The sequence below is a fragment of the Euprymna scolopes genome, chromosome 12 (assembly GCF_053919585.1).
Source record: "Euprymna scolopes isolate OS-2025 chromosome 12, ASM5391958v1, whole genome shotgun sequence".
In the NCBI taxonomy this organism is placed as follows: Eukaryota; Metazoa; Mollusca; class Cephalopoda; order Sepiida; family Sepiolidae; genus Euprymna; species Euprymna scolopes.
In genome coordinates this window covers 24,804,481-24,948,659 of record NC_136493.1, presented here as the reverse complement: position 1 = coordinate 24,948,659, position 144,179 = coordinate 24,804,481, and the positions used below count along the sequence as shown (strand labels likewise).

The window sequence follows — 144,179 nt, the reverse complement described above, 5'->3', positions numbered from 1 at the left end:
TGTTCGCCAAAGGCTTTTTTTGCCAGGCTTCTCGGTCGGCTCACTTCTTCATAAAACTTTTTATATAATGTCTAAATCATAACATCTACGAGTTATGACCGGGGGTTGCATCTATTTTTAATTTGCCCGACTTTTACACGCTATTTTCGAGATTTTTTCCGATCGCCGATTTTTCGATTATAAAAAAAGTAAAAACTGGTTTGCAGCCGCGTCATGTTTCAAGGTCAAACATCACACAACTTAACTTTCTTGCACCTGTCAATTTCACTTTATAATTGTTAACTTAAGACACTTATCACTTCCTCTCCCCTCGGCCAACGTTTATTTTCTTTAAACAGGGTTGTTTTGATCTACCCCACCCCCAACACACCCACCTCCAAACACCCGGGCAATGCCGGATACCCCTCGCTAGCCTATAATATAAATCTTACCTGTTTGTTTAAATGCATGTATGTAAGTATGTATGTATGTTTGTATGTCTGCTTAAAACTTTCGACAGAGGCGACGGATTTTCACAAGATTAGTATCATTTTGGAGCTCGATCATTCGGATGACAAATATCCAAAAATTGGCTAAAAACGTTAATTCCTTCACCCTCAACCGGGCACTTTTCTACAAGAAGAGGTCACTTTTTTCGTCAATATTTTCGAAAGTCATACCCTCTTTTCAACTGACTAGTCTTAATTTAAACCTTCACAACTTTCGGTTTAGCGATGGACGCAACGGCAAAGACATCACGTTTTTTTCCACATTTTTTTCCTCCTTCGCGGTACGGGTTCGAGCCTGCCTGCCCACAACTTTTTCTTTTGTCAACACACACCTCCAAACACCTGGGCAACGCCGAGCACCCAGGCTAGTTCCTGATATAAGCTAGTTTGGGTTAGTAATACCGAGGGATTTTATTTGAGCTTCAAATACTATGTGATTTTGAATATTTAGTCAGGGTTTACTTATAAGGGGAATCCTCATGCAAGATTGTCCTGACAAACTCCCGTAGCTAAGACACTCGAGGATGATGTCGAGTATATCTTTTTTTAGTGGTCTTTTGGTTTAAAAAAAAAAAAAGCACAGAAATAGTACTAACATTGTTCAGTCCCGTTTTTCTTTTGTTGTAACCTTTATCTATAAACTAGCCTGGGTGCCCGGCGTTGTCCAGGTGTTTGGAGGTGTGTGTTGAGCAAAAAAAAAAAATGTTGCACTCATTGCCAATCCAGAAATACAGGTCTCTCTCTCTCACCATTTCTATACAGGTCTCTCTCTCCCTCTCTCACCATTTCTATACAGGTCTCTCTCTCTCTCCCTCTCTCACCATTTCTATACAGGTCTCTCTCTCTCTCTCTCTCCCTCTCTCACCATTTCTATATAGGTCTCTCTCTCTCTCTTCCTCTCTCACCATTTCTTTACAGGTCTCTCTCTCTCTCTCCCTCTCTCACCATTTCTATACAGGTCTCTCCCTCTCTTTCTCATCATTTCTATACAGGTTTCTCTCTCTTTCTCTCTCCCTCTCTCACCATTTCTTTACAGGTCTCTCTCTCTCTCTCCCTCTCTCACCATTTCTTTACAGGTCTCTCTCTCTCTTTCTCATCATTTCTATACAGGTTTCTCTCTCTTTCTCTCTCCCTCTCTCACCATTTCTTTACAGGTCTCTCTCTCTCTCCCTCTCTCACCATTTCTTTACAGGTCTATCTCTCCCTCTCTCACTATTTCTATACAGGTCTCTCTCTTTCCCTCTCTCACCATTTCTATACAGGTCTCTCTCTCTCCCTCTCTCACCATTTCTTTACAGGTCTCTCTCTCTCCCTCTCTCACCATTTCTATACAGGTCTCTCTCTCTCTCTCTCTCTCTCCCTCTCTCACCATTTCTTTACAGGTCTCTCTCTCTCTCCCTCTCTCACCATTTCTATACAGGTCTCTCTCTCTCTCCCTCTCTAACCATTTCTATACAGGTCTCTCTCTTTCTCCCTCTCTCACCATTTCTATACAGGTCTCTCTCTCCCTCTCTCACCATTTCTATACAGGTCTCTCTCTCTCCCTCTCTCACCATTTCTATACAGGTCTCTCTCTCTCTCCCTCTCTCACCATTTCTATACAGGTCTCTCTCTCCCTCTCTCACCATTTCTATACAGGTCTCTCTCTCTCCCTCTCTCCCTCTATCACCATTTCTATATAGGTCTCTCTCTCCCCTTTTCACCATTTCTATAGAGGTCTCTCTCTCCCTCTCTCACCATTTCTATATAGGTCACTCTCTCTCTCTCTCTCTCTCTCTCTCTCTCTCTCTCTCTCACACACCATTTCTATACAGGTCTCTATCTCTCCCTCTCTCACCATTTCTATACAAGTCTCTCTCTCTCTATCTCTCTCTCACCATTTCTATACATATCTGTTTCTCACTAACTTTCTACAGGTCTTTCTTACTCACTAATTCTCTGTTGGTCTCTTTTCCTCACTAACTTATATGGATGTCTGTCTGTCTCTGTCTCTCTCTCAGTAATTGTCTACAGTCGTTAGTAAAAAAGAGAGAAAGAGAACTATTTATTAGGGAGAGATCAGTTGTGAGTGAGAAAGGTCAGTCGAGAATGAGATAGAGAGGTTGAGAAGGGGTGGCGCAGTAGTGACAGTGCGAGGTAGAAAGTGGGTAAATAAGAATTAAAAAATAAATAAATAACCAGAAACGAGTCATGAGTCTATTGCAAACATGTTCTATTAATATTGGTCTGTCAAGATGGCAAGTGATGAAGGTTTGGCCAATTAGAAAAAAGGTAAATAAGACTTACTTCTAATTGCCATTAGAGAAGTGACACGTCCAACACATCGTAATCCAAATGCGTTCTTCAAGAATTACAGGTGTAGGAAATAGGTTAGATCCATGCGATTCTATTATAAGAGAGAGAAAAAAAAATTGCTAAAGCAAACAATAAATAAAATATAGGAAAGATGCTAACTTTGCAATTCATGCAATCTAATTAGTAATAGTGGGCATTACCAGAATATGTTTTAATTTGTAATAAAAACAAAGTCTTCTACTTCCTATCAGGTGTGCTGTTACCTGTAGTCATGATAATTAGGACAGGGGAATGTTAATTAAGAGAACTGAAATAATTAATTTGGTAAAAATGTGGGAAATCAGGAATTTGTATTGCTAAACAAATGCCACATATGTAAATAACTAATCATTGTCATCATCATTGTCATCATATGAATCCAACGATTCTATTGTTGGTATTAGTTACCTCTCGATATTTTTCTAGTCAGAATTCTCTCTAGAAAGACATCAGGTATTTACAGGAGGACCATGAGAAGATTGCCAACATCCTTACTAAACAAATGCCATATAGGTAAATAACTGATGATCATCATCATCAACATCATCATCGTTATGTACTTAAGGGAAGGACTACAAGAAGGTTGCTAACATCCTAAATGAAAGTGATTAAAAAGCTTGCCCTATGTCTGAATATCCTTTATGTAAAATTTCAAATGTTTAGACCAGAAATTGGCTGAGTAATCTGGTAGAGATCGCAGAAGTCACATTTTTTTTTAACTTTGACCCCAATTTTGACCCCTTAACATTTATTGTTTTGGGCTCAAATCAAATTAAAAAGTTTGATCCATGTCCAAGTAACCTACATCTAAAATTTCAAGTGTTTATACCCAAAATTGTCGGAGGAGTTTTGTAGAGTTTTCAAAGGTCAAATCATTGAACTTTGACCCCATGACAGCCAAATTTCTGACTGAAAACCGATTAAAAATTTTTTTCCAAAATCTCAATACCCCTTATGTTAAATCTCGAGTCTGCAGACTGAAAATTGACAGAGTAGTTTGGTAGGGAAATGTACACACAGACACACACATACAATTTCATTTTAATAAATGTGCTAGCACTTCAGCCCGGCTTTCTTGGACCCTATATACTGTTCATAACTTTGCCTATGTGTGAATACCCTTTATGTAAAATTTCAACTACATCTAAAATTTACCTATATCTAAAATTTCAAGTGTTTAGACACAAAATTGGTGGAGGAATTTGGTAGAATCTAAAAGGTCAACTCTTTTAACTTTGACCTTTTGGCAACCAAATTTTCACCCCAAAAATGATTAAAATGCTTGCCGCATGTCTGAATACCTATTATGTAAAATTTCAAATGTTTAGACCAAAAATTAGCCGAGTAGTTTACTAGAGACCGCAAAGATCAAATCTTTTTAACTTTGACCCCGTGACAGCTCAACTTTTCGACCCAAACCGTTTAAAAAGCTTGCCCTATCTCTGAATACCCTTTATGTAAATTTTTTTAAAACTTTGAGCCCAATTTTGACCCCTCATTGTTTTGGGCTCAAATCAAATTATAAAATTTGACCCATGTCCAAGTAACCTACACCTAAAATTTCAAGTGTTTAGACCAAAAATTGATGGAGGAGTTTTCAAAGGTCAAACTTTGACCTCTTGACAACCAAATTTCTGGCCGAAAACTAATTAAAAAGATTTTCCCAAATCTCAATACCCCTTATGTCAAATCTCGAGTCTGCAGACTGAAAATTGACAGAGTAGTTTGGTAGGGAAATATACACACAAACACACACATACAATTTCATTTTAATAAATATACTAGCAGTTCAGTCCAGCATTGCCCGGTGTTTGGAGGTTTATGTTGAGTAAAAAAAAAAAAAAGCGGTCAATTTTTTAAAACTTTGACCCCTATTATGACCCTGTAATATTTATTGTTTTGGGCTCAAATCAAGTTATTAAGTTAGATCCAAGGAACCTATATCTAAAATTTCAAGTGTTTAGACCCAAAATTGTCGGAGGAGTTTGGTAGAGTTCTCAAAGGTCAAATCGTTAAACTTTGACCCCATAACAGCCAAATTTCTGGCCTAAATCGAATTACAAAGATTTTCCCAAATCTCAGTACCCTGTACATCAAATTTCGAGTCTGTAGACTAAAAATTAACAGAGTTATTGTGTAGGAAAATGTACACAGACAGACAGACACACGTTCACTTATATATATATATATATATATATATATATATATATATATATATATATATATATATAATTTATTAAGGTTTTATTATTATTAAAGCATGTGTCTGAATTCATTCCATATAGACTATGAAATGGCTGGACCAATTTTTATGAAATTTCAAACAAATATACTTTATGTGTCTGAGAGTGTTATTAGATATATTTTGTATCGAAATGCCTCTGATAAGTATTGAAAATCGTTAATCAATAATTGAAAAATCCGATTAAAGAAGGAACAGTTCGATTTTCTCCAAAGTTAAAACTTTATAAAGCCAACATCACAGTGCATTTATAAAGTTTTTATCAACGCACAAGCAGAAGGGCCTGGTGTATAAATCAACAGTAAGTTCTTTGATAAGATAGGGACATGCTCAAAATAAATACAGGACTTTTGAATTATAAACTTTTACTCAAGCTATTATATAAAAATAATTTTATAAAATCAACAGTATGTTCTCTACAGTGCAATGTAGACTACACTGTATTGTGGGTTGAATCAATGTGGGAAAGCATGTGAAGTTTCCTTCCAATGCAGGCAATCAATTGATTTGATTGAAAAATGGGAAACTTCATCAATTTCGATGACAATAAAAATATTTTGTGGAACGTTCATTGATTCTCATTCAATCCTGAGCAATGCCGGGTCTTCCTGCTAATACATACATACATTATATATATATATAGGATGTCCCAATAAAATGTATACACTCTTTAAATGAACCTAAAACCAACATTTATTATAAGAAAGAAAAGTTTCCTACATCAAAATACTGTGAACAAATATAGAAACCAGCTAATAATCGAAAGTATTTAAATTATTGGCCATTGTGGTCCATGAACAGCTGACGACACTCACTGATTGAATTGAAAACGTTCCTAATCATTTCAATTGGTATGTTGAAACATCTTCTTTCAATGGTTGCTTTTTTTCTTTTTTTTTTTTTTTTACAAGGAAGTCACCACTTATCAAGGCCCGGAGGCCACTCGGCGATAAGGGTTATTGCGTGTACAGTAATGAATGGGACGATATCATAGTAATCGCTAGTAATGGAGATCTCATAAAGTGTCTTACTTAAGGAGGGGGGGGCGGTTCATCAGGAACTTGTTTGTGTTGGACTTGAAGACATCCAAGTTGTAGTCAGGTGGGAAAGAGGCAAACGGAAGAGAGTTCCACAGGCGTGCACTTCTAAGAAAGAAGCTTTGTTCATGGAATCTACGTTTTGATTTAGGCACAGATAAAGAGTGGGGAAAATTACTGACAGTGGTTTCAGCTAGACGGTTGCTTTCATTCATTGTAGCTCGTTTTGTGGTGTGGACCTTGTGTTTAACATGCCCCCATCCCCAAAAAAGAAAAAAAATCCATGAAGGAAGGGGGTCAAATCTGGTGACCGTAGACAGTACTCGATACTTCCTCTTCGTCCTAACTAACTGTTTCGCAGGTGACTATCAAGATATGGTTTTACATCATGATGATAATGGAGAAGTGCTTCATCCTGCTGGAAGCGCCATTCTTTATTCCTTAACATGTCTTGGGAAAGTGGCATAGCATATTCATGTATCAAGTTGAGATAATTTAAAGAGTGTATGCATTTTATTAATATACAAATTATTGTTGGGACAATTAATTGGAATCGGAAAAATCAGAACTTTTAAGGATATTGGAATCAGAAAAAATTGTGCCGATTTTCCGATGACAAAAACGATTCTTTTAATTCCCTTTCTTTTTTTGATATTGTTTAAAGCAAACTCTTCCACTGCTGGTAATAATGATAAAATAATAAATATTTATTGATTTTTAAACTACCAATAAAACTAAAATCATCCAACACAAGTGTATTTTGCATTTGAGAAAATACAGGCACATCTAACGTGTGTTTTTACAATAATCAGAAAAAAATAGCAACTCTATAGTTAAATATTTTGAGATATATAAAGAATCGGAATCGGTAAATGTAATTGCATCAGAATCAGGAAAAATATTGGAATCTCCCACAACTAACATATATATATATATATATATATATATATATATACAATTATATAAATGCAACTTTGTCTTTGTGTGTGTGAGTTCATTCCTTATAAACTCTGAAATAGCTGAACAGATTCTCTTTAAAATTTACAGAACTTTAGTCTATAAGTCTGAGAGTGATCTTAGTTTTGCCTCAGAATACCCCCGATAATTACCGATAATCGAAACCATTATTTTAATTTATCGATCATCAGTAAAGCCATTTTTTCCACGTCGTCGCTTAGCAACAATGATAAAACAACGAGCCGTGAAAATTTTACTGTGGTTAAGTTTTTTTGTTTTTTTTTGCATGATGTGGTCTGTACGTTCACACCCCGAATGTAAATTTCTTAATGTTTTTTTTTCCTTAGTTGGAAAGAAGTTTATATAAAATAATTTTATAAAAGAAATGATAGGTTCTTTAGAGTGCAATGTAGAATAACATATATTTTGGACTAAGTTACTGCATGGAGGCATGTGAAGATTCCTCCCAGGTGGATTTCAATGACAATAAAAATATAGGAGTGTGAAATATTCCTTGATCATCATTCAATCCCGGGCAACGTCGAGTCTCCCTGCTAGTATATTTAAATAAGTGAGAATGTGTGTGAGGACAATTATCAAATTATATACTCAACAAATGTTTTATCTATATGCTTAAAAGTTTGTATATAGAGTATTCAGACTTGCGGAAAACTTTCTAATCAGTTTTCATCCGGAAAAAAGGGTTTGCTAAGAGATCAAAATTGAAAAATTGGTACGTGGGTGGGTGCATCAGATTTTTATCAGTTTGTCAACTTTTTCATGAATGTACATGTGTGAATCGTTCACATGACAGATTCCTTATATTAGCAATAAGTAGGTTTGAAAACACTTTTTTAAGAACATGTCTAGCTGGCCTAATGGTTATCATACTTGACTCACTCGCTTTAGGTTTTGGTTTTGATCTCAGCTCGAGTATTTTTTTTTTATTTTTTTTATTTTCAAGAAGTGAACTGTTTAAGCAAAAAACCCATAATACTTGCATGCGCATGCCTCAGCTTTTGCATTAAATTTATGCATATTTTATGACCGGCCAATGCCAGGTAGCCTACTAGTATATATATATATATATATATATATATATATATATATATATATATATAATCGTTTGAACAACTCTGCTGCAGAGTAATGTAAACACAAGAACATGTATTCATACCTGTATTCAGATTCAGCTGCTGCTGATTGTTAGCATTACGCTAACGTTAGAGTGCTGAAAGGTGAGACGACATCGAAAGCCGCCTTGAGAGATCAGGAGGGCAAAGTAGCACTTTATTGGATAGATTATCCCAGCTGAACACACTAAGCATGTAGATGTTATATGCTGCTAACCCGTAATAACAACCCGATGAAAAGTTGGTTTCACTTTCCTGTAGCCTGATATTCCCGCTGCTTCGACCAATCGTTTTCACGTGTGTCCTTCACAAAGAGGAAATAAGTAACAAAAGTCAAATTGGTATATTATTGTGCAACTAGCAAGTGTACCCGGCGTTACCTGGAGCAAAAGTGAAATAATTTCTATTAAAACTTTCATTTTCTCTCTATCTTTCTTTATTCCCTTGTATATTGGATCTACGTTGGTACATCTTCTATAAATATAAAAGCGAAAATGTATGTATGTTTGTACGTGTGTTCGGTTTTTCTGTATGTCTATAAAAGGCTTTTTTCAGAGAAGCGGTCGGTCGGTTCACAACTTTTTAAAACTTTTTATATCACATATAAATCGTAATATCTCACAGTTAACAACGAAGCTCGCCTGTCTATTTAATTTGCTCGACTTCGGGAAGATAAATATTCAACATTTGTCGCTCGCCGCATGTGGGTTAGTCTTTTTCCTATAACATCTTGGGAAAATAAAAATAAAAAAAAGCGTTCCCGCAGTAAATGAAATACTATCCCGCAGTCAAACTTGACCTCATTAAGTCATTAAAATGTGCACCTGCCAAATTCAAGTAATTAAATAAATTCAAACGTGTTTCCGTTAGCATCTCGTGGAGGCCCAATGGTAAAAACCGTCGCACTCTTTTTTTTTCACACTTTGATTTACAACTTTGCCTCAACGGTTCGGGTCCAATCCTCATACTTAGCTACCAAAACATTTTTTTTACCCCCTCCCCCCCGGAGTTTTCACACACACCTCCAAACACCCGGGCAATGCCGGGTACCCCTCGCTAGTCTATATATATAAAAGCGAAAATGTGTGTATGTATGTATGTGTGTTTGTATGTCTCGCAAAAACTTTCCACACGGGTCACAGATTTTTGCCAGATCGGTATCATTTTAAACTTCCAACCTTCGCCCGACAAATATCGAAAAATTGGCCAAAAACATTAATTTTTTCACCCTGAAATTAGCAGTTTTCTACAAGGGGGGGGGGGGTCAGCAAAAACCCTCCTCTCATGACGAGTTCGGTTCTACGTATGCGCAAATGACGTCGGAACCTGATTTAGTTTAAAGATTTTAAAAAGTGACCTAACTTCGTGGACGTTGTCTTAGCTCAGTTGCTTAGAGTGTGGCCTCATTATCTAAACGTTTTGGGTTCGAATTGTGGTGTAAGATGTCTTTTTTTTTTCGATTTTTTAAATTTTAATATTGAAACAGGGTTATTTAAGCCATTTTTCACGTGTTTTTTTTTTTTTGGTTTTTATTTTTCAGATTTTTTAAAGAAGTTTTAACGTTCGTTTTTCTGTTTTCTTTCTTTGCTTTTTTTTGTTTAGTACTTTTTACTTCGCTTATTCTTATGTTTTGATTAACACCCCCCACCACGGCCCGAGCACACACACCTCCAAACACCCGGGCAATGCCGGATACCCCCCTCCCCCGCTAGTCTATACTATAAATCTCACTTGTTTGTTTAAATGTATGTATGTATGTATGTATATTAGTATGTCAGCCTAAAACTTTTGACAGAGGTGACAAACTTTCACGATATTGGTATCATTATGAAGCTCGACGTCTCGAGCAACTAATATTGAAAAATTGGCCAAAAACATTAATTCCTTCACCCTCAACTGGGCACTTTTCTACAAGGAGGGTTCGATTTTTTTAGAGCAATTTTTGCAAGTCATCGTATCACTTGGATTGACTTTGCCTAATTTTAACGTTCTGAACTACCGTCGCATCATGGAGTAGTGGTAAGACGTCAGATTTTCTTTCACTTTCTTTTCCACCTTCGCAGTACGGGCTCGAGCCTGCCTGCCTAGTACCACTTTTTTTTCTTTTTTGCACAACACACACCTCCAAACACCCGGGCAACACTGGGCACACAGGCTAGTCTATAATATAGAGGGAAGTTATCCAATTTTTAAAAAAATTATTTTACTTTGGTTAGTTTTATGAGATCAAAGGGCTCCCTCCTGGAGCTAACAATTGATTTCATTATGATTTAAATTTATATCCAAAGACTCTTTTAAGAAAAGATGCTATTCCCTTTATGGCTGCTATCTATATTTCATGCCAGCTTGATCTTCCAGGAATTGTTTTTGAAAAGTATTTATTAAGACTATTTTTTTTTCGTTAGGCCAGTTGTTTCTATATAATATTGATTTCTTTCAGATTTTTTTTGCCTATTTTACTTCAGTAAGTTTTAAGAAATTAAGCAGCTCCCTTCTGAAAAAAAATTAAAAATTAGATTTGGGCATTTATTACTAACTAGCCTGGTTGCCCGTCATTGCCAGGGTGTTTGGAGGTGTGTGTTGAGCAAACAAAAAAAAAATAAAAGAAAAAAAGTGGTAGTAGGCAAGTAGGCTTGAACCGTACCATGAAGAAGGAAAAGAATGTGAATAAAAAAAAAAACGTGACGTCTTTGCCATTGCGTCCATCGCCAAACTGGAAGTGGCGAAGGTTTAAATTAAGGCTAGTCAATCAAAAAGAGGGAATGACTTTCGAGAATATCGGCAAAAAAAGCGACCCCCTCCTTGTAGAAAAGTGCCCAGTTGAGGGTTTTTTTTAGCCAATTTTGCAATATTTGTCGTCCAAAGAACTGAGCTTCACAACAATACTGATCTCGTGAAAATCCGTCGCTTCTGTCAAAATTTTTAGGCAGACATACAAACATACATACATACATCTAAACAGACAGGTGAGATTTATATTATAGAAAACAATAAACTGAAAAAATGGTCAAGAAACAAAAATATGACAGTTGTTCCAAAAGTTTCCTATTTTTTTTTTTTTTTACTCCAAATGTTGAAGAGCTACAAAGACAGGAGTGGTACCATTAAATTGAGCAACCTTTTGTACTCCAAAATATATTTTTCTAGAAAGTAAGCATCATTCCCAATGTACTTTTGCCAGATGCATCTTTACTTCTGACATACATCCATGATAGGGGTTGCTGAGTCCCACACTGTCAATATCTGCAACAGAGAGATGAAACTTTCAGGTAATGTTCAGTCATCATAACAATGCAATTTGCAATCCTCACTGATACATTTGGGCGAAATAAAAATATACAAGGTATCACTTTTTCAAACTTCTCTCATACTTACTACCAGTGAAAAATTACGTAAATATTAGTCTATTCACTTTCATTTTTCTTTTTTCGGATTTCAATAATAAAATATTTAAGAAAAAGAAAACATATTTGGCATGGAAAAATGTTTATTAAAACGATTGATAAAATAAACACTATATAACAAAACAAATAATGACATCAAAGTTTCAGTTTTGAAAACAAATAAAAAATAAACAGTTCTTTTTGTTTGTTATGTAATGTTAGATTTCAATATTACTTTGCTATTATGTTTTAGAACTTTTGAGATGAGTATTAATAATTTGGATTCTTTGGACAATGGTTTTCATCTTGGATGTCAAGGTTTAAAGAGCATATATAACCTTTCCTCCCATTGATGTTTTTCCTATACATATATTTATTTTATTTTGTGCATTATATATATATTGATCCTCAAAAAAAGAAAACATGCTACAAGGACATAGTCAAGACCAATCTACAGTGGTGCAAACTTGGACCAAAGCAATTAGAGGAGCATGCCAGTGATCAATCAAATTGGTGAGCCACCGTCCAGAAGGTTACTATTACCTTTATATCTGATATTTTCTCAAAACCTCTGGCTTTGATGGAGGGGAGACTAAAACTTGCTGCTATAATTTCAAATGATCTTAAATAACAGTAAGAGGAGACTTGATTCCAAATATTTCATATATGTTATATCTTTATCCTTGGTTTTCATACATAAAGTAAATTTCACAGTGTATAAGGCTTATTTGATACTGGAGATATTCATAATTGTACCCTATTTCCAAAAGAGGAGAGATATAACATATGAGAAATATTTGGAATCGAGTTTTCCCTTGCTGTTATTTTTGGATCATTTGAAACCATAGCAGCAAATTCTAGTTTCACCTCCATCAAGGTCAGAGATTTGGGGGAAATATATATATATATATATATATATATATATATATATATATATATAAGAATGACAATATAGTTACAAACCAAGATCCAAATATTTATTTTTTTCATGCAAAACAACTCTTCCGACATGTTAAAATTTCAGTAAATTTTTTACAAATCCATTTCGTTATGTAGAAACAAATGGTTATTATTATGTCAATATCGGCTCTTTCATGCATATACTCTTCAGAAAAATTAGAAATTTTTTGTTTGGATAGAAGAAAATGCAATATAATGTTACAAGAAGAAAAAAACATTATATTGCCATGAACAATTTTCTATCCAAGTAAAGAATTTCTAATTTTTCAGAAGAGTATTTGCATGAAAAGAGCCGGTATTGACATAATAATAACCATTTGTTTCTCCATAATGAAACAGATCTGTAAAAATGTAGCCTAATTTTAACATGCTGGAGGAACTATTTTGCATGAAAAATAAATATTTGAGTCTTGGAATGTAATTATGCTGTTATTCTTTTATACATGCTCTGTTATTATATTTAACAGACATCGATCTTCTAAGCAAAAAGGATATCTATACACAAAGAGTGAAATATAATTGAAAAACATTTTATCAAAACAACACACACCCACACATATAAGTAGTATGGTTTGTTTTTTTTTACAGTATATACCTTCAATAAGTTTCTAGAGTCTTTTTTTTTGTACAGGAATTTAAAATTGTCCTAGACTCTTGAAAATTCAGTATGCTACTTCTATACATCTTATGAGATGACTGATCAATTTTTATGATTTCAGGTTCAAATGACCAGCTACAACAAAAAATTTTTAATACACCCTATTAAAGCCTGATTGTCACACCTGTGAATTTAAAAAATGCAGTCTTTTCGTGAGGACACTTTAGAAGAAAGATATGCAATAAAATTCTGTTTGAAACTTGGAAAAAATGCCACAGAAACGTATGGAATGCTTCACACTACTTTTGGGTGATCTTGCATGAATCGAGCATCATTTTTCGAGTAGCATAAGAGATTCAAGAAAGGCAGGAGGTCTGTGAGAAATGATGAGAGGTGTGGGAGGAACAGGGAAGTCGTAACACTGAAGTTGACTAGCCAAATAAAGAATTCCATAGATAAGGATCATCGTGTCTTTATAGAAACAATGTGCACAGTTTGATGTCAGTGTGGGAACTGTACATACAATTATTTGTGGGGAACTGAAAATGCGTGAGATTTGAGCAAAGTTTGTTCCAAGTTGCTCGATCCTTGTCACAGACTATTTGACCAAGATGGGCATCAAGACAGTTCCTCACCCTCCCTATAGTCCAGACCTTTCTCCCTGTGACATTAGGTTATTCCCCAAGCTCAAGAAAAACTTTAGTGGCTGTCGTTATGAGACAATCGAGGAGATGAAAGAGGCTGTTACGGGGGTCATTGACACGCTCACACAAGAGGACTTCTATGGGTCCTTCCAGAAATTGTTGGAACGGTACAACAAGTGCATTGCAGCCAGAGGAGATTACTTCGAAGGGGACCAGAGTTTCATGCATGTACTATCAATAAAAGTGTGTATACAAAAAATGTCTGGAAACTTATTGAAGACATCTTGTATCTCTAGAATATTTAAGGCTGAATAAAGATGTCGAATATAATTTTACAGATAAGATAATTATTTATACTCTCAGAATACAAATTTCACAATGAAAGTAAGGAATATTACTTCTAAAAGAGTATTCTACTGAGAGAGCGAAACATTACTTTTAAAAAACATTATTTCAAGTAAAATATTACTATTTGGAATTGGTAATCTTCTTTGTTCTCAATGAGTAATCCTCAGCCACCGCCTTCTAGTATCAATTTGGGAAGAAAAGCTTAAAGAAAAAATTAAATTTAATTTTTGAAGAATTAGATTGAATAATATGGCATGACAAAAATCAAAATTGTTCTCAGTCTAGAAGGATTTCTCCTTCAATGAACGAGGACAGAAAAAAATGAAGTGTAGCATCAAAACAGACACTACACTTTGCTCCTAGTCAAAAGTCATTGTTAATTAATACTACTTTTCATCATAGCAATTACATTAAGAATTTAAAAAAAAAAAAACTAATTTACTTGTTCAACAGTGCAGCAAGATGTAGCACAAGGCCAGAAAGTGGGAAAACCGCCTTCCCTGAGGGGAGCACTCTGGTCGTGTGCAAAAAATAGCTGAGAATGGACCCATCAGCATTCTCCATTCGAGATGCCTCCGACAATCAGCAACAAACCAAACCTTCTTCTGAAGGAGGAAGAGTGCACCTGCTAGAACTGAACCAAGCTGAACCATACCTCATTCTGACAAAAAAAAAAAAAAAAAAAAAAAAAATCTGATCATTAGCAAAACAGTTTTGCTTTATAAGAATGATGCCAAGGACGTACCCTCCTCGGCTGGAATGGACACAGCTGGCAAACCCACCCACACTATACGGTAAACATTGGAATTTATTTCTGACAATATATTGAATTTCATACTGCTTTTTTGTTAACACTGTTTGCCTGGGTAATATCCTTAAATAAATATATGATGTTGCTATTGCAAGGAAATATACAAATTTCAAAAGTTGTATATATCACTAAAATAAGCATCCTCTTATTTGTATATATATATATATATATATATATATATATATATATATATATATATATATATATATTCTTTAAAAGATACCATGTAAATGTGATATCTTCAAAGAAAATATTTATAGCTCTAGTATTGTACTATTGAGCTATCTAAATAAGAACCTTGTTCTTCATTCATATGTAATCACTGCCCCAAGTAGTTAAATTACATATAAACATATTAGTTATGTATATCATACTAGCTGAACGCCCGGCATTGCCCGGTCGTATAATACGCTTAAACATGTTATTTTAATTTATGCAGATTGCGTATTATTATAGAATCAATCCTCTATTGATTATTATATATTACGAGAAATAATTTCAAATTCCGTCTGTGTTTGTTTACAATATCACGTCAGCTGATGTTTGGGCTTCACAATGAATGCTCTGGAAAAGTCACTTCTGATTAATGTTTAGTTATAAAATATGCAAATGAAGAAATGAATTGTGACGATTTTAAATAGTATCTCTTCTTTTTATTGTAACTTGAACTCAGTAACAAGAAAAAATTAAAATAAAATGGTGAGGTACACCTGGGTTTGAACAGGGGATCATTCGATCTGTAGTCAAATGCTCTACCGCTGAGCTATATCTCCGGATGTCTGTTTTTTTAAGAAGAAATGATTTACTAAGATTTTATTTTCTCTCTTGCTGGTGTAACGTAAAATATTTCCCTGTAAAAATGATTCTTTTTTATCTATAAGAAAGAAAGACTATATTTAAGATGGGATTATTTTCAATTTTTAATACTTATCGGATGAATTTCTGCACAAAACATATCTAAGAAAACTGCCAGACATATGAATTAGCTTTGTGTGAAATCTGCAAAAGATAAGGTCAGCCTTTTATAGCACAATCATGTTGGCACATCAGTTCTCGCCAGATCACTGAAGTTAAGCAACGTTGAGCCTGGCCAGTACCAGATGGGGGACCATTTGGGAAGGCGAGGTGCTGTATGAACCGCGAGGTAAAAATACCAGATTGGGAAACTGGCGCGGTCTATCCTTCTGTTGAGGGTAAATCGGCCTCTCTTAAGCCATGTTAGGACACCTATCTAGTGATGGCATCACTATAAAAAAATACCCTTGGCGAAGCATCAAGTATTTCCAGCCATTAGAAAAAAACATGAAAGATTCCGCGGAATTTGTTCACGTTGCACCTGCACCTACTGGCATTGGATAAAACACTTCTTTCTTTTTCTTTTCTAGGGTCAGCCATTTCGAAACCTCTAAGGAAGGAACTCACACACACACACATATATATATATATATATATATATCATGTTATGTAAAAGTCAGCAAGTTAAAAATAAATATAATCACGGTTATTATCGAGATCATCTGTTCTTTTTGATTTAATTTTATGCTTTGCAGAAGAGTCAACAGTAACAAGCAAGATATTATTTAACCCTTATCCTCGAGTGGCCTCTTGGCCTTGATAAGTGGTGATACTTTGTAAAAAAAAAAAAAAAAAAGATATGATCCCCACTGATTATTGATTATCTTCCTCTCGGTCCCCCCCCCTCTTTCTCCATGTTAAAAATGGCTTTCTTATCCACTTGACCAAGTCTAATTATCGATCTAAATGAACAGCAGAAAACGTAAGCAGAAAAGAGCAGACAATCTTGACTATCGCTATCGGACTTCTGTTTTCATCTTAGGTGTTATTGTTATAATATTTTAGTCGATGTAACCTCTGACCTTCTTCAAGTGTATTTTGTCAAGTTCAGAAATCTTCCGGTTGAACTCGGGGAATTTGCATGGAATTTCAAATGTAACCCTTTTTTTTTTTCAATCCACAGAGGTATTATGCTCTTGTTCCATCAGCCATGACTGTATAGAAGTACTAAGTAACTTGCAATTGTATTTTGAGTATCGCCCGCACTGAGGATTGAACTTTTAACCTCTACAAGAGTGTAATTTTACAACTGAATTTTATCAAGTACTTCAACCAATTCTAGTATGAACTTTTAGGATCCCTAAACCTATTTTGTTTTCTAAATGTACAATCTTAATACTTATTATATATCACTATTTACTATTACATATTATTACTACATAATGTATATATATATATATATATATATATATATATATATATATATATATATGGAGAGAGAGAGAGAGAAAGAGAGACAGACAGACAAAGAGAAAGAAAGATTTTTTTATATACCTGAAGGTCGAAGGTTACATTGACTGAAATATTGTGAGAATAACACTGAAGATGAGAACAGAAGCCCAAAAAATCCAAATAATATGAATAATCAATCCTCATCTTAAAAATTCAGCATTGAGATGTTTTTTTTTAAAACTACAACTGAGGTATTATTTTATATGAATGTTGATACAAATACTGGTAAGGGATCATTCTCCCATCACCCTCTCCCCACCTCATTTTTGAGGGAAGGTGCACACTTGTAACATGAATAATTATGCAGTCCTGATGATGCTAAAAACTGTATTACCAGGATGGCAAAAAGAATCAAGTCAAGCTTATTTTAATAACATATGCAAACGGCATCAATTATTCTTCAATCTCATCAAATCTATGACAATGTTGTATAAAGAAAAAATAGAACTTTTCCATAACTTCATCGTTATATTTCAAGAATGATTCAAGATTTGTGAGAACGATATTGCTATAAAGCGAGCTGTTGAAAACGGACACTCCAAATCTGGCGAGTAGTGTATCTTCATATAACCGAATCGCCATTAATACTTCACACACAGTCACATGATGTTTAAGGCTTAATTTTGTAAAACCAACTGCAAGTTTAGTGATGACGTCAATGGCAGATGCAGGAATACTGGAATCATCAATATCGTATGTCCTGAGTCTTCGTGACGCCAGATAATAATCTTCTATCATTACTTTGCTTTTGTCACTCATGAGAACCTGCCAGCTTTTTAAACAGTTCAGAAAGTCAAACATATCCGCTTCAAAAATGTTGAAACCATAATCTTTTGGATTCATAGCCATTGATAAAAGATGATAGCTAATCAGGTCATCAGATTCAGGAGAGGTTTCCGGATCTGTGTAAACCAAAATACCGAAGGCATCTAAAAAACATTTGGGTAGATCTCCAGGGTTGTATTTCATCAAAACCTGGTCGGAAGCCTGTGTCCGAGCTGTTGGCTTCGGGTCACAATAAGCCCATAACTGGCAGTTCAAAGGATATTCAAGAATCTGGGGAAGGCTGTCAGTAAGCTTAGACTCAACTTCGATGGGAATTTTGTTTGACATTATCGCAGACTGAAGTTTGTCTCGCACAGTTTTCTTATAACAACTGATATCTCCAAGATGACAGATTCCATTAGAAGCCATAATTAACGAGCCAGCTTTTACATAATAGGCAGATGTGCCATACATGTCTTTACAAGCTTTACCCAAAAGATAGTTATTCATTGTGTGATTAATGACTTTATCGCAATAGGTAAGCCCATGAAAAAAGAGCTTGGATATAATGGACGTCTCCTTTCCAATCACCAAAAGATGAAGAGGTAACTGATCGCCAACATTAAAAGATGATACCAAGTTTAACAAAATACACAATTTAAGCTTCCAGAATGTTCCAGGAGGTGTGACATGACCAGCAAAATAAAAGGCCAAACTTAAGGCAAACCGCCATGGAGAAGGGCCGATTCTTTCAAATAATTTCTTGAAATTCTGAGGAATTTGATTAAAATAACTATGTTGGTATCTATCGGGTGAAAAAATAACATTACCGGCTTCAATCGCCAAGGATATTTTATTTTCTACAAAACCCCGGCGTACAATTCCCAAAAACTCGTGTTCTAAACCGAGAGTGACATGTTTTGCCATGGCACCTCTTACATAAATCAGGATTTTTTGATGATGTTGCATATTTGAAAATGAAAAGCAATCTGATGGTACTACGTCAAGTATGACTTTCTCCGCTAAAGTGCGGCACGATTTGGCCTCAGTTAACGGAGAGCAACAGTAGATACAAGTGAAATTGTTTTGGATTGTCTGGGCTTCTAACGCACCCGGAACGTGCGTTCTTATATATTCTTTACTGTTGGATCCTTTGCAACTTTGTTCCGAGCACAGGTACATGGTGTGGTGCGAATACATCGACACTGCAGTCATACCGATGACTATGCCTCTGAAACTTACCACTCGGGACACTTCAGGAATTTTCACAAGATCCGAAAAGGACCGGATTGTGTATACACCGGGGATATTTGGAACAGACAGGAGATGAAGTACAATTGATATCTGATTGGGAAATACTTTCACTTTGATTAAATTTCTTACGACAATATAATGATAAACAAGTTCATGAAATAATAATGTTACATCTTTTTGGGAGTTCAATAAAAGATTTCCAAGGTCGACATTTTGATTTAAAAGTTCCTGTGGATCGATTTCAATATCAAATGAATAAAACACAGTATTTTGAGTGTTGTACTGCTGGCAAAGCTCTCCAATTTTCTTCAGAATACCAAACTGGTCCATATATGATAATGCAGCAATCAAAAGGTTGTATCTGGATAATGATTTTGTGCCTGACATTATTTCGTAATATTTACAAAAAATCCGTCATGGAATTTCCAATCAGATCATAAAGTTAAGAAATGTTATAGGTTTTTTTTATTTGTTTTTTTTTTTATCGGGAATAAAATCCTACTTTCAGAAAATCAGAACCTGAATATCGTCCTAATTTTTTTTTTTTTTTTTTTTTTTTTTGTGAGTTTCTTGGATATAATTATAATTTTTAAAAGAAGTTTAAACGCGAACGTTTTAATGGCGTAGTTTTATTATTATTTTTTTTAAATAGTAGCAGAAAAATTAAAAAAGAAAAAACACACAAGAAATTTCTTCAAAAATAAATGAAAGAATTTCTTTTATCTTATATTGATGTTTTTTCTTGAATCAGATTTAATTTTAATGAGCGTAAACACACGAATTTGTCCTCGACAATGGCGAACTATTTTAGAACGCGTGAAGTTATCTCGATAAAGGTTGTGAAAACCCAATTATTACTTTGCACTAATTTCAGGATTTAACTTTTTTTATTTTTTCGTTTATTATTATTTTTTAATATCTAAATGATTTCGGTACACCTAAAAAGTAATAAAACGTTTATGCAAACACTCAATTTCTACGTAATGAATGAATTATGAAAATTTTGTCACCTCTTCTCGTGTGTCTATTTCTCGCGTTAATATAATTTTCATAAGTACGTATTTTTTTTTTTTTTTTATTGAGTAATAATCGAATATTTATTAAAATAAAAATACAATAATGTAAAATTGAACGAAAACTAAAATCTACTGAAAAATAAATCAGTAAAATAAATCAATACAGGATTAAAAAAAAAAAAAAAAAAATGTGCATCTGCATCCGTTGGATTTTTTTTTTTAAACTACTTTTTATTAACCACTTTTCTCCACGTTAAAAAACGACCCTGGTGTCTAACTCTGTCCCGTGGGGAGGCATAGTAAATAGGTACTTTTTATTAACCACATATTAAACTTAATCATAAATGGCAATACAAAAAAAAAAAATCAATCTAATCTTGCTCGGGGTGGGGGGATGAAAACGGATGATCAAAGTGTAGTATATGTTCTGTCCTTTTTATTGGATTTAATACTTGGGTATTCAGTACTTATCCGATTTACGACCCAATCTTCGACAACTTCGTGTCCGTTCGCATCTCCCGGCAGATTACGGAATCAGCTGTCGGGAAACAGGTTTCAATGAACGCGTGAAATTAATTAAAATAAAAATTAAAACGACTCAACACACTATGTCAACATGAAATATCTCCCTTTCCCCATGTTAAGAATAACTTTCTGAATAGAAAGCGATTCTTAACACGAAGCTGCGTTTTGAATAATCATCTGGCAGTCTTTGTTTCGACATCTTTCGCGTGCTTACGTAAGCAGCCGGAAAATGCGGTCAGTCTTGTGTATTGACGAGGATTTCGCCTGGAAATTACTGAAGCGTCGAATCGGAGCAGTTTAAGATTTGAAAGACACAAAAAAATATAAAAAGCCGAGCACTATTACTAAGCATGTGACGGAAAGAAGATAGTATGTTCCAAAAATCACAAAAATTGATAGAGTACTTTTTTTTTTTTTTTTTGATATTTCTGCATCAACTCACGATTTCCATGAAGTTGTGCCCTGCCCGGCAGATGACGGGAAGAACCGGAAATGGTCTCGATAAGTAGTTTCTAGACCCTAATTGGGTTGTATTACTGTACACATAGATTCGAAAAAGTTGTCAAAACAACAAATATATAGCAAATAAATGTTATCAAAGGCAAAATAAGTTACTTTTCTACCTAACTGGATATATTTTTTGTGTTTTTATTTAGTGTAACATGTTTATTCAGCTCGAAAAACATGCAGTGTTTACCGATGTATTGGAAAATTAAAAATGGCGGCCGACTCTCTCTCGGAGAGGGTAAGTTTGGGAAAAGATATTATAAATAATAAACTAGACAAAATACTGTTAGAAATTCGCTCAATATATGTTACTGTGACATAAGTTGACATGTATTCGGTGTTTTTTTTTTAATAGTATTTTGTCTAGTTTATTTTTTATAACATCTTTTCCCAAACTTACCGTATTAAAGAGACAGTTGGACGCCATTTTGAATTTTCCATTTATCTTCATTTTTGTTTGTCTGTTCTGAATAAGCATCAAGCTATTAACTAATTTGACGGTTATTCGGTACTTGTACAGTTTAATCAAGACATTAAAAAAAATGAAAATATCGAAAAAAAAGTTTAAATTGTACGTATCCGTTATGAAATGAAGTTCTCCGAAAAAAAAATTCACTTAATTTCATCAAGTAGTTTTTGTTTATCTTGCCTTTGATAACATGTTTGTTATATATTTGTTTTTTGACAACTTTTTCGAATCTGTGTACAGTAATACAAACCCAAAACAATTTATGATGCCGAGCAAAAGGTTCTATTTTTAGGAAGAAAAGCTAGTATTAAAGATGGGGAGGAAGTGTCGGCGCTTTACATGGAGTTATCTCCTCGTGGCGTTTATAAACTAAAAAAAAAAGAAAAAAAAAGATGTCTGCCTTCAAATAAAAAAACTACTCGATCAAATTAAGTGAAATTTTTTTTTCGGAGATTCAGTTCAAAACAGATACGTACAAACAATATAACCTTTTATCGATATTTTCATTTTTTTAATGTCTTCATTAAACTGTACAAGTACCGGTTATTCTATAAAATGAAAGTTCAAAAAGTTCCAAAACTTACATTACAAGGAGGCCAATCGATATTAGTTTTTTTTTTTTTTTTTTTCTTCAAAGGCTTTATAAAAAGTGAGTATATTTCCTTTTTTTTTTCATAATTAGTCCAGTAAATTTACTATGATCAAAAGTAAGATTTCGTGGTACTAGTGCAGAGAGTGATCCGGACGTAAATAATAACGTTATTATTTAAAACCATTATTAACATGGGGAGGGGGTGTTTTGTACCTGTTACAATTGAATAAAAAAACAAAACTTTAATTAAACTTGGAAATACGATTTTAAAAAAATAGCGCGGATTCACTCTCTGCACTAGCACCGATTTCATTCAAGTTGCAAAACGATACATTTTTCAGAATTGTCAGAGCATAGGAATTTCGAAAAACCAATGCTGTGATTTCCACGGATGCGTCGACGCCATTTCTGATATTCCAAACAAAATGGCCGCCACAAAATAGGACTTTTTCGTTTCGTCAATTTAAAACCTTAATTAAACATGTTAATTTCTAAGCTTACTTTGGATGACATAATTAGACTTCTAGGAGATTGGGCAGTATAATTATCAAGGTAAAAGGCTTTAAAAGACACCAATAAAATTCAGCAAATAATCGTTACCAAACGCAAGAAAATTATTGGCACTTCTGCAGTATTCGGGTAGGTGTATCAGAATTTAGGGGGAAATTTTGACACCCCTAACACGAAACTGCGAATAAAATATTTAAAAAAAAAAAAAATCATAATTTCTCTGTTAAAAAGTGGCTTGTTTATTTTCTTTTGGAATATACTTCCAAAATAAACTATTAAAGTTGTTTAAAAAATAATTGAAATATTATTTTTCATTAAAAAAAAAACAGTGTTTACAAAGTGCTGGCGCGCGCGCCTCATTGCGTCCATTTTTTTTTTTTTTACATAATGAAATCCATTGAATTTTACGAGTTAATTTTTTTTTAAATTTTAAAAATCTATCAAAATTTTTCTATTGGTTAAATTTTTACGATATTTTCAGGGTCAATGTGAAATTTTATGCCCTTTCCAATAAACCGAGTATAATATTTTGACCAAACGTTATTTTTTTTTTTAAATTCACCCTCCCCCATTTTGTAAATGTCTATTAAAATTTTAATAATTAATTTAATCCAAGTTTTATATATTACAAATTGAAGATAAAAGATCAATAAATAATATATTGTAAATTAAAACAAAAACAAAAAAAAATGTGTTTTTTGGAAATTAAACTGCAAAGTCCAAAGTGTAAAACTTTTTTTTTTTAAACCACGTTGTTGTTTTTTTTTTTTTTTTTTTTTTTTTTTTAAATTGGAAGCCTATGTTCTGCTTTTATTGTCCAGTAAGTATTGGACGTTGACAATTTTTTCTATTGCATTCAATGTTTTCTTTTTTTAGACATTAAAAAAAAATAATAATAACCGCTCAGAAAAGAAAATTAAATACTGGTAACCTTAAACTGATCTATGCACAAAGTGCCTACCCCCAGAAAAAAAAAAAAAACATTTACTGGTACAATTATTTATTTTATGATTTTAGAGTGGCTTTCCAACCCCTTACATTGCTATTTGGGTGGGGGGGCGTTTCTTATATTTTTCTTATTTTTTTTACATTTACTATTACTGTGGACGATTTTAATTATGTTTTCCAACAATTACCTAGACTTCAAGGTAAATTTATACAAACACCGTGACAGCGAATTAACCCTAACCCTAACGCTGTCACGGTGTTTGTATAATAATACCGACTTTTCAATCATGATACTTATCATGTCAACCGCTTACAAATAAATTAATTCCCCAATATTTTATGCAGATAGGTTTTAAACTAAATTGCATTGTGTACAGAAACACTTATTTGTTATATATTTGTTTTCTTACCAATTATAGTTTCTGTGGAGTATTTTGTTTATGTATGTATAGTACGTAGTATATATGTAGGTAATTATAATGTTATTATTTACATCCTTATATGGTGTATCTGCTTTTAATTACTTTTTACCATCTATATATATAAAAGTGAAAATGTGTGTGTGTGCACTTTTTGTGTATGTCCACAAAAGGCTTTTTTTGAGGAGGGCTTGGTCGGCTCATTCCTTAAAACTTTTTATATGCTGTCTAAATCATAATATCTGTGACTTAAGAATGGGGGTCGCATCTATCTTTAATTTGCCTGACTTTTAAGCGCTATTTTTGAGATTTTTTTCGATCGCCACATGTTTGTTTCGCTTTTCAGTGTAAAAAAGCGAAACTGGATTGTATCGGCAGTTTCCCAGGACATCGGCGTTTGGTCAGTGTCAGTTTTCACCGTCATATCAGACAATTGCTTTAATTTGGACACACTTCCCTAATAAAAGGAAGCTGGTTTTCTCAACGAGACAAAGTTGGGTAAACAAATAAAAAAGAACTATCCCGCAGTAAAAGGATTTGACCTCAATTTTGAACTCATTCCCTTTTTAATCGCTATATTTCACGCCTTACATGCTTCTGTCACTATAGCGCATGTGTTTCGCATCAGCCTATTTGCCTCAAGGCTCTGGCTTCGAGCCTACCTGCCACCAACGCCCCCCTTTTTTTTTTCTTTTACACCTACAAAAGATTTTGTTTTTTTGTATTATTTTTTTAAAAAGTTTAACATCATTCTTTTTATATTCAAACAGGGTCAAGTTTCCTTTTCGTTCTGCTTTACTCCCCCCCAACACACGCACCTACAAACACCCGCGTAACGCCGGGTACCCCTGCTAGTCTATATATATAAAAGCGAAAATGTATGTGTGTTTGTGTGTATGTTTGTGTGTCTGCTAAAAACGTTCGACAGACACAACAAAAATTCACAAACTTGGTCTCATATGAAAGCCCCACCTTCCGGACGACAAATATCAAAAAATTGGCCCAAAGTGACCATCAGAAGTGCGTCAACTGATCGATTTTCTGCAGGGGTGCTCCCCAATAAAAGTGACATTTTAATGTTAAACATTATATATTTTTAAATCGATTTATAACTGCCCCAAAAAATACGGCCGACAACTTTTCTACATAAAGTATACATGCGGCCGTTTATTTTGGGTCAACTTGTATTTAAAACCCGCTGAGTCATGTCACGTGATCTTGACGTCAGCAACCTCTAATGGCGGTCGGAATTTACAATTTAAAAATGTTGTTATCGGTAAAAAAAAATTAATTAAAGCTAAACTATGAACTTCTAGGCTATGGCAACGTTACCAAAGTTATTACCACATTCAAAATAGTTAGATACGATAGTTAAACGAAAAATAAAGTAAAAAAAAAAGTGAAGTAAAAAAAAAAAATATGCTTACAAAAAATATTAACGATCAAAGTTTTTTTTTAAAAATAAAAACAGCCAGACGCCATTTTCCAGTCTTTAGAGTAAGGCAGATGGAGAGAGAGTGAGAGAAAGATGTCTAGACAGATTCGACAGGGGGGAGGGTCAACAACGTATTTAAGGCCTTGGTTCATTATCTAAACGTTTTGAGTTCGAATCGTGGTGTGAGATGTTTTGGGTTTTTTTTCGATTTTTTAAATTTAAATATTGAACCCTGTATTATTTAAGCAATTTTTCGCGTTATTTTTTTTGTGTCCCCCCCCCACTTAATTAAAACGTTTTCTTTTCTTACTTCGCTTATAACAATGCTTATGACTTTCAAACATCTTTCACTTCTGGCTGGCCGATTTTATTTTCAAACTTCACTTCAGGGGTTCGGTTTCGATCCTACCCCCCCCCCCCCCGGCTTCTTTTTTATTTAACACCACAAACCCCTACAAACACCCGGGCAACACCGGGTACCCCTCGCTAGTCTATATATAAAAGCGAAAATGTGTGTGTTTGCATTTTTTCTGTATGTCCGACAAAGGCTTTTCTCCGGCTGCTTCTCGACTTGCTCGCTTATTCTTATAACTTCTTATATGCTACCGAGATCATAATATCTAACACTTATGAAATTACGTAAATTTCTTTTATTTCAACCACCTTTATCTTACAACAAAATTAGCACTGTGAATTCTTTTTCTTTGCTCCTGCTATGGTGTGATATTTGACCTAGCTAACCACCTTTGTTTTTAAATTCTTATTTTCGACTCTTTTTAAAGTCCCTGGCTTCGTGGTGTAATGCTTTGTCGTCAGACTATTAACTTCAAAGCTTCGGGTTCGAGCCTACCTCCCTCCCAAAACTTTTTTCACTATTTTTTTTTTTTGTTTTTGTCCGTTTTTTTAATATCTAAACAGGGTTATTACTTTTAGTTTCCATCTACCCCCACCCCCGCCAACTAAAACAGGGTTATTTATGCCATTTTTCATGTTTGCTGTTTTTTTATTTTTATTTTTCAGATTTTTTTAAGAAGTTTTGCATCACAGTTGTTTTTTGGGGTTTTTTTTCCATCATGTTCGTATTTTCTTTTTTAGTTTTTGTTTTTCCGATTTTAAGAAATTTTAACATCGTTCGTTTGCATCACGTTTGTTTATTGTTTTTTTTTATAATATTTAAACAGGGTTATTACTTTGCTTATTCTTTTGTTTTGATTTTTACCTCCCCCCCCCTCACACACACACACACACATCTAAACACCCGGGCAATGCCGGGTACTCTCGCTAGTTTATGATATAAATCTCAACTGTATATTTAAATGTGTGTATGTATGTTTGTATGTCTGCCTAAAACTTTCGACAGAGGCGAAGGATTTTTGCAAGATTAGTATCATTTTGAAGCTGGACATTTCGGACGACAAATATTGAAAAATTGGCCAAAAACATTAATTCCTTCACCCTCAACTGGGCAGTTTTCTACAAGGAGGGCGTTGATTTTTGCAAGCCATTTTTGCAAGTCACCGTATCGGTTGGATTAACTTTGGCCAATTTTAACCTTTCAAACTTCCGGTCATGTCATGGAGTAGCGGTAAGACAGCAGATTTTCTTTCACTTTCTTTTCTGCCATCGCGTCATGGGTTTGAGCTTACCTACTTAGTAACACTTTTTTTTTTTTTTTTTGCACAACACACACTTCCAAGCCTTGGCCAACGCTGGGCGCATATTATCTATATTATAGATATTATAGATATCTATATTATAGATTATCATTTTACATTAAATTTATGTGTGAAACTACTTTCCTATTCCAAATTCTAAAATGTTTCTTTTATTTCTTTTTTCCACCACATAATCATCTAAAAAAAGTAGAATCTCATTTTGGGGAGCGATTTAGCTAAAGATGTTAATCTATTTGCTATTGCTATTATTATTATTATTATTACTATTATTCTATTGCTGTTGTTGCCATCATTATTATCAATATCATTATTATTATTTTCATTTATTTTTTTTTTTACAGTAATGCAGATCAATCTAACTGACCAAATCTTTATGATTGTTATAAAAACATCAACATTTTTATATAAAGAGAAGGTAGAGAATAGTTAACAGATACCCGTTACAGTGTTAAGAATGGTTTTCTAAATAGTAACATTATTATGTAGATACACATTCTTGACATGGGATGGATTTTGTTAACTATTCTGTTCCTAAACTGTTTTCTTATTTTGCGTACCAATCATTGAGTTTATTTAATCATTTATGAAAATTTCAAATGGCATTAACGATGGTCATGCAAATAAGATTCGTTTTGAAAGGAAAATCTTGTCTCCCAATTTTCAATCAATTATAAACAAAACATTAGAGAAAATATTTAGAAAAACCTACTCTTGTAATATACGCCCCCCCCCAAGTTATTTTTACGTTTTGCAAAATAAAGTGGACATTACACGAGGAGGAGGGTAAAGTCATTTGAACATTTTTAAAAAGCATCGAATCTTAATTAAATGTTAAGAAATTTTAAAAGAATCGGAATTGGTACTGGTATCAGAATCAGGAATTTTGAACAAAATTAGTAATTGTATTGGAATGGGGGGGGGGAATTTTGGAATTGTTCCATATATATATATATATATATATATATATACACACACTCTTTATTTGTTTTTACATAAGCAGTAATATGTTGCTACACGGTCATGAGAATGTTTTGGTCAGCTAGTTACCAGTAACTAGAAACCTCTTCAGATGATACAACTTATATGAAAGCAAAGGTTGCAATGAAAATATCAGTCACAAGGAGTTAATATCAAGAGGTTTTGTCAAATGTTTTGAAAAATAAGATTCGGTTGTATGTAAATAAGACCCAATAGGGGTGCAGATTTGAGTCTGTGTTTAGATATAGGAATGAATGAGAAAGGGCATGGGTTAAAGGTCAAGATAGAAGTAATGGAAGACTAGAAAGAAAGGTATTTGTATGTGTGATGGCCCCCTTAATCTTAAACATACTAGTGTGTATAGGTTCAAACAGGAATGTGGATTTGACATAGCTATGCTAAAAGGGATTTTAGATTTAATCTGGGTTATTCAGTCATAAAAATGCTTTTAATTTGACTAGAATTTTTATGTGATCAGAAAATCTGACTTACATTGCCCTTTTGTATATCCCCACCCCACCCCACCACATCAGTGAAGAGGTTGGAAGAAAAGGAAAGGGAGAAAAGAAAGAAGGGAAAGAGGAAAAATGAAAAGGAGAAACCATAAATGATTTGTTGATGGTGATTCTAAGGCATGTCTTTCTCCTTTCCATTCTTCTTCCATCACCATCCACTCCACCCACTATTACTTCCATCTCTCATCATAACCTTTTTTCTTAATTTACTAGCAAAGCTTTATAAGTTGTATAGAAATGTCTACTCTAATTGTGATAATGATAAAAAATAGAAGGTAATGGAGAATAAACATGTTGGTGACTGTGATATTTATGATAATTGATAATAATGATATTTATGATAATTGTTAATGATAATTTATGATAATGATATTTATGATAATTGATAACGATAATTTTTTATTAATAATGTTAACAATAGTGAGAAGAATATGTTTAAAGTAAAATTAAAAAATCAAAATATAAAGAATACAGAAGATAAGATGCAAACAGCAAAAGAAAAAATAAGTCAAGCTATAAAATAATTCTAGATAAATTGATCTGAAGGTATCCATGTATACATATATATATATATATATATATATATATATATATATATATATATATATGGTGCTTGTCTACAATTGGGCCTATAAAAAAAAATTTTTTCAAGAAAAATCTTTAAAAATGTTTATGATGTATGTGCCCGTCATCACATGAAATTGTCATATTCCAAAGATCATGTAAATCGATCAAGTAGTTTTTTTTTTTTTTTATTAAAGAAAATCAAATATTATGACACATTTTATTGGAGAAAAACTTCACGCCATCTTTATTTTGAATAATACGCTGCTCGCGACACCTCTTGGGAATCACGGGAATACAGGATCAACAAGGGCAGACAATTTACTTTCCACCCTCTAGAAAAAATCCTTTAAAATTAACACGTGAAAAAAAAAAATGGCAAAATCTTTTTTTTTCTTAAACGAACAGGCGACTAGACAGTGGCTACATTGAATAGATGTCAGCTTAACTATATATACAAGTTAGCTGAATTGATTTTTTTCAATAAAAGTTTTAAAATAAAGCTGTAGTGTTGTTTTCTTTAGGGCAACAACTTTATCACTCAACCCTGTACATTTTATTGTTCTTAACAGAATACTCTAGTGATCCATACTAAGAATTGACCAACCAGACACAAGTATCGATTTTGTAGGAAGAAAGCTACTGAAGACAAAGGAACAATAAAGAACCTGACTTTACTTTATGTATTAGAAGAAGACGTTTTCTTTATTGAATTTTTAAATTCCTTTTTTTATTTTTTTGCACTCTTTTCCCTGTTATTAACTTGCAGCGGAAATAGCACAAGTTCTTTCCCAGACGATGATCTGAGAAATTCTATAAAGCAACTACTCATTCTAGTAATACCCCACCTTTCGGCCAGAATTAAAATGCTGTAAATTAACCACTTGAATACTGTCACCTCCCAAAATCTTAAATGAACAAGACAACATAAAATGCATCTGTTGCACAGTGCAACATATTTTAGAATGTATGCATCTTATGGCAGTTTCCAACAGCAGACATTACAATACTGTCACAAGAGAAAGTTTCCGAACTCTGGGCCTGAGATGAAAGATTTACATTGAATCTTTTGCCAAGGTTGCTGAAAAAAATGGTTGGATCATTCTACTTCTTTCTCACAGAACAGACACTACGAGTCTTTCTCTATTCTATCCTTATTTTTATGGCAGCTACTCTACTTAGCTTCAATCTATGGTCCATATCCCATCCATAGCCCGTGAGCCCCTGGAAGGGAATAGGCCATCTACAACTTTTGTGGATGTTTTTGTAGTGAGCAGTTCTTTTTACAGGGTGAGGGTGCTGGCCTCATGCCCAACCTTCCCAGAAGGTACATACAGCGCCTCGCCTTCCCAAATGGTCACCCATCTGGTATTGGCCAGGCTCAACATTGCTTAACTTTGGTGATCTGCCAAGAACCGGTGTGTCAACATGATTATACCGTATTTCAATCTATGGTGCTCCTCTGTAAAACATTCACAACAAAAACTTGTCTAGCTAAAACCACTGTCAATCGTTTTCCTTCCTCTCTTTCTACCTAAAACTAAATAAAACTTCCATGAGCAAAGTTTCTTTCCTAGCTAGAACTGTGGAACACAATATTAAGGAGGCTGCTTTCTAGCTGATTACATCATGGTCATTTTCAAGTCCAATGTAAACAAATTCTTGTTGAGCTACCGTGTTAAATATTCAAATTCTGCTTAACCACCACTATCATTACCAATCACCATCATTATTACCAATGATCACGTTGCTGTCTCACTGTCCACTTGGCATTTAGTTAACTCTTATTCTCAAGTGAATTTTGGTCCTTAATAAGTAGTAACACCTTAGTACAAAAATAAAAAAAAGCAGCTGTCATTCCAGTCTATCATGACAATTTCCGACAGCAGACTCTAAAAATGCTGTCATTCCTGGCTATCGTCTTATCGTTTCACCAAGAGAAATATATCAATAGTTAATATTTATTTTAAAGAAAGTTTTTTCACCCTCAAACAATGCATATTGTCACCTGAGACTACTATTTGGGATCATGTCTAACAGATAGAGAGGTGAGCATCGAGATGTTTGTTTACATTACAGGTTAAACTTCTGCAGATCAGTACAATCAGGGAAACAGGGAGGAAATTCCAAAGTTTAGTAGCCTGAGGAAAAAAACTATGAGCATCTATGGAACTCAACGGTGAAGGGGTGGGATTTTGCTATTTGTCAGGTTAGTTGAGAGTATGTATGTCAATGAGGCACAAATGCTATGAGTTCATCAGAGCACATTCTGTTGCAATATTTTTGATATAATGAGAGGGTATGATTAAAGAAAATTGGAAGTTTCTACTTATAGACACTGGCGATAGGAACTGACTAATAGAGCCACAGTCTGCTAGCAACCAATCAGAAGCCTGTATGTATATCTATATCTATAAAGGGCAAAATATGTGTGTGTATGTTTGTATGTCTCGCAAAAACTTTCGACAGGCAATGGATCCTCACGAGGTCGGTATCATTTTAAAGCTCAACCCTTCGGACGACAAATATCGAAAAATTGATCAAAAACATTAATTCCTTCACCCTCAACTGGGCAGTTTTCTACAAGAAGGGATCGTTTTTTTTTGTTTTTTTTGCATTGCCATTTTTGCAAGTCATCGTATCGGTTGGATTGACTTTGCTTAATTTGAACGCTTTCGACTTCCGGTCACGTCATGGAGCATCGGTAAAATGTCAGATTTTCTTTTACTTTCTTTTCTGCCTTCACGTCACGGGTTCGAACCTGTCTGCCTACCACTTAAGGCAAACGTCTGCAAGCATTTGTGTATGTCCAAGAAAGGCTTTTTTCACCTGGCTTCTTGACGCGGTTACTATTTTGGAGAACTTTTCTTATACTTCCTAGATTATAATATCTCCAGTTTGCAAACGGACGTCGTCTCTATCTTTATTTTGATCGACTTTTAAAAAATTCCTGCTGTCCAGTCCTTTCGCGTGTTTGTTTGTCTTTTTCTTTTAAAAAGCGAAACTAATCGAAGCAAAGACAGTCACCTGGCTTTCCTGTCAGGGATGTCTTGAAAGCAATCAGTTTTGACCAATGTAGGGGAAACCCTTAATATCAGACAATTGTTATTCATTTGAACACTATCAGAGTTCCCCTTTTTAGCAGGAGCTGGTTTTCTCCAACATCTTGGAGAAACAGAAAGCTGAAAGCTTAACTGGCCTACAGCCAGAGTCAAGTGCGTAATTCTTATTCGTTATGGCGTTATGGTTAATATCGCTAAATTTGAACGCTTTACACTTCCTGTCGTGTCGTGGTGCAGCGGTAAACTCTCAGGTTTTCTTTTACTTTCTTTTCACGCATTCGCATCACGGGTTCGAGCCTGCCTGCCTACTAACACTTTTTTCTTCCCCAAACAAACACCTGGGCAATGCCGGGTACCCCTGCTAGTCTATTATATAAAAGCGAAAATGTGTGTGTGTGTGTATTTTTTTTTTTAGGGGGCACTCGATGGGGATTACCGTTTCTTACAACTTATTATATACTCTCTAGATTGTAATATCTCCGATTTACAAAAGGAGGTCATGTCTATCTTTTATTTGAGCGACTTTTTATGTTACAAATTTCGCGCTATTTCTTCCTCTCACGTGTTTGTTCGTGTTTTTCGTATATAAAAGCGAAACTATCAAAGCAAAGTCGTGTTCTCGGCCTTTCATGTTGCGATGTCCAGAAAGCAATGAGCTTTGATCAATGCAGGGAACGCCCCCCCCACTTCTGTTATATCAGACAATTGCTATTAATCCTTTTTATGGGGAGCTGGTTTTCCCAAACATCTTGGGGAAACAAACCAATAGGGCAGTTGGCTTGAAGCCAGAATTAACTGCGTGATTTTATTTCTCTATGGCGTGATGTTTGACCTAGAAAAGCAGCCGTTTGTTTATGCACTTGCGTTTTTTAAGCGTTTAATTTGAACAATTCTCACTTCCTCTGCCCTCTTAGTGTAGCGGTAACATGTCACGTTTTCTTTTCCGACTTCGCCTCAAGGCTTTGGCTTTGAGCCTACCTGCCTACCAAAACTTTTTTTCCTACACACACACCAACAAACACCCGGGCAATGCCTGGAACCCCCGCTAGTCTATAATATAAAAGCGAAAATGTGTGTGTGTGTGCGCATTTTTTCTGTATGTCCACCAAAGGCTTTTTTCGGTGTAGTTCTCAGCTTGCTCGCTCATTCTTATAACTTTTTATATGCTATACAGATCATAATATCCCACACTTACGAAACGTGGTTGTACATATATTTTATTTCAGCCACTTTTATCTTACAATTACAACAGAATTCATGCTGTGAATTCGTTTGCTGCTGCTTCTACTGTTTTGACCGAGAAAAACCACCTTCAATTTTTAAACGCTTATTTTCAACTAATCAAAAGTCCCTGGCTTCCTGGCATGTCATCAGACTATTAACCACAAGGTTCCAGGTTTTTGTTCATTTTTTTAATTCGAGCCTTCTTTTTAATCTACCCCCCCCACACACACATGGGTACCCTCCACCCCCATTAGGTTCGAGCCTACCTCCCTCCCAAAACTCTTTCGTTGTTTTTCTTTCTTTTTTTTTTTTAATATTTGTTTTCGAACCTATCTTCCTACCAAAACTTTTTTTTCTTTTTTATCTAGCCCCCCCCCCATAGCACACGCACCTACAAACACCTGGGCAATGCCTGGTACCTATATATATATAAAAGGCAAAATGTGTGTATGTGTGTTTGTATGTGTCCCAAAAACTTTTCTCAGTGGCATTGGACCCAATCCAGACTGGTATCATCTGAAAGAGCAATATCTTGGTTGAATAAGATGTGAAAATTAGAAAAAAGGGTCAATTATTTCCTGTAGAAATAGACGTTTGCAATGAGAAAGGGTAGCAAAAAAATCGTTCCTTCATAATGATTAAGACATGCACGAATGATGTTCTTTCTTGAATTGGTTTAAATAGAAAAAAAGACAATGTTACTTCACTGACTTCATCGTGGAGCAGTGGTTATCCAGGCTACATTGTAAGGCTCAGGTTTCACGTTCACGTAACAGACCTTTTTTTTGTTTTATTTTGTTTTTCCGATTTTTTTTTCTTTAATTTTAACATTTAAACAGGATTTGCCATTTTTTTTCGTTTGCTTCTTTATTTTCGCTTTTATTTTTCCATCACATTCACACCAACGTAACAGACTTTTTTTTTTTTTTTCGAATTTTTAAAAATAGTTTTAACATTTAAACAGGGTTATTTTATGTGAATTTTTCTGTTTGTTTTATCCCTTTTATTTTTCCATCGGGCAGCCATGCTCTTTTTTTACGCCTGGTCCTTGCTCAATATCCTTAGTACACCACATCTCCACACTCAGGCAATGCTGGATACCCTTGCAAGTCATTTAATAAAACATACCGCATATTTTAGAATTCTCACACATAATTTCCAGTTTTCACACAAAAAAAAATCTTGCACTTCGTCTGCATACTTTTACAGTTCAAGACTTATACAGATCAGCTACCCACTGAAAACTTTATTTTTAATTTCAGGACTTATACAGATTAGCTACCCATTGGAAATCTAAGTTAAACATGACTTTCAATTCAAAACAACACGCTAATCGATTGACCTAACGCGACATACATGAAATTTAGTCAGTTTTTCAACTATTTAAAGTAAATCAGGTCATGACGTCATCTGACGCATGCATAGAACTGATCGTGAGGACCATTTTTGTTGACCCCCCCCTGTCGAAAATTGTCGATTTCGGGGTGAAAAAATGAACGTTTTTGGCCAATTTTTCGATATTTTTTGAGCGAAGGATGGAGCTTCAGTATGATACCGAGTTTGTGAATTTTTGTTGTCTGTCGAAAGTTTTTAGCAGACACACAAACATACACACATACATACATACATTTTCGCTTTTATATATATAGAAGATAGATTATCCTCTTCAAAACATCAACATGCTTCCAATATCAATATGGACAAGGTGGTGCAAGAAGTGGATTGTGTTAAGTTGTTGAAAGATTGCCTCAAAGCCAAAAGCATCCAGAACATATCTTGATCTGTGCTGAGCAACTTTGCATGTTGTTGTGTTCGAAATAAACTGTTTACACAGATGTTCTTTTACAATGTAACATGTTTGTGTATGGTATCGCTCTAAGGTTTTAACATGTGTTTCCTGTTGGTCTATGTCAACACTATCGAGAATCAAATGAACACAATATTTCAGTTGTATTGTTTGCATTATCCAAAATAACTGTCGTCATCTTGAATGTTATTCTCACAACGTTTCAGCCGATGTAAACTCCAACATTCGTCAGGTGTAACTTGTCAAACTTGGAGATCTGCATATAGAACTCTAGAATCTGTAAATGGAACCATTTATTTTTTTACTAGCATGGGGAAGGGGGGGGGCTAGGGGGCCTAGCTTTGCCCGGTCATAAAATATGCTTAAATATATTTTCATTCATGCAGATTTTGTATTTATTTTTACATACCCAATTCTCTATGGAATATGATGGATATGAATATATATATATATATATATATATATATATATATATATATCATATTCAATAGAGAATTGGCTCTGTAAAAATAAATATAAAATCTGCATATATCTAAATGTAATTCTTGGTTCGTTCAAAGTGAATAAAACCATATTTCTATGTTACCAATTTAATTGAAATTTTCAGAAAATTTATCTGTAAAGTCAAGGAATGTTTGCATGTTATTAAAATAAATTAACATCGCAAATTATAAAAAATATATTAAATAAAATAAAAATATTTTTTGTAACTGTGAGACTGTCCACCGTTTCATTTCCGGTAGATGATGAGCCTTTCACGTGCACCACACATTGACGACTTTCGAATTACTACATTTAACTATCTATTTAATAGATGGGTAAAAAAAAATTCCCTATTTTTTTAAATTATATATATATTTTTGTTTTGTACTTTGACCTGACAATTGAATAAAAAAAACGTATCATAAAACTTTAATTAAACTTGGAAATACGATTTAAAAAATAGCGCGGATCGGTAAGTGTACTAGCACCATTTGCTTATCTTAATTCTTTATTTTTAAAAGCTTTCCTGGCGAAGACTACTTAAAATAAATTTGTCTAATTCTTAATTTCTTATGTTATTGAAAAAAAAAAAAGCATCCCGAAATTTTGATAAAATTTTCCATTAAGGCCCGTCTCACATTCGTATATAACAAAACACTTTTTTGGGTGGCCGTTGTTGAGTTCCATAGCGACCAGCAGACTTAAAATAGCACGGATCAGTAAGTGCACTAGCACCATTTGTTTATCTTAATTTTTTATTTTTATAAGCTTTCCTGGCGAAGCCTATCTAAAATAAATTTGTCTAATTCTTAATTTCTTATGTTATTGAAAAAAAAAAAAGAAGGTAAATATGAAGAATTACTCCACCCTCGAAAATTCCTTTAAAATTGCCACTTTTATAGGTTTTCGGGGTCGCTGAAAACGAAAATAATGTTTATAATTAAGGCAAACGAGTAGTTTCCAAGATATGAAGAAATGTTAGTTTAAAAAAGTGGAGGATCACTTTTCCATAATTTAACGTAAAATGATCACCCACTTTGTGGTCACGATTTTTTTTTTTTGAGGGGGGGACTTTCTTTCTACCCTTGGAAAATCCTTTAAAATTACCTGTTTAAATTGGTTGGAGGGGCGGGGGGGGGGTTTGGCGGCCGCGTTTACTGGAATTTTAAAGGATTTTCCGAGGGTGGAAAGAAAGTACCCCCCCCCTAAAAAATCGTGGTCACAAAGGGGGTGATCATTTTATGTTAAATTATGATAGAAAAGTGATCCCCACTTTTTTAGAAATAACATTTCTTCATACCTTGGAAACTACTCGTTTGCCGTAATTTTAAACGTTATTTTCGTTTTCAGCAACCCCGAAAACATTTAAGAGTGGTAATTTTAAAGGAATTTTCGAAGGTGGAGTAATTCTTCATATTTACCAAAAAAAAAATAATAGCATCCCGGAATTTTTATAAAATTTTCCATTTTCTCACGTTCGTATATAACAAAATACTTTTTTGGGTGGCAGTTGAGTTCCATGTGACCAGCAGACTTATCTGCTCATGTAAATTAAAAATGTTTGTAAGTGAGAAATTATCAATAAACGGTTTAGTTACTTTTTTTTTTTTTTTTATACTTCATGAAAAGAGTTAAGCCAAAGTAAGTACGTGAGAAATTATTAATAAATGTTTAGTAACTTTTTCCTTTTATTATTCTTAAGGAGTAAAACTTTTTTTAATCATGAAAAGAGTTAAGCCAACGTAAATAAATAAATGAATAAATGTTTGTACACGTGACAAATTATCAATAAATGGTTTAGTTACTTTTTTTTTTATTATTTATGAAAAGAGTTAAGCCAACGTAAGTAATGTTTGTAAAAGTGCCAAAGGCAACATAAGTAAATAAATAACGAAAATAGTATGTGCGCATGTGTTAGCCTTGACTGAGGGGGGGGGATTAAGCAACGACCATTAAATAAGTCGCCATGGAACTCAACGCCCAAGGAGTACCAAAAATAGTTTTCATGATATGAAGAAATTTATTTTCTGAAAAGTGGGTGATCACTTTTCCATGTGAATTTAGCTTAAAATGGGCCCCACTTTCTAGCCACCTGATTTTCGTGTTTATTGGCTTAAAGTTTTTTTGACAAGGCAGTTTGGTATATAAGAGCCTTCGTTTATGCTCGCATGTAGCGTAAAAAAAGGCTACGTTTATGAAATGGAAAATAGTCCCAAAGTTCAGGTGTTATTACCATGCAAAAGAAATCAAACAAAAAAATTTTTAGCCAAGAAACACACAGAAAAATTTTTAAAAATAGCATCTACTTTTTTCTATCGAATTCATTTGCTATTTTTATTAAAAACTGTTTTCTCTCGGATTTTTTATAAAATTTTCCATAAAGGGTCGTGCGTCTCACGTTCGTATATAACAAAAATTTTTTTTGTAGATTTCGGTGTGCTAAAAACGAATCTGCGAACCGTTTCCGTCGCAAAAAAGTAGTTTTTATGATATGAGGAAATTACTTTTTCAAAAAGTAGGCGATTACTTTTCCATGTAAATTTAACTTAAAATAAGCACCCACTTTCTAGCCACCTGAGAAAGGGGAGGGGTTCCCAATGTTTTGGCTAAACAGCCTTCGTTCATGCTCGCGCGTAGCATAAACGAAGGCTACGGCTGTGAAATGGAAAATAGTCACAGAGTTCAGGGGTTATTACCATGCAAAAGAAATCAAACAAAAAACTTTTTAGCCAAGAAACACACAGAAAATGCTCCTCTCTCAGGTGGCCAGAAAGTGGGTGCTCATTCTAAGTTAAATTTACATTGAAAAGTGATCATCCACTTTTCGAAAAAGTAATTTCTTCATATCATGAAAACTTTCTTTTTGCGATGGAAACGGTTTGCAGATTCGTTTTTAGTACACTGAAATCTACAATAAAATATTTTGTTATATACGAACATGAGACGGGCCTTAAAGTAAAATAATACCGGATTTTTGGGGCAGATTTGCTGTTTAGTTGTATAATATCCTCAAACCAGATAATCACTAAAAGGAACTCTTAAAAGGCGTCACCTGTATCGAGCAAAAGTTTAAAACCACTGATTATATGTCAGCCTACGTCACAGTAACATATATTGAGTGAGTTCCTAACAGTATTTTGTATAGTTTTTTAGTTTAAACTCATTTTCCTAAAATTTCCCCAAATTTAACGTGTTCGATACAGTCTGCCGGCATTTGTATTTTTCAAATATACCGATAAACACTGCATGTTTTTGAACCGATTAAACATTATACATTACATAAAAACACTACAATCTTATCCAGTTAGGTAGAACATTTACTTTTCTTGCCTTTGATAACATTTATTTTTTGACAACTTCTTTGTATCTGTGTTTAGTAATACAAACCCTTTTCATTTAATGTAACGTTTAGTCGGCTCGAAAAACAGTGTTTATTGGTGTATTTGAAAGATACAAATGGTGGCGGACACTGGTGATTATGTTAAGTTTGAGAAAGTGAGTTAAAACTAAAAAACTATACAAAATACTGTCACGAACCCACCGATTATGTCAGCCTATGTCATGGTAACATATATTCAGTGGGTTTTTGACACTGTATTGTATAGTTTTTAGTTTTCAACTTACTTTCCCAAACTTAACGTATTCAACAGAGTCTGCAACCATTTCTGTTTTTCCAGTCAATTAAACATTTTACATTACATAAAAACACTAAACAATTTTCCAGTTAGGTAGAAACGTAATTTACCTTACTTTTGCTTTCATTTATTTGTTTTTGGACAACTTTTTCGAATCTGTGTATAGTACCCCCCCCCCCCATCACTCAAATATTAATTACTAACTCATATTCTTGTATACAGAAAACAAAAAAAAAATATTTAGCGTTTCAACATTTTTGCTACGTTCAGCTTTATCCACTGATTGTTGGTCGAGCCCAAGCCATGATTGACGGTAATCCCGAGGATCAGGATCCAATTCTGCAAGAGTACCATTTTTTTTCATTTTTGCCTTTTTTTTTTTTTTTTTTTTTTTTTTTTAACTTTTTGGAGTGGATTGCTTTACTAAGAATATAAGAAACATGCATTTTCTCTTTTTATTAGAATTTTCCATTACACCAAATTGAGCCACAGCAACGAGTGGCAGGGTACAGCTAGTATATATATATATATATATATATATATATATATATATAAACTGTGTCAATCGCTTTATTGCAGATTAGTAAAATATCAATATTTCACTAAATATACATCACAATAAAATGAAAATAGTACCATCAAAGGGCTGCTTTAAGGTTATTTCCCAAAATTTTATTCAAATTCATGCAATATTCACAAAGTTATGGCATTTTATTTATTATCAAGTAAATTATATTGTCCATCACTTTATTGCAGATCTCTTAAAATGCCAATAGATCAGGCGATTAAACGTTATCAAAAAGCAAAGGATAGTTGCTGGACTCACAGAAGAATTGTCCATCAAAGATTTAGCCACGGAGCTGGAAAGAGATCCAAGAACCTTGGCGTCATTCTTGAACAACTGAACACCAAATCCAGAAAAATAAGGGCACCAGGAGAAACCTTTCAGATTGTGATATTCGGAAAATTCGTAGGAAAGTCAACCGAAGCACAAACAGCACCAGTGCTTTCATTTTTTAAAAAGCTGGAATCGCTCCAAGATCCAGATAGACTGGATAAAATGTGTTGAATAAGACTGCAAGGAACATCAAACATCCTAGGCCTCCATTAAATAAACAACATAGGGAAAAACGAATGGCTTTGACGTAGAATTACAATAGGTCCTATTTAGGGATGAGGCCCATTACTCTTGATGGTACGGATAGATGGGCCAAAGTTTGAAACCTGAACGGACTCCGACTCCTTACAGAGTTCATCACCAACAAGGAGGTGGAGGCATCATGTTTTGGGCAGGAATCATTGGAGATAAGTTTGTTAGACCATGCCGAGTGCCATGGTGTAAAGCTTACTAGCAATGCGTACAGGCTTTTTTGGATAATCATTTGTCGACATGACTAGATGACCTACCATTGTCACATCGCTTTCAAATAATTTTCATACATGACAATGTACCATTCCATTCTGCTTGGGGCAACTGCAGCTTTCCTTGAATCTATGGGATTCGTTGGGGAAACTCTCATGATCTGACCACTGTGTTCTGCAGACCTTAAAAAGAGGAGTTTATGAGGGATGAGAGCAATTTACTTCAAAGGATGCCTTATGGAGGAACATAGTTGATGTTGCTAGAGCCATCACTCCTTTTAAGATCAAACAATTGACTTCCACGGGTGATGAAAGATTGTTTTAAATTATTTTAAAAAATGGTGGATATATTGATAAATAATTAATTTATATGAGGCTTATACCTAAGATATGCTTTTGTTTATTATTCTTTGACAGAAAAATATAATAAAAAATAAAGTTCACAAGATAAGACATTGTATTTTTGCCCTAAAACAACATTTAAAGAGACCTGCAATAAAGCGATGAACAGTGAAAATTCTTCGATAAAGAATAAAATGTCATACCTTTGTGAATATCGCATGAATTTGAATAAAAATTTTGGAAATAACTGCCCTTAAAGCAGTCGTCTGGTGATATAATTTTCATTTTGTTGTGACATATATTTAGTAAAATTAGGATATTTTGCTAATCTGCAATAAAGCATGCATATATATATATATATATATATATATATATATATATATATATATATATATTAGATGTTGTTCTGTTCTGGTTTTCAATTATTTACGAAAGTGCATTTTTACCTAAATGCGAGTTGGGAATAATTTTCCTTTTTAACCAATTTGGTACCCCCACATGGGGGAACGGTATATATATTATTTTTAAAATGTAATTATCCACTGACATGTGTTTCGTCGTCTACGACTCATCAGAGTGAGATTAGATACAGCCACTCTGATGAGTCGTAGACGACAAAACACGTGTCAGTGGATAATTGCATTTTAAAAATATATATAATTTGAGGTTGCTATTTTCCAAAGGTAGGTTAACCAGTGAAATATAACGAGGTTCATACAAGAGTGCTCAATACAGAAGTAGAGCAAGTTACATTTGTCTTTACATAAGCAGTAGTTTGTTGCTACACAGTCATGAGCATGTTTCGGTCTACCGTTTCGGTTGCTACACAGTCATTCTCATGACTGTGTAGCAACAAACTACTGCTTATGTAAAGATAAATGTGTGTATATATATATATATATATATATATATATATATATAGTATTGATTTCAAAAGTTTTAAAAAAAAATGACTTGGATGCCATCAGCTAGAATCGAAACCAAAATATTTAGCACTTCAGCTGTGTTCCCTATCATTTGAACTATTGACAGAAAGCTTTAAAATTAAAACACTAAGCTATGAATGAATTTGCGCAAAAGTAACATGTACGGAGTATTGCTGTCACATTTGGGCTGGTGCATCGGCTACTAGTCTCTCGCTCCTTGACAAGGTTCAAAAGAGAGTCGCAAACCTGATAGGCCCTGAACTGGCATCTAAGCTTCAGCCTCTGTCCCATCAACGAAACGTTGCATCCCTCTGCCTTTTCTACAAGTATTTTAGTGGTGAATGCTCTGACGAACTGCAATCACTTGTGCCCCCACGATGTGAGCACCCTCGACAAACCCGACAGGCTGCTAAATCCCACCCCCACACTGTAGAGATCCCTAGATGTAAAAGATCTTTTTACTCCAATAGTTTCTTCCCCAGAACCGCTAGACTCTGGAATTCCATTCCGGGTCCCTGCTTCTCCAACAGTACTGACGTGCAGAAGTTCAAGTGTAACGTGAACCGACATCTTGCTGCTCAAATCCCTACATAGTACCCCAGTAGTTGTTGCCCCTGATAGTAGCCCCCTACACCAAAGTGGCAATTTGCCTTGTTTGGGGTGAAAATGTAATAAAAAAAAAAAAAAATAGAAATATATCAACAAGTTCAAATTTGTACGTGTTATTTATCCATCCAAACAAAGATTTTACTTGTTATAAACCATCGTTGGTGTATGATTACTATTTCCTGTTAATTTCAGTGTTATGTGACCAGTGGTTTAAGAGTTTATCGGTTAAATATTTACACACAGACATACATACATATACTGTCAGTCTTAAGAGGTTTACCGTTCCAGGCTTTACCTTCTCTCTGAGAAGTGTTTACATTATTACTAACTGGCAGACCGCCCGGCATTGCCCAGTTGTAAAATATGCTTAAATATGATATTTTGATTAATGCAGATTTCTTATTTATTATTATATTATACTAGACTACCTGTGACCCGTTGGGTCAGTATGTTATAATAGCTATGGAATTCATATATGAGCATGACACTTGTGACATAAAGAAAATAGTTTTTTTTTGACATAACAGAAACATTTCTATGAAAGTAAATTAAAATGAAAAATTACGGACGGATCACTCAAACATGAAAAAAAAAAACTCCCTATTCGTGTAAAGTTACTTATTTTTCCGAATAATCGCTCAAAAATCGAAAATTAAACATGATTTTCCTACGAATCAAACGCTGACAAGTCATTTAGCAGCAAAAACGCACATGAACCTACCAATGAGAAATATAAAAATAAAAAACCCATATTGGAATCCTTCAACCAAGTTATAGAAACTTAAAATCTAAAAAAAAAAAAAAAATAAGTAATAAAACCTGAAGCAAAAAATAAAACCTAAATAAATAAAATAAAATAAAATTAATTTTGAAACAGATTAGTAAATGTGTCAACAAATTCACCGTTCTCACACAATTATTTTGTATCTAGAAATGTAAACAAAAAATAAAAAAAGAAGGAAGGAAGGAAAAGGGACAGAAAGAGAGTAGTAGTAGTAGTAGTAGTCTTGGCTTTACTACAATTGTTCTTATGTTTGTCAATGGGTAAAAGTTGTTTAGTTGTAAGAAAATAGTAACAGTATAATTGTTTTTTTTTTTTTTTTTTTTTTTTACAAAGGCATCACCACATTATCAAGGCCCAGAGGCCACTCAAGGATAAGGGTTAAAGAGTGTACAGTAGAAGTTGGTCAATATAGTAATCATTAGTAATGAAAATTTGGTAAATTTAATAACTTATATGGAACGGCTCATCAAGAACTTATTTACTTTAGACTTGAACAAAACCATATTGTAGTCAGCCGGAAAGCAGGAAAACGGAAGACAATTCCACAGGCGTGCAGTTCTAAGAAAGAAGCTTTGTTCATGGAATCTACGTTTAGGTTTAGGCACAGATAAAGAGTGGGGGAAATTATTGATAGTGTTTACAGCTAGACGAGTGTTTCTTGTGAAAGTTTGGCGAGGGGGGACCATAGATTGAAGCTCAGTTGAACACTTTCCATGAAAATAACGATACATCAGAGACAAACTCGCAACATCTCTTCTGTGAGATAGAGGTTGCAAGGAGGAGAAAAGGACCTCTCCTACGAGGCTACGAAGTCTATTTTGAACTCTATCAAGGCAGGACAAGTTCTTTCTAGCAGCTCCTGCCCAGATGTGGCAACAGTATTCCATCCTTGGACGTACCTGGCTCTTATATAGATAGAGAATAGCATCAGCAGTGAGATATCTACTGGATCGATAGAAAGATCCCACCATTTTTCCAGCGGCCTTGGCAACAGATTTGATATACGTGTTCCATTTAAGATCAGGAGTAATGGTCAAGCCCAGAAGCTTGTCAAAACTTGAGGCCTCCTGAAGACGAGAGCCATTCATTTCAATTGATGACAAATGTGGATTAGAATGTTGATGATGTAAAGAGAGAAGCTTGGTTTTAGATGCATTAAAAGTAACCAGCCACTCCTTTCCCCATTGTACTACGTGCTCAAGATCAGAGGAGAGAGAATTGGAGAGAACTTGCTCGTTTACTGTCTTAGATGTGGTACCATAAATGGTAGTGTCGTCAGCATAAATGTCTACAAATGATGTAAGGATATGATTTGGAAGATCATTAATGTAAATCAGGAAAAGAGTTGGGCCCAGGATGGATCCCTGAGGGACACCGGCATTAATATTGTGAGCTTCTGATTTTTGCCCCTCAACTACTACTCTTATGAATCTATCAGAAAGAAATGATTTAATAATTGAGAAGACTTTTCCAGCTATACCATAGCTAGCGATCTTATGAAGTAAACCTTTATGCCATACCCTATCAAAGGCTTTAGATATGTCAAGAGCAATTGCCCTAGAAAGATTGCCACCGTCGAGAGATTTGCTAATCCTATGCGATATAACTGTAAGGACATCTGCTGTAGATCTAGCAGAACGGAAACCATATTGAGTGTCACTAAGAAGGTTATTTTTGTTGAGATGTTTGATTACTTCTGTATTTAATACAGATTCTAGCAACTTACTCATGACGCACAGGAGACTTATTGGCCTGTACTGAGAGGGGGATGAGCGATCACCTGAATTCTTAAATACAGGGCATACTGATGAGATTTTCCAGGGAGATGGGAAACTATTCTCCTTAAGACAACGTTTAAACAGTTTTGTAAGTATGGGCGCTAGTTCAGGTTGAAGTTTTTTGAGTACTATAATTGGAATACCATCAGGGCCAGTTGCTTTACTGGAATCAAGGTTTTTGATTAGCTTGGCAACATCACGTACAGATATACGTATATCACATAGCGTGTTTTCTGATACAAGAGGAAATATTGGGGGTTGGCGGTCTTGGTCGCAAAGGGTAGAATTAGCTGCAAAGTTCTTGACAAAGAGTTTGGCTTTGTCTGATGCTGACGAGATTACCTCAGATCCATTGATAATAGTTGGGATGGAGCACACGCTTCTGTTCAGGATTCTGTTTGCTATTTGCCAAAACTGGTGGGAACCAAGCCGCTGCTCAGCTACTTTGGACTTAACAGATTGAGCATACAACTCTCTTGCGTTCCTTATTACTTTCTTACAATGGTTGCTGGCAGTCCTGAAAACGGCTTTAGTTTCCATACATCTATTACGTTTGAAGCAGTGGAAAAAGTGATTTCTGTGCGCAATGGCAGCAGCACATTCTGGAGAGAACCATGGCTGGCTGTTAGGTTTTTGCTGAAATTTTTTAGAGGGTATGAAATGGTCAATACCTACAATTAACCATTCAGTTAGGTCTAATACTATAGAGGACACATCCTTTTTAAACATGGAATGCAGAGGTAGATCAGATATAAATGTACGGAAGCTATCCCAGTCAGCCTTAGTGTATCGATATACTGTACGATGAAGAGGTACGTCTGGGGACTTATTACATTTCATTTTTATCTTAATTGATACAACAGAGTGGTCGGAAGATCCAAGAGGCGACAGAACAGAAACTGAACATAGTTCAGGGCAAGTTGTGAGAAAAAGGTCTAGTAGGCTCGCATACTGGCCGTCATTATCGGGCACACGGGTAGGTTCCTGAACAATCTGAGTGAGGTCATAGGCAATGGAGAAATCATGACAGAACCTCCCCTCATCATCGGTCTTGTTTGAGTGGGTCAACCATTCGACGTTGTGAACATTGAAGTCTCCACATACGTGAATGTTAGCTGAAGGATAAGTAGAAAGGACTTGGTCAATTTTCTCAGATATGCTTTGAAAGATAGTAACTCCGCTGTTGTGGGGGCGATAGAGAGTAAATATAAATGCAGTAGTGTGAGCTAAAGCAACCCGGAAGCACATATAAGGTAAGTTAGGATCTTCCCTGGAGATGTCCCTCCCACATGGAAAGCTATCTTTAATATAGGCACATATTCCATGCCCATGGCGATCTTGGGGGTCAGATTTAGAAGTTAAGTTAGAGTATCCTGTAATTGCAAACTCATCAAGGGAAATAGCCTGTCCAATGCCAGTTTCACTTAAAAATAAAAGGTCTGGTTTAGTCTCCTGTAATTGGGTTTCAACCTCTGGAAGGTTAGAACGTAGACCCCTGATGTTGGAGAAGGAGACATGGTAGTAGGGGTCTACGTTGGAAGTTGGAGAACCGGGTTTAATCGTGTATTTTTTCTTGAAACTTGTCATGATGAAATTTTGGAATTTGTGGACTAGGTCGACAGATTTACTTAGAGCAGGACAGAGAGGGGAAACTAAGAGAGAAAAAGAAACGAAGAATTTTTTTTTTTTTGTACCACATGATAAGGTAAAGCCGTAACAATTACCCACTAGTATGGCATCGAGAGGCCCCACCAGAAGCTACTGCATGGTCCAGATTCCATTCACCAAATGGCAATACAGCAGCCCCAGTACTTTGCACCTGCTGATAGGACAGCCTCCTTAGTGGTTAATCCAAGGTTCGGGTCCCTGACTATCAGGCGGATAACGTCAGCCCAGACAAAACGTTTACCTCCAGCACCCTTACTAGTGACATGGCTACAAGGATAGACATAGAAACAGAAAATTTCCACCAACTCTGCCAACTGTTCGCGCAAAAATACTGCCAACCTAGAAAACAGAATTGTAATAAAGAATAGTTGCAAAACACCCTCACTCTTCCTATGTTAAATAATAATTTCGAAATAATAACGTTAATATTTCAATGCGCAGGTGAAAATTTGCAAAAGAAGCGATTTGTGTTTATTTGTTTACGTTGTTATGGGTTAATGTTTATGCACGCATGCGCAAACAGATGTCGTAAACCGGAAAGTGGGTTACATCACTCGTTACAAGGTCATTTGAGTTTTATAATTATATAGATTGGGCTTAATATATAGTAATGATTTAGAAAGTTAAAAAAAAAAATGACTCCTGCTCCACCACCAAGAATCGAAACCAAAACGTGTAGCTTACACTTTACTTTTTCCTTTGACGTTAATGCCTGAGCTATGAAGATATGTTTGTTGCAAGGCTAAAAATTTAAACATGAACCAATAGCTATTACGTTATGCATGCTTATTCGTAATACTGTTGTTCGGCTTTCACCTGGCAAATTCCATTTTTTTTAATTTTCACACCTTTGCACCAATTTTCCCCAGCTAAAACCCAAATATAAAATTTCTCATGGGTTTGAATATCCTATATATTAAATTTTATGTCTGTAGACCAAAAATTGACAGAATAAAGAAAAAAAATAAGAAAGCAAATATATATATGCTTACATAAATATATATAGAAAGAGGTTTGTGTTCACTATAAGCTTTTTGCTCAAATATTACGCAAGTGTAAATCATGTAGAATATCTGCCTTTTTTTTTTTTCTTCCTTTGAAGATTGTAACGCTGGGTATGGGGCAGCCAAACCAGCTGCCAACATTGCCCTCCTTTTTATTGAAACCAACCGAGAGCTCTTTTTAGTATCCTCGCTGTTCCCTTAAGTGCAATTGTCTGAATCTCTTTTGCACTTGGTTCACCAGGAATATTAGTTAGGTAGGACTTCAGGTTCTTCTTCATAAGCCCTGTGGCACCTATATGAATGTAATTACATGTAATAGTTAACTAAAGATGATCATCCCATAAGAAAAACGAAAAAACTAATAGGGAATTAATTAAAATGAATGTTTAAAAGAATATGCAAATTAGTTAGATCTTTTGCAGATGAATGCAATTCCATGACCCATATATAACAAAGCTGTATTTTCTTTTTAAATAAATAGAAAAAAAGGGTTTTTAATATGAATATCAATACATAAAAAAAAAAAAATTATAGGCGTATAGATTACCCCTATGACACCATCACTGGAGAATGTCAACTAGGCTGCTCAGGCATTTTTGTGAGCCAGAGTGATCTTCATCTGAGGCGCTGGCTTTTCAAATCCCACTTTCTTGATCTTGCCTCACATCTTCCTGCTATGGGAGGGAGATGAACGTACCGCTTATGATAGCCAAGTGTGAAGAAGAATTGCTTTGAAATTGGATTTATCAAAATCGACAGCCCATAGAATTGTATCAAGATAATAAACCGATGGAAATACAGATTTCGTTAATGCGTGAAGCCACTAAAAGTTCAAGGTTATTTCTAGTCTTTTATGTGAGGCAAATAGCACCAAGGTTTGGGGATTATTGTTGCATCTAACATTTTTTAAAAAAAAAAAACTCATATTCACCTAAAAAAAATGCAAATTGCAGTGAAATATGAAGGGCTACTGTGAATTATTAACCATACCTATAGGAACTCCCTAAGTAGGGAGTAGAGCAGCGAGATGACTATTCATATTACATTTAAACTTCTGCATGTTAGTACGGTCAGGGAAGCAGGAAACAGGGAAGGAATTCCAAAGTCTAATAGTCCGAGGAAAGAAACTTTCAGAGTAGTAGGCTCTCTGACGTTGGGAGACCTCTGCATTGAAGGTGTGGGATTTTGTTGCTTGTTAGGTTAGTTGAGGGTATTTACATCGGGAGGGGTGGGGAGACACCAGTGCAATGAGTTCATCAGAGCACATTCCATTAAAGTAGTTCTAAAATAAACACTGGGATGCAGCATTGTGGTGGTGGGATAGGGGTTGGTTGACAGTGTGAGACCTTTTAGATTTGAGATCCTGTCTAACAGGAAGAGACTAGTCTCTTCCTGTTAGACAGGATCTCAAATGGTTGATGTATTGGCCCATATATGGTATTTTTTGGAAGCTTTAATATTTTGATGCATTATTATTAGTGTGTTACTTGTATGGTTTGGTTTGGTTGTTTTTTTTTACAAGTTATTTAATGCTGAATGCAATACTTTGGTTTGGTTGTTTTATTTGATGCCGAATCTAATACTTTGGTTTAGTTTGGTTTCGTTTTATAAGTTATTTAATGCAGAATCTAATACTTTGGTTTGGTTTAGTTTAATTTGGTTTGGTTTGGTTTGTTTTACAAGCTATTTAATGCTGAATGCAATACTTTGGTTTGGTTTGATTTGTTTTGGTTGTTTTATTTGATGCCGAATCTGATACTTTGGTTTAGTTTGATTTGGTTTGGTTGCTTTGTTTTACAAGTTATTTAATGCCAAATCTAATATTTTGGTTTGGTTTGTTTTACAAGTTAATGCTGAATGCAATACTTTGGTTTGATTTTGGTTTGGTTTGGTTTGGTTGTTTTATTTGATGCCGAATCTAATACTTTTGTTTAGTTTGGTTTGGTTATTTTGTTTTACAAGTTATTTGATGCCAAATCTAATACTTTGGTTTGGTTTAGTTTACAAGTTATTTGATGCCAAATCTAATACTTTGGTTTGGTTTAGTTTACAAGTTATTTGATGCCAAATCTAATACTTTGGTTTGGTTTAGTTTACAAGTTATTTAATGCCAAATCTAATACTTTGGTTTGGTTTAGTTTACAAGTTATTTAATGCCAAATCTAATACTTTGGTTTGGTTTAGTTGTTTTGTTTTACAGTATATCAGCCCTTTTTGAGTTATTTAATGCCGAATCCAATAATTTTGGAAAAAGATTTATGCCTCAAGTTTTTTATTTAGTCAAATACTTATGGCGTTTGATTTGGTTGTTTCGTCGAGGAAAATTATTGTGTTAATATTTTACTTTGCAAAAAATAATTTAGTTTTGCAAAGGCAAAGGAAAAACGATAACATCAGTGTTTGGTGCATTTTAGGTCAGGAAGCCAGTATCCTTAGACTGTCTGATCTGGTAGCACCAGCAGCGTATTACTTGCAAGTGTAAATACATCCTGTTATATATTTCTAAATAAGGTCTTGTATTCTTTCGCTTCTTTTGCTTGTTTATATGTAAAACAATTAAGAAAGCAATCATTATAAAAAGAGTTGTAATCCAAATCGATTTGGTAGCCAATAGATTTGATTGATTGATCTCTTCACTGTTTAAAGATTCCATCGACCTGAGGAATTTTCCTTGTACTATTTCCTCTAAGAATACATTCAGTTGAAAGAAATGGTACTCTTGTTCTTCATTTTCTCCCTGTTAAGCATTCAATTGGATTTTGTCCATGTTGCAATGGTGTTCCTATTTACAATGCCTCCCCACAGGACAGAGTTAGACACCAGGGTCATTTTTTAACGTGGAGAAAAGGAACAAAAATAAAAATTGTCTCAGTCGTGAAGGATTTCTCCTCCACTGACAGAGAACAAGAAATTGAAGTGCAGCATCTGAAGAACAGATACTACACTTTGAGTATTTATTTGCTTCCCCACTGAGCAAGTTAGGCACAAGGCCGATTTTTAATGTGAGGAGTGAAGGGGAAATGGGGACCAACTCCCCGGGGAGTAGGGGAGCTGGATAGTGACAATTGGTATGAAGGGTTGCCCCTACATTGACCAAGGTCTTATATGTGGGGTTTCCCCCACATATGGTCTTTGCTTGCAGTATCTGCCGGAACAGATGGTATTTATTTGCTCCCCCACCGAGCAAATTAGGCACAAGGCCAATTTTTAATGTGAGGAGTGAAGGGAGGGGGAAGGGAAAAAGGGGACCAGCTCCCGAGAGGTGGGAAATGGGAGCTGGTTAAAGGTCAGGCATGTGGGGTTGCCCACACATCTGGTCTTTGCTAGTCATAGCTAGTCATAGCTTGTAGTATCTGCCGGAACAGATGGTATTTATTTGCTCCCCCACCGAGCAAATTAGGCACAAGGCCGATTTTTAATGTGAGGAGTCAAGGGAGGGGGAAGGGAAAAAGGGGACCAGCTCCCGAGAGGTGGGAAATGGGAGCTGGTTAAAGGTCAAGCATGTGGGGTTACCCCCACATCTGGTCTTTGCTAGTCATAGTTAGTCCTAGCTAGTCATAGCTTGCAGCATCTGCCGGAACAGATACTACACTTTGATCTTGTCCCGAAGGCTGGTGTTGAATGATAATTTAAAAAGAGCGACGTATGCATCATGTATCTCTCTCTATCGCCCTTTTTTCAGCCACTTCACTTGCGGGTACAAAGAGCTGTGTATCTCAAATGACGGAAGGAGTATGATTTTTTTTTTTTTTTTTTTAAATTTTATGAAATCATAGGATCTGAACTACGGTCAGTTATCTGATACTACAATCGCAAGAATCCCATAGCAGACAAAGATTGATTTTTTTTTTTGTGATCTATAACAGTCTGTTTCCAATATGCTACTTCAATCTGCCGATAACTGTATTCGTCTATTGGCACATAGATGACCTTTGCACCAAAAAAAGATCAATTCTGACACATTTGCCGCGGATAAGCAAGAGCCATTGTCGATTGTAGTGATTTTGCCTGGAGTTTTCTTTATTTTTCACAAAATAGTATATCTAAAAAATTTTTTTCAATTTGTTGAGATATTTTTGTCCAAAGATATTTTTGTCCAAAGATATTTTTGTCCAAAGATATTTTTGTCTAAAAAATGCAGCTCCAAGAGCTCATGCTTTCAACATCACCTGTTTGTTTTTTTTTTCTTCAACTTTTGTTTATCCCAAACAAGTGTAAAGAGATATTGTGATAGGGGCCAGATTTATAGGAAAGTAACCTGGTGGAGGAGTTGGACAACCAAATCTTTGTTCGAATTACATTAAGCAAAGAAGCTATTAGAGTAAAAAAAAATCTTCCAGCATCTATGGTGAAGTGGTGGGATTTTTCTGCTAGTCGAGTTGATTGATCGATGCCATTTTGCATCTTTCATTCACAAAATGTGTTCCCTACTGTTTGAGCTATCAACAGATAGATAAGAAAAGATTTAAAATTAAACCACTTCAAGCTATGAATGAATTTGTGCATACACAGGAGTAATAGAAATATGTCCGCAAGTTGAAATGAGCATTTTACATTTCAACTTGTTGACATATTTCTGTATGCGTTATTCATCCATCCAAACAAATTTTACTCATTATAAACAATCTTTGTTGTATGATTACTACTTCCTGTTAATTTCAGTGTTATGTGACCAGTAGTTTAAGAGTTTAGCTGTTGAATAGTTTTTCACACACACGCACACACACACACACACACACATATCTACTGTTTTATTTATATAGATAATGTTATGTATATTTTGTTTTGTCAATTGTAATAAATGTGTATCCTGTATTTGGCATCCATTTGCTTGTACAATTAGGGTTTGTGACCTTGACTAAGTACAAAGCTAAAAAGTAAAATAACCTGCTTTCTCAACATCATTTATGACAAGTTTCAATTGCTAGACTGGCTCATCCAATAAGAAAGAATGTTTTTCACAAAACCATGTAATCACCAGTCTGACTTTTTCTACATATTTTCGCTTGTTGTTATTAAATGACCTTGACACATAGAAAGCATTCTCCTTTCTCTTGAAATATTTCAAATCCAGTGGCTTATCTAAGTGGGAATAACTGAGAACTATCCAGTAGAATTCTATTAATAAACGAAATTAATTTCTTTCTCATATTTCTTATTATATTAAAACGTACATTGAGATTATACATTGGATCAGTGCCATTTTAAACCATTTTACATCTTTTTTTACATGAGTTACATAAAATGGTAGAGTTATGTTCCCTTTTGCATAAGACTTGTAAAAAAAACAAAAAACATGCAAATATAATAGATTAAATAAATTTGGTAATAACCAATGTGTTATTTGCTCTATACAATCATTTCGCTTTCACCTAAAAAAAAAAAATGAGTTTCTATGGAATATCAAATCAATATGCAGTCTCCAGATGATGCAAAAAGATGCAAAATGGCTTAAAATGGTGCCGATTCAAAGTATAATAAGAAATATAGTTAAAGAAATGAATTTTATTTATTACTAAAATTCTAATCAATAATTCTGCGTAATTTTTGATGTACACTAATAGTTTCACCTGATAAATAATGTATTTGTAAGTTTGCGTTTTTTTAATTTTTGTTTTTGTCAAGTATAACATTTCAACTTGTTGACATATTTCTGTATGCGTTATTCATCCATCCAAGCAAAGATGTTACTCATTATAAACCATCTTTGTTTTATGATTACTATTTCCTGTTAATTTCAGTGTTATGTGATCAGTAGTTTAAGAGTTTATTGGTTAAATATTTACACATACACATACATAAATCTATTGTTTTATTTATAAAGATACTGTTATGTTTGCGTTTTTTATTTTTGTCAATTGTAATAAATGCGTATCCTGTATTTGGCATCCATTTCCTCGTACAATACCTGGAAAAAGAAGATAGTGATAAAGGTGCCCTGTCTCCCAATCAAATGACCAGAAACAAAAGAAATAAATAAATAAAAGACTGCAAAAAACGAAACCCGTCAGTTAGCAAGGGCTGATAAGGAACATCCGACCAGATTTCGTTCTTATTTCTCCTAGCTCACCATTATAACAATCATGGAACTTTAAAAGAAAGGAATTGTGAAAAATCATCAAATACCAAAGAAGAAAAGAAACCTGTATTTCTTTCAACAACATCAACGTTCCACAACGCATAAACAATATAAGATTTGTCATTTTTACACATATACGCATACCACTTAAAGACTGAAAAGAAATAAGTATTATTTATCATAAAAACATTATAAACATTTATTTTGTACAAAACCCCAATATTTTGGAGCCAGAGATAAAATATATATTTTAATTATAAAAAGTGGTAAATTTTCAATTGCTAAAATCAACCAATATCATACTCTCACTGAATACATGCAAACATGCTATTAGTGATGGCACAATTTCAATATTTTCCCGATTCCAATACAATTACCGATTCCAATACAACATTTATAATTCCACTCCTTTATAAATCTCTAAATATTTAACTACAAACTTAATTTTTACCGATTACCGTAGAAACATATGGCAAGTGTGCAGATATTTGGGCCATACATAAAAATACATTGTTGAACGTGATTTATAGATTTTAGTTTTACTGGTAACTTAAAATCAATAAATATTGATCATTTTATCATTTGTAGGGCAATGACAACAGCATATTCTTTTTCTTGTTTTGATTCTCAGGTATATATCCATGGATATCTCATGTTTTTATGTAGAATGATGTGGTTCTCGGTTGATTAATTGTGTCTGTGTCGGATATATACTCGAGTCAGAACAATGAAAAGAATATGCTGTTGTCATAGCTCTAATCATTACTATCACCAGTTGAAGATTTTGCTTTAAACAAAATCAAATAAAAAAAGACAAAAGAATCGTTTTTGGCATCGGAAAAGAGGCACAAATTTTTCCAACTCTGATACCAATTCCAATATCTTCCAAAAGTTCCAATTTTTCCGTTTCCCGATTCTGATTCCAATTAATTGTCTTAACACTACATGCTATATTCACTTATCCCATTCTCTCATTCGAAATTCTGCACAAACAAATTTTCGAAGGGGTGATAATCTCTAAAAAGGAAGAAAATTGCCAACATACCCAAATAAGGAGCATTGTAATAAACTGAATAGTTTTTTTTTTGTTTTTGTTTTTTTTATAAAAAAGTCATACTTAGCAAGGCCCATAGGCCACTTGAGGATAAGGGTTAATGAGTGTAGAGTAGTCAATGGGAAAATGCTGTAATAATCCTTAGTAGTGGAAATTTGGTAAATTTGATTACTTAAAGGGAACGGCTCATCAAGAACTCGAAGATGATCATATTGTAGTCAGTTGAAAAGCAGAAAGATGAAACAGTTCCACAGGCATGCAGTTCTAAGAAAGAAACTTTGTTCATGGAATCTACGTTTAGGTTTAGGCACAGATAAAAAGTGGGAGAAATTGTTGATAGTGGTTTGAGATAGACGAGTGTTTTTTTTTTTGTTTTTTTTTTACAAGGTGGTCACCACTTATCAAGGTCCGGAAGCCACTCAGGGATAAGGGTTATTGTAACTACAGTACGTTAGTGTGGATATTTAAAGTTTCTACTTAAGGGGGCGGTTCATCAGGAATTTATTTACGTCGGACTTGAAGACATCCAAGTTGTAGTCAGGAGGGAAGCAGGCAGACGGGACAGAGTTCCACAGGCGTGCAGTTCTAAGAAAGAAGCTTTTCTCATGGAATCTACGTTTTGATTTAGGCACAGATAAAGAGTGGGGAAAGTTTTTGACAGTGGATTCAGCTAGATGAGTGTTTTTTGTAAAAGATTGGCGAGAGGGGACCAGAGATTGGAGTTCAGACGAGCACCTGCCATGGAAATAACGATAAAACAAGGATAGGCTTGCAACGTCTCTTCTGTGGGAGAGAGGTTGCAGGAAAGAGAAAAGGGCATCCCCCACTAAGCCACAAAATCTATTTTGTACTCTGTCAAGGCAGAATAGGCTGTTTTTAGCAGCTCCTGCCCAGATATGGCAGCAGTATTCCATCCTTGGACGTACTTGGCTTTTATATAGATAGAGAATAGCATCAGTAGTGAGATATCTTCTGGAACGGTAGAAGGATCCCACGATCTTTCCAGTGACCTTGGCAACAGACTTGATGTACGTGTTCCATTTCAGATCAGGAATGAAGGTCAAGTCCAGAAGCTTGTCAAAACATGGGGCTTCTAGACGATAGCCATCCATTTCAATTGATGCCAGATGGGGATCAGAGCGTTGTATGTAAAGATGATGTAAAGATAGGAGTTTGGTTTTAGATGCATTAAAGGTAACCAGCCACGTCTTCCCCCACTGAACCACTCGTTCGAGATCAGAGGAGAGAGAATCAGAGAGAGCTTTGTCATTTACAGCCTTTGATGTGTTGCTGTAGATGGTCGTGTCATCAGCATAGATATCAACGAATGATTTAAGTATGTGTTTAGGGAGATCATTGATGTAGATCAGGAAGAGAGTTTGGCCCAGGATGGACCCTTGAGGGACTCCAGCATTAATACTGCAGGCCTCTGATTTTCGTCCATCAACCACTACTCTTATGAGCCTATCAGAGAGAAATGATTTAATGATAGAGAGAATATTTCCAGTTATACTGTAGCTGGAGATCTTGTGAAGTAGGTCTTTATGCCATACTTTATCGAAGGTCTTTGATATGTCAAGAGCAATGGCCCTGGAAAGGAAGCCTTTGTCAAGAAATTCACTAATCCTATGAGATATAACCGTTAGCACATCTGCGGTAGATCTTGCAGAACAGAAACCATATTCCGTGTCACTAAGAAGGTTATTTCTGCTGAGGTAGTTGACTATTTCTCGATTTAATATGGATTTCAGCAACTTACTCATGACACACAGGAGACTTATTGGTCTGTACTGAGAGGGAGATGACTTATCACCTGAGCTCTTAAATACAGGGCATACTGATGAGGTTTTCCAGGGTGTTGGAAAGCACTTCTCCTTAAGGCAACGTTTAAACAGTTTCATAAGTATGGGAGCAAGTTCTGGTTGAAGCTTTTTTAGCACTATAATTGGGATGCCATCAGGGCCCGTAGCTTTACTGGAATCAAGGTTCTTGATTAGTTTGGCAACCTCATGCGCAGATATTTGTATGTTACCTAGCGTGTTCTGTGTTATAGGAGGAAATATGGCGAGTTGATGGCCTTCGTCGCATAGGGTAGAATTAGCTGCAAAGTTCTTGGCAAATAGTTTGGCCTTGTCTGAAGCTGAGGAAATGACCTCTGGTCCGTTGATAATGGTTGAGATAGAACGCATACTTTTGTTCAGGATCCTATTTGTTATTTGCCAAAACTGGTGGGAACCAAGCTGCTGATCAGCTACTTTGGATTTAACAGACTGGGTATATAGCTCTCTTGCATTTTTTATTACTCTTTTACAGTGGTTGCTGGTGTTCCTGAAAGCAGCTTTAGTCTCAGTGCATCTATTACGTTGGTAGCTATGGAAAAAGTGATTTCTGTGCGCGATAGCAGCAGCACATTCTGGGGAGAACCATGGCTGGCTGGTAGGTTTTTGTTGGAATTTTTTAGATGGTATGAATCGGTCTATGCAATGTGCGCCGGGCACCGCCAGGCGTCGTCATCTGCTACAGGGTATCGTTTCTTTACTTGGTCCATTTTCTTTGCTTTCTTCCATATCACATTGACTATTCCTAAGCAATCACTTTGTTTGATTTCTGCAACCTTTACTTGGTTTATGTGACTATTGAAATATCTAATTTCCATATTATTTGGATTCTTCAAACTACTCTTTTCATTAATTTATTTTATTGCGGACTATTATCCTCATCTTTCTTAGTTGTCGTTTCGGCCAACTATTCCTCTGGTCTTCGTCACGTGGTAACCGTGACGGAATAGAAACTCTGAATCTCCTAACTCCATTCTCAGCTATTACTGCCATCCATAGTTGTCGTCTCACCACGTTTTTGGCCAAGTAAGCCTCTGGCCGGCTTTGGGTAGGATTACTTGATCAAAAATGTGGTGAGACAACTATGGATGGCAGTAATATCTGAGAATGCAGTTAGGAGATTCAGAGTTCCTATCCCGTTCCGGTTACCACTTGATGAAGGCCAGAGAAATAGTTGGCCGAAACGTTGTGAAACAACAACTAAGAAAGATAAGGATAATAGTCTGCAATTAATAAATTAATAAATGATACTCGTCTCAATAATGAATTCCAATTAAATAATATACTCTTTTCATATTTTATTTATTTGCGGACTATTATCCTCATCTTTATAGTTGTTGTTTAACGACGTTTCGACCAATTATATCTCTGGCCTGCGTCATGTTGTCAGTTATAAAGATGAGGATAGTAGTCCGCAAATAAATAAATAAAATATACAAATTACTCATCTCAGAAAAGAATTCCAATAATTAAATAATACTCTTTTCATCTTGAGTGTAATTTGCACAACGTTTCGGTCTATGTAACCTCCGACCTTCTTCAGGTGTATCTTGACAAACTCGGGAATCATTCTGTTAAACTATGGAATCTGCATAGAATTTTGATCAAAACCATTTATTTAATCCATGTGGGTAGCATGCTCTTGTTCTGTCAGCCATGACGGGGTAGAAATAATTTGCAATTGTATTTTTGGGGTCGCCCGCAATGAGGATTGAACCTTCAATCTCTAGAAATGTAATTTTTATAAATGAATTTCACCAAGTACTTTATCCACTATGTCACAGGAATCCGAAGAATCCAAATGACACAAATGATCAATCCTCATCTAAAAAATTCAGAACCGTAACATCTATCATGAAACTATAAATAAATTGGATATGTTTCAGAATTTTTAAGATAAGGATTAATTATAAAAAGGGAGTACAAAGTAGATCTTGTAACTCTTGCATCCCTTATTTTGTCCTTTAGTCCTCACGGTCCATGAGCAATGTTTCTGACAAAGGAGGAAGAATTGCTGTTTTCTGTATCAGAACTTATCCATCTAACACTTATCGTTGGCTTGTTTTTTGACCTTGAAGCTTTACTTTTGATTTTTGGCTCCTTACATCAAGTGGCTTTATACACTGTCTGAAGCGATATTTATAAACCAAAAGTATATCATTTTTCAATTTTTCTTTCTACCTCAGTGGGCAAAGCGTAAGGCAAATTTTCCATAAACACATGTTCTTCACAAAGTGGAACATATTGCTGCAGTACTGCTTTATTGCAGATTACAACTTGGTCGTCTTCAAAGCCAATGTGAAAAGATTCCTATCTAGAACCAGCCCACAAACACTCAGATTTAATTCTGACAATTATTCCATCTAAGTAACCCTTATCCTCGAGTGGCATGAACCCATTTTTGTAAAAAGAAAAAAAAAAAAAATTAAATTTGATTTTTCTCACATTCCATGAATAATGTTTCTAACAAGGGTGTAAGAATTGCTGTTTTCTGTTCACCTAACACTTATCGTTAGCTTGTGTTTGACCTTGAAGTAAAACTTTTTTTAGCTCCTTACATCAAATGGTTTCATGCCTTGTCTGGAGCGATTTCCATAAAATAAAAAAAAATTGGAACCATTCGAACTACTATTTTCATCTTGGTTACTATATTCAAGTTTCGACCGATATAATCTTTGACCTTCTTCAGGTGCATCTTTTCAAAATTATGAGGCATTTCAAAAGTAATGCTTCCTATCTTTTATTCCGTCTGAATGGATCAAAGGGAATTGTAAATTGCATTTTATGATGATTGAACTTATGCATTCATGACTTGAATGTTTCATCCCTCTGTTGCATGTATTGACGACGTGAGACTTGAAGAAAACAACGTCTGTCATGGACATGCATCAATAGCAGAGATATCATTAAAGTCCTGGCAAAAGTGCATTGAGAATGGTGATGACTATGTAGAAAAATAAATTCTGTAGCAAAAAAAGGTCACTTGTTTCAATGGCACCACGCCCATCTTTGTAGCTGTTCAACTTTTTGAGTTAAAAAATAGGTGGCGTTACTTTTTAAATGACCCACATATAAACTTTTTGGTCAAATTCTGAAACCAATACAACATTTCGAACGGAACTCTTTATTTAATTCACAAGCGTAGCTTGTTCTCATTCTGTCAGCCATGGCAAAAGTGTTAATTTTTATGTCTTTCTTAGTTATCTTATACATCATAATCACATTAACACTGATTCTCATTAGATCACAAAAGTTACCAACAAAAGCCTAACTACCCTTTTAGGCCTGTACGGCAATCTTCTAGTGATGGTGTCATAATCAAAAACTCTCACTTTCAATTTGTCATGAGCCAATACAGAAGTAGTAAGGCTCAAAAGACTGTCATGAGAATATTCATGTCAGTGCGCAATCTGATCGCCATAACGGAGTTTGCAAATACCTTCACTGGAAGATATGTAAGAAACTCAACATTCAGTGTAGTAAAAACTCCTGGGAACATATACCCGAACGAACAGTTGGGAATGACAACTACACTATTCACTATGACTACATAATCCCTACTGCTACATATCTTGAAAATGCAGCTGTTAAACCAGATATAGTGATTTGGGACAGAGCAAACAAAAAAGCGACCGTAATAGAGGTCAGTGTACCCAATGATACAGGGCTTAACAGAGTTGAGAGGGAAAAGATTACAAAGTATCAAGGACTTATGTATGATATGAAACGAAATTGGAAATTAAAAGACGTTTCAATTATACCAGTCATCATAGGTGCAACTGGGCTTATGAAAAAGAACTTTAAAAAGTACATAGCAAGCATACCCGGTGAACCAAGTGCAAGTGAAATACAAACGATTGCACTGAAAGGGACGGCTAGAATCCTGAAAAGATCTCTTGGTTGGACTCACTAAAATAGGGGTAAATGTCAGACATCTGGTTGGATGTCCCATCCCCTAGAAGAAAAAGTTTAAGAAAAATAAAAAAAAAAGTGAAAAGTCTAACTGGAAATAGAAAAACATAAAAACTTCTTGAGACCATAATCTACTGTTGAGGACTGAATAAAATCATAATGATTAAACCTTTACTATTATATCTATTCTATTATATTATATGACAACTAAAAACTGTTGATATTTGTCTATTATTTTTTACATTATAAACATTCACAATGACAACTAAAAACTGTTAATGTTTATTTCTATTATTTTTTACATTATAAACATTCACAATGACAACTAAAAACTGTTAATGTTTATTGCTATTATTTTTTACATTATAAACATTCACAATGACAACTAAAAACTGTTAATGTTTATTTCTATTATTTTTTACATTATAAACATTCAGTATGACAACTAAAAACTGTTAATGTTTATTTCTATTATTTTTTACATTATAAACATTCACAATGACAACTAAAAACTGTTAATGTTTATTTCTATTATTTTTTACATTATAAACATTCACAATGACAACTAAAAACTGTTAATGTTTATTGCTATTATTTTTTACATTATAAACATTCACAATGACAACTAAAAACTGTTAATGTTTATTGCTATTATTTTTTACATTATAAACATTCAGTATGACAACTAAAAACTGTTAATGTTTATTTCTATTATTTTTTACATTATAAACATTCACAATGACAACTAAAAACTGTTAATGTTTATTTCTATTATTTTTTACATTATAAACATTCACAATGACAACTAAAAACTGTTAATGTTTATTGCTATTATTTTTTACATTATAAACATTCACAATGACAACTAAAAACTGTTAATGTTTATTTCTATTATTTTTTACATTATAAACATTCAGTATGACAACTAAAAACTGTTAATGTTTATTTCTATTATTTTTTACATTATAAACATTCACAATGACAACTAAAAACTGTTAATGTTTATTTCTATTATTTTTTACATTATAAACATTCACAATGACAACTAAAAACTGTTAATGTTTATTTCTATTATTTTTTACATTATAAACATTCACAATGACAACTAAAAACTGTTAATGTTTATTGCTATTATTTTTTACATTATAAACATTCACAAAGTACAACTAAAAACTGTTAATATTTATTTCTATTATTTTTTACATTGTAAACATTTACAATGACAACTAAAACTGTTAACATTTGTCTGCATTATTTTTTACATTATAAACATTCACTATGACAATTAAAAACTATTAATATTCATCTCTATTATTTTTTACATTATAAACATTCACTATGACAATTAAAAACTGTTAATATTTATCTGCATTATTTTTTACATTATAAACATTCACTATGACAATTAAAAACTTAATATTTATCTCTTATTTTTTATGTTGTAAACATTCACTATGACAACTAAAAACTGGTAACATTTGTCTCTATTATTTTTTGCATTGTAGAACTTCACGATTCGTATACTTTATATACGGCACCAGTTCTCTAAAGTTAAGTGACGTTGAGCCTGGAAGTTACTAGAGTTGTGACCATTTGGAAATACTAGATTTTGTATGTATTTTTGTATGCGGGTACGTATAATATTTCAGGGAACTGAATGTCTCTGTTTTGCACAGTTCCAGGTAATTCTTGAATAAAGTGTAGCTCCTGTTCACTGCCTTCTGATATTCAAAAGGATTACCATACAGGGACTAGATGGAATTCCTCAGCCATGGTGAATGCAGTACATCTAAAAAAGGGGCGGGGAACTCTGTTTAAAAATCCGAACTTGATAATCTGCTGGTGATGGTTTCACAAATAAAAACATCTGCTTCCATTTTGTCATAAGCCTATACAGAAGTAGTAAGGTTCACAAAACTCATGAGAATGCTTATATAAGTGTGGTATTTGGTTTAATCAGAGATAATGGAACATAATTGTTATTATCATTTGTCATCTTGTGATTTGGATTCCAAACAATCATATTCTAATGACCTTCAATCATATTCTAATGACCTTCAAATTTTGTGGTTATTAGCTAATATAACTTATTTGGTTGTCGAAAAGTTTTTCAATCAGTAAAATACTTTCTTTTTTTTTTTTTTTCCTTGTTTTTTTTTTGTAATCAAACCTGTGCTTCCTATCTTTTTGATGGTAAGAGTTAACGTTTGCTGGGAATAAATATCCAGGTGAAACTTGCTTCTGTTATTTTGCTAATAAAGGCCAAATTGTTTTAGAGAAGAGAATATAAATAGAACTGTCTCTAATGAATTACAGATTGGAACTCGAAACTCTAATTTGTCTGTCGTTTGTTAGCTCAGCAGTAAAAGATTAGGAACAGAAAAGAGAAGTCGGATCAGTGGCATTCTTTTCGAGATAAGCCTCGTTTGGATGATCAGAATTATCTTGTTTATGGCAGCCAGAAAAGTGATAGCAGCAAGAGAGATTAGAGAATAGGAGATGATAGAGAAAACGTGAATTGTAAATACAACACAGAGGAGGGGGAGTGAGATAGATAGACTAAGAGAGAGAAAGGAAAAGATAGTGAGAGAGAAAATAAAAGAGAGAGAGGAGGGATATTCAGAGAGAGAGAGAGAAGGAGGTGTTCATCATTGCTAGAAATAAAGGAAGGTTGAGAAGAAAAGATTAAAAGGGAGAGGATATTGAGAGAGAGAAGTGAAACATTGAGGAAGGTTGCTAGAGAAGGGTTGATAGGAAAAGAGAAAGAGAGAAAAAGATTGAGAGAAATAAAGAGAGGTTGGTATTGAGAGAGAGGAGGTATTGAGTAAGAGAATCATTGAAAGAGAGGGAGGGATATTAAGGGAGATTAATGGAGATAGGGAGGGTTAAGAGGAAAAGATTGAGAGGGAGGGAGAGAGTGCGGAAATATTCAGAGAGAGGGGATATTAAGAAAGATTGATAGAGATAGAGGGAGAATTGAAAGGAAATCAAAAGAGAGAGGGAGGGAAGAGATGATAAGCATGGAGGTTTTGAAGGTAAGTAAGAGTGACAAGCAAAGAGGAGAGAGAGAAAAAAAATATGGAGAAAGAAGCTGTTTGAAAAAAAAAAATGTACATAAAGAAAGAGGTAGGGAACAGAGATGGAGAGAAGGGGAGGTAATCCAACACCAAACAAGAAAGCAGAAAGTTAATAGGAGAAATGAAGGTTAAATATTAAAGAAAAGGTAAACAGAACGAGAAGTCAAGGACTAGAAAATAATTTTTTAAATGAAAGGAAATTTCAGGATTGAGAAAGAATAATTGTAGAACTAGAAATTAGTTTAAGTGAATACATTGTGCTGTTTTGAGGGCAGAATTTTTTTTTAATTTATTTTTGTTACTTTGGTTCATCTCAAACCAGGCACTCTGTAAAGGGCTTATTTGAATTAGGGGCTAGATTTGTAAGAGTGTCCTAAGTGGGGAGTTGTGAAGCGAGATGTCTATTCATATTAAACTGAAATTTCTGCATGTTGGTACAGTGTGGGAAGCGGTAAACAGGGGGGGGGGAATTCCAAAGGAAGAACATTATTAGAGCAGAAAGGAAGGACTACATTATTAACACCAAAATTAACCACAAGGGAAAGTGTTATCTTTCTTTTTACTTTCATCCACCCCAAACAAGGTAACTGCTCCTGTGACATACATAAAGGATCACTGTGAATTAGGGGCCATACTTGGAAGGCCATCCTGTGGAGAGTTTTTCGTTTAAGTATGTTAGTACAGTCAGGGAAACGCGTCAGAGATGGAATTACAAAAGCATACAGTTTGAGGAAAGAAGCTTTTAGAATACAAAGTCTTCCAACATCTGGATGCCGATACAGTGAAGGAGGGAGATTTTGCTGACTGACGAATCGGTCAGGGTTTTTTATGTAGAGGGGAGACCAATACAGTAAATATATTGGAGCACATTCCGTTAAAGTACTTGTAAAACAAGCACAGGGATGCAACAATGCAGTAATGGGACAGGGGTTGGAGCTTCGTTGACAGTGTGGGCCCTATTAGATTAGAGGTCTTGTATTGGACCCTAGGAAGGAGAGGCTAGTTGTTAGTGCACCATCCCAGATGTGACAACAATACTCCATGCATGGGTGAACGGTGGTTTTGTAGAGATATAAGATACTGATAGATGTGAAAAGTTCTCCAGCATGGTACAAGGAGCCCATCTTCCCTACAGCAACTTTGGTAATGTTTTCTATATATTTGATCTCATTTATTGAAAACTGTTGGGTCCTTCAGCCTCACTTTCTTTCTCACTTTGAGCCGGAACTTTCTTTAGGAAGGGATTTTCCTCTCCTCTCACTGTTTTTTCTGCTTGAGTAAAAGCACAGTTGCCTATCCGTCCGAGTTTGGTCTTTTATTCTTCTCAAATCTCAAGAATTATCACGGTTAGTCCCGCCCTCTTTCCCATAAAACCAACCACACCTACCACTTCTTATTCTTCTAGCCACTGTGTATTAACAGCAAACAGAACAGACTTTCTGTCTTTTGGAGGTGAGTGCATTAGAAGAATTACTGCTACATTTATATTATCTGTAAATATTAGGCCAAGCAGTTTGACTGATGAACTCTTAGGTAGATTGCAATTAGCCAAAGCAATTGGTGGTTAAAAAGGTTTCTTAGAATTGTTAAAGGAAAGGAATTTTTTATTATTTAATTGGAATTCATTATTGAGATGAGTATTATTTATCAATAAGTGGAATCTCTACGGTTCCAGGTGAGAATTGTCTAAAGATAGCGGTTTCAATCCTACCCAAAGCCAGCCAGAGGCTTACTTGGCCAAAACGTGATGAGACAACAACTATGGATGGCAGTAATTGCTGAGAATGCAGTTAGGAGATTTGAAGTTCCTATCCCATTGCGGTTACCACCTGACGAAAGCCAGAGGAATAGTTGGGCAAAACGTCGTGAAACAACAACTAAGAAAGATGAGGATAAGAGTCTGCAATAAATAAATGAATGAAAGGAATTTTGTCGAAATATCATTAAATGTTAGCATCCATTTATGTCCCCATTTCATTACATTTTTTAAGTATTTCACTATTTTCTTGGAGATGTGTGTTCGTTTTGCATGCATGTCAAGAATAAAGCATAATATGCTCAGCAAATATGCTTAATGTTAGTCCGATCAGTCAGAGGTAGGAGGTATTTATGCTGAGGAGACACTAGTGCAGCAAGTTTGTTGGATTTCATTCCATTAAAGTATTTGAAAAACATATAGCAAGTGTAAACAGTTTATAATTCAAATGTTGCATAACTTCCATATTGTTTGATACTATTGGAATTTGATTCTTAAATCAACACTTACTGCAAACTCAAATACGATTAAATAACGTGCAGGTTTCTATGGTTTGTCTCCTTTAATTAGTAAACTCATATTAAAAGAAGATAACTTAATCTTAGATACAGGTTAACATACTTACACACCACAGAAAATAATACTTACAATAATTAATTAATATATATACTCAATAAACAAATAATTAAAACAAAGAAACACTCATTTCATTTCAATTACACATCCAACATTTGAATTATGACGCCATATTCATTCCAAAAAGAACAGAAATTGCATATCTTTTTGAACATCTAACGACTAGGGCTATGACAACAGATTATTCTTTTCGTTGTTTTGACTCTCAAGTATATATCCGACACAGTTAGACACAGTTAATCAACCGAGAGTTATAGTTAATGTTTTGCGTATTGTATTAAAAAATTATGCTTGCAGATAGTAGAGTGCATTTTCTTGTTAGTAATGGATCAGGAGAGATTATTTGGACCTTATTCAAGGGGGGTAACTCTTTAATATTCTAAGCTAACATAGTTATTGTTGATCATGTATTTTTTTTTTTTTTAATATAAATACTCACAAATCAGTCTGTAGGGCATCCATTTTCTGAGTGTATGACAGATGCCAGCACGTTAAAACAGATGCTAAACCAAATGTGAGGATGAATAGATGGCGTAAATATTTAAAAAAAAAATTCCGAACAAAATAGTTATGCAACAAAGCAGACTGTGTTATCTCTACAACGTACAGAAAAAGCAGATGTGTTGTATAAGATCAGTTGAAAGGATCTGATAAAAAAAATAGTTTGCGATGATAAAAAAAGCAGAAGAAATTATAAAAAAGAAGTACATGGAATAAGACATTGGCTTTGAACTTAAATTGAAATTATAAAACACTAGCATTTCAGCCCGGCGTTTGGAGGTGTATGTTGAGCAAAAAAAAACAAAAAGCGGTACAATTTTTTTAACTTTGACCCCTATTATGACCCCTTAACATTTATTGTTTTGGGCTCAAATCGTTATTAAGTTAGATCCATGTCCAAGAAACCTATATCTAAAATTTCAAGTGTTTGGACCCAAAATTGGCAGAGGAGTTTGGTAGAGTTCTCAAAGGTCAAATCATTGAACTTTGACCCCTTAATAGCCAAATTTCTGGCCGAAAGCTGATCACAAAGATTTTCCCAAATCTCAGTACCCTGTATATCAAATTTTGAGTCTGTAGACTGAAAATTGACAGTTATTGCGTAGGGAAATGTACACAGACACACAGACAGACACTTTTACTTTTATAGATATATAGATTGCGATTAAATTATTTACTTTTTCTATGTAATAAGTTTCATTGAAATATAATATTTTTCCATGTAATAAGTTTCATTGAAATATGATATTTTTCAATGTAATAAGTTTCATTGAAATAATATATTTTTCCATGTAATAAGTTTCATTGAAATATAATATATTTTTCCATGTAATAAGTTTCATTGAAATAATATATTTTCCCATGTAATAAGTTTCATAGAAATAATATATTTTTCCATGTAATAAGTTTCATTGAAATATAATATATTTTTCCATGTAATAAGTTTCATTGAAATATAATATTTCACAGTTTTTGAAATGAGGATAGATAATTTGGATTATTTGAATTACTATTCTAATTTGGTGTATTTCGACTACTGTTAAAATTTTGATTATTTGGACGCCAATTTTAATTTGGATTATTTGGACGCCTATTTTAATTTGGATTATTTGGACTACTATTATAATTTGGATTATTTGGACTACTATTATAATTTGGATTATTTGGACTACTATTCTAATTTTGATTATTTGGACTACTATTCTAATTTGGATTATTTGGACTACTATTTTAATTTGGATTATTTGGACTACTATTCTAATTTGGATTATTTGGACTACTATTCTAATTTGGATTATTTGGACTACTATTCTAATTTGGATTATTTGGACTACTATTCTAATTTGGATTATTTGGACTACTATTCTAATTTGGATTATTTGGACTACTATTCTAATTTGGATTATTTGGACTACTATTCTAATTTGGATTATTTGGACTACTATTCTAATTTGGATTATTTGGACTACTATTCTAATTTGGATTATTTGGACTACTATTCTAATTTGGATTATTTGGACTACTATTCTAATTTGGATTATTTGGACTACTATTCTAATTTGGATTATTTGGACTACTATTCTAATTTGGATTATTTGGACTACTATTCTAATTTGGATTATTTGGACTACTGTTCAAATTTTGATTATTTGGACGCCTATTTTAATTTGGATTATTTGGACTACTATTATAATTTAAAAAAAATTGTTTTTACTCCAAACAAGGCACACTACCACTCTGATGTAGGAGGCTACTATCAGGGATAGGAGTTGCAGGATACTACGTAGGGAATTGAGCAGCAAGATGTCTGTTCACATTACACTTGAACTTTTGCATGATAGTACAATCAGGGAAGCAGGAAACTAGAAAGGAATTCCAAAGTCTAGCAGTGCTGGGGAAGAAACTATTAGAGTAGAAAGCTTTCTTATATCTAGGGATTTCTACTGTGTAGAGGCGGGACTTTGCTGCTTGTTGGGTTTGTCAGGGGTATTTACATTGAGAGGGTACAAGGACTAGTAGTTCATCGGAGCATTCACCATTAAAGTACTTGTAAAACAGGCAGAGGGATACAACATTTCATCGATGGGACAGAGGTTGAAGCTTAGATGACAGTTCAGGATCTATCAGGTTGGTTGATTATTTAAACCACTATTCTAATTTGGATTAGTTGGAATAATATTTTAATTTGGATTATTTAAACTACTAAATCAAATTCAGATTATTTGGACTATTTTAAGCATTGTTTGAGTCGTGGCCAGTGTTCCAAACATGTGGGTGACCTCATAGCAGAGATGAAAAGTCACTTATGGCTGGAGAAGGAGAAATGAACTGTTTAAATATTTAGAAAAAAATATGTTGTTAGAAATACCAGATATAAAGGCTTTTGTAAGAAAAAGAAAGCGAGTCAAGTTTTTTCTGTCTTCTGTTCTTTGATGTAATGACTACGTTAGAATGTTGTCTTTCTATTCTATGGTTCGGAATTTTCCTACTTTTCTATCCTAGCTATTGCGGCATTTACATTTGGCTTCTCTCTCTTTTTTTGGTCCCCTAACAAAAGGAGGGTGGGCCTGTAAATTTACCCTTGTCTGTTCGTCTGTCCGCACTTTTCTCAATAACTATGCTTTGGAATTTTTTGAAATTTTGCACAAACATTAAACATGATAGAAGTAAAAAAGTAACTGACAGATTTTCTGGGAAAACTCCGGTTGCCCCACCAGGTGTATCTTTCGGGTTAAAATGGCTAAAATTGACACTTTTGTGCTTATTAAAAAAAAAAATTGATGCCTTGGATTTTTATAAAACTTTCTGAAAAGTTGTAACTAACTGATTTCTATATAATTTTGTTTGTCTATATTTCGTAATAACTCTTGGGTGTGCCCCAGGGGCTCTTTTAGGGCTAATAAAAACACTCCAGTTTTGGGACTATTTTACCATACTTGTCCAAAATTTTCTGTGTATGTCTATTTAGCAGTTTTGCATGGTGCTGAACTTAAATTTAAATATGTTAAGGCCTTGGGGACTTTTGGGGCTAAATGCAGGGTGGGGGGCAAATGATGAACTTAGTCATTTCTTTTTTTGCATGGTGCAGAACTCAAATTTAAACATGTTAAGGCCTAAAACTGCACCGTTTGTTCATTTTCACTAGGATTTGATGTCCTCTGGGGATTTGGGGGTCTAAATAGGGGGAAGGGGGGGGCAAGTACTGAACTTAGTCATTTTTTTTATGCCTCGTTCACTGTGCACTCACTGGGGCCATACATGCTTCACTTGTTTTTTTTTTTTTTAGTTTATCATTTTGTTATAGCTGGAGATGCAATCTCATACATTCCAACAGAGAGAGCTTTTTAACATTCTAGTCATCCCTGTAAAATGCAATTATTTGAATCCCTCTTGCACTTGGTTCATCGGATATATTTGTCAGGTAGTTTTTGAAATTATTTTTCATAAGTCTGGTTGCTCCTATAATTACTGGAATGATGGAGATCTTCCTGAGATTCCAATTTCTTTTCATGTCGTACATAAGATCTTAGTATTTCATTATCTTTTCCCTCTCTGCTCTGTTTAACCCAGCATCATCGGGGACAGTAACTTCTACTAAGGTTGTTTCTTTCCCCTTGTCCCATATCCCTATGTGAGGTTTAATAGCTCCATTTTCTAGGTACGTAGCTGTCGGGAACGCATAATCATAGTGGATGGTGCATGACTTATTTCCAACTGTTCTTTCCGGTATATATTCTCAAGACTTGCGGGTGGATTCGATATTCAAATTTTTACAGATCGTCTAGTGGAGATATTTACACACTCCATTGTGACGCATTGTATAGAAGCCGTCCTACTGCAAAACCTAACAACTGGATGTCAGGTGACTCAAACTCTGTTTCTGTATGTCAGAATCTGTACTTATCATTACTGGGCAGAGTAAGATATTTGGTGTGATGTGAATAAGAAAGCGATCCAATCTGAGGAGACTCTAACATGTCTGAACAAGGTAGCACGGACGGATTTCGCAATTAAGCATCAATTATTGATAACATATATCCGTTCTTTGTCTTAAATGTTAACAGGTGTTTAAAATTAATTTTTAATCTCTTAAATAGTTGTGCGTCATTTATAATAATCACAGTTTTTGGCCTATGTCCAGAAAATACTGACCAGTTTTTGGGATTCACTGTGAAAGCTAAGAATATTTTATATTTTACTTTTTCTGTATTCGGATATATCTTCCTTGTGCCGTCGACATTTTATGTGTCGTTATCTTAAAGAATGCACATGTGTTGGAAGAAAGAGATTAGCAAATATTTATGCATAATCTTTGGTCGTTTTTTTTTTTGGGGGGGGGGTTACAGTCCCTTTCTACTAATTTAATGCTAAATCCAGTTATTTTGGAAAAAAAAGTTTTTATGCTCCAAATTCTTTATATCTTCAAATACTTATTCATTAGTGTTCAGTTTGGTTGTTTTGTAGGAGAAAATTTTTGTTTTTGATTTTGCAGAACATGATTGAGTTTTTCAAAGGGAAACGAAAAAAAAAAAACAATAACCTCAATGTTTGGTGAAGTTTAGGTCAGTAAGCCAGTATCTTCAGACAGCCTAATCTGGCATCACCAGATTGGAAGAAAGAGCAAAGGATAATATTGAAGAAACGGTTGAATTTACATGCATGCTCTTTTATGCTCAGGTAAAATGTTTCTGGAAGATAAATATATTAGGTAAAAGGGTTTCAGAAATTCAAAATAGAGTTGTCTGGTGTCTCTTTAAAAGGCTTGATGAACAACTATTTTAAGCGACAGTGTTTGGAGGTTGACGATTCAATTTTCAATAGAGGATATACTAACTGATAACAACATCGATAAATAACAAAATTGTATCTTATATATAGCTAGCTTGGATGCCCGGCGTTGCCCGGGTGTTTGGAAGTGTGTGTTCAGCAAAAAAAAAAAAAAAAAATAGTAGTCGGCGGGCAGAAACCTGTACTGCGAAGGAGGAAAAGAACATGAATAAAAAAAAAAATGACGTCTTTGCCGTTGACATTCATCGCCAAACTGGAAGTGACAAAGGTTTAAATTAAGGCTAGTCAAGCGAAAAAAGCGACCCCCTCCTTTTAGAAAAGTGCCTACTTGAGGGTGAAGAAATTAATGTTTTTAGCCAATTTTTTGATTTGTCGTCCGAAAGGTCTAGTTTCAAAACTAACTTGATCTCATGAAAATCTGTCGCCTCTGTCGAAAGTTTTAGGCAGATATACAAACATACATACAAACATACATACATTTAAACAGACAGCTGAGATTTATATTGTAGATGTAAAGTGTGATATGCTATTTGATTGACTGGTATTGATTCTTCTTAAAAACTTTCTGATTCTCTCTCTTCTGATCGTGAGAATTTAGTGTAATGGGGAAAAAGGTGGCTGATTAATTTTAATGCATTGAAAACCAAGCTTCTCTCCTTTCATCATCCCCTTCTCAGGCGCATGCTATCATAAAAAATCTTGACACTTCAAAAGCATGTGGACCTGATCTCATCCAGGCTGTGCTATTAAAAAAGTGCTCCGCCGAAGTAGCTCCAATCCTCTCCAAACTTTACAACAAATGCCTTAATGAATCTTGCTTTCCTGCCTGCTGGAAAACTGCTTCTGTGGTACTAGTTTTCAAGAATTCTGGCGAAAAAACTGACCCAGTAAATTACCGCCCCCATTAGCCTCCTCCCACTTTTTGCCAAAATATATGAGTCCATAATTAAGCAAGCTCTAGTCCATCACCTTACAGATGCTAAACTTCTGACTGACCAACAATATGGATAGGCAAGTCCGTTCCACAGCAGACATCCTAACTGTAATCTCCGAGCATATATACCATTCACTTGGCAAAGCAGGGGAGGGTAGAGCAGTAGTTCTAGATATATCTAAGGCTTTTAACAGGGTATGGCATGAAGGTCTCCTCAGGAAAATCAGATCATACGGTATCACTGGAAGAATACTTAATTAAATCCTTCTTCGATAAGAGAAAAATCTAGGTTGTCCTCGATGGTCGTGCATCCAAACAATATGATATAAATGCGGGAGTGCTTCAGGGGTCTATCCTTGGACCTCTATTATTCCTAATATTCATAAATAACCTCCCTGACAAAATTGTCTGTGAGATGGGTATATATGCTGATGACACCATGCTCTATAACAGACACGACAGGAAAACAAATGAACACATCTAAAGAAATGGCAGAAACACTAGAGGATGACCTCCAATCTGTAGTGGAATGGGGACAAAAATGGATGGTCACATTCAATGCTGCCAAGACTAAACTTGTTTCCTTCAATAACTACAAGAAACCTTCTCTACCACCAATAGCAATGGCCAAAGAGTCTTTATCTGAAAGCACATCTTTTAAACTCCTCGGCCTAACGTTCACAGGAAACATGAGTTGGAACAATTACATTGAGAGCATTGCCAGGACCGCTGCGAAAAAGGTAGGTTCTCTCTACCGTGCTAACGCCCGAAATTATCCTGTACCTCTATAAGGCCACCATTCGCCCATGTATGGAGTATTGTTGTCATATTTGGGCCGATGCATCTACTACTAGTCTCTCACTCCTAGACAAGGTTCAAAAGAGAGTTGCCAACCTAATAGGTCCTGAACTATCATCCAAGCTTCAGCCTCTGTCCCATCGACGAAATGTAGCATCCCTCTGCCTGTTGTACAAGTACTTTAATGGTGAATGTTCCGACGAACTGCAAGCACTTGTACCCCCTCGATGTAAATACCCCCGACAAACCCGACAAGCAGCAAAATCCCACCCCTTCACAGTTGAGATCCCTAGATGTGAGAGAGCCTTCTACTCCAGTAGTTTCTTCCCCAGAACCGCTAGACTTTGGAATTCCCTTCCAGGTCCCTGCTTCCCCAACTGTACTGACATGCAGAAGTTCAAGTGTAACGTGAACCGACATCTTGCTGGCCAACTCCCCACCTAGTACCCCTGTAGCCTGTGTCCCTAATAGTAGCCCCCTACATCAAAGTGGCAATGTGACTTGTTTAGGGTGAAAATGTAATTTAAAAAAAAAAATCGCTCTGATGCCCATCACACTACAATCGAAATGAATGGTTCTCATCTTGGGGAAGCTCCATGTCTTGACAAGCTTCTAGGACTGACCTTCACTCCTGATCTGAAATGGAACACATGCATCAAATCTGTTGCCAATTTGTCTGGAAAAATGCTTTAATCGCTCTACCACTCCAGTAGGTATCTCACTGCTGATGCAATCCACTATTTGTACAAGAGCCAGATACAGTACTGTTGTTACATCTGGGCAGGAGCTGCTCAGCGCACTCTATCCAGCCTTGATAGAGTTCAGAACCGGCTTCAAAACCTAGTAGGTGATGCGCTTTTCTTTTCCCTGCAACCTCTTTCCCACAGAAGAGACGTCGTGAGCCTGTCTCTGTTCTATCATTATTTTCATGGCAAGTGCTCGTCTGTGCTCCAATCCCTTTGCCAAACTTTCACAAAAAACATTCGACAACCACTATATACGATTTTCCTCCTCTCCCTTATTGTACCTAAATCTAAATTCTAGGGACAAAGCTTCTTTCCCAGAACTGTCAGCATCTGGAATACTGTTCTGCTGGCATGCTTCCCAGTTGAATACAACATGGTAGCCTTCAAATTCAATGTAAACAAGTTCTTGTGGAGCCATCCCCATAAATAATCAAATTCTGCCCAATTTACACCATTAACGATTACTATACTACCACCTTATATTCATTAACCCTTATCCTCGAGTAGCCTTCGGGCCTTGATAGGTGGTGACTCTCAAGTAAAAACAAAAAAAAACTAAATAAAAGCTACATACTGAAAAAAAATTCATCCAATCAATTTTTACCTAATTGTGTGTCAAGGAAAAAATTTGATCATGATGTCATGATATTCATTTTTATAAAATTTGAATAAACAGATAAAACTATTTTTAGAACACATTAAGAATGCAAAATATTTTATTGCAAGAAGGAAGAAAAAATACTGTTCAATTTCTTTCTTCTTTTTTTGTTAAAGTTGAAAGAACTTGTTTACATTGGACTTGAAGATTACCATATTGTAATCAGCCAAAAAGCAAGCCAGAGGAACAGAGTTCCACAGGCGAGCAGTTCTAGGAAAGAAGCTTTGTTTATGAAATCTCGATTTAGGCATAGATAGAGAGTTGGAGAAATTATTGATAGTGGTTTTAGATAGATGAGTGTTTTTTATTTTTTTTGCAAAAGTCTGGCAAGGAGGGGGGGACCATAGATTGGAACTCAGATGAACACTTGTCATAAAATAATGATAAAGCAGAGACAGGCTCGCAATGTCTTTTCTGTGAGAAAGAGATTGCAGAGAAGAGGTTAGGGAATCATTTACTAATTCTGAAGCTGGTTTTGAACTCTATCAAGGCAAGATAGGTGATGCTTGTCCAGATGTGGCAACAGTACTTCATTTTAGGATGTATCTGGCTCTTATACAGATAGAGGATTGTATTGGCAGTGAAATACCTATTCCTTTATATATGTATTAAACAATGCTTCAAGCAAACTACATTAGCCTCTTATACTTTGTAATATTTATTTGAACAAGATATAAAAAAAAATATATTTGTCACCATGACTAGAAATTTTTTATCCTACTCTTAGATAGAATCCTCAATCATCATAATACCACATTTACTTAAAATTTCCCAAATGGTTAAAAACTTTATTGAAAATGAATGAATACATTTATATATAATAATTTCATTGGCAAGAATTGTGGAGAAAAAAAAACAAATAAAGAATTTGGTTTGTAAAACCGTTTGAACCCTTTCTAAATAATAGATCACCCACTGTTTTCCGGTTTGTTTTGAACCGAAAACAAGCAAGTCAATATCTAAATAGAAGTGGGAAGGAAAAGACAAAAAAAAACAAAAAAAAAAAAAACAAAGAATAAAAAAATTTGGTTAGTAAAACCGTTTTAACCCTTGCTAAATAATAGATCAACCACTGTTTTCCAATCTGTTTTGAACCAAAAACAAGTAGGCCACTCTCTAAATAGAAGTGAGGTTTAAGTAGGAAAGAAAAGTAAAAACGAGATGATCGTGGAGTTTCGAGAGTGGCTGATGTCCTTCCAAAATAAATGCAATATGGGAGAGGTTGAGGACAAAAAATTTGAAATGCGGAGTCGGTATCTTGGAAATGCTACACCAAGCATCAGCATCACAAACATAAACCATATAGAAGAAAAAACAATAACTTGATCCAAAATCCATTAACAATTTCAACACATAAACAATTGTACAATTCATTAGCATAACTAAATTGTTACCTCTTATTAACTCCATACATTTCGCTACTCAACAAACATTTATGTTTCTGAATTTTTTAGATTAGGATTGATAATTTGGATTATTCAGAATATTTGAACTAGTGTTCTCATCTCGAGTGTTAGATGTACACAGACACTCTCGTGTAACGGATAAATACCAGGTAAAATTCAGTTCCAAGTGACATTCTTCTGGAGGTTGAATGTTCAATCTTCAGTGCGGGCAATACTAAGAATATAACTGCAAATTACTTAAGATTTCTACTTGGTCATGGCTGAGAGAGTGGGTGCATGCTACTCCTATGGATTAAATAAAAGGTTCTGTTTGAAATTTCATGCAGATTCTCGAGTCCAACGGAAATATTCCCGAGTCCAACGGAAAAATTCTCGAGTTCAACGGAAATATTCCCGAGTCCAACAGAAATATTCCTGAGTCCAACAGAAATATTCTCGAGTTCAACAGAAATATTCCCGAGTTCAACAGAAATATTTCCGAGTTCAACAGAAATATTTCCGAGTTCAACAGAAATATTTCCGAGTTCAACAGAAATATTTCCGAGTTCAACAGAAATATTTCCGAGTTCAACAGAAATATTCCCGAGTTCAACAGAAATATTCCCGAGTTCAACAGAAATATTTCCGAGTTCAACAGAAATATTTCCGAGTTCAACAGAAATATTTCCGAGTTCAACAGAAATATTTCCGAGTTCAACAGAAATATTTCTGAGTTCAACAGAAATATTTCCGAGTTCAACAGAAATATTTCCGAGTTCAACAGAAATATTCCCAAGTTCAACAGAAATATTCCCAAGTTCAACAGAAATATTCTCGAGTTCAACAGAAATATTCCCAAGTTCAACGGAAATATTCTCGAGTTCAATAAGATGCAACAGTAATCCAAATAATCAATCCTCGTTTAAAAAGTTCATAAAATAAAATATTTTGTTTACATAAAATCAACCACAAGAGACATTTCACTTGCATATAAATTCTCATAATAACGCAAACATAACTTTCTTTGAATAGACGTTATATTTTAATCATGCATTATCATGATTTCTTATCAAGCTCATTTGAATTTCAAACTTTTATTTGTCATATAATTTACAAAGCCTGCAACGCTTTACAAAGTCATTCTCATAAAATAAATCTATCTTCATCTGAAAACATCTTTAATGTCTTTCCATACTTGTGACCAACTGATGGCATCTTTTATATTATTAGATTTATTTGGAAGGGTTTGAGATATAGATACTTCTCTTAGAAATTCCTCTGGATTTCTCTGCACTTTTTGCAATTCTTTTTGGTAACTGTAATGGACCATCTGCTTGCTTAAGATCGGCACCACCATATTGTATTTATCGATCTTTTCATTAATGTCTTTGATTCCGATTTGGAATTGATCGAAAGCATATGCGTGATCTGTTCCTTTGTTGCGAATTAAACATTTCGATAAATTAGAATGCAGGTTCTGTAGACTTTTTCTGGAAGAGTAAAGCAAATAAGCATAAATATGGTAGAAGAGAATAAAAGTCGTGTGTGAAATTCTTGAGCAAACACCAAGCATCAGCATCACACACATAAATCATAATAAAATAAATAAGCATAAATACAGTAAATATGGTAACAGGTTAAAATACATCAGATAATTTGATACAAAAATAAAACAAACAATTATTGATCTTCGTTTTTAGTTGAATAATAAGTTAAAATTTTGAAAAATGCTTTTCCTCTTATGCATTGCAATTAATATTCAATCAAAAATGTTTTTGTTTTGTAAGGTATTAAGCCAAGGGCATAATCACGTTGGCACACCAGTTCCCATTAGATCACCAAAGTTAAGCATCATTGAGTCTGGTCAGTATTAAAATGAATGACTGAAGCCTAGAGACGGGTGGGCATCAGCAGACTATTCTTGCTCAAGATATGCTGCCTGAAATAATCCAAGGGGTGGTTAGAGGACTCATCATCATCCATCTATCCATTAATCTAAGGGGTAGTAAAAATATGTGTATCAACAATAACAACTGTTAGAATATGGTGTCCAGACTTTTGTTCCATATCTAGTATGTAATGTCCAGTGTCTGGAGAAAGTTAAAAAACTGGCTACTCGAATGATGTAGAGTCTATCGGATCTGCCCTATGAAAGCAGACTCAGGATAGCTCAACCTTTTCTTTTTTGAGTGCCAGCAATTACACAATGATTTGATTTTATTTTGACCTGTTATCTCATCAATGATATACCTCAGGACTATTATTCACTACTGCACCAGAAAGAGATCTAAGCAAACACTACAAGAAACTATTTCACCATTAATTTTAATTGCATCGAAAGAGGGATGCTTTCTCAATCAGAATCCCTGGACTTTTTTGTTTGTTTCATTTTACTTCAGTTGAAGTTCTCAAAAATTAAGAGGCACTTTCCTATAGGCTAACACCTGATATCTATATGAGATGCATAGATGTTCGAATATTCCATTAACTCTCTTTTGCATGTTAAACACTGCGTTGGTGAAGAAGTTAAGAATATGACTTTTACTTTCCCCATTTGACCAGTTTTTTTTTTTTTTTTTTTTTTTACATAGGCATCTAGTTAAATAAGTTGTAGTATATTTTTGTTTTGGTGTTTTGGTCTTACTGGATTCCAGGACAAGAATATATCTAGTCTGGTGGAGTATCCAGTTTAGTGTTATTACTATAAGCAACATTACTTGAAGAATATGCACCATTTCTTGTATAAGTCACTGTGGCTTAGCCAAACCAAGGAGATCTTATTTGAGCAGCGAATACTATGTGATCTTGAATATTTGGTCAGGGTTTACTTCTAGGGAAAAGTATCCTCATGCCAGGTTGTCCTGACAAACTCCTGAACAGACATTTTACAAGGACAGTGTCTAGTAGGCATTCAAGTTCTCTACTGGACCTTGAAATAGACTTCAAAATGCACCAACAGCTCAAACAATTCAAGGATAAATTTGAACAGGTGCATCTACTGTATCTTTTTTTGATGTAAATTTCTGCCTCCCTTTACCTAGCTGGTAATTGAATTGTTTTATTTTTTAGCTAAATTTATTGAATTGAAAAAAATACAAAAAACAAAAAAACAAAACAGACTTAAATTAATATATCATATTTTAGCATATTTTCTGACCGGGCAACGCCGGGCACCCCTATTTGTTTTGAATAATATTAAAAAAACAAAAATTTTCATGAATATTAAAAAAGAAAAATTTTCATACATTATATCTTTTCTCATCCGTATCCATTCTGGTGTATATCCGTTATTAATAAGGATCTTGTTGAGGTTGTGTGTAGATATGTCTAACATCGGATTGTGTTCTGTGTAAGAGAATGGTTTACCCGAACCAGGAAGATTGTGGAACTCTCCTTTTATCATAGCATCTTGGATGAGATCCTCCACAACACGCTCAATCGTACTGCTTCAAAATGTAAGAAAAAAAAAAAAAAAGGATGAAAAGCAGCAGTATCTTATATTTTAGTCATTAAAAATTTAAATTCTGAGGATGGAGTCTATCTCCAAAATATTAATTTTAAACAAATATTTGTTTATTTCCATATTGCATTGTAATTTGGCTTATAAATGTATTTCATATATATTTTATTTTAGATTATTTTATCTACAAGTCATACACAAAGTTATTTTGGATTTCAAAATTATAAAGCGTAAAATAGCAAATTCAATATGTTTTACAAGAATCTGTTGAATACATTTGTATGTACGTTATCACCTTGCACACCCATTTTAAAAAATGAGATCCTCAAATGAAAACTGATTGGTTTCGTATATTATATTTATTTTATTTTTGGAATCCTTTGAGATGAAACTACGTAATTTGTGTATTTATTTTCTGCAGACTGTTATCCTCATCTTCATTGTTCTTGTTTCACCATGTTTCGGCCAACTTATCCTCTGGCCTTCTTCAGGTGGTTAACTGCAACAGAACAGGAATGCTGAATCTTGTAATTGTATTCCAGTAATTACTGCCTTTCATAATTATTGTTGTCTTACCACGTTTTGGCCAACTTTGGGTAGGATTGAAACCGCTACGTTCAGACAATGTTCACCTGGAACCACATAAAGAAGGCCAAAGGATAAGTTGGCCAAAATGTGGTGAAACAACAACAACAACAACTATGAAGATGAGGATAACAGTCTGCAGAAAAATGAATACACTGATTGGTTTAAGTAAGGTAAAAGTTCCAACTTTACCTATGTGATAGACATAGAGAGAACCTACCTCAGAAACGGGCGAGAATCTGTCTCAGCAGCAGGCTGAAAGGCAGAAAAAGAAAAAAAAGAGGCCCAAAATGGCGGCTGTTGTCTTTTAACGTCTCTGGTCATGCATAGATCTCGAGCAGTCTCGTGTAGTATATGCAAATTGGGTGTGCTCGAAACATTATAAAAGGCAAATCGCTAGGAGGAGTGAGAGAAGCGTTTAAGACATGCAAATAGAGTACGTCGACGTGTATCTTGTGTTACGAACTCTACTCGACTCAACTTGTGACAAGCGAACCTCTGCTTGACGTTTTAGCCAAAATGTTTTGTTGCTTTGCGTTAGACAAGGACTTCTGATACAACCTATTTTAAAATGAATTGTTCCAAAATCGAATTCTGTAGTCCCATTGACTTAACCAGTTTTAAAACTATACTCTTTGTGTATTTATTTGTATTATTTTAATGCAATTTTAATTAAAATCCACTTGTTATAATAATGAGTAAATAAATTAAAAATTGTTGCAATATTTTTGGCACATGAATAGGATATGACCACAAAGATTTTGACAATTACATTTATAACCATGGGTGATGAGAATAATCAATCAGATGCCAGAATCACTTTATACAGGGTGTCCACAAAGTCTGACTACATTGTGTAGCCAGACTTTGTGGGCACGTTGGCCGTGTGGTTTGTTCCTTGCTAATAGTCAGATGGTTTTGCGGCCAGGTTTGAATCTCCCAACCAGGTGTAATCATAACTCCCTGCATTGATAGATTCCTGAAAGGATGAAACATTAATGTCCATGGATATTAAAAAAATTATCATAGTAATAATTTTATATATATACATATATATATATACACAGGGTGCCCATAAAGTCTGGCTACATAATCTACACGGTGCCCACAAAGTCTGGCTACATAATGTAGTCAGACTTTGTGGACACCCTGTATATATATATATATATATATATATATATATATATATGAACAAATGATTAATAAAACATGTTAAAAGACATCTTGAAAAAGAGTTAAAAACATATTTAATTTTAAAAAGGAAGCACAAGATAAGTGGATAGTCCTTTTGTAATTTTTATTTTTATATATATATATATATATATATATATATATATAGCCAAGATACTTGTGCTACGCATGGAACTTTGCTGTATGTTCAGATACCTGTTTCGCGGGTCCCCTTGCAGTAAGTTGATGTTGCAAGAATAACTATTGCTTTAGGGGTTTAAAATCACTTAACTACGTCCTGAAGTGACTGAGATCCAACTATGAACTTTAAAGCAAATAGATTATATCAAAGTTGACACTTATATTGTTGCACATAAAAACTGAAACAATTACAAAGACTCAAAATGGTGAACATTTGTTTGTTTAGCAAAGATATCCCAACTTGATGTGCACCATCTCTAGAGGGGGGAGTTTATGAAGAGCTGCACCAAATATGACTTTGACCTTGACCTTGAAAAATAGGTCAGAGACTATCATCATGCTAGATTTGGTCATGATCGGTTCAGTGGTGTGGCTTGTAGGAGAGTATATATACATAGACTATGACTGTAACCTTGGAAAATGGAGGACCTTCATCATGATTGGTCTAGTGATGTGAGCTGTAGGAGAGTTGTACACACAGACACACACACACTACTTTATTTATATATAGATATCGGATCGTTTTGAATTCTTCAATGATAGCTTTCCGTCTTCACATGGAAAGACCACTATACTATGCTGGTTTTGGCTGAATTAATTAGTTATTTGGAAAAGCTTCTTTGACTGGATTTAAGCTGCTATTTTTATGTGTTGAGCACATCTATAGATCATCTCCTATATAAGTGAATTTTTATGTTGAGAAAATATGCGCACATTTAACACATGTTTTTACAGTATCAACAAAAAATAGCAACTTTATAGTTAAAGATTTAGAGATTTATAAAGAATCCGGGAACTTGTACAGTTTAATCAAGACATTAAAAATGAAAATATCGAAAAAAGTTTAAATTGTACATAGCCGTTATGGAATGAAGTTCTCCGAAAAAAGATTTCACTTAATTTCATCAAGTATTTTTTTTTTTTTACAGCGAAAAAACAATTTGTTAATGATACTGAGCAAAAGGTTCGATTTTGTAGGAAGAAAAACTAGTTTTAAAGATGGGGAGGGAGTGTCGCCACTTTTCTCCCTGTGGCGTGTTCAAAAAATTTCAAGATGTCTATCTTCAACGCACTGTCATAAAAACGTGTTTTTCTGCTGTAAAAAAAAAAAAAACCTACTCAATCAAATTAAGTGAAATTTTTTTTTTCGGAGATCTTCAGTCCAAAACGGATACCTACAATATAACCTTTTTTCGATATTTTCATTTTTTAATGTCTTCATTAAATTGTACAAGTGCCAGAATCAGAATCGGGAATTTAGTGCAGAATTGGTAATTACAGTGTATCACAAAAGTGAGTACACCCCTCACATTTCTTCAAATATTTAAGTATATTTCTTCATGGGACAACACTGAAAAAATGATTTTTTGACACAATGAAAAGTAGTCTGTCTGCAACATATATAACAGAGTTCATTTATTTTCCCCTAAAAATAACTCAAAATATAGACATTAAAAGCTAAATCCCTTGCAACAGAAGTGAGTACACCCCTAAGAAACTGCACTCCTAAAAAGTGAATACAATCCTAAAAAAATGACACCTCTAAATGTCTAAATGGAGTACTGCTTTTTTTCCCCCCTCCAAAATGTCACGTAACTCATTAATGTAACTATGCCATGTGTTCATAGGGAACAGGTGTATTCAAATTTGTAGTGCAGCTCTCACACTCTCTCTTACCAGTCACTGAAAGTTCCAACATGGCAAAGAACTCTGAGGATCTTAAAAAACGTATTGTTGCGCAACATAAAGATGGCCAAGACTACAAGAAGATTGCTAACACCTTGAAACTGAGCTAAAATACAAGGGCTAAAATCAATCTTTTAAAAGAGCAGGGTCCACTCAGAACAGGTCTCGAGTAGATTGTTCAAAGAAGCTGAGCGCACATGGTGAGCGTCACATCCAAATGCTTTCTTTGAAAGATCGGCGTAGGAGTGCTGTTAACATTGCTGCAAAGATTAAAGAGATTGGGGCTCAGCCTGTTAGTGTTCAGACCATACACCACATACTACATCAAATTGGTATCATAGCTGTCACCCCCAGGAGGAAGCTTCTTCTGAAGGCAATACACAAGAAAGCCCGCAAACAGTTTGCTGAAGACATGACAAGAAACCCCATAGATTACTGGAACCATGTCCTATGGTCTGATGAGATGAAATTTAACTTGTTTGGTTCTGATGGCCTTAAGCATGTGTGGCGGCGACCAGGTGAGGAGTACAAAGATAAGTGTGTCATGCCTGCAGTCAAGCATGGTGGTGAGAATGTCATGGTCTGAGGCTGCATGAGTGCTGCAAGTATTGGAGAGTTAAATTTTGTTGAGGGAAACATCAACTCCAACATGTATTGTCAAATACTGTAGCAGAGCATGATCCTCTCCCTCCAGAAACTGGGTTGCAGAGCAGTGTTCCAGCATGACAATGACCCAAAACACACATACAAGACAACCACTGCTTAACTGAAGAGGCTGATGGTAAAGGTGATGGACTGGCCAAGCATGTCTCCAAACTTGAACCTAATAGAATATCTTTGGGGCATCTTTAAGCCAGAAGGTAAAGGTGCGCAAAATCTCAAATATCCGCAACGTCGTAATTGAAGAGTGGAAGAGCATTCCAGTGGCTACATGTGAAGCTCTGGTAAATTGCATGCCCAGGAGTGTAAAGGCAATTTCGGATAATGATGGTGGCCACACAAGATATTGAGAGTTTACATGTTATATGTTAATCTTGGCAACTTTTCGTAAGGAGTGTACTCACTTTTGTTGCCAGGTATTTAGCTTTTAATGGCTATATTTTTAGTCATTTTAAGGGGAAAATAAATTAACTCTGTTATATATGCTGCAGACAGACTACTTTTCATTGTGTCAAACAATCGTTTTTTCAGTGTTCTTCCATGAAGAGATATACTTAAGTATTTGAAGAAATGTGAGGGGTGTACTCACTTTTGTGATACACTGTCTATTGGAACTGGGAAAATTATCGGAATCGTCCCATCACTAATTATCATTAAGAGTAAATTACGAAAAGAAAAAAAAATAACCATGGAATTTCCATTAATCTTGGATGATTTCAACAAATGTTAATCTAATAAATAAGGAGAAAAAAAAATTAAATTTTGCTTTTGACAAAAAAAAAAAAAAAAAAATGTGAGAATTACCTGATTTGTAATTTTCTTCTTGATTTTTTATCTTTTACAACAACAGCGTTTTCTTGCGGGTAATTCATTTTCTCTACTCGATATTCCTGGACCTTTTCAGCCGCTCTCAGCACTCTGTACTTATTGTACTGCCTTTCGCGTTGGCTCATTGTTCCAATTCCAAAGCCCTACAAAAGGGAAAAGATAGTTGGTGAAAACCCACAATTCCTCCCCCATTGGTGGAAACCGCTCATGGAATATAAGGACTAAAGAACAAAAAAAAAAAAGGAGCGAGAGTTATGAAAGTGAAAAGAGATTTGTTGAAAACTGTTCATCATTTGTTTTTATGGAAATCGCTCCAGACAAGGCATTAAGCCACTTGATGTAAGGAACTAAAAAAAAAAAATATATATATATATATTTGATGGATAGATTCTGAACCAGAAAACAGCAATTCTTCCCCCTTTGTCAGAAGCATCGCTCATGGTATGTAAGGACTAAAAGATGAAATAGAGAAAGCGAGAGTTACAAGGCTGCCGAAAATAAACCCAAGGTCAACTTTCTAATCTCCTTAAATTTATTTTCATTATAACAGGTCAGAAGTCAGCAACCTAAAATTGGATTGTTTTTCGTAAGAATTAATCTTTTAAAGCAAATAAATATGATTACAGAGCAATTTAATGATATTATCTAATATATAAAAGGCTATATGTCTGTCTGTCTGTCTCCATATTTTCAAACTCTATCTCCTTCAAAATTAAAAGTCGCAAAGCAGCGCTAGGGGCCTCAAATGATCTGGTCGACTTACGTATATTTGTACCAAATTTGCTGAAATTTTTTGAAGGATATAAAGCGTACCTACAATTAACCATTCCGCCAGGTCTGAACAGAGGACAGATTCTTTTTAAACATGGAACGCATAGGTAGATCTGATATAAATGTACGGAAGTTATCCCAGCCAGCAATAGAGTATTAATATACTGTATGATGGAGAGGTACGTCTGAGGACTTATTACATTTTGTTTTTATTTTAACTGATACAACCGAGTGGTTGGAAGATCCCAGTGGTAACAGAATGGAGGATGAGCAGGGCAAGTTGTGAGAAAAAGATCTAGGAGACTTGCGTTGGGCACACGGGTCAGTTCATGAACAATCTGAGTAAAGTCATAAGCAATGGAGAAATCGTGACAACCTCCCTCATCATCTGTCTTGTTTGAGTGGGCTAATCATTGTTTTTTCATATAAATTCAGTATCGCTGACCCTGGAAAAATTCTGCTTTGCATCCCTCGGGAACTTTAAGGCTAAAAAAACAACCCTTTTTGGGGTTCTTTTTTACATATTTCTCAAAAACTTTATATGTATGTTTATATAGTGGTTTTCATACCGAGATTTATGAAGAAAGCATGCAAATGAAATGCAGGCATAATTGTGTTGGGTTGGCTTTTCACACATTCATCATTTCTTCACTATTTTTTGTGGCGTCATCTCACATGCAGCACCAGAGGGGGACCATGCACGCGGCTTGTTTTGTTTTACATATAAAATTATTTACCCTTTTTGCTTTATGTGAAAAGTTGCTTTTTACCATTTTTTTTTACGTATAAAATTTTTTTTACCATTTTTTGTGTGTAAAGTTTTTTTTTTACTATTTCTTTGTTTTATGTATAAAATTTTTTAACACTTATTGTTTATGTATAATTTTTTTTACCATTTTTTTACGTATAAAATTTTTTTTACCATTTTTTTGTGTATAAAGTTTTTTTTTTACTATTTTTTTGTTTTATGTATAAAATTTTTAAACATTTTTTGTTTTATGTATAATTTTTTTTACCATTTTCTTCTATGTTACCTCATAGACGGTGCCAGTGGCAAAATGGATACGAATGGCAACCTACCACCTAGTTATGCCAAGTTCAAATCCTGTCAGTTCCATAGCATCGCTTTCACTTATAGATGTTGGCAACCTTCATGTGATCCCTTTTCTAAGAACTTTATTGTAGAAAGAACTGTGAAAACCAATGCCAACAAAATCAATCCAGTTGAAAGTTCAAAAGGTTTTCTCCAGAAGATAAACAAATCCTTTAAAACATTCTGATCATATAAAACCCCAAACATTCTGCAAACAAGTAATACTTACTGAGTGCCATGTTCGAACCTAAGTCGGTTCTATAGCACTACCTTTACTTGTAGATGTTGGCAACCTTCATGTGGTTTATCCTGTAAGTACCTGCTTCTAGAAAGAACTGAGGAAACCAACATCAACAACAAAATTGAACAGGTAAAGTGCCGTAGATTGCCAATCTATGCACATTCACTTTTCTTTTATTATTATTACTTACCTCATAACTTAAATATTGTCTATGTTGTGGGGAAGTGATTTTTTTATCTTTCATCTCATCATAATCATCGTCAATGGTTGGTAATTGCTGCTGCTGCTGCTGATGTAGTTTCTTCTGGAGAAGCAAACAAAATGTTCAAAGAAATTAACATCAACCTTTTATCATGATAATCGTTTTCTTCTGCATTTATTTTACTGAAGTGGGGGTCTGCACTAGATTTTTTTCATCCAGATTTGTTTTATTGTAAACTAACCTGGGTGCCTGGCGTTTCCAGGGTGTTTGGAGGTGTGTGTTGAGCAAAAAAAAAAAAAAAAAAGTGGTAATAGGCAGGCAGGCTCAAACCCGTGATGTAAAGGCAGAAAAGAAAGTGAAAGAAAATCTGACGTCTAACCGCTACACCATAATGCGACTGGAATTTAACGAAGTCAATCAAAAACAAAAGATGACTTGCATAATGGCGTTGCTTTTAAACCTCCCACCGAGGCAAATTAGACACAAAGCCATTTGTAATGTGGGGGGAAAACCAGCTCCCCCTAAAAAGGGGCACTCTGGCAGTATCCAAATAAATAGTAATTGTCTAAGTATGAACGGTTTCCCCTACATTGACCAAGGACGAATTACAGAACAGATAATACCCTACCTGAAGGCCAGGCATTTGCGTTCGAATAGTTTCACTTTATTTAAATGAAAAAGACAAACAAACAGCCGAGATGATGGTACAGTGGGAATTTTGTTTAACTCAAAAAAAAAAGATAGAGACAACGTCTGTTTGCAAATACGAGATATTACGACATGAGAAGCCGATGCAAAAAGCCTTTCGTGGACATACACAAATGCTTACGCCCATTTTTGCCTTTTATATATTAGACTAGCTGGAGGTACCTGGCGTTGCCCGTATAGTTGTAGGTGTATGTGTGTTTGGAGGGGGTAGATAAAAAAGAAAAAAAAAGTTTTGGTAGGAAGGTAGGCTCGAAAACAAATATTAAAAAAACCGAAGAAAAACAAAAAATAAAACAGCGAAAAAGTTTTGGGAGGGAGGTAGGCTCAAACCCGATGGGGGGGGGGTATCCATGTGTGTGTTGGGGGAGTCAAAAAAGACGGCTCGAATTAAAAAAATGAACAAAAACAAAAAGAAAACAGTGAAAAGAGTTTTGGGAGGGAGGTAGGCTCGAACCTGAAGCCTTGAGCTTAATAGTCTGATGAGAGGCCATGAGGCCAGGAAGCCAGGGACTTTTTATTAGTTGAAAAATAAGCATTTAAAAAATTGAAGGTGGTTTTTCCAGGTCAAATCTTACGCCATAGTAGCAGTAGCAGCAAACAAATTCACAGCGCGAATTTTGTTGTAATTGTAAGATAAAAATGGCTGAAATAAAATATATTTAGGACCACGTTTCGTAAGTGTGAGATATTATGATCTGTGTAGCATATAAAAAGTTATAAGAATGAGCGAGCAAATCAAGAAGCACCAGGAAAAAAACCTTTGGCGGACATACAGAAAAAATGCACAAACACACACACATTTTCACTTTTATATTATAGACTAGCGGGGGTACCCGGTGTTGCCCGGGTGTTTGGAGGTGTGTGTGGTGTTAAATAAAAAAGAAACCGGGCGATGGGGGGGGGTAGGATCGAACCCGAAGCCATGAGGCGAAGTTTAAAAATAAAATCGGCCAGCCAGAATGAGTTAGTGAAAGATGTTTGAATTTATTTCAGTATGAACCAAATTGACAGGTGCACGCCTGGAAGTTGTCGAGCGTCACAACAACGACGTAGGTTTGTTTGTTATAAGCGAAGTAAAAAAAAGAAACAATGTTTTACTCAAGCGGGGGGGGGGGTAATCAAAACATCGAAAAAAAAACACAAAAAAAACTAACGTAAGGCAAACGAACGATGAAAACAGAAAAACGAACACATGAAAAATGGCTTAAATAAGCCTGTTTCAATATTAAAATTTAAAAAATCGGTGGGTGCCTGGGTATTTTTGGGTGTGTGGTCGGGGGTGGATAAGCGAAGTAAAAAAAAAAACAGAAAAACGAACGTTACATGAAAAATGGCTTAAATAACACTGGTTCAATATTTAAATTTAAAAAATTGAAAAAAAAAAAAGAAGACATCTCACACCACGATTCGAACCCAAAATATTTAGATAATGAACCAATGCGCTAATTGACTGACCTAACGCGATGTACATGAAATTTAATCAGTTTTTAAAATTATTTAAAGTAAATCAGGTCATGATGTCATCTGGCGCATGCGTAGAACCGCTCGTCGTCACAAGAAAACTGTTTTTGTTGACCCCCCCCTGTCGAAAATTGTCGATTTTGGGGTGAAAAAATTAACGTTTGTGGCCAATTTTTCGATATTTTTTGAGCAAAGGATGGAGCTTCGATATGATACTGAGTTTGTGAATTTTCGTCGTGTCTGTCAAAAGTTTTTAGCAGACACACAAACATACGCACATACATACATTTTCGCTTTTATATATATAGACTAGCGAGGGGTACCCGGCGTTGCCCGGGTGTTTTTCGGGGTATGTGAAAAAAATCCCCGAAAATGTGAAAAAAAAAAAACGAAGCCTTCACGACACGCAGTTGGAAAATAGTAAAGCGTTTTAAAAAAAACAGGTGCGCGTTTTTGATTGATGTGACGGCGATAGGTATTCAGCAGTTACGATTTTGTGCGGGACAGTTTTGAATGAGGTGAATAAATCGGTTTGTTTGTTTTTAAAAATCCGCTCCCTGTTTATTATGAGGAGTGAAATGAAAGCTACAGTCTGATATGACGAAGTCGACATTGAACAAACGTTACTTAGCTCTCTTGAGACAACTGGCTTTCGGCCTGTGATTAGAGTCGAGTTTCACTTTTTTTTATACCGAAAACCGAATGTAACGTGTGCCGATGTGGGAAATGTGGAATAATTAACGTTTGAAAGTCAATAAAATTAAATAGACAGGTAAGCTCCGTGGATAACTCTGAGATTAAAAAGTTTTAAGAAGTTGTGAACCGAGCAAGCGCTTCTTTGAAAGAAGACTTTTGTGGACATTGAGGAAAAGCGTACATACATACACACATACATTTTCGCTTTTATATATATAGATGTTATGGCCTGACTAAGAAGACATGCCATCTGCCACTAGAGATTTTTACACTCATCCTTCCCATAATTGGTCCCTTTCCTAATCCACGTCTGTCTATTTTAATGTTGTCTCCATAGAAAAGATACTTGTTACCACTTGCATTTCTAAAAGTGGGTGCCTGGCGTTGCCCGGGTATTTGTCGGTGTGTGGGAAAAAAAAAAAGTTTTGGTAGGCAGGTAGGCTTGAACCCGAAGCCTTGAGGTGAATAGCCTGATAACTTACCATGGCTGAAATGATTGAAATTAAACGATTAAAAAGTGACAGGTTTGTAAATTTAATGAGGTCAAACATCATGCCATAGAGGAATGAAATGACGCACTTAAGTTTGGCTGCAAGCCAGTTTCTGTGTCCCCCCCCCAAATATGTTGAGAGAAAACCAGCTCCCCATAAAAAGGCGACTGTCCAAATGAATAGCAATTGTCTGATATTTTGCCTTTTATATATATATAGATAATCACACACTGTTGTGACGTCAGATGTTTAAAGCTTGGTACCACATTATATGCTATTTTACATGTATTCTAGATTCTGGGTCTAACCTTTACTTCTGATCTGAAATAGAACATGTACATCAAGGATCTGAAATAGAACATGTAAATCAAATCTTCATGTACATCAAATCTTCATGTACATCAAATTCAATGAAATTAATCATGTAACATGTACATCAAATCTTCATGTACATCAAATTCAATGAAATTAATCATGTAACATGTACATCAAATCTTCATGTACATCAAATTCAATGAAATTAATCATGTAAGATGTACATCAAATCTTCTGATCTGAAATAGAACATGTACATCAAATCTGTTGTCAAGGTCGCTGGAAAAATGGTGGGCTCATTCTACTGCTCCAGTAGATATTTCACTGCTGATGCAATTCTCTTTAGCCAGTTAAAATAGTTTTTAAGGGGTCAAAAATGGATCAAAATTGAAACAATCATTATACATTTTGTATATTCATCTTAGTTTATTTTTAATTTTTAATCAGTTCATATGCGTGCCACGTTGGTACAATGGTAACGTCACCAGCTTTGAATGTTACAATTTCGTTTTAGATTGTAGCTGATGGCACCCAAATACTTTTTTTTTACTTTTAAAATCATGACTCTATAATCTATAAATATAAAAGCGAAAATGTATGTATGTTTGTATGTGTGTTCGCTTTTTCTGTATGTCTACAAAAGGCTTTTTTCAGAGAAGCGGTCGGTTCACAACTTTTTAAAACTTTTTATATCACATATAAATCGTAATATCTCAGAGGTAACAACGAAGCTCACCTGTCTATTTAATTTGCTCGATTTCGGGAAGATAAATATTCAACATTTGTCGCTCGCCGCATGTGGGTTAGTCTTTTCCCTATAACATCTTGGGAAGCGTTCCCGCCCCGCAGTCAGACTTGACCTCATTAACTCATTAAAACGGGCACCTGCCAAATCCAAGTAATTAAATAAATTCAAACGTGTTTCCGTTAGCATCTCGCGGTGGGGCAATCGTTAACGTCGCACTTTTTTTTTCCCCCCACTTTAATTTACAACTTTGCCTTAACGGTTCGGGTTTGATCCTCATACTTATTATTTTTTTTTTAACCCCCCCACCCCCGAAGTTTCCACACACACCTCCAAACACTCGGGCAATGCCGGATACCCCTCGCTAGTAATATATAAAAAATCTGGACAAATTAAAATATCATATTTAAGCATATTTTACGACCTGGCAAATCCCCCACTCCAGTATAAAAATAGAACTTTTTGAGGTATTAGAATTGGAAAAATTTGCGCCTAATTTCTGAAGCCAAAAACAATTCCTTTAATTGTTTTTTGTTTTTTTTGTTTTTCATTTAAAACTTATTAGTACCAGCAATGAAAATTGATAAAATTAAAAAATATTTACTTATTTTAAACTAGCAATAAAATTAAAGTCTATAGGTCACACCTCCCATGAGTGTATTTTTATGTTTATGAAAATATTTGAACATATTACATACATTTTTAGACTAATCAGAAACAAAAGACAATTGTACAGCTAAATATTGGAATTGGTAATTGTATCAGAATTTGAAATGTAAAACAGAATCGGTTATTGTATTGGAACTGGGAAAAATATTGGAATCGTCCCTAAACTAATATATATATATAAATGCGAAAATGTATATATGTATGCGTGTATGTTTGTGTGTCTGCTAAAAACTTTCGACAGATTTGGACAAATTTGGTCTCATATGAAAGCCCCATCCTTCGCCTGACAAATATCGAAAAATTGGGCAAAAACGTTAATTTTTTAACCCTGAAATCAACACTTTTCTACAGGGTAGGGGGGGGTCAGCAAAAACCGTCCTCTCATGACGAATTCGCTTCTACGCATGCATCATATGACGTCATAACCTGATTTAGTTTAAAGAGTTAAAAAATGATCTAATTTCATGTATGTCGTCTTAGGTCAGTTGGTTAGAGCGCTGGGTCATTATCTAAAGGTTTTGGGTTCGAATCGTGGTGTGAGATTTTTTTTTTTTTTTTTCCGATTTTTTAAATTTTAATATTGAAGCAGGGTTATTTAAGCCATTTTTCATGTAACGTTCGTTTTTCTGTTTTTTTTTTTTTTATACTTCGCTTATTCTTAGGTTTTCATTAACACCCCCTACCCCCGACCGACCACACACACCCAAAAACACCTGGGCAACGCCGGGTACCCACCGATTTTTTAAATTTTAATATTGAAACAGGCTTATTTAAGCCATTTTTCACATGTTTTTTTTGGGGGGAGGGTCAGATTTTTTAAAGAAGTTTTAACGTTCGTTTTTCTGTTTTCTTTTTTGTTTGTTTTACTTCGCTTATTATGTTTTGATTAACACCCCCACCTCCGCCCGACCACACACACCTCCAAACACTCGGCTAACACCGGGTACCCTCCCCCCGCTAGTCTATATATATAAAAGGCAAAATGTGTATGTGTGTGTGTTTGTATGTCTTGTAAATCTTTCAACACGGGCCACGGATTTTTGCCAAATAGGTATCATTTTAAAGCTTGAACCTTCACCCGACAAATATCGAAAAAATTGGCCAAAAACATAAATTCCGTCACCCTAAAATCATCAGTTTTCTACAGGGAGGGTATAGCAAAAACCGTCCTCTCATGACAAATTCGCCTCTACGCATGCGCAAATGGCATCGGAACATGATTTAGTTTAAATATTTAAAAAAACGACCCAATTTCGTCAACGCCGTCTTAACTCACTTGATTAGAGGTCGACGTCATTATCTAAAGGTTTTAAGTTCGAATCGTGGTGTAAGATGTCTTCTTTTTTTTTTTTTTTTTAAATTTTAATATTAAAACAGGGTTATTTAAGCCATTTTTCACGTTCTATGTTTTTTTTTTGTTTTTATTTTTCAAATTTTTTAAAGAAGTTTTAGCGTTCATTTTTCTGTTTTCTTTTTCCATCACATTCGCGTTTTCTTTTTTTGTTTTTGTTTTTCCGATTTTTACATTTAACATCATTCGTTCGCCTCACGTTAGTTTTTTTTTTTGTGTTTTTTTCGATTTTTAAAAAGTTTTAACATTTTTTTTTTATATAAAATATTTAATAATTTAATATTTAAAAATATTTACTTCACTTATTCTTATGTTTTGATTACCTCCGCCCGAGCACACACATCTCTAAACACCCGGGCAATGCCGGGTACCCCCCCCCCCCCGCTAGTAAACATATAAAGGACATATATCAAAGTAAACTGGAGAAAGTTGTATTTACCATTATGGTATTGTAGGCAGCATTAAGTTGAGCAAATTGCTCAGCATCCGCAGATTCAAGGTCGCCATCTGGATGATATTTTCTGGCCAGTTTTATGTAGGCATCTTTCACTTCTTGAATGGAACTGCCCGAGGTGACCTTCAAAGTCGTATAACATTCCGATGGAACAGATTCGATAAAATCGTCGGCTATAACTCGTTTTGTCTAAGTAAATAAAAATAAAATAAGAAATAAAAATGATTCTTCAAAGAAGACCTGCATATAATAAAGATGAATACTTATGCAAAAAAATGACCTGTGTTTCCATAGCTGTTGCCTCAGCATATTCTGGTAGCTTATGTAAACAGATGGAACATGGTAAAAGGCTCAGCTAATGCAGCAGATGATAGTTATAATTTGGAAAAGGTGGTAGCATGATATTGCAACTGTTTGAAATTTACAACGAAAGTGTGTCATCGGTTCGGAACACATTGTAACCGATTGGAAAAATTTACTGTGAGACATTTGCAAATATCTGGAAATATAAAAACAAAAAACCTACCCCTAATCATAAAAGAAAATAAAAGTGTAGACAAAAAAAGAATATTTTGTCATAAAAAATAATTTTCATACCCTCCCCTTCAAAATAAAAAAATTCTAAAAATAGTAACATTTCTTATAAAAAAAAAAATATTTGGACATGAAAAATAATTTTCATGCCCTCCTCTTCAAAAAAAATCTTTTTTAAATAGTAACATTTTTTATAAAAAAACATATTTTTTCATAAAAAATAATTTTCATACCTTCCCCTTCAAAAAAAAAATTCTAAAAATAGTAACATTTCTTATAAAAAAACAACAACAAAAAAATGTTTTCATATGTTGCTACATGTTATTTTACAAAAAAATAAAAATAAATATTTATTCATTAAACTTATGTAGAATGATTTTTATTTTTGTTTTTATTGTATTTATATTTTCTTCATTGAATTACTGTTAGATATTGACCGGGCAATGCCGAAAGATGTGCTGATCGATGATTATTAGGATTGTTATTAATATTTGTTAAAATACAATGTCAGAAAGAATGTTTTCATAATGAAATAAATATTTACAGATAAAATTATTTGTATTAAAATGTTTTAATAGAAAGGAAAGTAAGAACACAAAGATTAATTCGCTAACACAGAAGAAAGAATGAACCACCTAATGTACAAGGATGACCTGAAACTGTTTGCAAAAACAAAGACAGAACTAGAAACACTAATAAACACAACCAGAATCTTTAGTCAGGATATCCGAATGGAATTTGGTATGGAAAAGTGTGTACTGCTGACCATGAGGAGGGGAAAACTGGAAACAACAGAAGTTATAGTACTTCCCAATCAAACGGAGATGAAGACACTAGGTGAACATGATAGCTACAAATACAAATTGAAAGTGCTGGTAGTAGACACCATGAAAGAGAAAATTAGAAAGGAATACCTCAGAAGAACAAGTAAACTCTTTGAAACTAAACTATGCAGTAGAAACCTAATTAAAGAGCAGTGTCACTAATAAGATACTCTGGACCGTTTATAAGTTGGACCAAAGAAGAACTAAGAAATCTCAACCAGAAGACCAGGAAACTCATGACAATGCACAATGCACTACACCTAAAGGATGATACTGACCTATTCTTTGTGAAAAAGAAAGACGGAAGATGAGGGCTTGTCTGTATAGAAGACTGCATAAATAACATAAAAATAAGAAATAGAAAAATATATAATGCAAACACCAAAAGAATAATTACTGCAGTAAGAGACACGGATGAAACAAACAAGATAGAAAAAGAGACGAGGAATAAGACGAGGAAAGAAACATAGAAAGAGGAACAGCTACACAGATGATTCATAAGGATTACAAAAGAAGAAACTAACGAAAACACTTGAAAATAGCTGCAAAAAGGAAACCCAAACAGGGAAACTGAATCACTAATAATATAACGTATAATTTTTTTTTTTAAACTTAAATCTAGTGTTTAAAATTGCGTGTAAAAAAAAAAGATCAATAATTTTTCTTTGATCTACAGGGTGGAACGATAAAATTGTTACCCTGGAAAAGACAACATGATTCCATTTCCATTTGATGAAAACCGGTTTCCTTTTTTGTTGCAGATCATCTACTACTTGGCTAGTTGTGTACAAATCTCCAGGAGTAATAGGAGCCTTCTCTCATGCCTGAAAGTGATACGATATTCAACGAGCGAGATCAGTGATGCGCCGCTGTACAACTAATGCTCTCTATCGATCCAAGTTATGACAACAGGACCATTGCCAGTATGCTCTAAATGCATCGCTGGATTGCCACAAATAACAGGGACGTGCCCAGGGTGATGAAAACAAAGTTCCTGGCCATGGTTTTGGTCTTTGGTATGGTTTCAAATAAGGGCCACATCATGCCACCTCACATCTTCGAAGTCAGATTGAAAGCCAACACCAAAGTGTGCCTAGATGTGCTGAAGAGTGTAGTGATCCCCTAGTGTAATCAGGTGGCCGCTGGCAGACCCTGGCTGTGGCAACAGGACTTGGTGCCAGCCCACAAGTCTAAAGAAACCGAGGCTTGGCTTCAGAAAGAGTGCTACGACTTTGTACTCTTCTCTCATTGGTCTCCCTGCTGAACTACTTTATTTGGTCATACATTGGAAACATGACCTCCCATTACACCAAGCCAGCCTGATCACCGCTATTCGTCAAGTACTCACCGAGCTCCCGCTGGCCCTTGTGGAAAAGGCAAGCTCCCAGTTTCGGACCCGTATAAAGGTGGTGATTGAATAGATTTATGTAAAGCGTGGAACGATAAATTTAACACCCTAAAGAAAACAAGACTACAGCTTTATTTTAAAACTTTTATTGAAAAAGTCAGTTCAGGTAACTTGATTATGTAGTTGAGCTGACATCAATTCAATGTAGCCATTGCTCCCCCTTCTCCTCAGACTTGAACCAGCTGGACTACCTTGTTTGGCTATACGTTGAGAACATCATTAACATAACCAACAATAACACCAAAACCAGCCTGATCACCGCAATCTGGCAAGTATTTGCCAAGCTTCTACTGGTGCTTGTGGAAAAGGTATGCTCCCAGTTCTGGACCTGTATCGAGATGGTGATTGAGGCTGAAGGTGGCTACATTGAATAGATGTCAGCTCTACTACATAAACAAGTTACCTGAACTGACTTTTTCAATAAAAGTTTTAAAATAAAGCTGTACTGTTGTTTTCTTTAAGGCATTAAATTTATCGTTCCACGCTTTACATAAAAATTATAAAAATAAAAATTAGTCACAACGTCCTTTTCTTTTATAATGTTTTCATTGTTTTATTTAAATTCTTGTATTAAACAAATGAAAACGAATCTCTTGATGCAACTATTAAAAGAAAATTATTTGAAAAATCAGAAAGAAAAAGTCGGAAAACAAGCTGTTTTCTGACTTTTTTTGTGTCTTTTGCATTAAAAACTATTAAAATGTATAGTAGAACCCCAGGATACGGCATTAAAAATTAGTAACAAAATACAGTATAGTATATAATACACATGTATATAATCAAATAACATTATAAATAACAAAGCAAATACCGTAACCAGGGGCCAGAAAAACGCTGTATTCCACATTGTAACCTGAAAAAAAAAACATATTTTATGGCCACCGTACTTCATATCCAGATATCCCATTTTGCATTTTCCAAGTAACGTCTCCTATTTGGCAGCCATGTTATCAATGTTTCGAAATTCATATAAAATAGTTTTAAGAATTGTAAAACTTATTTTAGAATATTTTGATATGACTTTGTTTTTAAGTTGAATCTAGTGTTTAAAATGTACAAATAAAATATAACATTCACTTCGCCTGTAAAAAAAAAAAATAGATAAACAATTTTCCTTTGGTCTTTAGAAAAATAAAAAAAAGTTCTTTTTAATTGAGTGTGTTAGCATCTATTTTTCAGAGATTTTATTCAACAAAATACAAAATCAAAACTAATGCAACACAACAGAAAATATTAAATACCAAACATTCATTGAATTAAAATAAAATAAAATAAAACAATTAGCAACAATATTTCCCAAATAAAATTCATTTTTAATTTACAAATTTTAGATTATCTTCCCTTTTTGCTAATATAACTCTTCCAAAAATGAAAACAAAAATAAATTCTTCTGGTGAGTTAAAATGCACAAGTGCCAGATATTTTATTATTTTAATGTTTTTTTATTTTTGTTGTTTTTTTTTTGCCATTTAAATTTAGTTTTTCGTAAAACTAAACGATAAAATAAGTATTCACTAACTCATTAAGATGACATTATAGAGACAACTAGTGAATTCTTTTAATGATAAAATTTGATTTGCAATAAAATTTCTAACGGTTGTCAGGTTTCTATTTACTCAAACACATAAAAGTTAACTGAAAAACTTTACTCATAAAGAATAACAGGATTTATTTGTGTTTACAAGTAATACACTAAGTATACAGACTGCCCGTTGTAACGTAATTTATAGCTTCATGCGTTAAGAAAAATCAGACGCGAGTTTCAAGCGCTGGGCATATCAGCCTATAACAACTGGTTAGAATGCAACTATTTATCCACAGATTTACCAAACAAAAATGCAATAAATAAACATTTGCATTTTCTTGAAGCTCCATCTTAACCTGGACATTTACATTTCTGTTTCCTTATGGATTGCTATTGGATTGAACATTTTCCTGCATTGGATTTTACCGTTTTTCCCATTGGATTCATATCATATCATATCCTTCTCTCCCTTTTTTCCCCCATTTCTTGCTTTCCAAATCTCTTTGAATCCCTAAAAACTGTTAAATGACTTTTTTTATACCAAATATGATGAACTTCATATTATTTGTTTCCTGTGATGCATTAACCTGCAAAATTCATTGTATATTTTGCAAACCTCTTCCATCTAGTGAGAAGAATTGCATTCTTCGAAACTCCATGGATTAAGGCTTTTTCTTGTTTTATTTGTACTACTTGTCAAATATTTTAAATTTTGTATACCTTACTTAGAGGTTTATAGACTTTTTGTTTTTAAATTTGAATATTTCCAATATCAAGATTTTTATTGTGTATATATATATATATATATATATATATATATATATATCAGTTAGTTTGGAAAATATATTTTTCATGTTTCATCCTTGTGAGGATTCATCAGGTTATTGCATAGAGTCGCTGTTACTACATGTTTTTATATGTTTTTTATTTATATGAGTTTGCTAGTCAGACAATCAGTCTTTGTTATTCAGACACTCATTTATTGTAGCCAATAGGCATGCGTTTATCAGACAAGGTTAATTTGACCTCTAATTCACCTGTTTCTTTGTACTTTTTTGTGGGGATGCAGTTTCTCTTTTCTTTGTGTAGTAAATTGACCTAGTTTTAGGTGAATTAGAGGTCAAATTAGGTGAAATTTACATTGTGTGTATGTGTGTGTATATGTATATATATATATATATATATATATATATATATATATAATATAAAGCTGTGTGTGTGTCTGGTCACGAATAGGCTCTTATATGGTTGACTATTTTAAAAAACTGATTACATATAATAATAGAAGATGTATAGAGACACAGGAATGGAGTATGTCTGATCTGGCAGAATGGTGATTCATTAAAATTGTGGAGTCTGCGTTCGCGCCTGGTCCACAACGTATGGAAATAAAAAATTTAAAAAAACAAAAAAAAAAACGTTTACAAATGTTTTTGATATAGATGTACATAAGAATACTTTGATAAGTATGTTTTAACTTAAATAGGGATGGTATAATAAGTGTGGGGTCTGCATTCGCGCCTGGCCTCCATAGAATGGAAATAAGCACAAACTTTAATAATGACTTTTCATATCTATTTGCGCAAGTATACTTTGATAATTATGCTTCAGTTTGAAGAAATATGGTATAATAAAATTATAGAGTGTTCGTTCGCGCCTGACCTCCATAGAATGGAAATATGTCACAAAGTTTAACAAGGTTTTTTAATATAGATCCACAGAATATTGTGATAAGTGCTTCAGTGTGAACAGGTATGGTATAATAAATTATGGGGTTTATCTATTTTATTTTTACTTTCATCATATTTTGCTTTGGTTTTGATACCCCCAAATTCAACCCAAATTTACAACCCTTCCTTTTCATAACCTATCATACTTTCATAAATCAGAGTCCATTTTCTGTAGGCTGTTTTTGAACCTAGTCAACGACGGGTACTTTTGCTAGTGCATGTATGTATGTATATATATATATATATATATATATATATATGAGCCAATAGTTATTATAACATGTTAAAAAACACTTTGAAAAAGAGTTAAAAACATATTTAATTTGAAAAGGAAACATTAAATAAGTGGATAGTCCTTAATCCGCGGAGTTTCAAAAATTACTTTCCTTCTCATCAGAGGGTAGGATTTAGCAAAATGCGGGATCGGATTTTGCTTGCAAGAGTATTTGATGAAACTACAAGTAAGTCAACGATCTTACTTGATAACAAAAAGTGAAGCAGAGGGAATAGGGTGAATATATATATATATATATACACACTAGCAGGCCGCCTGGCGTTGCCTGATTGTAAAATATGCATAAATGTTATAGTTAAAATAATACAGAAACTGAGACATGTGTATGGAATTATGAGGTATCGTTATTTCCATGGCAAGTGCTCGTCTGAACTCCAATCTCTGGTCCCCCCCTCGCCTATCTTTTACGAAAAATACCCGTCTAGCTGAATCCACTGTCAAAAACTTTCCCCACTCTTTATCTATGCCTAAATCAAAACGTAGATTCCATGAACAAAGCTTCTTTCTTAGAACTGCACGCCTATGGAACTCTGTTCCGTCTGCCTGCTTCCCACCTGACTACAACTTGGATGTCTTCAAGTCCAACGTAAACAAATTCTTGATGAACCGCCCCCTTAAGTAGACACTTTATTAATTCTCCACACTAACGTACTGTAGTTACAATAACCCTTATCCCTGAGTGGCTTCCGGGCCTTGATAAGTGGTGACCACCTTGTAAAAAAAAAAAAAACTACAGACACTAGCATTTCATCCTTTCAAGGACTCATCAGTGCATGGAATTATGATTACAGCTGATTGGGAGATTTAAACTCGGCCATGAAACCATCTCTGACTCCATTAGTAAGGAACAAACCGCACGACCAACTTTAACCATGAGAAATACAGTTGAAATTAACATTTATATGAAGCATAAATATAAACACAGCCGAGAATGATCTTATGATTATAACATCATGATCTGCGCACGTGAGCTTAAGTGACTGCCTTATATTTCAATTTAAAGTGCTCACCAATAAGAACCGATTTCATAAACAATATATATATATATATATATATATATATATATATATATATATATATATATATATATATACTAGCTGTACCCTGCCACACGTTGCTGTGGCTCAAATTGGCACAATGGAAAAAGTTCCAAAATGAGAAAAAGCATGTTTCTTATAGGTTTAAATTTCCATTTTGCATGGGTACACAGTTTTTGTTGTTCCATTTTCTTAGCTGATATAGAGATTTTCCGGTTTGGTGACTCTTGAATATGTAACATAAATTGTCCATGTGAAAAAACAGTCAGTGTGTAACTGTAAGGCCCACAATTGTAAGGATTGTTCCCTGTGCTTTGTTGATGGTTATTGCAAATGACAATAAAATTGGAAAGTGCAATTTGCTAAAGTGTAATGATGTATCCGGTGAAATCATAGGAATGCATGGAATGAAGATATATTCATCTGTGAAAGGTCCTGTTAAGATTGTTGTTTCTATGATATTGTTTGTTAATTTTTTTTTTACTGCAAGCTATGTGCCATTGCAAAGCTTGGATTGGTTTATATTTCACAACATGATAATTAGTACACCAAATTTCAGTTGCAATACATGCGGTGGCATCCCTGGCAAATATAACTGTTGGATAATTAACCACTTTATCTGCTTTCACAACAGTGTCGATGGATTTGTATTTGACTACCTCACTTGGAATTTTACATTTAATTATAGCGTTAAGTTCATGGGCATCTTTGTATTGACCTGCAAGAATAGCTCATTCACTCAGTCAAATGGAATTCTTATAATTTGAATATCTGCAAAAACATTTTAAACTAACTATTCTTTTGATGAAATAAAATTACAGAAGTTAAAAGTCAAAGAATTTTGCCCTTAACTCTGATCAGCTGGCACTTTTTCGTACCCAATTTCCTACAAGTGATGCAAAAGTTTTTGTGCGGATCGAACAGTCTGCAACTGTACATGCATATTTTGAGTTAAGTTTAATGTCTTCACATGGAACAAAAAAGTAGAGTATTTGAGGCAAGCATTTATTTCATCTGCTGGTGTTGATTGAAGAATAACAGGTAACATTTGTCTGAAATCTCCTGCAAGCAATATTACTGCGTTCCCAAATGGTCTGACATTGCCACGCAAATCTTGCAAGGATCGGCCAAGAGCCTCAAGTGATTTTTTGCGTACCATTGTGCATTCATCCTAAACAATAAGTTTGCATTTTTGCAATATTTTTCCCCATATTGGATGTTTTGGAGATGTCGAACACGAGATTTTTGAAAAATTAAATGTTTTAAAGTAGAATAAATAATTCTTCTACTTAGCAGCAAGGTCGCAGGTATTCCTCATGCAGCAAGGGCTAAGGCTATGTCATTTTGTTACCAAATAGCTGCCAAAATCAATTTAATTAGAAAGGTTTTACCAGTTACTTCTGGTGCTGTTCAAGGTAGCAGTAATTTCCAAATAACTTCTATTCTCACAGTCAGTAAATTAGGTGACTAAAATAGGATTTATCCATGTTTTGACAATGCCTTATTCACTGTAATTAATTTAGGAGACTAAAATAGGATGAGGGATAGAGATGGACAGATAGAGAGGAAGATATATAGATAGAAAAGAGACAGTGAGAGGAAAATAGAGAAAGAGAAGGAGATAGAGAGATAAAGGGATTGATAGATAAACAGAGAGAGGGGGAGAGTTAGAAACAGAGAGGGATGAAACAGAGGAAAGGACAGAGATAGACGGAGTTAGAGAGAGAAAGGGGCTCAAAGAGAGATGGAGGGTGATATAGAGAGAAAAATAGATTGAGAAAGGGAAAGGGAGAGATGGATAGAGAGAGATATTGAGAGAGGGGGAGAGAAACAGAAGGTGAACTACATTTCACCGTTTTTTTCCTCGTTCAGTAGAGAAGAAATCTTTCGAGACTGAGGCAATTTTAATGTTTTTTATTATCCAGAGTACCCCTTTTTTTTGGGGGGGGGCTAGATTTTCCTCGCAGGGTTATCTGTACTTTCACTTAACAAATTAATAAAAGAAAAACATATTGTAAAATGTGAATTTAACAGGAAAATACTATTTTAAAAAGTAGCACGGTAACATAAGTGCATAAGTGCCACTTTAGGTACTCCTTGGGCGTTGAGTTCCATGGCGACCAGCATAATTATTTAATGGTCGCTCCCTTAGCCCCCCCCCCCCAGTCAAGGCTAATGCATGCGCACGTAACATTTTTTTTATTTACTGATGTTGGCTTAGTAACTAAACGATTTATTGATAATTTCGTAACCCTTAAACGCATGCCGGAAGATTTAAATTGGTTCATTATTGTTGTAATGAAAAAAAAAAAGTTTCATTCAACACAAAACCAAAAACACATATTAATGATAAATGATTTATTATTCTATTCATTGAAATTTACTAATTTTTAAATAAAAAAGTAAAAAAAAAAAAGTTAATAAAAAAATAGTTGCTTATGTGCGCATAAACAACTTGTTTTTTTTTTTAGATTAGGTCCACCTTATAATCACCCCCCCACCCAAACCTCCTCATATTAAGAACAGCTTCCGGAATAAACACCACTTTTGGAGGGGGGAGGGGCTATTTGCAAAATTTAACTGATATTTGTTGTCAGCATACCCACCCGAAAATACTATTAAAAAAAAAAAAGGAGGGGTTCAGTGCCCGTGGCAGAGAAGTAGATTTATTTATCAATAAAAGTTGCGGAGAAGTAAATTTATTTATCAATAAAAGTAGTCATTTAAAAAAGAAAATTGTGGAGGTGGACCTAAATGTTTTGTTTTCGCACTATTCAACAATTTGTTCATCCGCGCATGTAAATTAAAAAATATTTGTAAAAGTGAGAAGTTATCAGTAAATGATTTAGTTTTTTTTTTTTTAATTTATTTATTTATTTATTTTTTTACATTAGGTCCACCTCCACAAATGTTAAGAATGGCTTTCAGAATAAACACCCTCAACCTCTCCATGTTAACAACGGATTTCAGAATAAACACCATTGGGGGGGGGTATTTAAAAAAAAAAGTCGATAAAAGTCGTCATTTAAAAAGAAATTTAAAATCAAATGTTTGTAAAAAGTGAGAAATTATTAATAAATGTTTAGTAACATTTTTCGGTGCTAATGCAGAGAGTGATCCGCGCTATTTTTTAAATCGTGTTTTTTTTTAATCAATTGCAAGGTTAAAGTACAGAATAGGTACAAAACACCCTCCCCTCCCCATGTTAAGGATGGCTTTTTAAATAATAACGTTATTATTTCAGCATGGATCACTCTCTGCATGAGTACCCATTTTTCTTTTAATATTCATAAAAAAGTAAAACTTTTTTCAAAATAAATAAATAAATAAATGTTTGTAAATGTGACAAATAATCGTTTAGTTACGGCAACGTCAGTAAATAAAATATGTTACGTGCGGGGTGAGGTGGGAGACTAAATGAGCGACTATTATTTTTTTCTACTGGTCGCCATGGAACTCAACGCCCAAGGAGTACCAAAATGTAATTTTTTTTGTCAAATAAATAAATTTCAAGCAATTTTTGCAATAAATAATAGATAGCAACTTCGTTAATTTTACGACTCGCCCCAGCATATTATAAACACCCTAACTTCCCCATGTTAAGAACGGCTTTCGAGGTTTATGGAAGGGCGTTTTTTTCTGTTTTTTTTTTTAACATGGGGGGGGGGTAGGGTGTTTATAATACGTTGAGGCATGTCGTAAAAATGAAACAGTTTAGAAAAAGTTAAAACAAACTCTTTTATGTAAACAATGCTGTGAAAATAAACTAAACAATTAAAACGTAATGTTTCATGAGTGAAAAGCCTTAACATAAATAAAAATTAAAAAATTGGTAAGTACATAAATGAATTTAAATTTTTAAAATATGGGATTATTATTAATTTTTTTTGTGTGTGTGTGCTAATGCAGAGAGTGATCCGCGCTATTTTTTTAAAATCGTTTTCCACGTTTAATTAAAATTTTATGATATGTTTTTTATTCAATTGTAAGGTTAAAGTACAGAATAGGTACAAAACACCCTCCCTTCCCTATGTTAAGAATGGCTTTTTAAATAATAACATTATTATTTCAGCACGGATCACTCTCTGCATGAGTAAGTTTTTTTTTGTTTTTTTTTTACTTATCAAGTTAACAGAAAATGAAATCTTTCGTCAATTCGTGGCTGTGAAATGAATCGAACCGGAAGTTCACTTTTATCAACAGAAGAGATTCGCAGTAACGGTTAAAAAAATATATTTATTTTATTTAATATTTTAATAATTCGCGAGGTAAATTTATTTCAATAACATAAAAGCATACCTTGACTCTAAAGATGGGTTGTCTGAAAATTTCAAATAAATTGGTAACGTAGAAATAGGGTTTTATTCGTTTAGAACGAACCAACTTTACATTTTTATATATATGTTTATATTCTTACATAAATAGTTTGTTGAACACAAACTTAAGAAGGAATAAATAAAACATCTATATATTAATACGATAGCATGTTTGATATATGTGCGTCATGCTTACATCTTTTTTCTTCAGAGTGACTTTTATTTAATTGTTATGACTTTCCATTTCTTGTAATAAATAATTTTACCAAGAATTCTTCATAAGTTTTGGTTTCAGTTTCAATTCAAGCTTATGCACCCAAGTCATATGGATATATTTTTCATTTTCGAAATCACAACTTTATAATCTATAAAAATAGATAGAAAATTAATTCTATAATAATATATATATGAAATCTGCATGAATTAAAATATCATATTTAAGCTTATTTTACAACCTGGTTATTCCGGGTGTCCCTGCTAGCTGAGATAAATACTTTGGCAGTTTTAACAAAAGAGCTACAATAATATTGGGGCATCTCCATTTACACTGAACATCCACAGAATGCCAACATTAATATACTACATATGAAAGAATCTGCTGTGGAATTTCCACAGGTCCCACTAGTGAAATATAAATGCGTGAAAATCATGCATGTCATTATTAAATGAAAGTATACACTAATGTCTCCCAAAAAAATCGCTAAAGAACATGGGTTAGAGATATGCATTGACAAATTTTTAAATAAATGAAACAACTTGTTAATGATGTTCTGGAACAATTGCAACCAAAAGAAAGGATGAGTGAAAGGCTTTCCTAAATGGCAGCCTGTTTGACCATGTCTAATATTTTGGGTGTTTGACCCATAAAGAGAAAGATATCCAGTTTCTAAATTTGCATACAAGTAGAATTTTTTTCAATTTTTTTCAATTTGCAGAGATAAGTGTGTTCTTCTGGTGTTCAGTATAATTAAAGGGAGATAACTTTAATATGATTCAAGGGGAGATAACTTCTAATAATTCTGAGCCAACATTGGTTATGCTTTATGGACAGATTTTTGCATTTCAATCTTGTCTGTAATCTTTACAAAAAAAAAAAAAAAAAAAAAAATTAAATGATTCGAAAACTAAAAGAATAAGATGGTGTCTAGTGATACTTACGTGGCATGCCCGCACTGGAGATCTATGATGCAAACAAATCTGAATTAAGTTTGAACTGTGGAGACGAGTACCAGTCAACATCTTGGTTGTTTGCTTTTCTTCATGGGTCAAAACTGATCTGAATATACAAGAAACAATATCTCTATATAAATAAAATGAACTCATTTTTTTCCCGTCGGATTTTGACCTTAATAGGATTAAAAATCAAGATATTTCATGCAAATATAATATGCACAAACGGCAGAACAATATCTGAGGTGTGTTATAGGCTTATTATTTCTCAAATTCCTCGATAATCTTAGATTTCTATACTTTTTCTGCTGAGAAGTCACGGCCAAAATCGGTTAAGATCAATGGAAGTGGTAAAATATTTTCTCTCTAATAAATTCCTCCTCCCCCTGCCACCACTTAACACCGTTTGGGGATCGTTCACAAGGAACAGTTGAGAAGAGAACACCGGTTTGGCTTCGTAGTTCTTTCATGTGAAGTTATTTAAAATCACTAAACTAAGCTGCAGTGCTCTGTGGCGTAGTGGTTAGCGTGCTGGACAATTCACATTATATTTTCACGTTCGCGCCGACCTACCGTAGTCGTTTTTTTTTTTGTTTTTTTTTCCTAAACAACTGGAATGGACTTTTCTTGGTGGCCGAACTGTTAACGTTGCAGATGTTTTTTTTTGTTTTTTTTTCACACTTTATTTTCCTACTTTTACTCATGACTCCGGGTTTGATCCTTCCTACTTACCTACCATAACATTTTTTAAAACTCCCCCCCCTCCCCGTCCCGGAAACAAACACTCGGGCAACGCCGGGTACCCCCGCTAGTTAAAAATAAATAATAATAATAAATAAATTCATATAAAATAAAATACAGATGTACATAAATCTAAGACAATGGCAGAATCGTTACAAAATGACCTCCAGACTATAATGAAATGGGGTTGCAAACGGATGGTAACATTTAATGCTAGTAAAACTAAGCTGCTCTCCTTTAACGATTACAAGAAGCCTCTTCAACCGCCTATATCGATAACAAATAACATCCTACCTGAGAATTCTACCTTCAGACTCCTCGGCCTAATATTTACTGGCAATATGAACTGGAGAGGACACTGCAAAGACTGCTGCAAAGAAGGTGGGTTCCCTCCATCGAGCTAGAACATTACTCACACCTAAGAGTATCCTGTACTTTTACAAAGCCACCAATTGCCCATGCATGGAGTATTGTTGCCACATCTGGGCTGGTGCATCTACCACTAGTCTCTCACTCTTGGATAGGGTCCAAAAAAGAGTTTCCAATCTAATATATCCCACTTTATCAACTCAGCTCCAGCCCCTGTCTTATCACTGCAATGTTGCATCACTGTGCCTGTTTTACAAATATTTTAATGTGTTCTGATGAACTCATTTCACTTGTACCCCCTCGATGTACATATCCCCAACAAACCCGCTTAGCAACAAGATCGCACCCCTTCACCGTTGATGTCCCTAAATGCCAGAAAGCTTTCTATTCTAATAGTTTCTTCCCTCGAACAGCTAGACTTTGGAATTCCCTTCCTGCTGCCTGTTTCCCTGTCGGTGGGGCATTAGAATACGCCGACTGCCCCCCCCCCTGTAGAGGGTAAGAATTCCTCAATGGGGGTCCTGGATATGACCTTAAACTATATCCAGTGGTGAGGCCCCAGCTTGTGGACTTTGGGGAGTGTGGAGCCACCCTTTAATTACCATTGCTCCCAGGTCCACTTTGATCCAGAGTGGTAGTACCTGTTAGGGTCCCAACTATGGGTTAAATAGAAACCGACGTGAAAACAACAAATATATTCTATTAAAAAAATTTTTCTTCAAAATCTTTGGATTCGGCATTAAATAACCCGAAAAGAGTTGATATGCCGTAAAACAAAAACAACCAACCAACCAACCAACCAATCCTGCTGCCTGTACTGATATGTAGAAGTTTAATTGTAACATAAACAAATATCTTGTTAATCTTTAGTAGACAGTAGTCGCTTACGTCCAAGTGGTGATATGCTTTGTAAGAGGTGTACGCGAGTAAAAAAAAAAAAAAAAAAAAAATGCGTCAGGTGCGCTTGAAAGTCAAATTATAACACAATATTATGAAAATAAACAAATATTTTGTTTGAAATTTATAATTTAAATATATTTTGGAATCAAACTCCATCCTCAGTATTTTATACACATTTTCTTTTTTTCTTCTTTCTTGCTATGTTGTAATGTTGGAGAAAGAAAAGTCAGTTAGTAAAGATCCGTGCGTTGTCTCTCAGTAGTTGTATTTTAAAATACCAGAATGGTGCATTGGTGACGCGAGATTAATGTCAGAGATGTGAGTTCGATTACAGAAACGTTGATTTAATTTGAATAAAATAAAATACACATCAGGTGTGCTTGAAAGCCAAATTACAATGCAATATTATGAAAATAAACAAATATTTTGTTTGAAATTTATGATTTAAATATATTTCGGAGTCAAGCTCCATCCTCGGTATTTTGTTTCTTTCTTTTTTTCTTTTTATTTTCTCGCCATGTTTTAAAGTTGACTCTGAAATATATTTAAATTATAAATTTCAAACAAGTGAAACATTTGTTTATTTTCATAATATTGCGTTGTAATTTGGCTTTCAAGCACACCTGATGTGTATTTTATTTTATTCAAATATGTATATATATATATATATTGCGTTTCTTCAGCTATAATTGAAACCAAAACTAAAACTTATGAAGAATTCTTAGTAAAATTACTAAACACTTTACTTCCTTCACTGAGTAAGCAACTGGAATAGTCTCTGTTGCTCGGAGACTTCTTCTGTTAACCTCTTGTGATTAAGGTATGTCTTGGAAGAGCCCCACCTGTGCTTCTACACACAAAGCATCTGCAACAAAAGAGAGAATTAGAGACACTTTAACAATCTGCCCTCTCTCTCTCTGTTTGCTACCCATCAGATTGGTCCGTTCCCAAAGGCTCCCAAGAGCAACACACATTACCCCTCACTCATATCACCTGCATACATCTTTCCCGAAACAAACAGTTATCAGTGAAACTAAAAAATTAAATCATCCTACACACCGATCACTTTGTAGAGTACCTCCATCACCAAACAAAAAACTTAGTTTACTAAAACTTAAACATAGTAACCTTTCCTTTATATTGACTCCTTTTTTTTTTCTTTTTCCACAAGCTTGCTTAAGTGATTCATCAATATAGCTCTGTAGAAATGTCCTTTTTGGAGCACTTCACATAACTTGAAGCTATTGGCTCCAAATTTTGTTAACACATTACTAAGTTGATTTTCACCCTCAATCCACTCAACATCAATTTCCTGTTTGTCTATGGATTCTCATATGCTTGAGATTTCGATTTGAAGACGTCTATCCTTGAGATGGTTGCATGAATGAGCAGCATCGTATAAAGATTTGTTATCCGTTAAGCAAGTGATGGGTAGAGAGAAATCCTTTTCGCCAAATATGATTTCGGCAATTAGTTTGGACCATAAATGTGCATGATCAGAACCTTAAGCAAGAGCCAAGGTTTCAGCTGCTAGTGCAGATTTTACTACTCTTTTTGTTTTCGAAGAACTCCAGACAATGGGGCATGATAATTCACCATTTGTTAAAAATAAAATGTATGCAGCCTAACTACCACTCACGAGGTGTATCTTGAAGGCCATACATGCGCCAAACTTTTGATGTTTTTGCTTCTTTAGGTGGTTGAACAAAGATCTTTCTTTCAAGCTTTTGATTCTGAAGGAAGGTAGTTTTGTAATCAAGGGAATGCAATTTCCAACCCTTAGAAGAAATGATACATAACGCAACTCTTACACTCCCCTTTTGGCAGATAGGGCTGTCTGTTCTAAAGGTGGCATTTTTTTCAAAGCCCCTAGTGACTAACCGTGCTTTAACAAGGTGTTTGCCATCTATAATTTTTGTTTCTTGGAGTTGTAGATTATTGCCAGAGCTTTCATTTTTGTTGATGCTTGCTGCTGGAGCAGTATTATTATTGACACACTGTTTACTTTCTTCACTATTGCTGTCACTCAGTGAATCATCGTCTGATATATCTTCAAATGATGTTTTATTTTCTGTTACCTGAAAATGAGAGTCTTTAGATTGTTCATCTGTAGTAGATTCATGTTTCAAAGTTGCCGAGTTCACTCTGCTTATCACCGATTTTGTGGGTTTTTCTAGTCGAAGGCGAGAAGGATGTACTCTGACATATGTGCTACCATGTTTCACCAAAATTTGCTGACCATCCTAACCCAAAACAGTAGCCGGCCCCCTCCACCTCCTTCTGTCCAAACGTTTATAATATACAATGTCACCAGTGAAGTACTTGATGTCTCCTGAAGTTCTAACATTGTGTCTAAGCATTCTCTTCAGTTTTTCTGAATTTTCCGTAGCAATAAATGCTTTCTGAGCTGAATGCAATACATTTAAATTCTCTCTAATGATATCACTGGAAACCTCTGGCTTCAGTGCAGGGGGTTTATTTGTTAATAGAGATGGTAGTGTAGAATTCCGAGAAAAAACAAGCTGGAATGGGCTGAAACCATGAACATTTATCAGACTGTTCTTTGCACAGAGACACCACATAACAGCAAATTCAAGTGAACAGCGAGAATCAGCAACTGTTTTCCGAATCATTTCCCCCATGATTTGTTATGGCTATCTTTATATTGTACACTTTTTCTATCATTTTCTGATAAGGAATCTAAATAACATGAGAACCACACTTGTCCACAAACTGTTTTGTGGCACCACAGTCAAGAACAGCACTATTCATAGCTTCACCAACCAGACCCTTCATATCTTCAGAGCTGGAAAATACATCCTGAAACAAGGTTATTTCATGATAAGTGTTCTCACTAGGATGATCTTGATAATCACAATCATCAACAACTGATGTTTCTGTTGTGTATGACGTATTTCTGACACTTGAGATTTTATCTGGACAGTTTTGTACCCAGTGATTCTTTGAGTTACAATTGAGACATCTAGTGACCTGACCATATTGATCTAGGGGATTTTTGAAATGTCTTCTCTCTGTTACTTTATGACGACCAACAGAGAAAGAAGAGTTACTTTTAAAATTCCGTGGAGGCCATCTGCCTCTTCCACGTTGGCCTCTACTTCTGCTTTGAAAGTTTCTACCAAAAAATGTACCATGTACAGTGGGTTCTTCTGTGAAATCAGTTTTTACTTTGATATTGAACTTTGAGTCTTGAGGGGTGGTTCTAAATATTTTTTTCATTTGTTCACACATCATAATTTAATTCAGTGACTGTGGCTCTCACTAGTTGTTCTTGATGTTGAGGTAAGTTTGCCGATTTCAGCAAACGATAAGCAAGTATATCTGTTGACATAGTCATGCCATGTGTTTTTGCCTTATTCCATCTAAGTTCAAATTCTGTTATATAATTTGGAATAGTAAGAGACTGTGGTCTTTTGTAGAGTTCAAAATTTTCATACGCTTCAAAAGCGCTGATAGTTTTGTTTTTTTCAAAGAGTTTAGACAATTCTAAAATAACTTTATCTGAACATGTATCTGTAGTAATATCAGTATTTCCTAGTGCTTCTAAGACTTTATCTTGAGTCGCTTCATCTTGGCGTAAAATCAGCAATCCACTATGTTTCTTTTTGTCGACATAATTGATTTCCAAATATTAAATTTCTTCAACCATTTTTGGTAATCATCCTTCTCTTTATCAAAAGGTAGAGCCGCCTTATCGGTGAATACATGTGCTTGGGTCATTTTTTTTTTTTTTTTTGATCGCTGCTCTGCTACCACTGTTAATCACTTTACTTCCTTCACTGAGTGAGCAACTGGAAGAGTCTTTGTTCCTCGGAGACTTCTTCTGTTAGCCTCTTGTGATTAAGTTATGTCTTGGAAGATGCCTACCTGTGTTTCTACACACAAAGCATCTGCAACAAAAGAGAGAATTAGAGACACTTTAACAGCATCAGCTATAATTGAAATCGAAATCAAAATTTATGAAGAATTCTTGGTAAAATTATTTATTACAAGAAATGGAAGGTCATAACACTTAAATGACAGTCACTTGTAAGAAAAAAGATGTAAGCGTGACACACAAACTAACACACATGCTCTCGTATTAATATATAGATCATCGTTATGTGGCAGTGTTGTGGATCTTACGGATCTTCCTGTCTCTCTCACATCATTTTGCTTCAACCTCCATCGCACCTAGTAGGTCTTCATAGATGCGTTATCTATTAGTCACGTGACATTCATTTAAGATGATGTAACGCTACACATATTGTAACATGTTATGACACCATCATGTTACAGACTCTGTCGCAAGAAACATAGCTCAACTCCCCCTTTTTTCCTTAGTGAAACAACCAACATTTATTCAAAGACATTGGTGGACCTGAACCCCCTCCCCTTCCCTAAGAACAGCTTTCGGACCAAACACCCCCAACCTCTTTATGTTAAGAACGGTTTTAGGATTTTTGCAATTTTTTCAGTGGATTATTATTGATTGAACACTAATATATAGGGGGGGGGCTAGCAGGGGTACCCCGCATTGCCAAGATGTTTGGAAAAAGAAAAGAAAGTGTTAGTAAGTAGGAAGGCTCAAATCCATGACACGAAGGCTGAAAAGAAAATGTAAGATCTTACCGCTACGCTATGAGACCATAGGAAGTGTAAAGCGTTCAAATTTAGCGATGTCAATCAAAAAGTTGACTTACTAAGTGAATACACAGGTGCAGAAATAAACATTGGCTGAAGGCCAGTTCAGCTTTCCGCTGTTTCATTTATTTGTTTCCCCATGATGTTAGGGAAACCAAGCTCTCCCAAAAAAGGGGGAGCTCTCAAATGAATAGCAATTGTCTGATATGAAGGGTTTTCCCCACATTGATCAAAGCTGATTGCCTTCAAGACGTGCCGGCTACGAAGGCCGGTGAACTGATTGGATTTGATTCAGTTTTGCTTTATTTATACGAAAAACACAAACAAACACTGGAAACCAGGTTTTTCTTTTTAAAAAAACTTGCTCAAAATAAATATAGAGACAATGACCGTTTGCAAATCGTAGATATTACAATCTAGGGAGTATATAAAAAGTTCTAAAATATAGTATCCCTCCTCCCGCTGCCCCGAGAACCTCCGCGAAAAAAGCCTTTGCTGGACATACAAAAACGCACACGACCATTTTGTCTTTTATAAATACAGATGATTCTCATTTAGGTCATTTATTTACAGGTCTTTTTCATGTCGCTCTCAGCCATCATACATAACACCTATATCTCTGTCCTTCTCTGACGTGATCTTACTTGCAAGCCACATATCTCGAAGATATTTCGAATACCTTTCAAATACCGCTCCTTTCTCTGATGTGATCCCTGGTCCGTAGACACATTCTTATTTTGCAATCTTTTCCTTTTTTTTCCTTGTCATGACGTCACTTTGCACACGGATCGATCATTTGTACTCTGTTACAATAAATTCTTATGAAATAGCGTTGCGACGATTAATCAGAATCAAAACTCAAAAAAATAGAAAATAACTCCTGCCTACTAAATTTCTCCTCCCAGCTCTGGAATCTTGTTGCCTCTCCTGAACATCAGCGCTCCCATCCTATTTTTCATAAGCATAAGTCCCAGTGCTGCTTCTCTGTCCAGAGATTCTGGCGATTTAGCTGCAAGCTCAAATCCTTTCAAATGTTGCACAACTTCTTTTGTCGATATCTTCGTCACATCCACTAGTATATCATCCATGTATGAATCTGTGGCCTCTTTTGCTTTGCTTCCTTTCTTTAAAACACTGTTTTTAAAATGGCTGCCATAATCTTCGGTGCAACATTAAATCCGAATCCTAACCATGTTAGCCAATATGTTTTTCCCTTATAACAGACCAGCTGGTACTGCTATAGTTCCTTCGTCACATGTTGCTGCAGGTAGGCAGACTTAAAGTCTACAATGGCAGTTCCTCCTACCAACTGTCTCCATGTTCTCATCTTTTCATCACACACATTTATTATGCCGTTCCCTGTATGACACACCACAAAAAAGTTCAACTCACGAAAGTCTAACACTGGCCTGACTTTCCATTTTGTGGCCTGAAATACTGGCATCAATGGTAAGACACCTTTTCTTTGTCCATTCCATGATAAACGAATACCATCCAATATCCATTTTTCCACCTCTTTCTCAAATTCTAAATTTTTCTCACTTTCCAGGGAATTCTTATAATACTGCACTCTATTCTCTTACACTGGAGGCTCTCTCTTCCATTTCCATCTTACTGTCCATTTTTCTCCATCAAAATTTGCTTCAAAGTTTTTATACTCAATTTTGCAAACATTCAGCTGATGGGCATCTACGGCACAATGTACGTTTCCAAACTTTACCTCAGCTTTTTTTATAGTTACACCTCACATCTCATTGATTACATCTATTCCAATTATGACATCCATCCCGTCAATGATGTGATTCATCAAGATCGCCCCCATTTTCACTCGTACTCCACATACCTCCACTTGCCTCGTTCCTTTACATTCTATGTCCCCCCCCATCAACTGCTTTCACTGTACCACTCCTACCATATCCACTCGTGCGTTTTGAATTAATTAAAATAGTGGTGGTACACTCAGTATCAACGAGTGCGGTCATTACTGAATCATTCACCACCACTTCTATTATAGAAAGAGACTTGTATCGCGACCTCATTCTGTTCTCGGGGTAGTTTGTGGTACAGAAGCTCCCCTTCGCCTGTTTCCCTGAATCTGAAGACAATACCTAGCAATGTGGCCAAACTTTCCACAATTGTAGCACGTTACTCTGGCTCTATGTATCTCTGTGCAATCTTTTTTCAGGTATGGTCCTTGACATGTAAAGCACTGACGGCTTGATGATTCTTTTTGAGCTTTTTCTCAGCGTATTACCTTGTACACTCACTGCCAATGTCCCAGTTTCTCAAACTCTTTTGCTGACTAAAAACCATGCAGTTGCTTCAGCTTGCTGACATTCATTCTCTCTACATGAGATAGTGCCATAGATACATCGTCTGGGAATCCCATTATTATGAGAAAGTTTGACTGTATGATCCAGTTCTCTCCCTAGGTATCCTGCTTGTCCAGCTAATCTTTTGATTGCATTGGCGTAAACATCAACTAATTCACATGTCCACTTGAATAGTTGTAGCTTTTCATAGGTTTCAAAAAATTTTTGTGGGCTTCAAAATTTTCGTAGGCTTCAAAATTTTCGTAGGCTTCAAAATTTTTGTAGGCTTCAAAAGATCCTTCAGTGAATGCGGTCACTAATCTCATTTCCATCTGTTCTGCATTTTCTTGGTCTTCATTACTCATCTCCAGATAAAAGACAAGTGCATCTCCATGTAATAAAAGTGGAATAAAACTCGCAAAGTCTGGCACATGTTGTAGCTTAGCTGCCATTTTTACCTTTTATATCCTCCCAACTACATCACCTTCTCCACTAAAAGGCGGTATCACATCTTTGCCCAATCTCAGCATCCCGGATTCCATGATCTGTTCTCTGCTGAAATAGCTTGTGGTTAAATACGTTGGTGTTATGAAAATCCAACACACATCCGACAGAACAGCAATACGCGACCAGAGCAATCCTCGTCAACTGATGCCGAATGACCTATTGGCCTGTTTTCTATAACCGTCGGGCGAAACCCAACCGTCGCTGTGGGCAGGATGGATGTTGCCCATTAGCAGACTCCCGGTCTGCAACCAAAAGGTCTCCGGTTCGCTCCTTGCTGCTGGTTTGTATTAATATTTTTAATTACATTTTAGACAACAAATACATTGCTCAGTCATGCATTCATATAATCAAGAAATGTATAGTCCGTCTTGAAAATAAAGATAAAGAAAAAAAAGAAAAGAAAAATCATTATTATTATTATTATTATTATTATTCATAAATTTATTTTAATTCCTAATAGTTATGATAACAGATTTATTTTTCAGTTTAATCTTTCGTGTATATATATATATATATATATATATATATATATATATATATATATATATATTTTTTTTCTTTGTTAACTGCTTTGGCAATTTTCAGAACTTGCAAAAGTTCTTTTTTATAATTTTCCATAGTTTTATCATTTAGGCATAAATAATTTGTTTATTCTATTTTTTGCTTAATGATTAAAAAATAAAACATTTTTTTGAAAAATTTATTAATTTATTGTTTAATATTTATTAACACGAGTTAGAAATAAAATAATATATTGTTAATTATTATTAAGTGTAAAAAAAAAAAAAATGAAACAATTTGATTTTTCTCTATAAAAAAAATCACCCACACTATTTGATCACATTAAGTGAATTTTTTATGAGAACTTAATTCGATAACAGGTAAGTACAATATATATATATATATATATATATATATATATATATATATATATATATATATAATATTCATTTTTTTTTTTTAATGTTTTTATGAAACTAAACAAGTACCGTTTTTAATGTTTTTATGAAACTAAACAAGTACCATTCACAAGTACCGAAACTATTTTGTGTCATGTGTCATTAACAGTGTTGCCCTTTACTTGTGACGTAAGCGTTAAGAATTGTTTTCCTCTCCTATTCATTTATTTATTTTTACTTGCCTCCCCAGGAGAGCAGAGTTAGACACAAGGTCGGTTTTTAATGTGTGTGTGTGTGTGTGTATGGGGGTAGGCAGCTACCCAAAAAGGCCTTCTGGTTAGTAACAGAAAAAAAAAAAAATGTATCGGTCATGAAGGATTTCTCCTCCATTAACCGAGACCAAAAAAATGTAGTCAGAACAGATACTACAGATTGATCTTGGTCCGAAGGCCAAGAAAGAAAAAAGGTAACCTTTAAAAATACTTGGTGCTAATGCAGAGCAGAGAGTGATCCGGCGGATCCGCGCTATTTTTTTAAATTGTATTTTCACGTTTAATTAAAGTTTTATGATATGTTTTTTTATTCAATTGTAAGGTTAAAGTACAGAATAGGTACAAAATACCTTCCCCTCCCCATGTTAAGAATGGTTTTTTAAATAATAACGTTATTATTTCAGCACGGATCACTGAGTACCACTTAACAGTACCAAATACTTAATTTTGTCAAAAAAAAAAAAAAAAAAAAAGTGAAGGAATCGATATTAAATTGAATCTTCATGAACATTTGTAAAAATATTTTACATCTTAAGTTGCAATGTATACAAAACTATAAAATTGAATACTCGCACAGACATCTTTTAAAAAGAAAATTTAAGACGATGAAAACAAACAAGCCTACTAATACTACTACTACTACTATTTAAAATAATAATCACTTTTAAAAGGTTATTTGTTTGCTCATTTAGAATTTCTTGGTTATCTCACACAAGAATAGAAGGATTATTCTACAAGTCAAAAGAATAAATAAATAAAATAGACTTTTGATAATAATTAAAAAACAAACAAACAAAAAAAATGTCAACAAACCAAGACGCAGAATCGAAAGTCGAATTTAATGCCGGTGTCGAGCAAAGCAAGTCAAACAGTTTAAGACACAATTTAACATCATAGTCCTTAGAATTCTTTTCAATTAAATGACTAATGAAAATGTAATTATATACAGGCACTATATTATATTAACAAAACGGGTATTGAAAAGAATGTTTAATCGATAAATTGAATATAAAAAAGGAATTAACAATCACTATAGGACGGAAGACATTTTAAAAAATTTAGTTAAGGGGAGATAAATCTTTTTGTGAAAGGTTAATTACCCCCCTTGTTCAAAACGATCGAAAAAGCAAACTTATTATCTGTAGTTTGGAGGCATCGAAATATTCACCATTTTGGTTCTTACCCAGAATTGAACCTAACAATGATAAAAATTAAAATAAAAAATTACAAATAAATAAATTAGCTACAGAAAAATCTTTATGATGTACACCCTCGTCATGGAACGAAAAATGTTGCACTACGGAATCTTAACTGATTGTTCTAACGTAGTTAACTCTTAGTAAAATTCTATTATAGTAAGAATTGTATGGGGGAAAATATGAGTTTTTCAACTACTTCATTTAATATAACAAAATTTTATAACATCAATTACAAGAAAAATGTCAAATGCGCCGATATTGTAACTTTTCGAGTTTGAGTAATTGCAATTTTTGTTCAACTACTTTAGTAAATTAGAGTTATGTTGTTGCAGAGGGGAGCAACCAGTTATTAAACAAGTTGACCGTACAACTAAAATATTTGACACAGAGACAAAAAGAAAACAGTAAAGCAAAAAGAAAAGAATGACAAAAAGCTGATTCAGTTTAAAGACGACGAATTGCCTTTTATTTACAGAAAGGAAATAAGTAAAATGGTCAAATTTGAAAAGCCTGGAGATTTACGGTCCGTCGACTAGCATTGGGAAACTGCTGAGGGCTGCAAGTGGTGCTGGAAGGTGCGGCAGGTGCTGGAAAGGTGTAGGAAGCTACAGCCAGCACTGAAAGACTGCAGGAGGATTAGGAAGCTGCAGCTGGCACTGGAAAGCTGTGGCTGGCATTGGAAGGCTGCAGGAGGCGCTGAAAAGCTTCAGGAAGCTGCGGCTAGCACTGGAAGGTTGCAGCTGGCATTGGAAGGCTACTGGAGGCCGCTGTTTGAAAAAGGGTAGTATCAGGAAGCAGACAGGCTGTAGTAGTTTCAGGGCTACCTTTTTCCACATCAAGTATGCAATTCACAAACTAGTAGTTTGTGAATTGCATAATTAATGTGGAAAAAGGTAGCCCTGAAAAGGGCTAACTCTGACAAGGGCTGTTTGAACTATTGCTGCTGCTGGAGACCTTTCGGCTGCTGGGCTCGACTTGAAAAGTCAAACGTCAAAGTTGTATCTTGGGAAGGTCCCTGCTCTCTCGCCTAATTGCCAGGCCGGCCGCTAACATGCTTTATTTATGAGAAGGTATTATTACAACAAGTGCACTCTCAGTTAAAACCAAACAAATGAATAGAATTAATTCTCTGCCGAATTGAATACAATCAAAATAGTTCCATATGTAAATGGATTGCGCTTACGTCCGATTCAGCTCGGAATCAAAGTCTGCTATTTTTGTTTAATGAAGAAAGGATTGAATTAAGGTTTCTTTCTCTTTAGTTCGAAATAAGAATAGGGGATGTTGCTATTTTTAGCACAGATGAGTAGTTCTACTTGTTTTGCCGCTAGGCATTGTCTGTGAGATTGTTAACACCAGCCCCGCCCTCGCCTCCTTCCCCAATGTAAACATTAAAATTTTCGAAAAATCTTAACTGGTTAAAATGTTAATCGGTAAATGTCGGTGCATTACTTACGGAAAAAACAGTTAATTAAACTGCAGAAGCACCTGTTAATCCACACAAGTTCTATAATCCCGCAAAAAAAAGGAACGAAAAACATAAAAATGTTTGGTGCTTATGTTTTTGTAAACCGCATTAAAAACTACGTAAGATAAAAAAAAAAAGAAATCCCCCCCCCAAAAAAGTGCTGTAATGTATTTTTTTTTAAATTTTGTTTTAGACAATTTTTTCTCCGAATTTTAAATTGTCCGCTAATGAAAAAAAAAAAAAAAAAATTTTTCAATTATGTTCTGAAAAAAAAAAGTCTTTCCGACATTACCCCCCCCCACCTACCCACTTGGAGTGCTTTTCTTCTTTTTCGTATAAGTTTAAATGTTCCACAAAAGATTCATACGCCATGTGAAAAGGCAGTTTGCTATGTGAAGGCACATTCAACAACCGTCGTTTATGTTACCGCTTGCACGTAGCGTAAACGGAAGCTGTAAAATGGCAGAAAGTAGTTCGTGGGTTTAGGGGTTAATACCATGCAAACGGTAAATTTGCTCCGGGTTTGATTATCAGATTCATTGTCAGCGATCTCGATTACCCCTAAAAAAACAAATTAGAGTGGTCGGTGTTCTGTTGGAGTGTATTTACCAAATAATATTTTTTTTTTTTTTTTTTTTTTAATAGACCAATGACAGCAAACAAATCTTAAACTTTTAAACTTTTTTTGCAGGATTTTTTTTTCTTTTTTTTTGGTGGTGGGGGGGGGGTAGTGTTTGACAAATATTTGTTTTGTCTATAAGCTTCAATTTCTGGCAAAAAAAAAAAAAAAAATCTATATTTGCTTCCAGAGAACACAGCATCTATGCTAACTCTACTAAATTTGATGTTGACATTAACCAGTTTAAAAAAATTTATTGAATTTAATTTTTATTGCGCTCGCCAATTGTTGTCTAATCCGATTTTCAATGCATTCAGGAAATTCTGATGATAGCATGGTCTTTATTCTGCATATTTTTTCTATATATAAAAGTGAAAATGTATGTGTGAGGACATATACTCAACGCATTTTTTATCTACAGACTTGAAATTTGGTATACAGGGGATTAAGACATGTGGAAAACTTTTTAATCCGTATCATCCAGTAAAAAAGGGCTGCTAAGGGGTCAATATTGAAAAATTGGTTACGTGGGGGTTGCCGCATTTTTATGTTTGTCAACTGTTTCATGAATGCGCATGCGCGACTGGAAAACATGACAGCTTGTTAAGAATAAGTAGGTTTGAAAATAATTTTATAGGTCGTGTCAAGCTGGCCTAATTGTTATCATACTGGACTCGCTGTCTTTAGGTTTTGGTTTCGACCTCAGCTAGAATTTTTTTTCTTTTTTACTTACAAGTAGTGAACTGTTTTAGAAAAACATAATACTCGCATGCGCGTGACTCAGTTTCTTTCCGTTTCTTCATTTTTTTTAATGGAATTTAATGTTTAATACCCACAGTATTTCTGTTTATGAGTATCAAAAATAGAAAGGTTTGATCTCTGATGTACACCTGCAGTAATATGTTGTTTAGACATACTGCAATCAAGGACAATCTGGATTTTTCTCTTCTCTAGGAAGGATCTGATTATGTTAAGTATTCGTCCAGAAATACCATGATTAGATTTTTACAAGAAGCCCTTCATGCCATAATAAGAATTCTGCATTAATTAAAATTTAATATTTATGCATATTTTATGACCGGGCAACGTCGGGTGGTTTGCTAGTTTTTTAATAAATTACTTTTTATTTTTATTGTATTTTCAACCACAAACAAGGCACAGTACCACTTTGATGTAGGAGACTACTATCTGGGATGTAATTTGCAAGGATACTATGTAGGGAGTTGAGCAGCAAGATGTCTGTTTACATTACACTTGAACTTTTGCATGTCAGTACAGTCAGAGAAGCAGGAACCCGGGAAGGAATTCCAAAGTCTAGCAGTCCTAGAAGAGAAACTATAAGAGTAGAAGGCTTTCTGGCATCTGGGGATTTCTAATGTGTGGGCATAGGATTTTGTTGTTTGTCAGGTTTGTCGGGGGTATTTATATTAAGGGGGTACAAGGGCTTGTAGTTCATCAGAGTACCTACCATTAAAATACTTGCAAAATAGGCACAGGGATACAACATTTTGTCGATGAGACAGAGGTTGAAGCCTAGCTGACAGTGCAGGACCTATTAGGTTGGCAAGTCTCTTTTGAACCCTATCTAAGAATGAGAGATTAGTAGCAAATGCAAATATGGCAACAATACTCCATACATGGGCAAATGGTGGCGCTGTGGAGGTACAGGATACTGTCAGGCATAAGTAACTTTCTAGCACGGTGTAGAGAGCCCATCTTCTTTGCAGCAGTCTTGGCAATACTCTCTGTGTATCTGTTCCAACTCATGAGTGAATGTTAAGGGTTTGAACAAAGTACTTTCAGGTAATGTATTGTTAGCCATGACTATTGGTGGTTGAGAAGGTTTCTTATAATTTATTATTATTGGATATGTGTTCATTCACTTTCCCCTCGTGTCTGTTATAGAGAGTACTACATCAAAATCTAATCTGTTTAATCATAAAAGTGGTTCAGACTTAAACACCGCTTTTTTTTCACTTGTCGTGGTATCGGTTCCATCAGTCTTTTGTTTGCCCAAAGTTTATTTTCCTGCCAAAAGTATGTGTAGTAGTTATGACTGGCAAGGCTTCCTGTGGCAAGTTGAAGCTCTCCTTGACGACACCACCACTTAGGTGTTCACTTATATAGATAATGCAAGCAGGTACTTGGCTCCAGAAAGCAACTCTTTTTGGTTGAATTTCAATATAGGCAACCAATCGAGGTTGAGTGCTTTGGTCATATCAGTATTGAATATTTCTTTCCTTTTTTTTTTCTATCCAAACAAGGTACATTGCCACTTTAACATAAGGGGCTCTTATTTGGGATCATGTCTAATGAGGACTGTGGGGAGTTGAGCAGCGAGATACCTGTTCATGTTACATTTAAACTTCAGCAGGTTAGTACAGTCAGGGAAGCAAGAAACAGGGAGGGAATTCCAAAATCTAGCAGTCTGAGGGGAGAAACTATTAGAATAGAAGGTTTTCTAGCATCTATGGACCTCAGCAGGGAATGGGGGGGATTTTGCTGCTGGCTGGGTTAGTTGGGAGTATATACATCGAGGGGACACAAATGCTATGAGTTCATCACAGCACATTCTATTAAAATACTTGCAAAAACAGGTGTAAGAATGCAGTTCTGTGGCGATGGGACAGAGGTTGGAGCTTGGCCGATAATGCAGAATGAGACCTATGAGATTTAATACTCTTTTTTGAAACCTGTCTAAGAGGGAGAAACTAGTAGTAGATGCACTAGCACAGATGTAGCAACAATACTCCATGCATGGTCGAATTGTGGCTTTGTAAAAATATAGGATACTCTCTGGTATGAGTAACTTTCTAGCATGATAGAGGGAGCCTACTTTGTTTGCGGCAGCCTTGGCAATGTCCTTGATGTATTTTTTTCAAATTCATGTTTCCTCTGAATGGTAAGCAGAGGAGTTTGGACGATGAGCTTTGAGGTAGAGTTTATTTGTCATAGCAATCGATAGTTGAGAATGTTTTTTTTATAATTGTTAGCTGACTATAATCTGATTGTCTTCAAGTCCAACGTAAACAAGTTCTTGATGAACCGTCCACCTAAGTAATCCAATTTACAAAATTTCCACTACTTATGTTTACTACGCTATAATCACATTGACTAATGTATGCCCATTAACCATTATCCTCGAGTGGTCTCCTGGCCTTGATAAGTGGTGATTCCTGTGTTAAAAAAAAAGGAAAGAAGCTTAGTCTTAGTAGCATTAAACGTTATCATTGATTTATGGTCCCATTCCACTAGACTGAAGGTTGTTTTCTAGGTTGTCTGCTATTTCCTTGGATATGTGTATATTCGTTTTTAAATTTTCATGAGAAGCCCTTCATGCCAGACCTTGTCAAAGACTTTGGATATATCAAGCCCTAGCTTACCCTGCCTTATACAGTGCATAGTATATGCGCTCAGAGATGACGGTTAAAATATCTACAGTAGAATAGGCTTGCCTAAATCCATACTGTTGGTCAAAAAGAAACTTAGCATTTACAAGTTGGTGAACTAACGCTTGATTGATTAAATGTCTCAAAGATTTTAGTGAAAAAAGAGGAGGAGACTGATGATTTGGTTTTGCTGTCATCGTTCTATTGTATTCTTCGCCTTTGGAAAAAGATAAAGTGTCTCTTATAAGTCCTTAAATATGGTATTTAGAATTCTTAAGCAAAAAGCATCAAAGTCAGATGTAGTTGATTTGTCAGGTTCTAAATCTACTTGAGATCATTGAAACGAAAGTGATGTAGTTGATTTGTTAAATTCTAAATCTACTTGAGATCATTGAAACAAAAGTGATGTAGTTGATTTGTAAAATTCTAAATCTACTTGAGATCATTGAAACGAAAGTGATGTAGTTGATTTGTAAAATTCTAAATCTACTTGAGATCATTGAAACGAAAGTGATGTAGTTGATTTGTAAAATTCTAAATCTACTTGAGATCATTGAAACGAAAGTGATGTAGTTGATTTGTAAAATTCTAAATCTACTTGAGATCATTGAAACAAAACTGATGTAGTTGATTTGTAAAATTCTAAATCTACTTGAGATCATTGAAACGAAAGTGATGTAGTTGATTTGTAAAATTCTAAATCTACTTGAGATCATTGAAACGAAAGTGATGTAGTTGACTTATCAGATTTTAAATCCTTTATGTTATGAGTCTGCAGCATCATATAGAAATGTGTTTGTGGTGAAAAATTCTTTGCATTATCTTTTTAGTTATGGAAGCTGCAGAACAAGAGCAAAAATTGTGAACATGTTGCATAATGACAGACTAGGATTGAAACACTTATCGACTCGGAATGGTGTACAGTCTTATTGCTACAAAATACTCATTTAGCTACAGCAACTATCAGCAATTTCCCTTACTCTCTAAAAAAATTCCATGAGCAGAGTTTCTTTCCTAGAATTATCCGTCTGTGGAAACAGATACTGTGGGACTGCTTCTTGGTTAACTATAACATGGTTGTTTTCAAATTCAATATAAATAAGTTTTTGTTGACCTGTCCTCTTAAATATCTAAGTGCTACCCAAGTTCCATCATTACTGATCATTGAATGGTTTCACCAACTACCTAACACTTATTAACCCTTATCCTTAAGTGGCCTTCTGGCCTTGATAAATAGTGGCATTCAAGTAAAAAAGATGAGAGAAAGAGTATGACAGTCCTTCCAGCTAAATTGTTGACTATAGCCTCCTCTACCTTCTCACAACATTTCTCAAATTTGTCTTTCCAACGTGTTTTCCCTCTTTTCTCATACGTTTCTAATATTTAAAACTGCTTGTTTTTCTGCAGGCTACAATATGGTCGTTTTCAAGTCCAATTTTAACAAATACCGGGTGGAATGATAAAATTGTCTCCATAGAAAAGACGATTTGATGAAAACCAGTTTTCTTTTTTTGTTGCAGACCATCTGCTAGTTGGCCAGTTGTGTACAAATCCCAAGAGCGATAGAAGCCTTCTATCATGTCTGAAAGTGATACAATGTTCAACAAGCGAGATCGGAGATGCGCCACTGTATAACTCATGCTCTCTACTGATCCAAGTTATGATAACAGGACCATTGCCAGCACCTTCAAAATGCATCGCTAGATTGCCACGAATAACAGGGATGTGCCAAGGTGATGAAAATAAAATTTCCAGTCATGATTATCGTCTTTTGTGTGGTTTCAAGTGAGGGCCACATCATGCCACCTCACATCTTAGAAGTTAGCTTGAAAGTCAATACCAAAGTGTACCTGGATGTGCTGAAGAGTGTGGTGATCCAAGTCGAAAGAGACCCAGGCTTGGTTTCAGAAGGCGTGCTACGACTTTGTACCCTTCTCTCACTGCCCCCCTCCTCCCCTGACCTGAACCCACTGGACTACTTTGTTTGGTCATACGAGAACATCACCAACATGACCTCCCACAGCACCAAAGCCAGCCTCCGAGTATTCGCCGAGCTCTCGCTGATGCTTGTGGAAAAGGCATGCTCCCCTTTCTGAATCTGTATCAAGTCAGTGATTGAGGCTGAAGGCGGTTACATTGAATATATGTCAGCTCTACTACATAATCAAGTTACCTGAATTGAGTTTTTCAATAAAATACTTTTAAAATAAAGCTGTAGTGTTGTTTTCTTTAGGGTGACAAATTTATCGTTCCACCCTGTACTTGTCATAAACAATCCTCGTAAGTTTTCCAATTTTGTTCATTGTTTTCACATGTTTCAGTCGTCTCATAATATTCTTCATCATTTCAACTGACAATCAATCCATCTTTTAACTCTTAATTTTGATTGTTATATAGTAACTCATTTTTAAGACTAAAACAAAAATTGTTTAAATCCACGCAAATTCAGATACCAACATCAGTGTCGCATTTCTTACCGCTTTGATCTAAGGATACCCAATTATCGTAACTTCCGTTTGTCTGTTTCCCACCTGACTACAACTTGGATGTCTTCAAGTTCAACATAAACAAATTCCTGATAAACCGCCCCTTAAGTAAGACACTTTATCAAATCTCCATTACTAATGATTACTACGATATTATCCCATTCATTACTGTACATGCAATAACCCTTATCCCCGAATGGCTTCTGGGCCTTGATAAGTGGTGACTACCATGTAAAAAAAAAAAAAAAAAAAAAAAAAAAAAACGTTGCATGGTACTGTGGCGCAAAACGTTAGGGAAAATTTTAGGCAAGATCCAAGTAGAGTTTCCAATCTAACAGATCCTGCACTGTTACCCAACCTCCAACTCCTGTTCCATTACCATAAGGTTGCATCCCTATACCAGTTTTACAAGGACTTTAACAGAATGTCCTCTGATGTACTTGTAGCATTTGTACCCTCTCAATGTAAATACTCTCGACCAACCTAACAAAAAGCAAAATTCCACCTCTTCACTGTAGGGGCCAGAAATCATTTTACTCTGTTTCTTCCCTCGAACTTCTGGAATTCAGAATTCCCTCCCTGTTTCCTGTTTCTGACTGTACTAACGTGCAGAAATTTAAAAGTAATGCAAACTGGCATCTCACTGCTCAACTCCCTACATAGTGACCCTGTAGGCATAGTCCAAAATAGTAGTATGTTACGTCCAAATGGCAATTTGCCTTATTTGGGGTGAATAAGAGTAAAAAAAAAAAAAAAAAAAAACTTACCTTCATCTCATGACTAGTAACACTTGCTTTTTCTTGTTTGTCACGTTTAAAAAGTATACTTCTCTGAAATATGTATCTCCGTCGTCCACAATTCCATATATCACAGGGTGAAACAATAAAATTGTCACCCAAAAGAAAACAACACTACAACTTTATTTTAAAACTTTTATTGAAAAAAATCAATTCAGCTCACTTGAGTATGTAGTAGAGCTAACATCTATTCAATGTAGCCACCTTCAGCATCAATCACAGCCTCAATACTGGACTGGAATTGGGAGCATGCTTTTTCCACTAGCACCAGCGGGGGGGGGGGTTGGCGAATACTCGACAGATGGCAGAGATCAGGCTTTAGTGTTGTGGGAGGTCATGTTGGTGATGTTCTTGACGTATGACCAATCAAAGTAGTCCAGCGGGTTCAGGTTGGGGAAGGAGGGGAGCAGTGAGAGAAGAGTACAAAGTCATAGCACTCCTTCTGAAGACAAGCCTGGGTCACTTTGGATCTGTAGACCAGCACCAAGTCCTGCTGCTACACCCAGGGTCTGCTAGTGGTCACCTGATTGCACCAGGGATCACCACACTCTTCAGCATATTCAGGTGTTGACTTTCAAACCGCCTTTGAAGATGTGAGATGGCATGATGTGGCCTTCATTTAAAACCACACCAAAGTCCATAACCATGGCTGGGAACGATGATCAAACATGAAACTCTTACCCCCAAGTGGACCCCGGGCCTTGATAAGTGATGACCAATAGTAAATAATTCTTCTTTCTTCTGTGATAGAATCACATGCTACTTTGCTTGACAACAAATATCAACCCAAACGCGGTTTCAGTGATCTTCTCTTTTGTCTTCTTTTCTGACTATGCCGTCGTCTCTTGCATTGGCAGCTGTTGAGCACTGGTTCACAAGTATTAAAAAAAAATAATAATATACAAAAACACAAACTTTGATATTTTTCTATAAATATCAGTTGCATTCTTGGTGCATGTATGTGACAGCATCACATTAAGGTCCACCCAGACAAAAATGCCTACTAGACACTATCCTCGAGTGTCTAAGGTCTCTCTGTACAGGGGTTTGTCAGAACAACCTGGCATGAGGATACTTTTTCCATAGAAGTAAACCCTGACCAAATATTCAAAATAACATAGTATTCGCTGCCCAAATAAGATCTCCTCACTATGGCTAACCCACATTAGCTTTTATAAGGAATGGTGCACCTTCTCCAAGTGATTTTACCTCAAGTAATAACACGAAGGTGGATACTCCACCAGACTCGATAAATTCTTGTTCTGGAATCTAGTATGACCAAGACAAAAGATATACTACAACATATGAAAATGGTTAATTGGAGTGAGGAAAATTATGTTGATTTCTTTACTAACTCAGTGTTTGAGAGATAAAGAACTTTAATGGAACATTCATTTATTGTCATTAAAATCGATGAAGTTGCCCATTTTCAATCAAAAGCCTATGTTCTTCAGTAGATGTCATCCCATCTCGGTCTCCTAAAGCTCTCTTGATCTGGTTCAAGCCACGACACGCCTGCTTTCAACTGTGTGAAACTTGCAACTCTCTTCAGCTTTTATACAGGGTGTTCCAAAAGTCTTGGGCACATTTCAAGTTCTTGTGTTTGCTTAACTATGAATGGTAATAAGATTAAAGTGGTGCCATTTTAAAGCTAAATGCGTTAAGTTTTTTTGTAAGACTATTGATTTTTTTCATTCTTTACAGATCCAGTAATGGCGTTCACGCAATCAGAAAAGGCATTTTGTGTGCTTGAATTTGCAAAAACTGAATCATGGACACTTGTGCAACGTGCATTTCGCAAAAAAAGATCTCACATCCTGCAATTTTTTTTTTTTTTCTTTGTAGGGATTTGTAAAAGGACTCATCTATGTGCCTCCTATTCCAAAAGATATGGATGAACTGAAAGCCTAAATAACAGAAGCTGTTGCAGCCATTGACAATGTAATGCTGTGATACGTTTGGTAAGAATTGGACTATCAGCTTGCTGTGTGTCGTTGGAGCAATAGTGCTTTCATTGAATATCTGTGAACATTCCATAAAGAACTTGAGATTACAAGTTTTCTGAAAATACCAGATACGTTTTTATATCCTAAATAATTCTCAAGATATAATGTCAAAATGTGCCCAAAACTTTTGGAACACCCTGTATTATTATGTTATGCTAATTTCTAAGAATTTATAGTACATCTATCCAGTTTAAAAATCCTTATAAGATTGAAATTTATATATATATTTTTTTTTTTTTTTTTTTTTTTTACATAGGCATCACCACATTATCAAGGCCCAGAGGCCACTCAAGGATAAGGGTTAAAGAGTGTACAGTAGAAATTGGACAATATAGTAATCATTAGTAATGAAAATTTGGTAAATTTGATAACTTATATGGAACGGCTCATCAAGAACTTATTTACTTTAGACTTGAACACAACCATATTGTAGTCAGCCGGAAAGCAGGAAAACGGAAGACAATTCCACAGGCGTGCAGTTCTAAGAAAGAATATATTGATACAATAAACACTACTGCCTTAGCAATGAGCACTCTTCCTATTCCTTTCTTGTCATATGTTTTTTTTTATTTATGTGTGAACAAACTTTAAAAAAAAACACCATAATTTTTAAATAATATATAGATATCCGTTGTCTTTTGTTGAAGGACTGGTTGTGTTGTTTTATGGCGTATCAGCTATTTTTCAGTTATTTAATGCAGAATCAAATAATTTTTGGAAAAAGTTCTTATGCTTCAAGTTCTTTATGTATTCAAATATTTATTCCTGGTGTTTGGTTTGGTAGCTTTGTTTTATATTTCAAGTCCTTTATATCTTAAAATTTTTTTGCTTTTTTTTTTTGTATAGTTTATTCTTTTTGACCTTGAAGAACATGATTGAGTTTTGCAAAAGAAATGGAAAACAACATTAATATTAATGTTTATGCATTTTAGGTCAGTAAACATATCTTCAGACAGCCTGATCTGGTAGAATAACCACAGGAAGTTGCATAAGCGAGATGCCAGAAAAGGCGTAGCCACATTAGGCTGCACAGGCGACATACAAGAAGGAGTGTTGTAGTGTTGGGTGCGTGGGTGTCCTGGTTCGATTCTTGACTTAAAGCAGAATGATTGGCGAGAGATCAACTGAAGTTTCATATGCTGTCAGTTCCCCTTTAAACACTACAAACCCCTTTTTTCTACGCATTTGTTACAACTCTAGTAATTAAGATATACCGTCATATTTTTACGCACAAACTAATTTATACTTGCGCATTGAGTGGTATTGGTATGGGTATGTCAGTTTTCATCTTTATCTTGCTTCTACAGTTTTAGAGCTAGTATGAAGAAAAATATTTGTGAAATTTTGTGGAAAAAATTTGTTATTTACTATTTGTATGAGAGAGAGTAAGTAACCACGATGAATGTGTGTGTATTGCTTTTATTGGTAAAAAAAAAAAAAAAAAAACGTGAAAAATCATTTGTTTTGAATTATTGTTGAATACTTTTTATATCTACTTTTTTTTGTACAGATTATCGAAATTTTTAACAGATTATCGAATTTAAAAATTTTTTTATGAGGTGCCTTCAATAAGTTTCCAGACTTTTTCTGTACAGACACTTTTATTGAGAGTTCATGCATGAAACCCTATTCCCCTTAGAAGTAATCTCCTCCAGCTGCAATGCACTTCTTGTGTCATTCCAACAACTTCTGGAAGCCCTTTTGTGTGAGCTTGTCAATGACCCTTGTCACAGCCTCTTTCATCTCCTCAATTGTCTCATAACCACAGCCTCTAAGGTTTTCCTTGAGCTTAGGGAATAACTAAAAGTCACAGGGAGCAAGGTGTGGACTATAGGGAGGGTGAGGAACTGTCTTGATCCCCTCTTGGTCAAATAGTCTGTGACAAGGATGGAGCACCTTGGGACAAACCTTGTGCAAAATTTTCACATTTCAGTTCTTCGCAAATAATTATGCGTACAGTTCCCACACTGAGATCAAACTCTGCACTTATTGTCTCTATAAACACACAACGATCCTTAGCCGTAAAATTCTTTATTTGGCTAATCAACTCTAGTGTTCTGACTTCCGTACTCCTCCCACACCCCTCATCATCCCTCACAGGCTCCTTACCTTCCTTTGATCTCTTATGCCACTCAAAAACTGATGCTTGATTCATGCAAGATGGTCCAAAAGCAGTCTGAAGCATTCCATACGTTTCTGTGGCAAGTAAGAGAAAAAGACAGGAAATTGTGCCGTAACAATTACCCACTAGTATGGTATCAAGAGGCCCCACCAGAAACCTACTGCATAGTCCAGAATCCATTTACCAAATGGCAATACAGCAGCCCCAGTACTTTGCACCTGCTGATAGGACAGCTTCCTTAGTGGTTAATCCAAGGTTCGGGTCCCTGACTATCAGGCGGATAATGTCAGCCCAGATGAAACGTTTACCTCCAGCACCCTTACTAGTGACCTGGCCACAAAGATAGACATAGAAACAGAAAATTTCCCACATCTCAGTCTACTGTTCACGCAAGTACTGCCGACCTAGAAAGCAGCTTTTTCTTCACGCTTTATCAGAAAAATCACTCATTGGAAATGAGGACTGAAGGACAAATAAGGAGAAGCGAGAGTTACTGGAGCTGCCGATAACACATCCACAGTGCATTATCTATTCTCCATTGTATTAAAATTTCTGCTGTAGCTGTTCATTTGAACCTGAAATCATAAAAATTGGTCAGTCATCTCATAAGATGTATAGCAATAACATACTGAATTTTCAAGAGTTTATGATAATTTTAAATTCCTGCACAAAAATGTCTGGAAACTTATTGAATGCATCTCGTCTGCTAATTTCTAAGAATTTTTAATACACCTATCCAGTTTAAAAATCCTTATGAGATTTACATTTGTCTATTGATATGATAAAAACTACTGCTTTAGTAATGAATACTCTACCCATTCCTTTCTTATCAACCAATCACGTGGTTTTATTTGTCTACGAACAAACTCTAAAAAAAACGAAAAAATACCATAATTTTTACATAATATATAGATGTCCGTCATCTTTCTTTGAAAGACTGGTTGTTTTGCTTTATGGCATATCAACCCTTTTCAGGTTATTTAATGCTGAATCCAGTCATTTTGGTAAAAGATTTTATGCTTCAAGTTCTTTATACGAGTATCTTCAAATTCATGGTGTTTGATTTAGTTGTTTTATAGGGGACAATTGTTTTGTTTTTTTTGATTGAATTTTACAAAAGGAAAGGAACAAAAACAAAAACATAAATGTTTGGTGCATTTAAATCAGGATACCGATATTCAGACAGCCTGGTCTGGTAGTAGCAGGGTATTCACAAAGAAAACCTTAATTTTAAACAAAAAAAAATCAACAATAAGTATTAGGTTGGTGCAAAAATACTGTCATTTTTTGACATATAAACTGTGTCAATTGCGTTATTGCAGATTAGTAAAATATCAATATTTCACTAAATATACATCACAAAAAATTAAAACTGTACCATCAGTGGGCTGCTTTAAGGTTATTTCCTAAACTTTTATTCAAATTCATGCGATATTCACGAAGTTATGGCATTTTATTTATTATTAAGTAAATTATATTGTCCATCACTTTATTGCAGATCTCTTAAAATGCCAAAACATCAGACGATTAAACGTTATCAAAAAGCAAAGGCTAGTCACTGGACTCGCAGAAGGATTGTCCATCAAAGATTTAGCCACAGAGCTGGAAAGAGATCAAAGAACCTTGGCCTCATTCTTGAATAACTGAACACCAAATCCAGAAAAATAAGGGCACCAGGAGAAACCTTTTAGATCGTGATATTCGGAAAATTTGTAGGGAAGTCAACCGAAACACAAACAGAACCAGCTGACGATCCAGCACGTTTTTGAAAAAGCTGGAATCACTCCAAGATCCAGGCAGGCCAGATACAACGGGTTGAATGAGACTGCAAAGAACATCAAACCGCTTCCAATGCCTCCAATGAACAAACATAGGGAAAAACGAATGGCTTTGACGCAGAATTACAATAGGTCCTATTTAGGGATGAGGCCCATGCTACTCTTGACGGTACGGATAAATGGACCAAAGTTTGAAACTCGAACAGGACTCCGACCCATTACAGAGTTCATCGCCAACAAGGAGGTGGAGGCATCATGTTTTGGGCGGGAATCATTGGGGATAAGTTGGTTAGGTCATTGCCGAGTAGCAGAGAGTGTAAAGCTTACCAGCAATGCGTACACAGCCTTTTTGGATAATCATTTGTCGACATGACTAGATGACCTACCATTATCATGTTGCTTTCAGATGATTTTTATACATGACAATGTACCATACCATTCTGCTTGGGTCGACTGCATCTTTTCTTGAATCTATGGGATTCGTTAGGGGAAACTCTTAAATCTCTGGTCAATATTAAAAGTTTATGAGGGATGAGAGCAATTTACTTCAAAGGATGCCTTGTGGAGGAACATAGTTGACGTTACTAGAGCCATAAATCCTTTTAAGATCAAACAATTGACTTCCTCAGGGGACAAAAGGTTGTTTTAAGTTATTAAAAAAAAATGGTGAATATGTCAATTAATAATTAATTTATATGAGGCTTATACCTAAGGTATGCTTTTGTTTATTATTCTTTGACAGAAAAATATAATAAAAAGTAAAGTTCACAAGATAAGACATTGTATTTTTCCCTTAAAACAACATTTTAAGAGACCTGCAATAAAGCGATGAACAGTGAAAATTCCTCGATAAAGAAAAAAATGTCATAACTTCATGAATATCGCATGAATTTGAATAAAACATTTGGAAATAACTACTCTTAAAGCAGTCGTTTGGTGATATAATTTTCATTTTTTTTGTGACGTATATGTAGTAAAATATTTATATTTTACTAATCTACAATAACGCGATTGACGCAGTTCATATCTGATAAAAAATAACATTATTTTTGCACTAACCTAATACTTTTTTTTAGGTCATCAGAAATAATAATAATTCATATATGAAAAAGGGGGAAGAATTGCTGTTTTCTTTTAAGAGAGTTGAAAGTTTACTTTGTGTTTACTTTCGTCAGCCTTGTAACTCACTTCCTTTATTTTGTCCTTTAGTTCTCACATTCCATCAGTGATGTTTCTGACGAAGGAGAAAAAATTGCTGTTTTCTGGGTTGGAATCTTTCTTTTCACGTCAGCATTCACCGTTAAATTGTTGTTTTTTGGGTTGGAATCTATTCATATAAAATTTACCATTGAAAATTTTTGATCTTGATATGGTATTTATTTTTAGCTCCTTACATCAAGTAGCTTCTTGCCTTGTCTGGAGTGATTTTCACAAAAAAATTTCTATTATTTTATATGTATACTAGCAGGCTGCCCGACCTTGCCCGGTTGTGAAATACGCATAAATATTATATTTTAATATCTCCGATTTACGAAAGGAGGTGTCGTCTCTATCTTGTATTTGAGCGACTTTTATTTTATAAAATTCACGCTATCCAGTGTTCCCGCCTGTTCATGTTTTTCTTTATAAAGCAAAAAATAAATCGAGTTTCTCAACCCTTCATACCGAGACATCCAGAAAGCAATAAGCTTTGATCAATACAAGGAAAACCCTTCATATCAGACAATTGATATTCATTTGGACACTCCCCTTTTTATGGGAAGCTGGTTTTCCCTAACATCTTGGGGAAACAAAATAATACACAGAAAGCATAAAGCTTAACTAGCTCTGAGTGATTTCATTTCTCTGGCATCATGTTTGACCTAGAAAACCCAGATGTTCATTCTTAAGAGTTTAATTTCAACCATTCTCACTTCTCTGCCCTCTTTCTTAGCGTCACGATGAGATGTCATGCTTTCTTTTCTGCTTTTGCCCCGAGGCTTCAGGTTCGAGCCTACCTACCTACCAAAACATTTTTTTTTCTTTTACACCTCCAAACACCCAGGCAATGCCGGCTATCCCCGCTATTCTATAATATAAAGGGAAAAAATCTGTATGTATGTATGTCTTTCAAAAACTTTCAACAGAGCTGACGGATTTTCACGAGATCGGTATAATTTTGTAGTTCGACACTCGGATGACAAATGCCAAAATAATTGGCTAAAAACATTAATTCCTTCACCCTCAACTGGGCACTTTTTTACAGGGAGGGGTAGCAAAAAATCGTTCGTTCATGGCAATTTAGCCATGCATGCATGCGAAAAAAGACTTCTTTCTTGAATTAGTTTGAATATAAAAAAAAAAACTGATTTCACTCACGTGATCATAGAACAGTCAGTATACTAGCAGCATCGTTATCTTAAGATTGTACATCCGAGCTGACATATCAGATATATTTTTTAAATTTTTTAAAGTTTTGATATCGAAATAGGATTATTTACGTAATTTTTTTTTTTTTTTCATTTTTGCTTTATTTTTCCATCACATTTTTAAAAATTTTTTTTCATAAGTTTTAACATCGTTCGCTTATTCTTTATTTTTCATCACGTTCGCTGTTTTTATTTTTTTTTTTCATAATATTTAAACAGGGTTATTATGTCCGCTTATTCTGTAGTTTCCATTTTGTTTTGATTTACCCCCCCCCCTCCCCTCCTCCAAACACCTGGGCAATGGCGGGTACCCTCGCTAGTAATATAAATAAAAGGCAAAATGGCCTCGCGCGTTTTTGTATGTCCAAGAAAGCTTTTTTTTTTTTTTTTTTCTCTCTCTCTCCCCTGGGTTCTCTAGGAGGGTTACTATTTTCGACAACTTTTTATATACTTCCCAGATTATAATATCTATGATTTGCAAACAGAGGTCGTCTCTACATTTATTTTGAGCGAGTTTAAAAAAAATAAACTAGTTTCCAGTGTTTGTTTGTCTTTCTTGTATAAATAAGCGAAACTGAATTGAAACAAAGCGATTCGCTGGCCTTCGTGGCCGGCACGCCTTGAAGGCAATCAGCTTTGATCACTGTGGGGAATACCCTTCATATCAAACAATTTCTATTCATTAAGACACTGCCAGAGATCCCCCTCTGGAGGGGGGGTTGGTTTTCCCAAACATCGTGGTTAAGCAAATACGGCAGAAAGCTAAACTGGCTGTAAGCCAGTTTAGCTTTCTGATGTATTGTTGACATCACTAAATTTCAACGTTTTACATTTTCGTCTTGTCGTAGCGGTAAGATGTCACATTTTCTTTCACTTTCTTTTCCGCCTTCACGTCGCGTGTTGGGGTTCGAGCCTCCCTGCCTACTAACATTTTTTTTTTTAAAAAACACCTGGGCAATGCCTGGCAACTCCGCTAGTTACTTAATAAACGTTCACCATTCTTAACATCACTTCCAAAATATTTAATTAAAAAAACAGCAATTTAATTAAATTCAATTTCAAAAAGGTATTTTTTTTTAATTTTCTTTCCACCCTATCATTCACTTTTAAAATGTTTTCAGGTATGCTAAAAACGAATATCACATTCAAATTTGGAACAGACAAGTAGTTTTCTGGATATTAAGAAAGACCTTTATTATAGAATCTAATCCATTATGCTTTTACTGGAGGCCATGTTTTTTTTTTTCAACTAAAAGTGCTAATGTGCATCCGTGTTGCAACCCCCCCCCTTCCCTATGTTAAGAATGGCAAATGCCATTGACATTTATTAAGTAATGCATTGGAAAATATCCAGAAAACTACTTGACTGTGGCAAAATTCGTTTTCATAAAACGTGTAAAAGTCGTTATTTTAAAGGTGACTGTTAATGTGGAAAGAAATTAAAAAAAGAAAAATTCCCCGAAATTAATAACTTTTCTTGCGTTTCTTATTAAGCCCTTTTAGAAAAGAAAAAGCAAAATGAATAAATAATATCAATGTTTTGTGCATTTTAGATCCGGATGCCAGTATCGTCAGACAGCCTTAACTGGTAGCTTTGCAAAACAGCATCAATATATAGTTCAATTGAAATAAAACATTAGTCAACAGTTGTTGATCAGACTGAAAAAAAAAAAAAACAACAAAAATGAAAACAACTATCATTATAATGAACAGAGAGAGAGAGAGAGAGAGAGAGAGAGAGAGAGAAACACCAAACAAGAAAATAACAAGAAAGCCAGTTGTATTTTTAACAAGTTTTAATTATCAAAACCTCACAAGGCACTTGACAGGGCTTATTTCAGTTATAATACACCCCAAGCAAACAAAATGGCTTGTGTATAAAAACCTCTGACTTCTTGCACAGGTCTTCATAACAAGTCACATACCAGCTGACGATCCACCCTTTTATTTACCCTATGTGTATTTACAGCAAGGCAACGTCTCAATATACAGCTTTATAAGTAACCAGCAGTAAAAACTAAAAGAAATAAGAAACTATCAAATACATTTCTTGATAGAAGTCGGAAATGAGAGAAAGAGAAGAGACAAAAAAAAAAAAAAAAAAAAAAAATCAAAAGAACAAAATCAAAATAAAAAAAAAATTGGAAAAGAAATAGACTTGGAGTAAGTAGATTTGTATTCATTAAAGTCTAATTTAATATTTGGGTAAAGTTTTGTTTTTAAAGCAGCATTTAAATTCTTTGGCAGTAAATTGTGAAAAAAAAAAAAAACAACAAAAAAAACACTTGGGAGCATCTTGAGATCCTGAGAAAAATGGCGACAGTTCCCCTATTAGTTAAAACAAATATCTTAAAAAAATTTTTTTTTAGTCAAGAATGATAGCGTTTATTTCTCCCCCATCGAGAAAAATGTGACATAAGGGCAGGAAAGTAGAATTGAAAAATCAATGCCCCAGAGGAGGAGCACTCTGACCCTGCAAAAGATTCCTGTGCAGCCCAGTCCGCATTTCCTGGCAGAGGCGCCTTAAGGCGATTAGCAATAAATTAATTAACCCCTTCTCAAAAGAGAAGGCAAAGCCTGGCGGGGGGGGGGGGAGGTTGAACCTCCTAGAACTGCAAGAACTGTGACAACAGTATCGGAAAGTAGGATTGAGAAGTCAGTACCCAGCCTGGACAGTCGTTGATATTCCCTGGTAAGCACGCCTCAGGCGATTAGCAATAAACTTACCCCTTCTCAAAAATAGAAGGCAAAGCCTGGGATGGTGGACCTCCTACAACTGCACAGGAACAGCATTACACTGCAGTCAACAGGGACCAGGTCATACAAGAATGGTCTAATCTCTTATGTTAAAAAAAAAAAAAAAAAAAAAAAGGTAAAAAATCCTCCGGAAACAAAAATATCTTGTATGTTGTGTGTTATCTCTGGGAGGTGGCAGTAGCGAAGTGGATACCAACGTAGACTGATGCCAAATTCGAATCCAGTCGCTTCCATAGCACCACTTTTACTTATGGATGTTGGCAACCTTCCTATGGTCCCTCCTATAAGTATCCTATTTTAAAAGTAAATCAGGAAAAACTAATGCTAATAATAGAATCGAACCATAAAAAAAGATTGTACCATGCCGATTCATGCAAATTTACATTTGTTATTGTTAGTTCTTGTTATTAGAAATTAAAAATGTTTTATTGGAAAAGTTCAAGATGTTTCACACCGATTTTTGAAAACTATTTACTAAAATGACATTTTAGTATAAATTGTTAGAGTATTTGCTAATAGGCTGAAAGGTTAGAGTTCAATACCTGATCGAGTCATACCAAGACAAAAAAAAAAAAAAAAAAAAAATGATACTTGATACCCTCTTGCTTAAATGTTCAGCATTATAAGGCAAGGATGGACCAAGGGTAAGTGGAGTAGTCTAAAGAAAGGTGTGGCATCCTTCTTCACACTTTGGTGTTGTAACTAATGAAAAAGAAACGTTGGGTCGCCCTCTACTATGGTCGATCACATTATTATTTTTTTTTTTAATGTTCTGAAGAAATTCTTTCTTAAAAAACTAATTTGATAGAAAAAAAAAAATATATATTTTTAAAGAAAATTTCTCTCCCCCCCCCTTCTTGTAGACTAAGGTTAAATTCTCCATCAAATCTTGGTATTACTTAAAGCTATCAGACAATATTTGGTGTTTCTCACTTATACATAACTTTGACGAATATACATTGAAGTATTTTTTTTTATTTACTATTAATCAAATATTTATTAAACTCAAATTAAAATAATTGAAAACTAAATCAAATTTGAAAAAAAAATCTTATTAAATTGTTTTTTGTTTTTGTCAACATGACTGTTTTTGATTAGTTTCCTCTAATTCATTCACAGCATAAAAAATAAATATGAATTTAGCCAATTTACCTCGGTTTCTAGGAATTTCCCTATATAACAGGATAGATAGACTAATTTTAAAAAGCTATCAGAGATGTTCACAATTAAATTTCACAGAAAAATAAAAAGGAAAAAATTTTTTTTTTCTTTTAGACTAGCTCCTATTGTATTTCACTTAAGTTTGTTATATATATATATATATATATGATGATTGCAACGTCTTGTCAGACGAGTGCCACTCCCTCAGACACTTCAAGTCCATGAGCCCAAAAATGACTTCCATCGCCACAGGACCATTTTTATAGACAAATGCTTGAGGGAGTATCTATACACAGATGATGTTACAGAGTCTTAGCTTTGTACGACAGCTAAGTCTCTCTCTCTCAGTTCAAAATGTTGAGATCCAGCAACAAGCAAGAGCAAGATAGCCAGCAACAAGTTAAACTGCAGACCAGCTTAATGCGGGTATTGGCCTCCCACTTTCTGTTTTTTTTTTAAATCAGAGATTTGCTTTTCCTAGAAAGGTTGCCTTCACCACGGCTTACAGGATCCCTCTCCACCCCAACACACACATACATACACACAAACACACACGGTGCTAGTTGGCCGTTGACCCCATGTGCCTCAAAGATTTACTCATACTAACCGCTATCAACATTTTCCGGACAAAAATAGTCATTGATTTGATTTGAACATTTGAGAACATGATTCTTCAAGTTCAAAGCTTTTCCATTTCACTCTAGATTCATAAATAAAGGTTTATTATCATTTGAAGTATTGGTAGATGAGTATATGCTTTTAGACACCCTTTATATGAGAGAAAGAAAATTGAAATTCCAAGTTGAACTTTACAATCCAAATTTATAGAATAGTATTCTTTGAAACTCCGCGGAATAAGGATTTTGCAAATTGTTGTTTGTTTTTTTGTCGAACAATAAATATTGATTGCAAAATTCAACTTACAGTCTTAATTTTCTTTCTCTTATAATAAGCTCTACTCTCTATTGTGTATTGAGCTTTTTTTTATTATTCGGTTGGGATTAAATTATCTATATATAAATAGTAGTATTTATATTAGATTGAAGTTTACCATTGCGTAAATCAGGTAAACACTGCATCCTTATATATATATATATATATATATATATATAATATATATATATATATATATATATATATATATATATATATATATATATGTATATAATTTCATCCAAAGACGCAACTCTTCAGTATAGCTAGATCACTACATATATATATATATATATATATATATATATATATATAATTTGGTGTATGTGTGTGTACAATGATTCACAAAATACAAGGAGTTAAATTCGAGTTTAGTAAACTGATTGGATAACATATTTTGTTGTTGGTCTTTTAAATGTTTTTTCTTTTGAAATAATTTTAAAAGAATTATAAAAAAAATTAAAAAGTTTTTACCGATATGAATTAAAAAAAAAAAAAAACAGGAAAAAAAAATTGAATAGGGGAAAAAAATGTCTGATTTGTATTTGGAGTTTAATCCTTTGCTGAAATGAAGCATTAAGAATCTAAGTATTTAAACCCATTTTTTTATTATTATTATTATTTATTTATTTAAGACACTATCAGTGTCATTTTTAAATATGATCCCGTTTTAAAAAAATTAAAAACAAAAAAACAAAACATAACGTATAATGAAAACACAAAAAGTAACCGATTTTTCCATCACCGAGAGCCAGGAATGTCCATTTGAACCCCACAATTACAAAATAAAAAGTAAAAAAACAAACAAACAAACAAAAAAAAAAAACATTTAGATTAAAAGATGAATTTCATCTTAAATCTTTGAAATAACAAAGTCATTTGAAAAAAAAAAAAAAAAAAAAAAGATAAACCTCTTTGTATTATTCGCATTCTTCAGACTACTATTCTCATCTTGAATGTTATTTTCACAAAGAGTCGGTCGATGTAACCACCTCCAACCTTCTTCAAGTGTATATTGTTGAACACGGAAATCTTCCTGCCGAACTCTGGAATCTACATGGAATTCTGAACAGAATCTTTTATTTAATTCATGAGTGTAGCATGCTTTCATATTGTCAGTCATGACTGGGTAAAAGTCCGAAGTAATTTACAATTGTATTTCGAGTGTTGCTAGCACTGAAGGTTGAACCTTCAACCTCCAGAAGAGTAACTTTACAATTGAATTTTACCAAATACTGTATCAACTACGCTACTCTTTTGGAGGTTGAAGGTTCAATCCTCAGTGCAGACGACAGTTAAAATACAATGGCTGACGGGACGACAACATGCTACACCCGTAGATTAAATAAAGGGTTCCGTTTGAAATTCTGTGCTGATTCCAGAGTTTGACATAAAGATAACAAGTTCAACAGAAACATTTGAAGAAGATCAAAAGTTACATCAACTGAAACGTAAAAATTACATTTGAGATGAGAACAGTAGTTCGAAGAAACCAAATGATACAAACGATTAATCCACATCTAAAAAAACACAGCAATGTAAGAAAAAAACCTAATTGAAAGCTTAAATTTTTTTCTCTAATAAAATTTCTGAATCAATGAAGATGACTAATTTATAATGATGGGTAAAAAAAAAAAAAAAAAATGATTCTATGCTATATTGAGCAAATTGGTTAAAACTGTCAACCTCAGCTTCTTGAAAGATAATTTCAAGCATTCCATCTCGAATTATTTAATTAGTAATTTGAAAACATTAAAAATAAATAAAAATTAATTTTTGGGGGACAGGATGATCTTTTTATATGCTAATTTAAGATATGATATAATTACTTACATTCTGTCTGTTATCTTTTGCAAATATTAAATAATTAAATTAATTATTTATTATATTTTGTATGAAATTATTTGTTTTTATGAAATTATTTGTTTTTTATGAAATTATTTGTTTTGTATGAAATTATTTGTTTTGTATGAAATTATTTGTTTTTTGGACGTTGTTTTTAAACGTTGTTAGTTTTGAAAAAATAATTTTATGGCTTGTCAACACTTTGGGGAGTTATATAATGCAGAAATACGGTACTTATTGTAGATGACATATTAAAGACTTATTTAATTCAGTGTTGGAATAAAGTGGAAAGAAGAGGTTCATCCCCTTTTTTAAAAGTACTAGAGCAAAAGTGAACATAAATCCAATGATAGGAATTAGTCTTGACTTGTCGATTTCTTTGCCAATAATAACACCCTCCAACCCCAACCACTTTTTGACACAACAGAAACGTGTTTGAAAATTCAGGTTTTATTTCGATTCAGGAGCACAAATGAACCACTATTCCCGACTTTTGGTGTTAAATTTTAATTCAAACCGGAAATTATTTCCCGATTGCCATTTTGAAAAGAAAGCAAATATGCAGTGTGGAATAGGAAAAACCTCAGCAGGATTTAATTTGCAAGACATGAATAAAATCAACAAATAAATATCCTCAGATCTAAATTAAGACTTTATAGCAGCAACGTTGCTGAAGCATTGATTTCTACGTCAATTCGAATAAAGCTCAAAACATGCTTTCTCTGGGATATATACTACCTACAAACGGTTTTATTGACAAAAAAAAAAAAAAAAAAAAAATAGCTATAGTTGACAACTTCACCTACTCAGGAAGCTCCATAAAGAAATAAGGCAGTATGTACAATGAGTTGCAATGCAGGAGAGGTAAGGCCTCCCCAGCATTTACCCAGCTCTGCAAGATCTAGAGAAACAAAAAATATTTACCCTCGGATCTAAATGAAGATTTTATAACAGGAACGTCTACTCTACACTTCTATATGGAAGTGAAACTTGGCATCTCCAAAGCAGCCAAGTGAATAAATTAGATGCATTTGATTCCAAATGCCTTAGAAATATTCTAGGAATCAAATAGACCGATCAAACTACCAACGAAAAAGTCAGAGTATACTAACCAACAGGTGATATTGTCAATAATCTATAAACGATGTCTAGGGTAGTGTGGATTGACCCTAGAGAGAATTGCTAACCAAGTGCTCCAGTAGACCCCTAATAAGCAAAGAAGAGGCAGACCAAAACTAAACTGGAAGCAAACAATTGAGAGGGATATGATTGCAACAGGAAGATGCTGGATGAATGCTGTAGACTGAAAGCGATGGTATATGTCGACTGCCTCATGAACCACCGGATGTGAGAGTTTTTAAGTCTAAGAAAGTAATTTTCAAAGTAATCATTTGAATGCTGTATGACTATCGAGTAAACAATGTAAAAGACAGTTTAATTCATCATTTTCTATCTTTTTCTCATTACATATAAAGTTATATTGCCGGATTTTTGAAGTTGGACCTAAATAGCATTTAAGCTACAACTTTGGTCCTGACTAGCCAATTTTCATTTGTTATTATTATTTATTTTTCTACTTGGGTGTCACCATTTATCAAGGCCCAAAGGTCACTCGAGGATAAGGTTTAATGAAAATAAGGTGGTAATGTAGTCATTGTTAATGGTGTAAACTGGGTAGAA

At 34.6% G+C, this 144,179-nt stretch overlaps 2 protein-coding genes across 2 annotated transcripts; both read right to left on the bottom strand.

The window, feature by feature from the left end:
• Nucleotides 1-17,198: 17,198 nt before the first annotated feature.
• On the bottom strand, nucleotides 17,199-20,266 carry LOC145291604 (minichromosome maintenance domain-containing protein 2-like). Its single transcript, XM_080137681.1, has one exon. It carries the CDS (start codon nucleotides 19,646-19,648, stop codon nucleotides 17,636-17,638), a length of 2,013 nt encoding a protein of 670 aa, XP_079993807.1. The 5' UTR covers nucleotides 19,649-20,266; the 3' UTR covers nucleotides 17,199-17,635.
• A 57,073-nt stretch (nucleotides 20,267-77,339) lies between these two features.
• LOC145291207 (dnaJ homolog subfamily C member 28-like) lies at nucleotides 77,340-118,595 on the bottom strand. Its single transcript, XM_080136790.1, has 7 exons — nucleotides 118,345-118,595; nucleotides 106,876-106,993; nucleotides 94,034-94,237; nucleotides 87,147-87,260; nucleotides 84,828-84,994; nucleotides 79,507-79,707; nucleotides 77,340-77,751 (listed from the first exon to the last, which is right to left on the bottom strand). Exons 2-7 carry the CDS (start codon nucleotides 106,954-106,956, stop codon nucleotides 77,424-77,426), a joined length of 1,095 nt encoding a protein of 364 aa, XP_079992916.1. The 5' UTR covers nucleotides 106,957-106,993; nucleotides 118,345-118,595; the 3' UTR covers nucleotides 77,340-77,423.
• Between the last annotated feature and the right edge of the window lie 25,584 nt (nucleotides 118,596-144,179).

Excerpts from the sequence above, each read along its gene's own strand:
- LOC145291604 (XM_080137681.1), bottom strand. The coding sequence starts at position 19,648 with ATGTCAGGCACAAAATCATTATCCAGATACAACCTTTTGATTGCTGCA.
- LOC145291207 (XM_080136790.1), bottom strand. The coding sequence starts at position 106,956 with ATGTTGACTGGTACTCGTCTCCACAGTTCAAACTTAATTCAGATTTGT. Across the intron at positions 79,708-84,827 it reads AGAAGAAAATTACAAATCAG|CAGTACGATTGAGCGTGTTG; the intron begins GTAATTCTCACA and ends TACATTTTGAAG. Across the intron at positions 77,752-79,506 it reads CGGATGAGAAAAGATATAAT|AAAAAGTCTACAGAACCTGC; the intron begins GTATGAAAATTT and ends TTACTCTTCCAG.